At 37.8% G+C, this 121896-nt stretch overlaps 1 protein-coding gene and 1 long non-coding RNA gene across 3 annotated transcripts; both read right to left on the bottom strand.

Moving 5' to 3' along the window:
* Nucleotides 1-3701: 3701 nt before the first annotated feature.
* On the bottom strand, nt 3702-86581 carry spock1 (SPARC (osteonectin), cwcv and kazal like domains proteoglycan 1). Of its 2 annotated transcripts, none has more exons than XM_077578645.1 (12): nt 86325-86581; nt 85783-85917; nt 50155-50200; nt 38462-38542; nt 29027-29141; nt 24351-24483; nt 19252-19372; nt 10249-10368; nt 9713-9934; nt 9059-9121; nt 6627-6764; nt 3702-4930 (listed from the first exon to the last, which is right to left on the bottom strand). In XM_077578645.1, the coding sequence occupies exons 2-12, from the start codon at nt 85912-85914 to the stop codon at nt 4743-4745; spliced, it is 1359 nt and encodes a 452-aa protein (XP_077434771.1). In that variant the 5' UTR covers nt 85915-85917; nt 86325-86581; the 3' UTR covers nt 3702-4742. The 2 variants fall into 2 exon arrangements, with proteins under 2 accessions (XP_077434771.1, XP_077434772.1); XM_077578646.1 differs by having other exon boundaries at nt 85783-85914.
* Nucleotides 86582-88125: 1544 nt separating this feature from the next.
* On the bottom strand, nt 88126-94782 carry LOC144059322 (uncharacterized). Its single transcript, XR_013295632.1, has 4 exons — nt 94742-94782; nt 91873-91932; nt 90986-91051; nt 88126-88446 (listed from the first exon to the last, which is right to left on the bottom strand). It is a non-coding gene; the product is annotated as an uncharacterized LOC144059322 (long non-coding RNA).
* Nucleotides 94783-121896: the final 27114 nt, after the last annotated feature.

The raw sequence follows: 121896 nt of genomic DNA, 5'->3' as shown, positions 1-121896 counted from the left end.
GGAACCGGCACGACAGGGTTCACATGCTCCGAGCTGGTTGAGCATGAAAGGGGCCCGTGAGAAGAGGTGGTGGGCTGTGGCAGATTAGCGAGGGATCATCCCCACTCATTACGACGTCTGTGCCAATTACTCTGGGAGGTTTCGGAGTGGTGAACCTTCAATCTGGTCTGCGGGGCACCGGAGTGCTCACTGCTTTGAATTCTGCCAGGTAGCTAATTGCTCTCACCAAGTGGTCGCAGGTCACAATCGGTCCTTGATTGCGCAGCCAGCATGGCCGTTAAGCAAGTGCAGCACAGTTGGGAAAGCGGCCAAGTCATACTTCAAATACAGTTGTGCCTCGAGGTGTGAATTTTTTTCCCTTCAGTCATATCCTAAATTACCTCTCCCCACTTAAATGAATGGAACTGCCATTAATTGGTACAGTTTCCCTAAAAAAAAGTGTCTCTTAAAGTGGAAGTCAACCTTAAATATTTCTTGACAATAATGTGTTACCTCACTAGTCTAAACATGACATTCTAATTAATATTACATTTGTGGAATATGAGTTATGAAGCAAAATCCAGCCGTTTTTATCCATCTCAGGAGGCGGCCATTTTGCCACTCGCTGTCGACTGAAGATGACATCACAGTTGCTCAGGGCTCAGGCAACGACCAATCACAGCTCACCTGTTTTTTTTTTTTAAGCTGAGCTGTGAGTGGTTGTTACCTGAGACATGAGCAATTTTGAAGTCATATTCAGTAAGTGGCAAAATGGCTGCCCCCTGAGATGGCTGGATTTTGCTCCTTAACTGATATTCTGATAGATAGAATTGATAGATTGTCATGTTTAGACTAGTGAGGTCACATATAACATATTTTTTGTCAGGATTTTTTTGGGGGGAGGGGTGTGGGGGTGTTGATTTCTACTTTAAGTGAGTAAAATAACACTTAATAATAATATATATAATATATATATATATAATAATATATTTAATACTGTCGTAGTCCATGGTGACTCCTGCCTATTGTTCAAAGTCATCTGGGATAAGCTCCAGTTACTCACATCCCAAACTAGAGAGAGAGAGAGACAGAAAAAACAAGCCATTGAAGCATGCAAATGAGTTTGAAGCTCTCATTTTTAACATCAGATTCCCATTTCCTTACCAAACCCCAAGCATTGTTTTCAGATGATCCCGATGCAGTGCACTCTGGGTTGACATTATTAAAGTGAGTCATAAACATGTCCTACATAAACTACTGACAGATGTCACATCGAAGCAGCAGAATAACAAAAAAGACACGATGACAACTGCCAGTAAAAAGAATCCTGACATTTTGCCGGCGAGGCGGAAAGCTACTTGAGAGACGTCTCTAGTCATTAGTCTGTATGACGCTCCATGGCATGACAACAAAGGACTATGAATGGAATTTTCTCACAGTGATCAGACTGCAGCCCTCCTTGGAATCCTTTTCAGTCGCAGCGTGGCGGTAGTTTAAAGTAAAGTAGATAAAAAAAATACAATCAACATGACCTGCAGTGTGGCTAACAGCAGAAATACAAAGTCAGCACTTAAATCACCAACACAGTTGGATTTGTATTATTTAAAACACAGTCAGTTAATGACCAAGGGAGGAAATTGAATAAAATGGGAATATAACATTTATGGATGAATTACTATGCATAGAGCTGCAATGGGCTGACTTTTGCAGGTGTAAAAGAAGAAGAAGAAAAATAATCTCAAAATGGACTCTGCGCCCTTAATCTTTTTTGTATGCCACCCTTGGTGCATATAGTTTAAACACCCCTGCAGTAGCGCTTTAAACCTCTACCATAATAAAATATACTTGTCTCACAATAACCTTTTTGTGCTGTGTAAAATAGTGATACACACTGTTTACATAACATTTATTATATATATGAGACTCTTGCAGCCAATTGCAAGGTCTCCGCTAGGGAACCTTTATGGAAAACGCAAAAGTAACAAATAAAGGGGGTGAAACAGGGGAAAAGAGTGCCCTGAGGTGAACTAACTGATTGAAGTGAGTGGGAGAGCTGAGGGACATAACGAACACATAATAGTTAAAAGTGAGCGCCCGATGGGTTATCAAAAAAATATTTTTGTAGCTGAAATTGCACGTCGGGAAGGAAAAAATAAATATAATCTCCTTCAATCATGTTCATATGTTAAATTAGCAAAGCCAGAAGAAATATTAACACTTATTCTTTTTCAAAACAGTGGGATCAGCTGTCCCATTTAGTGATCCGAATCACACCCATTAGGCTTCTATAATCTTTTGGGCTTTGTGATTTTCCTCCCTAAAACACGTTCTATGTTAATTATAACCTCGGCTAATCGTTTGTTTTAGTGTGAGGATTAGAAAGTAGACCTTGCTCTTGTCTCTCTCCCTGAAACTGAATTATCACTTTGCTGTAAGACAAAGCCAGATGTCTGTGGTTTGAGGGGAGGGGGGCCAGTTGCATGAAGCAGATGATAAGTGCCTGTCCGTGTGCGTGTATATGACCTTGCTTAAGGAGAAATAGGAAGACACTTCTTTGACAGCAGCCATCAGGTTGTATTTGTACGGTCTCTTTACATGTTAAATTGTATCTCATTATTATGGCACTGGCGCCTTGAAATCTGACTGACTTGACTTTTTTGGCTTTGATTTGCGAGCGTTTACTTCACAGCAAGCAGCAGTTTGGCAGATAAAATTAGAGCAATTCTTTACAAAGAGGCTTCAAGCTGTTTATTGCTACGCTCAGATGGCTGTCGTGTCAAACTAACCATAAACAAAGAGAATTACACTTTGTGTATTTAAAACAATCACATAGACTACAGTAGCATAGGACTTTCAGTTTGCTAGGCTATCTCAATGCTGACCAGACATCCCATTTGACAGTCGTGTTTTGAGCCTTGAAATCCGCGTCCAAGCAGATTTCGCTAGCGCCCTTTTTTTTGGTCCCGGTGTCCTGTTTTTTTTGCTCAGTTGTCTATGATAAACCCATTAAAAGGGAATTTAACTGTTAAATCCCTTCCTATTTAACTTCCAAATTCACGTTTGCATTCTCATTCACAGTAAAAGGTGTGATTTCGTTATACTGGAACTATAATTACTTCCTGCTTCAGCGTCTAAGAATCATGGGAATTGTAGTCCTACTGCTGCAGTCGCTGGTGGTCGGAGCCAAAGCAAGCGGAGCTTTTCTGGTAGCATGTTTCCAATGCGGGACCAACCATCTTCCAATAGCTGCTGGGACCGAGCAAAAAAGGTCGGATAATGGTGAGTTCATTTAACTGTCAAACAAAATAGCATTTAGCGTTAGCTTAAATAATAACCCCCTCCACAGCTAAATTGTCGCATCACAGTTTTTCATTTCGAAAATCTGGTCTCTGTAGAAATGCCATCGATGGACAGGCTAACAAATAGCATCTACGTATGTGTCTCCACATCTATCTGTATGTATTATACTGCCCCCCGGTGGCCAAGGTTCATATACCATAAGGAGCAGCACAATGTTGATTGAATTGAAGCAACTGGAAAGGATTAGCTATCTATCTATCTATCTATCTATCTATCTATCTATCTATCTATCTATCTATCTATCTATCTATCTATCTATCTATCTATCTATCTATCTATCTATCTATCTATCTATCTATCTATCTATCTATCGTCCGCCCATCCATCCATCGACAGTGACCACACAGACACAGACAGACCAGTACGGTTCAAAAGACACCCAAAGTGCAACTTTACTTAAATCGTCAAACTAACAAAGAAAAGTTCACTTGGTTGACATGGCGTTGGGAGGCAGAACAGCCTCTTCTCTGCTCCCACGACTTCTTAAGTCCTCCCAGCTCAGGGGCAGCACCTTCCTTAGTGTCCATGCACAGTCTCAGGAGCCCTAGCTGACCTATTGGCGAAATAACAAATAGCTGTCACGACACTTTGTTCACGTCCACTGCCATCACGCTGCAATGCAACTTCCTACCTCCTGAGATTGGGAGAAAAAAAAAAAAAGACACTAGACAGCATCAACATAGCAACATAGTATTGTAGCAGCCAAATAGGCGTCACGTTCTGTTTTGAGCCAAGCCAGGTAAATCTCTCTTTTACAGGAACACGATGAGAAACATGCAACAACAACGACGACACATCATTAAATCTCATTGCTACCTGGTCTTTCTGGGACATTCAAGATCAACAGTTAAATAATTTACAATCTTCCGTGAAATAACAAAGAGCGAGAAAGAGGGAGCCATCTCGGAATGCGTGGATTTGCAGAAACATCGTCGAACACGGACAAAATGGCTGACAAAATGTGTTAATCTACACTGGGGACTGTTCTGTTCATATTTACATCCACGATATTGGCTTTTGTATTTGGGGCAAACAGACAGGCAAAAGTGCCAGGCCATCGAAATAAAGAAAAATGTTAGTCCATGTTTGAAGATGTTAATAATTGCACGTTTGCAGCTAGGAGCAGAAAAGAAGGAGGCTTGAGGTTGATCCTTAATGAGGGGCTGCTAAAATGTAACTGGCTTTCCGTTTTTCTCTCTTGTGTTGAGAGAAACACTTGGAAAAGAAAGAATGAGGTCCGCTGGCGAGAGACATTCGAATGAAGGACGGAGTTTACAGGAGAGAGTTCGGCTAAACGATGGACTGCTGTCACGGCCACTGGAAGAGACGCTGGAATGGCTTCAAATCTGTGCTGGACTTTTCCCGCTTGGCTCATGACAGCGTCAGAACCGGAGGGGGCGGAGCTACCAAACGTAGCCTATCTCGTCATCCTTGTCGTCTCCCTCGTCGTCGTCGTCCTCGGTGATTTCCCGGGGGTGGATCCGACCCCGTCTCTTCTTCTGCCGACCCTGTGAGGCTTCTTCCTCTTGGTCGCCGAGGAGGATGACTGCACCGCCGCTGCCGAAATCTCCCGATGTCTCCTGGTCCTCATCTAAAATAAATTCGGCAAATAATAAATGCCTCTCATATGTACTGGAAACGCTCCACCAGATCAGTGGAGAACAATTAATTCAATTCAGTTTATCCACATTGTTGTGTATGCTTGATAGTCAAAACGTTTTTAAGGTTCATAGTGAATATAAAATGATTTTGTGTTTTTGTGAGAGAGATCTCTCGACTTACTTGTACGATACCACATTATGAATTTAAGTAACCTCTGAGAACTGCCAACGTATTTTAAAACACAAAAGAAAGCTCAACCTGCTAGCTTGAGCAAAGCTGCAGCTGTTACATAACATTGTACTCGACATGCTTTGATGTTGAACACATGTTTTTCAGTCAACATTTAATCCTGAGCACCTACAGGATAAAATTGGATTCATTGCCCGACACCCCCAGATTTGACACAAACATGTCTTTCCGAGCTCAATTTGAAAAAGCCTTTTTATTACAGGCTGGGTTTACAGTAAGTGCACTGCAAGCTGAGTGGCACATATTGTGTTCAAATCAGCTTGTGTTTCTGTCACTGAGCTGAAAGCAACCACACTGCTACCTATTAGTTTAATGTAGGGTGAAGTCACGGTCCTTCATCTGAATCAACCTTTTTTGTGTGTGTGTTTTTGTGGTTTGGCATTCAAAGTCGAGAACCTCCAATGTTGAACATCCCAAAGGCTGCTATGGAATTTAACGCCTGGGTGGCTTTTTTTTTATTTTTTATTTTTTTTAATACATTTGATGTGTTATATCAAAGAAAAAAATAAAGAAACAAATAATGAAAAAAAAACCCCACTAGGAAGCTAAAAATGCCCACAGATTGTCCTAACACGTTTTCTTCTTCTTTTCCTTTCGGCTTTTCCCTTCAGGGGTCGCCACAACGAATCAGTACAGGTTCAAAATGGCCACCACACACACCAGATTGCGTGACATACCGTGAGCAAATTTTGAGGCTCCACATACAATATACTGTATTGAATTATTTTGCATTGAACCACAAAAACATGGCGTGATTGTCAAAGAATATGAGGACTGCCACAAAGAGAGGAAACGGGTGACAATGAAGAACAGAGTGTGGTTATTTTGAGATGTTATTGCAATGATCGATCACCCCTTTCACTGACTGCAAGCGTGCATTTTGGTGACGGAGACTCTCAACACTTTGCTTTCTCTGAAATTATAAATCTAGCTAGTCATTCAACTTTAGAGTTAAAAAAAAAGGTTTGTTAATGTATATTGCTTCATACACTGTTGTAAACTTAAGCACGGTACGTGTCAGTTGTTTTTTTGTCTGGACTCGAGTGCTTATTCATATTAAGTGGACTGGAAATGTTGACATTTGCACTTTGCTGACAAGTGTGACAAATTCTCCTACTTGACTTGCACAGCGTTGGTGTTTTATCAAAGCTGCATCCGTGAGCAGAATATCACAAGTAGACACAATGCGACACAAGACTGACACTCGGATCTCTTGCATTATCACTTTACCAAACAATTGCTAATACATGAGAATAAAAGGAGAACATTGGGGCTGTAGTTAAAGACCATTTTTTAATCCTCTTATCAGAAACAGGCTACAGCACAAAGTTAGAGGAAATAAAAAACTGAAGAAAATGCTTATTGTGAGAGAGACTGGAGGGCAACAAAGGCTCATTTATCTATAGAACGTATTTGTGTGTGTGTCGTTGTCTTACCACAGTTTGGATTGCCTTGTTTTCTGGAGCCAGCAATCTCATTACCATACTTGTCCACGCACCAACACTGTCCAGTGCTGCCATGACACTGGGTCGGTTTAAAGTAGCCTTCCTCAGTACAGCGAGGTATATAGGAACCTACAGAGGATATATGGGACAGATTCAGGGACACACAAGAGGAAGGCCATTTGGAGAAAAAAACGTCGAAAGAGACCAGCTGATAAATGTCAAAGCTCTTTTCTTCACAAAGGGAGATCGGCGAGCAATTACTGCCGAGAGGCTTGCTGGACAACAGTCATACATCCTGCTTAAAGGCAGGCAAGTCAGGTTCAATACCGCACACGTTCCACACATAAGCACAAACACACAAAACAAACACTGGGCTAGACTCATTTGTCAAACTGTGTTGTTAGCGATGTGTGCAGCTGGGACAGATGGCACTAAATGAAACCTGTGCTCTGGAGAATTTAGTAGGAAACTCAACAAAAATGGAAGCACTATACTGTCTGCAGTATGACAGGACTTGTTTTCTTGCTATAGCAGTGTCACTGAGTCTACACTTTAATGCCTGACGGTGACAAACTCGTCAAAATTTTTAATATTAATATCCAGTTGACAGATGCTTGATTGACAGTGGAACCACTAAGATTGACTACAATTCATTTTTAAGGTCAGAAATAGCACAAGGAACATTTGAGAGAGTGCTGCATGCACAACATGAAGTGATGATTTACAAGAAATAAATCTATCCCTCGTCCCAAGACGTCACAAGTACCAAGCGTGTTGTGACACTGCTTTTAAAGCTTGCCGAAAAACTGCTGTGGGAGAGAACACACGGTAAATTTTGTCAATTTTGACTCTATTTAGATAGGGACCAAATAGACTGAGTTTTAGAGTAAACTAAGATTTACAATAGCAAGAGAGTAAAAAAAGAAAAAGAAAAGACACATAATGAAAATAAATAAAAACTCACTTAAGGGTTAAGGTTCGAACTCACTACCTTCAGCTTGCGAGATACCACCTGAGCTATGCCCTTCCTACTGTTTGCTTTTCACCAAGAGACCAAGGATTGTTTTTGGTCTGTTGGAAGATTCCATGCAATCATGGAATCAGCTGCAGCTGACATGAGCGATATACTAGGAGAAAGCAGGAGCTGCGTGGCTCAGGGAGTAGGACGGCTGTCTCCCAAGCTTAAGGTCATGAGTTCGTTCCTACGTTGACTCACCTTTATTTTTATTTATTCCAATTCTTTATTTTACTCTCGTCCAAGTGTAAATATTACTCTAAAACTGAGTCTCTTTGGTCCCTATCTAAATAGAGTCAACTTGATTCTACAGAATTTACTGTGCAGGATAAAAAAATTGTCATGGTGTGCTGAAATAACGCAAATGCAGAGTTGAAAGGAGCTTTGTCACTTTTCATAAGGCATGACTCCTTCTTGTGATTGGCTCCAAGTCACCCCAGAGATCTTTCAGAAGTTCTAAAATTGCACTTCCTGATTTTTTTTTTTCAGTCATTTGAAAAATGTTTACATGAATCAGAAAAATCTGTGCCTGCTTGTCATGCAACAGTGCTGTTTGCACCTGTCTTTCAGACGCGTTTTTTTTAAAGATGCAAAATGAGTTATCACAATTATTCTCAGGTTTGAGAAATTGCACTCTGTGTGCTGAATTCATTTATTTGCATATACTCAGAGAATGCACACAATTAACTGCAATTTTGTGTATATATTGCAGAAGCGGTCCCGTTTCTGCACACTCACATTTTTTTTGTAACAGGCTAGTCTTTTTAATTAATTTATTGATGCTTGTTGAACTGAGGTATTGTGACTGTAGTTTTATGTGGTTTAAGTAGCATATTTTTGGGAAAACTTGGGTCAAATTCTGAATCATAGAATGGTTTAGATCAGGAATGGCGAGATCTGATCCTCGAGGGCCGGAGTCCTGCTGCAGGTTTTGGATATTTCCCTTCGTCAACACAGCTGATTCATGATCAGCTCATCAGCAAGCTCTGAATAAGCCTGATAATGATTCTGTTAATTGGAATCAGCTGCAGTTCAAGTAGGAAAACCTCCAAAACCTACAGGACTCTGGCCCTTGAGGACCGCAGTTTGACATCCCTGGTTTAGATGATATGTTCACATTCAGAGTAAAAATTCATAGTTTTGAAGGTGCTTTGGAATTAGTTGAATATTTTTCAACTAGCACTCAAAACCCCTAAAAATATGGCTGATTTGTACAAATTATTCAGATAAATAGATACAGTATTTCACAAAATTAAGTAAATTTGTGAATACATTATGGACATTGGACACATGGCGTTACTATTTCACACTCAAAAATAAATAAATAAAACAACTAAAATGTTCAGTTGTGTGAGTGTACAATGCAATGCTGTATCCATAAGTGTTGGCAGCTGTCAAAAGAACTGACCTATGAGGCTCTTCCTTCGACTCGGATTCTGCATCCTGCTCTTCTCAGCTTGGCAAGGCAAACCTACACACAAAGAAGCTCATCAACTTTTTCACCTTCTGCAATCATCACATCAATTTCTCATTGTTTTCACCATTTTCTCAATCTGCTGATTATTGCACTTGTGCCACTTTGTTTTGATTTAATAATCAAGCCAAAAGGCAAATAAAGTGTACCTCAATGTGTGAGCAAATAGGAAGTGGCTGTAAGTTTGATTTTAAGCAATTTAACTCCACAGACTCATTGACATTTGAATTGATTGTTATAGTGGCTCTATTTGGAATGTTAAAAAAAAGGTATTAAGCAAACACTATTTTCAAGGAAGTCAAAATATTTTGCTCTTTCTGCTTTTCGCTTGTGCCTCAGATATACGAAAGAGAAATGTATCAACTATTTTTTTGCTGGCTGTGCAATAACGGTCCCTGGGTAAAATCACAAGAGAGTCGGCATTGATGTAAGGTGAAATGCAGAGTGAGCATTTTGTTATATTAGTTGAACATTGTGTGAGAAGTGACTAGTCTGCAATGACTTCTAACTGCAGCGGATTTTTTCCCATGACCTATTATTAGCAATTATCCTTCAAAAATGTATTCAAAGGCGTCCGTCCATGCTCACCCTCGGGCTTCTGGAAGCAGTAGCACCATTCGTTGTTCGACAGCTTGCCGTCTTTGAACGAGTCGCACGAGTTGAAGAGGGGTTTCATGCACAGCTCGTACTTGTCCATGTAGATAGCACTCAGCTCCGACTCGTCCAGGAGGAGGTCAAAGTTCATGTCTAGTTTGTTGAACATCCATCCCAGAGAGTCTTTGCAGATGGGCAAGATGCTTGTGTCAAAGTCTAAAATCAAAATCAAAGCCGGGACAGGAATTTATTATAGTGTACAGCGCAGGCCTCTTTATTTTTTTGTCTTTGGAGCATTTTAGAGTGCAGCGCACAGGCCTCCTTTTTTTTTTTGTCTTTGGGTAGCACACGAGAGCGTGTAATTGTGTGTGTCTTTGCGTGAGTGCAGCTTGGCTGAGTTGAAACATGTTGACACTACACAGAACAGCGCGGGGTCACTGTCAACATCACTAGCATCTCTCATGAGGATCAAAAAGCTGCTGTACAGAAATGGGCCACACTCACACACTTGAGAGGGCTGATGTACTCACGTCCGGAGGCTGAGTCAGAGCTGTCAGTGGATTTAAGGTCTCTGTTGGCATCCAGGTGGAGAACTCCAAACCAGTCCTTGAGTCTGGCAGCCAGACTGTGGAGCTGCGTGTCAGAGCACACTACACAAACACACACGTAAACTCAGATTAATACAATGTGTACTTCAGGTACTGCAGGTGCATGTGACCAAATGTCAAATATTTTGGTATTCAGATATCCTACTGAAAATTCCATCAAATAATTGTCTATTTGGATAAAAAAAATATATATATATATATATATTTTTGCTTGTTTTAAGATGCACTTTGCAATTTGCCACCAAATATCTTGACAATAGCCTTTTTATCTGACCATTTATTACTGTAACATTTTTTTTTATTAGTAAATTAACACCTTTCATAATGGGAACTCCTGCAAGCCTTTGGCCAATAGATTTCAGACTGGGTTCAGGTTCGAATTTCCCACCTTCTATCTGCAGATGTCACGTCGTGCACATTTGTGTACGTGAAGAAGGGAAATGCAGTTTCATTTATCGGCCACAGGTGGCAGTAGCGATTCAAAATTAAATTTTCTGCATTTGGTAGCTGAAGGGAAAATATAAAGAAGAAGATCAAAACTTTTTTTTCTTGATTGTATTTTCCTCTCTAGAAACATTAGTAAGATTTTCGATAACTCTCAACCCATACATTTCGGTCATGAGACGAAGTAATGTCACAACCACATTAGCGATTTTGCCAGCTAAAACAGCATATTTGAGTAAGCCTGGTTTGTTAAAGTGTCACCAGTAGGAGCTGAAACTGTGTCACGTGTTATTAATATAATATATATTTTTAACCCGATGGCTCTGGCCAGACAATATAGGCCAATATAGGGCACTACCACTACTAGAGGCTAACTCTGATAACTTCTAATCTACCTAATTAGCATAATAAGCATTTCAACTTGATTTCAGGATAATGTTGTCGACATCGGTGATGACTCAATCCGCTGCTGGGATCAACTTCAAAATAAATGTGTACCAAGGGATTGATGTCCATATGTTAAGGTTTATTTTCAAGTTGGCTTTCGCACCACGTTGCAAATCATGAGCAATTGTTGCTGTGGTTGGCTTGACTTTTTCCTCTCAGTGTGCACTAAATAAATAAATATATGGGTACACACAGCATTTGAGCATTTTTTTTTTAACCAAGGCCCTCAAATTACTTGAGGACTCGTTTCAGCCCCAGCCATGACATTTGCAATGCATGCTTGATAACACTATGATTTCAATTTCCCTTGACAGCAGGGGGTGGTGCTACATACAATGGCAGACTTTTTAAAACATTTTTTTTTACTTGATTTCCCCCAATCTGCTTAGCTAATGGTTATAAATACTAAACACGTTCAGTAGTTGTGATTGCTAATCCTTATATGTAAGACGTTTGTCAGAAAAGGTCCAGGACTGATGTAATAAAAGATATTTCAATTCCAAACTAAACAAATACAAGCTTGTACTTCTTGCTTGTACAAATACAAGCAAGAAATCTCTCTGGTGGTTTCCCAGCCTTCTCTTATCATGCCGTCACTGGAAGGGTTCTTCTGGGATCCTCTGAGTTTGTAAAGCCAGGCCTGGGGAGCAGACATGGTGATTTTCGGCCAGGAACTGTCAGATGCTTAGAGCATTGTGAGCAGACACACTGTCATGGTGAAGACACAACTATCGCACTGAACGGGGCAAATGCCACAAGAATTATTTGTAGAAGTGCCGGTTGATCTGGTCCACATTGATGGGAGAAACTCAGCTTGGGTTTGAAATCTATTTTAAGTGACATCAGGCCTGGAATTCCTTTCCGACGCACCTTGTACAATTTGTCTTCCATTCCATCAGTGAAACATTGCGCTTTTGCCATGGCGCTCACATTTCCAGCGACACACTTGTTCATTTCCCGCCTTTCTCATCCAACCGGCACTTTATGTATATTCTGAGCTTCATATCGTCACCTGAGCTTTATCACACCTGCCTATACTTTACTGACTTTTCTCGTGACTTCGAGAACCCCTTTGATATTCCTGCCTCCTCTGTTTCTTTTTGCTCACCTAAATTGCTTTGAGTGTTTCATTTCCCATCTCTCCCCTAACACATCCCCTTATAAACTCCAAAGATAAGTGCTTCTGTGTCTGGCTTTGATATCCACTCACCCTGTCCTCCTACTGCTCTTCACACTTTTTCATCTTTTGATTTGACTGCTATGACCGCTCCAGCTCTCCGTCTCATGCTCTCCAGTCTCTTGCACTTTGCACTACAACACAAGTGTCGGTGGTCTCTGATTTCTCCTTCACTTGGTATGATCTAAATTGCTGCTGACAGACCAGACGCTGTCACCTGTTTTTTTTCCAAGCAGTTTTTGGGTGGGGAATGTGTCAAAAAAGAAAGTTGGAAATAAATACATTTACACACAACGGATGTCTTGTTTTCGGGTTCTCTTGGGCTTTCTGAGACCCAATTTATTTAAATCTCTCTATGTAAGTCTGTGACAGAATGCCACTGCAAAAATAGTTTCCCTCCTTCTGGTGACCACTCATTCCCATTCTTCTATTATTTTTTATTCTTTCTTTAACCCTGGAGAACCCATGGGGTCAAATTTGGCCCCTATAAATTCTGGTACTCAAATAACAAAGATCTTTTTTTTTTTCCAGCAGTGATTTTGTCCCTGTGCTCTTGTTTCCATTGGCCAAAGTGTGTTTGTACATTCAAAATCCAGTTCTAAAATGCAACAAATAAAACAAAAAAAATTATATTGTTCAATGTAGCTGTGTATTTGATTGATTATTTTCTTAAATTCTAAATAGTTTACTGACAGTTTTTGTTATTCTGATTTTTCGAAACGATACCCCTAAATCCCAAAAGGGTCAAATTTCACCCTAATCCTAAATTAGGGAATAAAGAGTTAAAATTGAAAAAAAAAAAACATATATTTTGGTGTTCAGTGAACTTATAGCAGTCATTTAATGTATAATTCATAATTTTCCAAAGAAGAAAAGGGTTCTTGGGTTCTCCAGGGTTAAACAAATAAACCATTAGTTGTGATAAAGCTTAGAGAGTGTGATGGGGAAAAAAGTCCTCGAGTACCTCATCGGAACAACTCAACTACCGTTTTATTTATAATCCCCACAAACAAGGCACCTACTAGACTGTGTTCGCATTGCTTACGACTATAGTACGTTTCCATTTTACTGATAAATGTTTAGGGTTATCATTATATCACTGCAAAGACGACTATGTTGAATGCCTCCAAAGGAGCCGTGTAAAACTGATCATTATCTGAGTCTACGCAGCTCACCATCTGTGAGACTGTGCTGGTGATAAAGGGCAAACTAAATCTGTTGTTTCTTTTTAATGAAACTGACCCATCTCGGTCCCAGACCCTCATAACTTGTGAAGTGTCACCTCATGCTGCACATCTACTGCGCCATCTAATTGTCCTACCTACAGTCTGAAGGTCAACATGACCCTTTCCCTCAGGCACAGTTTGGAAAGATTTTCTCTTGAACTATACAATAATGTATCTTTCACTCAGGTGATTCATCAATAAGAGGTTGAACTATACACCTGAATTTCTTCTGAAATACGTGAAACCTTTTTGGGAACAAAGGAAGGTACTATTCTACTGTATAGTCATAAAGGCGTGCTTGGGTGAGTTTGGTGAGGAAGAACTTGAGAGTCCTGACCTAAACTGTATCAAACACTTTAGGAATGAATAAAAAAAGAAACACACAGAAATTGTGCTTTCTACAGTTCAGCCTCCCCCAAAACGTTTGGCTGGTACCCAAAATGGGCTCCAGATGATTTGTAAAGGGTGCAACAATTTGCGGAGAATAAAACGCTCCAAGTTATTTCATTGATCATTAAGCAGGCACACATTTTATTGTCTTATGTCTCTTGCAATAAATTAGCATCTGTTGTGTTCTTTATACATTTTGCTCTTCCTGCTACTTTGAACAACTACCCCAAAATTCTTAAGAAGCCAGTTTCACTGGATATTTTTAAGCAGATCTAAAATAAATGAATGGTGAATTTATCTGATTGTAGATTAACACGCATTTGTGGGCTTGTAGTTTGATCACTTGATTTACTTTAGATTAGGGATTTTCCATACCACTTCTATTTTCAGACCGATACTAGTACGAGTATTCACTCTTTGAGTACTCAAAGATACCGAGTAGGACCATTTTTCCGTCACGTGTGTGACATTCTCACAATTCTAAGTCATGTGTGTGACTCACACACGTGACGTTACACACGCGACCCATTTGCCTCAATATCTCTGGGAAGGGATGTGACAAAGCTTAACTGCTTAGGTCAGGGATGTGATTTGACCAAAGTGAAATTATCTGAAAATTTAGCCGGGGGTCTGGGGGCCGCTGGCACCCAGCTAGGTCCAGGGCAGTGCCCTGGCTGGGGGACAAGGGGGGCGAAGCCCCCCGGAGCTCATGGGTTTTCCGTGTTTTTAAGTACTTTCAATGCACTCACATGACAAAGAAATAGACAAAACACCAGCATAAATTTTCAATGTATATTGAACTATCCCATATAAAATGGCAGTTTTAGTCAACTCAAAATCAGTCACATTCAAAAACATTGGACTGCCTTTGCTTTTAAAAACTATCACTGAGAATATCATCATATCTAACTAATGTGATTACTAAGTTAACACATAAATAATGTTGAAGAGTTCAAATTTCATGAACAAATAATTGTATCATGACCAAATGAAAAGTAACTCATATTAGAGCATACCACAAATGTCTTTGTTATAGCAGAAGATGTTATCTGTCGGCGTCATGTGCATACACAATGAACTACAAAAAAAAACAGGATTTTTTTTTTTTGGGGGAGATAAAAAAAAGCGGAATTCCGCGAATTAGCGGAAAAATCACATCCCTGTTAGGTATGTTGACAGAGCTAATCTTAGTTACAATACATATCCTTTAATATATAATATATTAATTACTGTCTAAGCTTGAAGCCCAGAAGAACAACACAAGCCTGGTTTATACTTCCTCGTTTGCTCTTGTGTTAATGACCGGCGCACATCATGTGATTTACGTAGAGAAGTGCGCCGTAGCTTGTGGCCGGGTGATGCACACACCTCTCCAATTCTTGTACGCTGTAGTATGGCGGGCTGTAACATCGCTCGTGATTGGTCCGCTTGATGGCGTACTCAGATTTTTTGTGGCAATTATGTTTGTAGGTGCAGGCAGTGCAGATTCACGCTTACCGCCAGCGGGACCACGTTTGTGTGGATGTGTGTGTGATGAGAGAAAAAAAAAAGAACTGCGTTCACTAAGCACGGAGGGTGTTGTGTTTTTTTTCACGTGTTATGGCTGACAGTAATCGTTGCATTTTTCCATGTCTCAAAAGAATACTGCAAGAACACTGGACATGTCATATATGATGCGAAATGAGAAAGCATGGCTAGGCAGGCCTAAAAGTTAACATTTCAACATAACCAGAGTTTCTAGAAATAGAGTATAGAGCAGGGGTGTCAAATTCATATTTCCTCAGGGGCCACATGGAGAAAAATATGTCACCAAGTGGGCCGGATCAATAAAATCATGATATATAACTTAAAAACAGTTGCCGTAAATTATACGGACATTTTCGCTATTTGCAGGCCAGCCCTAAATAGCGGGGCTCAAATGTGACTATAAATGTAAATATATTGTTCCAAAAATAACAAGAATGCTAATGGACGGAGGCAGCACTTTGCCCGTATGAGTTCCGGGTGTGTTTTATCTACCCGTTTTGCATATACGTTGTTCCAAGAATGCATTGTGTGGCACAGTTAATGAAGTTATAAGGATGTTAATCCTTGTCAGATGTGTTTGTGTTACCAGTAGTTCAATGTGTGTCATATTTAGCATGCTTATGTTTGATTTATGTTGGTCTATTTTATTTTATTTATTTATTTTTTTAAACAAAACATAACTTTAGGTTGTGTATAAAATAATGACATCCAGGGCAATTATGTGTATAAATTGCATTGCTAATCTAAGGATTGCTTGTCAAAATACGAATTTATATGTTTTGATTGTGTCCGCCGGCTAAGTAATTGGTCCGGCAATACTCAAAAATTTTTTTCTTCCAATTTTTTTAATTAAACCCCTTTGCCTGATCCGGCTCGCGAGCCGTACGTTTGACACCCCTGGTATAGAGGCTGTGGCTACACGGGGTAAAATGTAAAATAGAAAAAGCACTTTTTTTTCTTCTTCATCCAGAGATGTCCTAATGGTCATTACAGTGGAGATGACAGGAAACCCAATAAAACGTGCAAAATAAACGTTTTAATAAATAATGCTTAACTGCATCATACTGGTGTTTATGTGTCAAGACATGCTCAACGGACCCCCACATTCAGGGTTTGGCAACTGCGGATTCACCTATCTGCAGATTTTTCTCCCAGCATAAACTTTTTTTTTTTAAGGAATCAACCCTTGTTTTTCATGGATGTTGTATATCATTAGTATTACATAGTCAATCATTGTTTGGGGTTTAAAAAACAAAAATAAATAAACAAATGGTGGTGTATCATTAGCTAATGAAGAGCTTATTAAGGTCTGCTGGAATTTCATTACAGACAGTCCCCCTAATTAACAAATGTAATAAGGTAGCCATTTTAGGGCTGCTTGTAGTTAGTTGGTATACTAAATGAAATTAAAATAACTGATCAAAGCAAATCTTAGGAGCATGTACTTGATTCCTCAATATTAGCAGGATTGCTATATTGCTCTTATCCTAAGGTGTTATCAAAACAAAGTATATTTACATTTCATTGTCCACCCCATCTGATTTCTGAATATAAAATGTGTAAACAGCAATGTAACAATGAAATATTTGGAGGCTTAGTGTGAATGCACGGTTTGGTTTGTACAATCGCATCTCTATGTTTACTGATACCCAAGTTCAAACTGCTGAGTCTTATCATCAGAACAGAATCTAGCATCACACATACACAAACACACACACCTTTTGTGGCAGCTCCATCTGTTTACCATTCTGAGCCGCTGATCTGATGTGAGATCCTATCAGGTTGGGTGACAACACATATACGTGCACACAAGCATGACACTTATACTGCCAGAGTCAGCAAGAAATAAAAAAAATGGGACATTGGAATGAGAGACATTAGAGAGGACTGCATTTAAAAAGCCAACTTAGTGTGAGAATGAAAGGAAGAGACCTAGACTAGTAAATAGATTCTGTTCACAGAGCCACAATCTCTGCAAACCAAACACGTACTGTATATACAGTTGAACCTTGCTTTTGGTAATAACTCCTTTCAAAAAACTCTGACAAAAATCAAATCATATGAAAATTAAAGCAATATTTGCAACAGGAAATACAGTCATGTAAATTCAATTAATCACTTCCGGACAGGCGGACACCCTAAAAAAATTACAAACCCCCCCCAAACATTTTACAGCAGTGCCCTACAGGTAACCGTACATGAAACAATGTCAAATAAATATTAATGACAAATGAAATGCAAAAATAAACATTAATTAGGGGTGTGAATTGTGTAGTACCTGGCGATTCGATCCGTATCACGATTCGATTTTAAGCTGAATAATCCTGATACAAATCTATAAATTGATTATTGCGATTTTTTTCAACTCAAATTTAGAAAATACTTAGCAGTAAGCTTGCACATGTACACTGTAAGATTTGCGTGAAAATATATTTATTTATTTATTTAAGCCATTGTATTTAACAAATAGGTTGCAGTCTGTTTCATGTTTGAACAGCCCTGAAATAAAATATTAAGGCTTAATGTTGTTGGCATAAAAGCACTGGTAACTAGCTAAATGCACACTATAATAGGTAGAAATGAGCCTATTAATATTAACAAAGTAACTCAATCGCACCTCATAACCAAGAGGTTATTAACCATGCCCCACATAAAAACTGGGAAATGGTGAAAAACTATAAACTTCTCAGTCTTTCACAAATTTTCAAGAATTATCTTCAAAGTATGATGTGTTTAGAAACAAATCTACTTCACAGGGTCTTTAAACAATCAGATTTAAAATTTGGCCTCTGAGGAGCCAGCTCATGTCAAAAATAGCAACGTCATTTTTCTGTCCAATAGGTGGTTGGTCAGACCAAGCCAAGTTTGACTAACAATATGAATTTGATGCGATCTACACACATTAATACAATTAGTAATCAGCATTTCTGGTGAGTGCAATGCATTTTAATTAAATTGTTTAGATTTGATCATGTTAGTAGATAAACATTGATTCAGAACAGTGCCAAATGGACTGTTGCATACTGTTTAAGTGTGTTTTTATATAGTATTGATGGTTTCTATTATAGCGATGTGATAATGGTGGTTTTAAGAGTGGGTGGCTGGATGAAATTGGGTAAGTACCCACTGAAGGCCTATGCACCTATGACTCACCACTGTGAGGGCGCTAAGGTCAAATGATGGATATACGGATGCAGAAAGTAAGAATCCTCATCATCATCATCCTAGTATTCCCAAATAGGGAAGGGAGGAATTTTCTAACAACAACAATCCATCCTTTTTTGTGCTGCACCACTTTAGATTGCATTTCTCCCTCCCAATCTCTTCATCCATCAGACAAAATCCTATTTTTTTGACAAACAACAAGACACACAGACTCACTCCATCACTGCTCGCTGTAGCTGTCAAAGAAATGGTGTAGCGGGAAAAATAATATAAATAAAGGGAGGTCTGAGGGAAAAGCGATGGAAACGTTGTGAATGGCTGGATATTTTGAGGGATCACCACAAAGGATTTGTGTGTGTGTGTGTGTGTGGTGGCACAGTCAGAGGCGGAAGCTTGAGCTCAAATAGTGATGAACGAATAGATGAACTCACAAGTGAATTCAAGTATAGCTCCACTTCTACCCAACCATTAATCCAACCATATAATCAAATTCAAAAAGAGAGCTGGTTTGACATGTAAACAGACAAGAAAAATATGGAGCACACTCACCGGTTTTGTCAGGTTTCACCGACGTCATGCTAAGCACTTGTCCGGGCAAACACGGACACTGTCCATCACATTTCACTGAGATCATCTTTCCGGCGAGGCAGCTCTGAAACTCCAGCTTACACTGTGAAATTATTCAAAGAAAAAAAATATTAATTGGGAACTCATATTGAAATGCAGAAAGAAAAAAAGCGTGTCTCGTGTGGCAAAGGAAAATGAAAGGAAATATTATGGATATTAAACATATTCCTTTCCCCAGATGCTCCAAATAGTTATTGAACTTAGCCAAGGGTGGGGTTCCTTTATTCATTGTTTTAATTTTGTATTTTTTTTCCTACATTTTTTCTTGTTACACCATTTAAAAAAAAGCTTGCCAATAATTTGTTCTACGCAGCCACACTATTCTAAATACGGTATTTTGGTTAATATTGTGTTCGTGGAATATGAGTTAAGTAACAAAACTTAGCAGTTTTTATCAATATCAGAAGGCGGTCATTTTGCCACTTGCTGTCACGTGAAAATGACATCACAGTTGCTCATGTCTCAGGTAACAACCAATCACAGCTCAGCTTCAGAAAACAGGTGAGCTGTGATTGGTCGTTGTCTGAGCCCTGAGCAACTGTGATGTCATCTTTAGTCAACAGCAAGTGGCAAAATGGCCGCCCCCTGAGATGGATGAAAACGGCTGGATTTTGCTCTCATATTCCACAAATGTAATGTTAATCAGAATGCCATGTTTAGACTAGTGAGGTCACTTATAACATATTATTGTTAAGAAATATTTAAGGTTGACTTCTCCTTTAAGTCAGCAAGCACAAAACACCCTCATTTTGTTAGGTTTCCCACTCATCTTTAATGACATGCCGCAGTTCACTTTTTGCTGAAAAAAGGCTTTACAGAAGTAATGTAGGCTTGACTGGTAGGTATGACGTAACACGCCCGCCTGAAATTATGTTCTGCTATGCAAGAATAAAATTTAGTTGAAGTTGATTAACTTTGCTGTTAGGAGTTCTCATTCGTCCTGTGGCACAAGCGCCATACCGAAACTACCATTAGACGCCAAGATGGCCATGCAGTGACAGATAGGTTGTATAATTTGTTTTTGTTTCATTTTGCAGAACATGACTCAAATATTACAAGAACTACAACAACAAAAAACAAGAATCCTGGCCTTGACTTTTTGATAGTGCTGCTGACATTTCAGTCATAATCATCCAAAGCACATTTTCTGGATTTTTGCCAACATCTTCTACAGAAGTTATCTTTTTTATGTGCCTTAGAACAAAGCGCAGTGATGACATAATATTTTGGCTCTGTAAATGGTATTATACACAAAATGTACTGGACTAAACCTGCCCACACACTTGACTGTGATTCTTCTCCAGTTTTAATTCATTTCATATTGGTAAAAAATTAGGGCTATTCAATACCACTTTTTTAGACACTTAAATCTTGGCAGTAATTAAAAGGCCGTATCCAAAGTACAGACGCTCCCCTACTTACGAACATTCGAGTTACGAACAACGGTACATACGAACATGCGCGCATGTCAAAAAATGTTCGGAAAGAGATGCTGTAAGTTAGATTTTGTATTGCGCACCTTTTTCCGAGTACTGTAGTGCTTCTTTCCGCCGCTAATACCGACGCTTGGCGCTGTGAGAGCTCACCCAGCATTGGAGGCTCAGCAACGTGTCGAGGAGGAGGAAGAAGAAGAAATGCCTGTCGCTTATAGATAAAGCCATCGCACTCTTCGAGCAGCAAGACCCAACTATTGAACGTTGCACAAAGGTTGCAAATCAATTGAATGATGCCATACAGTGCTACCGCATCATTTATGATGAAAAAAGAAGAAAACTGTGCAATCGTAGTTAGATCGCTTCTTTCGGCCAGTTTCTAGTAAATCCTCCAAGGAAGATACTCATCAACCCTCATCTTCTTCTCCTCGACCCTCAACTTCTTCCTACATTGAAGTTACGGAGGAGGAAGTAACTTTTGAAGCCCATTCCAGCGACGACGAAGAACCTCTCATGATATAAAATCCTCCTCTTCCTCCTCCTCCATCAAATCCTTAAGCATCGAGTACATCTTCCAAAAGTAAGTTAAACTTCCTTTTATTTATCTTATTACGTACATGTACATACTGTGTGTGTCTCTCTCTCTCTCTCTCTAACATACGTAGTACAGTACTGTACGTATTCTCTTTAAACATAAATTATAATACAAAATATAGCACTGAAGTAACTTACGAACAAATTCACCTTACGAACGATCGCTCGGAACGTAACTCGTTCGCGTCTGTAATAACATTTTTTTTTTTTTTATACATGCCTGTGAAAATAATTTATCATTTTATTTATAATTTTCCAAAGTTTGTTGACAGGGCAATCACAGTTTAGTATGGAGTATGGCACCTACAACAGTCATGTAATCAAAATTTTTTATGCAAGTTAGAAAGTGTTATAGTCTCATCTGTAATCATTAATCTACACTGACATACCAAAGTCATAATTATAGTAAATATCTGTATGAAAGACACTTGATAAATACAAAAGTATATGATAAAAAACAGTAAGTACAGCGCTACATGCGTCTTTTTGTGCCACGTGACCAAATTTTCCTACGCCACTAACCAAACTAGTTTATTACGTGCCATTCCTTCAAACATCATGTGTGGGTAAAGCGTAGCTCAAAAGTACCCACTTTTTGGGTACCCATCTGGGACCCACCCATTAACTGTATGGATGGGTGTTTTTGAAATTACTCTTATAATTTTGCTAATAATCCATATTTAGGGCTTTGCTCAGCTGCCGAATGACCAAGTTGTGTTTTTCATCGGAAAAGGACCCAGACAAGGGTCCGCCTTCAATTACTTTTGTTGATAAAAAAAGTACAAGTCTCTGTACTTCTGTCAAAAATATTGGATTAGCTGCCTGGAGAGGGAGACAGTAAGCGAGCCTAGGAAATGGATAGATGACCTCCCTCAGTCACAGTGTGCGCACAGAGACACCCCATGAATCTTTATAGTTGTCACTCTCCAGGGGTTAATGTGGTTTTAATGAAACTGTGTTTTAGCACCGGAGTCATAGGAGTAAAAATAGAGGAGAGAAGTAATGGACTTCACTGAGGTGTCTCGGGAGATGCGAGCACTGTCTTCTTAATATGATGCAGAGTGCGTGTGAGTGTGTGTGGTTATAATGAGTGGGGCATGTAATGTAATAATATAGCATGGATTAGGCTGTGACAAAGCAGCTCACTGCTGAGAAGAGTACGTTGGGGTAAGAGGGCCCATCAGTCCGCCTGCTAACTGACTGAACCATTTGAACTGAATTGCCACAGAGAGCACAGGGATTTCTTAGCACTCTTCCTCCTTATTTTCATTTCTTCTTTAGCACTGGTCGGTAAAGCAAACGAGCTGAAAACAACTCCTACAAGTGGCTTTGGACTGGATGTTTGTTAAATTATATTACACATTAACACATGAATTAAAAATGTATGACTGACATGCTGCAACTGATAAACAAGTACAATAATTTGCACTTGTTTTGGCCTCCATGGATTTATTACGTATGCAAAAACTGTGTCTCTTTTCTTCTTCCCCCTAAAGCCGGGTAAACACACAAGGATTTTTCAAATTTTAAAATATTTTGTTTTATCTTTGTTTGGCAGACAGCTCACACGGAAATAAAAAAATGGGCATTTAACAGTTTTGGTCGTTTTGTGTGTGGGGACCTTTAATAATCTCAACACAGACCACCATACACACAAAAACTTTCTTCCATTGCCGATCTCCTCAGAGGCAGAAATGTCGCGTGATCACACGTGATCTCTCTCGTGATCTTTTTGTAAATAGTAAATTACTCTCTTTATTTAAGATTGCCGGTTGTGACTCGTTTTGGACTCTATAATAGAGACAAATCCACTCTTAACACACCTCCGACATATAAGGATAACCTTTTCGGATGTAAGACTGTTAGCCGTTTGACATGCTTGGTCCGCAAGGGGCGACATTGGGACGAACACAGCCTGATTTTCTTTATTTGTGTACCTGGCCTAAGGGTGGATTACAGATCAGAAATTAATATTGGATTAGATGTATTTTATGCCTAGGTTGAAGCAATTAAAGAGTTAAAGGATACACACACCCATTCGTATTATTTAATTCCCTCACCTGATTGTCAATAAGGAATAAGACTGATAATGGAATCAGAATCGCAAATTTTTTATCAATTCCCATCCTTACTAATGTCAGAATATGTAATCTATTTAACATTGTATTTCGTCAAAACAACCAGTATGAAAAATGTATTTAAAACTAGAACATTAGTGATGACCTCACCTGTATTGTATGGTATGTAGCTTACTTGCTTTCAATACAAAAGACTCAAGGTTCTGCATATAGCACTGCATGTTACTATAGGCAACATAATTAGATACAATAATAAATAAGCATGGACAGATGTCAGCAAACCCACTCACTGCTGGAAGGCCAAAAGGCACTGTAATTACTCGTTACTTTTTTTGACAGAATTTCATTTGTCACACTCAGCTGTATTCACTATACCTGTTCACATCATCTCCTATTTCTATACCCCTTCTGCCTTGGCAAGTGTTAGCTTGCAGCCAATTGCAATCACATGTAGTTGAGAATAAATCAAGAGCCAAGGGGACTGGTTGTAACTATATAGCTAAAGAATCAGAAGGGTACAGAGGAGCTTTTTTCGAAATGGAGCTCACTTACCGGGCATGGACCTTGCTGATATTTTGGGAAATGTAATCGCTTATGTATTTGTACAAATATAATTGAAAAAGCACAAATGAATATTTCACCACTTATAGTTAAGCTAAATACGAAGCCCTTAAAGTGACATAAGGGGGTGAAATATGTTCTCATTAGGGCAAGAAGGTTTCTCATCCGAATAAGAACGTTTCTTGTCCTAATGAGAAACTTTCTCGTTCAAATGAGAAAAGTCTCTCTTTACCTGCAAGCGGTATCTTATGTAGCAGACTACAAGACTTAAAATGTTTTAAAGGTCCCCCCCACCCCATATCACAAATAGGATTTTTTTTTAATTGAAAAAAAAAAAAAAGTCAGGGTATTTTACCTTCGAGGAGTAGGTGTGTCCATCGGAGCCACACACTGGATTTGAACGCAGTGATGAGCACAGTTTACAGTTCCCGTGAGTGCCCGCTTCAAGCCTGTGCTTGCGACCCAAGCTGCCTTTCCGGGCTTTCACACTACGTGACAAGAAAAAAGCACCAATGTTCTCTTAAAGAAAAACTAAATCAATACAGTACAAGCAGTTATAAACCTCCAAGGCGAGAAGGTGTTTCTGCAAAGCATTTGTTCAACATGTGCAAAATGGGTGAACAAGAAACACAATAAATAGCAGCATGTCTAACATACTTTAAGGAGATACAAAAGGCTACAAAAAGTGAAGCTTGATAATTGATCACTTTCTTATTTACCATTAATCCCTTTCGGTGACAGCATGGTTTTAAGTCCAATTGGACATGTGCAAGTACTTCACAGTAATAACAGTAATATTTCTCAACTCAACTTATCTTCAGTATTTTCACAACAGATGCAGCTTTTTAAGCAAAGTTTAACTATGCCCAGTACTATTTAAATATGTATTCACATATTTGGAGTTGAAGGCCAGTCCAATGAATAGAAAAAGCAGTTGGTACATGTGCGAATCATTTCTTTCTCCAACAGCTGGCCTGGCATGCATAACACAGTGCTTTCAGTCTTTTTTTTTTTTGCAGTTTTTATAATAGGAAATTGGCTGTGAATGAGAATTAAAACCAAAATATAAGGTGGTGTACCTTCAGATCCACTCCATTAACCACTAATTATCACAGCAGAATAGAACTGAGTAAATGAAAAATGTAAATGAAACACTGCTGACAGATACAGGAAAATATATACATCTGGCAAAACTGCCATACTATATGAAGTATGCAGTAAATCTTTTTCCTCTACCATTCCAAAAATGATAGAGTCGACCTTGCAAATATCACTTTGAAAATTAAATGAATATGACTGGACACATGTTCTAAGCACATTATCATACAATAATGGACAGGAAATATTCCCTGTCTTCTTTTTGATTTCTCACGTTGCGCATTGCTCAAGCACACTGCTGGGATCTCCCAAGCTGCACTAATTTGGAAAAGCTCTAATTTCACGGTACTACAGCCTCCTCACAGCAGGACAGAGGTGGGTAAGAATTATCACTGGAAACCTCAGTTGGGTTTTTTGAAGTGTTGCTGGCTGCTTATCAAAATGTCTAAAGTTAAATCAGTAAACATGAGAATTTAATGTAAGTTTTTATGGATAGACAGACATGTTAAGTAGATAAAGTCAAACACGTGCAAAAGTCAAACAAACTAACTGCATGTTGGTAGCTGGGGCATAAGTCCAGCGTGACATTTCATGCTTATTGGCCGCTTTCCTCTGAGGCTCTCCTGTTTAAAGTCTTTTGATACCAACGTGCTGTTGATAAGTTGTTTGGTGCTGTCTTGATCACAAATGATATCAAAATGTGAACAGCATGTACAAGGACTGTTTAAATACCAAAACTAATTAAAGCAGAAAAATAAGTAATTGATTCTTGGATCCAGCACCTGTTGTGAATTTTGCTGCTGCTCCTTGTTAGAGAACAGCAAGTTGCGCAATCATTGAACAGATGGACATGCACAATAAAAAGTTTATAGACAGTCAAATTAGGTGGACTTGTAAAGATTATAGTGCACTTAAAGTTCATCCTGAAAATTCACCGAAAAGCTAAATATGCCTAACTTTTTTGAGGAGTCTACAAAAATAATAACGACAATTTATTTGCTAGAATCAAGCAGATGAGCAGTAACTTAGAAATATGGCTCTCTGTGGTGGAAGGGAAAACTTTAGCAACAACAAGCTAGCATCCTATAGTCAGTGCGGAGCAAGTTCACGTAGCACTTAACATTCCCTCAGCAAATCCCGAGCTGCGAGGAAATCAGGCTGGCTGGGTGACATTTTGGCGGTGGCGCAGCTAAATTAGTATGCTATAAAAATACCAACAGCCTTTTGTTATTGCATTGGTTCAATCTGAAGAGCCTGGAAGAGGTTGTTAAAATGCTTCTGCAAGTTGTGTTTGCACAACGCTGGTTTTTCTGATTGAACCCGAGCCGTGACCAAGTCTCCGGTTTGGGAGCAAAGAGCGCTACCAGTGGGCTAAATTCCCCTTCATCTTATCTGAATGCGTAAAAAGCTCACCCACTTCTTTCTTAAAATAAATATATATATATATATATATATATATATATATATATATATATATATATATATAATGTATATATTTAAGTATAACAATACTTACACACACACACAAAAATGCATTTTACCCCTAGACCTCACAATTGACTTGGGAGGAGTTTGTGGTCTACCAGTCTCAACACAGTACACTCTGCCACCCACTTGTCACGCAAAGCACAATCAAGGACGCATCTGTAGTTGTTCCTGCACTTGCTCGTGACTTCTAACTGTTTTGTTGACATTGGGATTTTTTACTACATTGTTGCAATATGCCTGGCGGAAAAAGAGCTGATGAAATTGAGGAGATAAAATCTTCTCTTGCAAAATTCAAAGAAATGGTCACCGAAATACTTAAAATGAAAAAGAGCATCAAGCCACTTCTGCAGGAAATTCAGCAGTTGAAGAAAGAGACACAAGAAAAAGATTGACGCATTGTTACCTTGGAATAAAAAGTGGATGATTTGGAACAAAATCTTCGAATCAACGATGTGATAGTTACAGGTATCCAGATCAAACCGCGCCGCGGGCGAGAGCTACGGCCGGCACACCTGCAGTTGATTCTGACCAAGCTTCAGCGAACGAGACTGTGGAACAGCAAGTGACAACTCAACTCAGAGATTTGGGATTAACTGTGGATCCAGCGCACAGATGTGCTTTTCGCTTCCAACTAGGGGGACACGACCACCGGCAGTTCTGATCAGGTTTGTTGACAGAAAGAAAAAGATTGCTCTTTTGAGAGATCGCTACAAGCTTAAAGGTAAACAGGTCTACGTCAATGAAAATCTCACAAGACGAAATGCTGACATTGCCAGAAGGGCGCGACAATTGAGAAAGAATGGATTTATCAAGAACACATGGACAAAAGACTGTCGGATCGTCATCCAAACAAAAGAAGACTCATCTTCTCAGAACAAAATACGGACCGTGAAAAGAGTAGAAGAATTGGCGGAGTTTGAGAGACAATAACGGCTATCAGTAACTCACATCATTAAATTGTGGATTATGTCTTACCCAAATGAAATTATTGTACCAAATTGCTAATTAACCCATAACTGGAGCTGACATGATTTGAATAATGTAAATATAGCATATAATTACTTGCTGGCACTGCCAAGGTTAACACAACATGTGTGAAAGCTGATCCAAGGTCAGCGAAACCGCTACTGTTGAACGAGCATGCGCTTGCCTTGGCTGCTTGCCTGGTTGGGTGGGCCTGTTGGTGGAACCGATTTACCAATTCCAAATGATTGGTACTAGCTGCAACTTACACACAGACATTACTCAAGATGAACTGAGCGAGGATTGTGCAGACTTAGGTCTGGGATTGATAACGATATGAATCAATGACTATCATAATCAATGGATATGACTGATGCATATAGTAAGAATCGATGGGGACGGGTTACTAATAAGCCATGGCTTCTACCCGTCAGCCCTTCTTTCAGATGTCAATACTGCAAATGATATTATGTGATCGATGTAACCTGTAATAATGTGTCCAAAAGGAAAAAAATGAATAAAACAAACAAAACAAAGCGTCAGTCAAGTTCAGTACAGTACAGTACAGTACATGCTAATCGGTCCCGTCAAAAACAATGAAAAACTGAGATTTTCATGAAAATGTATCCCCTCACCCCCAAACACCCGCACAGGATGGAAAAAAGTGGACAAGTCCAGGCAAAAGAGGACACCCTTCAATAGTTTGCTAACTTATTAGATAGCTCGATGTCCCCTATTTCACCCTTGACATATATTACTCTATAACTCAAGTTTTGTTTACACCAAAGCAATGTGCTAAAAGTGGTACAAAATAAACAGAGCCATTCAAGTCAGCATGGCGTGCGTCTATGAGAAGCTATCAGCTCAAATAAAATCCTCAATGCTATTCATAAAGCAACAAAGTTATTGAACCAGAAATGATGAAATAGGAAGCTCATGAAAACAATTTAAACCAGGCTAAAATTATTTTACGGTCTGTGGCTTAAGTGAGTGATGCGTTTGCAAAATACAGATTGCATTGGAATCATGTGATGCATTAAGCGGTAAATTGGATGTGTGTTATTAGTTCAATATGAGAGGGAAGGATCAAAACAAATTGATTTAGAGGCTAATGACTTAGAAGCTAATGAGAAATCAATTAAAACCAAAGGCATAAGGCAGTGACAAAAATTACTTTCGGATGCAGTTTGGTGGATCATGACTTTTTAAGATGAAACATTTTGGAAGAAAAGTGTTAAAATTGGGATCATTGCAAGGTTGACAGCACAAACAAATTAGAGCTGATTGTGAGTTGACTGAGTCTACAAATAAGCGTATTGTTTGACAAGAATTAATTGCTTTTGCAAATATGTTTAAGCATTTCAGTGAAGCAGAGAGAAGTCATTTGCCGACTATCTCCAGAGTCTTGCGGAATAGTGACTTGTAACCAGCTGTCTTAACCCAACTGTGCATAATACAGTAGGCTATATAGCAGTTCCTTACCTGTGAGCCGGCTGCTTGTGATTGGTGCAAACGGCTGTTTGGTAGTCATGGCTGACACACACCTTATGAGGGGGGCAGCGCACTTTCAGACATGGGTCCTTAGTGGTGTCAGAACCTAAGAAGGGAGAGGGAGAACATGTCATCTTTGAGGGAGACTCAAAATGAAGGCAGAAAAATGTAAAAAATAACCTGAGCCTGAGCTCTGGACAGAAGAAAAAAAATGGAGCTTTTGTGGCAAGTCAAAGTAGCTCTATGCTTACACCCGCATAAATGAAGTAGACAAGAAAAGAACACCACCTGCAAAATGGAGGCGGGTCGATGAGGATACATTTACGCTGTTTCTGGCGGCAAGGTAGTTGTTTGCCTGAGACATAATGCACCATGGGATTTTGCTCATTTTTTTCTACATATTTCTCACGGTCTATAACAGTATCAGTGACAGCTGAAGGCTCAAAGGCACACTAGCCTGTGGTTTACCATGGAAGCCATTAGGTTCCCTGCTAGCCCTTCATGCTTACCAGTATACTGGTTGACATGATTCATTTTCTGTCAAAATTGAATTTACTAATTCATTCCTCAAACCAAAACATGCAAACTAGCCCATGTGTATAATGTATGCAATATGCATATAGTGTAGTAAATATTAGAAATAGGGGGGCACTGATACCAGCTATCAGTATGATATCTGGCCTTATTCCAAGACATTGGTACTCACGACGGCGGCTGATGCTGGCTGTTTTACGATCATGAACTGGAAATTAGAAATTAGAGGAATCGAAACTTGTCTTTAATTTCATGCAATTTTATGAAAAAATGCTTCTATTAGGACATGTTGGTCTTTCTTTAAAATTATTTGTCAGTTCATTGGGTGGGAAATTGTATGTATCACAAGTACTAGTATCGGTATAGGTGACTACTCAGGAGTTGAGTATTCGTTCTGATATCAATCTGAAAATAAAGTGGTACTTACAATTTTATTTTCTTTAACAGAATGGTACCAACAAAGTGATCAGACTATATTACTGTTCACACTCATTGAGTATAAGACTGCATTTATTTTACAGATCTTACTAGTGTTCGATTCCAACTTAGTGCCTGTATCTACTTTCGTGGACATTTAATTTATATTTCATTTATATTCACACAGACTGCACCACACACAAGGTGAAACAAATTCATTCAAAAGTTATTAAAATGTATGCATATGCTAATGCAATGAGAGCAGATCCTGTTTAAACAAAAATGTTAGCAACTGCCTAAACAGCTTTTTCAGTGTGGCTAATTAGAGAGAAAGCCTGCACAAGTCCTTGCTATGTTACTGCTAGCATAATATAAAAACGAATGTCCTTGTCTTCATTAGGGGGAGGATAATGGCTTGTATTTGAGCCCCAGCTGGCATCTGATGAGATCAAACTACTTTCCGACCTGATCCCACAATGCACCATTGTTTACAAGCCACTTTATCAGCATTACTGCCAAAGACAGTGATGCGATTATGATGGCTTTACTCTCAGTAAAATCGTAATGCAAAACCACCAAGTACTTGTGACTGTCAAAGGATATTTCATGACTTTCTGCATCTTGACAGTAGACTGAACCCACACACTTAGATAATCTCATTCTTTCTAGCACTTTATGTTATACCCAAGCTTTTTTTTTTTTGTACAATCTGTGTAACATATACTGACACAAAACCCCATTTTAAAAACCAGACGCAAGCTGGCGTATCATGGTGTCTTTCCATCACTTGGTTATTTTGAAATGTCCTCACCTCCATCTATCAAGTGCCGGGAAAAGCCATCTTATATCACTTCACTTCAAAATGACTTTATCACCACAGGGGAGTGACAGACGAGTGTAGCAAAGAGGGCAAGAAGAGTTAAGAGGATGAGAAGGCAGAAAGATCGAGGGAAATGAAGTTTGTATCCAGCCAACAGATGATTGGAGGACAATTAAGGATTAGCGTCTGACCTCTGCTCTGAGACAAATTGGAAATAAAGACAAAGCAACACAAATGAGGGGTTTTATCTCAGTCACACTCAACATATTAAGACAATGACTCAGTCAGAACTTTTGTCTGAACACAAAACATGTTGGGCTATATTTTCGTAGACAGCACACGTGCGCTTGGCGTAAAAGCTGTTGATTCTCGTGGCGGGGCAAGTCATTTGCCGTATTTAGGAATATGGCAGACTGCACTGCAACAACGGCATTTACTTTTACACTACACCAATGCACCAGAATAATTTGGTGACAGAAAGTAGACTGGATCTTAGACCAGCTCAGAGCAGGTCTAAGTTGTGGTGCAGGTGGTGAAGCGCGATTTTGCATTGATTTAATTTGATCTTCACGCATGTGTGTGGAAGATGTCATTATGTAGATTTAAATATGACAACATCGTGCATCAAACACTATGAATCATGGCAGAGATCAATAAATTGAACACATTATTATTGTCAACTTTATTGTATATTTTAAAAATACCCACAGGGCGGAGTTAAAAACAAATAATCAAGCCTCCAACACTCCACTCCCACAATGGCGCAAACACCGCTCCCTACCTGCACCCATCTACAAAAACACCAAATGAAAGAAATACACTAAATGAAAGAAATCTCCACCCCATGTGCATGAATGAATTAGGCTGCTGCGCTTTGCACTAGCCTTGTGGTGGGCACGAAAATAGGGCCGCTGAGTTAATTAAGCTGTGAAAGAAGCTTTCAAATGTTTTTGCACCTGCTGCGGCTTGGAAGATGTATGGTTTATGCAGCTGAAATGAGGAGATATACAGTACATTATAGAGAATGGGTGAAGGTACAAATGAGAGAAGCTCCAAAGAGGTAAAAGATAAGGTTTATTAATCTACTGCTCACTGTCAAATCTAGACTCCGACATTCCTTTACCGTTATGTGCTCTTATTCTAATACAGGTTATAACTTTATTCTCATTCATGCGTAATGATGCATGACATTGCCTGACTGACAAGTCATATTGCAGATATTCATCCAGATCAAGACAAATTCTGTTGATTTACATATAGGCCTACAGTAAGGAAAAAAGATTCCCAGTAACTGGTTAGGCAAGCATTGGCAGAAAGAATACAATTATGGGAATGGCAAGCACATTTCCCTAGTAAAACCATTTTATTGAACAAAACACTACTGCATAGTCATGACTGATGCAGAGATTATAAATTATTACCAGTTAGGTTACATCAAGCATTACCGGCGCCTTCAAATGCATTAAAACCTACATACCCGTGATGAAGTATGTAAATCAAATGTACCGGTACATAAAGCTTTATACTGTATTAGGGTTGGAAAAAAAATATTCATCAAAGAATTGTGATTCTACACCGACGAGTCCTCAAATATCAATATATTTTTCAAATACTGTAAATGTACTTCAGCATGTCCCCTTGCCCTGAACCTGCGGGCTACCGTGCGGGGAGGTAGCCAAGGTACTTGAGCATGGGGAGATTCAACCCCTCTGTCGGCATTTAAAGCCACATGGCGGACGTACTTTGGTTTGTACAGTATCCAAATGCAAATGATGAACTTTGGTACCACAAAAAACATAATCGGCTCGGATAATTTGGCGCGACATCACTCTGAGCAGCTGAACAGAGATGAAAAGCAGCTAGTGCAAGAAGCTGACCAGCAGTCTTTACAGCAACGCAACTGACTACCAGCTAATTTCTGCACGGTCTTTAAATAATGCTAATCACATGCTTCATCACAAAAAACTACAACCATACAGCGTTGTTGAGAACAAGGGGTTTAAATTTAAGATGAACGATCCAAGGCACAGTACGTCGTGCAATCCCACCCTTCCTTTAGCAATACTATTGAGTTGTGCCTCAACTTTAAGATTAGATGGAAAAAAACATGAAAGAAGCTATGGTTCATACCCCGCAAGTATCACTTATTACTCGTGACTCCTGGACTTAACGAGCTAAGCAATTGTTTGCCACACACTTTATTACAAAAGATTGACGGATGAAGTTGTGTTTTACAAACTCAGGCTATTAAGTGAAAGCCACACTGCAAACTTGATGCAATTTTACGCCTTACTGCAGAGCAATAGAGATTAAACATCACGGACATTGTTAACGTCACAGATAAGGCTGCTAACATGCTTGCTGTGCACAGCTGGAAAATTTAACACACAAGTCATCTTGCCCAAACACTCAACTTTGCTGCTCAGTGTGCACTAAAACTAAAGTGTCACTGTGGCATGTCTTGTAAGCACATTTATTGTTTATCCATTTTATTTAATTATACAGTTTATATAATACATACAGTTTACACAATTATATTTTTTATTTGTGTAACAAGACAGATTCAGCCTGTATTTTGATTCATGCTATTTTTCCAATATTAAAGACTTGTCATAGAGTAGTTGGGTGAAAAAAGCTGAATAAAAATTCCTTTGTCTACATTGTCTTAATCACATTAACTCAACAGTATGATTAAGTCAAAATAAATTAAAGATCTTGAATCAACAATTGTTAATCAAACATTGTTTTGAATATAAAAAAAAGTATTCAAATCATACTGCCAGGCAGTGGCACTTGTCAATTCGCAGCTCTACCAAACATGCCACCTCAGAGTAAACTACAGATGGGACCGATGACTTAGTGTGAGTCCCAAACACCGAATGAAATGACAAGAAAAACACAATTGTCTATATTTATTTTCATTTCCAAATGATAGCAACCACTCAGAAACTCAGGTTGGCATTGCAAGCTTTAAAGAACGTTGTGTTCATAACAATGTTCCTGTTCCAGAGTTGTACAGAAGTGCCTGAAGCTACAAGTGAAACCATTTACAAGTTGTTTGAGAAATGAGCAGCTGTTTGGCAGATTTTTTATTTTGACTAATGAGCAAAAATTCAACATACGAGTGCTGTATTGGCAGTGAACTCAACTCACTTCACACCAAGCAGCAGTTTGGCAGATAAACAAATCATTTAAAAAAAACAGGCTTTCTGCCACTCACAGTTAAAGTTTATTGTCAAACTAAACATAAAACAAACTTTGCCTTCTGCTAGCTTAATGCTAACACACAAGGAAAAACGCCATAAATGAGCTAACAAATAGGATTGACCAATTTTGTATTTCCTACCGTAATAACATTTCCATTCACTTCATTAGGCTATGATGATTAGAGATTAGAGTGTTTTCAGTTACATGTGTGGTGAGCGTTACGAACAAACAATTAAAATCATATCTCCAACACACCACTGACACATTCCATACACAATGAATCCTGGCAAAGTATTCAAATGCAGTATTCAACAACCGATTTAAAATGTCGACGTCCTATGTGTGTCATTCAAATATAAGAGTCTGAATGAATCAAAACAGACCATACAATCATAAAATGATATTCAGCACTTTTATGGCATCCAATTAACTCGGAATTTAAAACTTAGTACACAAGGTCACAGCTTCTCATATCAGCCTGAAGGTACTGGAGCACTGCCTTGGTGTGACAGTGCGTTTGCATCTTTGCACTAATTTTCATGGGAGCAAGCTAAAAACATGACAATTTGTTGTGCGTATGGAAAAAAAAATGTCATTAATATTCAACCCCGAACACATCTACAGCATCATTAAACTGCTGCAACACTTCAAATAAGACTTGGTGAATAAAAATATGCAATATAAGTTGTAAAATTTTACTACAATTGCAACTGGCAGTTAATTCTACTGAAATATTAGTCACTTGGTGTGCTTCTGTTGTAGAGTCAGGCTTGATAAAACATGGGCTTGTCCTTTAGGAGGCAAGAATGGAGACTATTGATTGGAACGTGCAGTCCCATATAAGAGGCTACATTGCTGACAAGACCTGTCAGACACTGGAGGGTGACCTCAGATTAATTGCCACACAGGTGGACTTGGGTCAACAACATATTTTTGGAGTCTCTGTACACATGTGTGTATTTGTACAGACAGTATGTTGCTATTTCCACCCTGCAATCCAGTGTTGGCTCTTGAGCTACTGTTCCGCAAAGCATCATAGACTCAAGTTTAGAATTAAATAAACAAGATGATTAAAAAAATCCCAGAGGAAAATTCCATGGCTGTTGTTAGAAACACTAGCATCATTTTAAGGCCTTGACTAATTATAAGGGGCTTTCTTCTGTTTTACCTGGAGCGTGGGGGTGCTACTGAGGGAAACAAGACAAAGATGATGAGGAGATAAACTTGCCTCCACCGCCCGTATTATCAATACTCCTCAGGTTTTCACTGCTGGCCTGTGAGAGGCACTGGAGCAAAGGATGATGGAGAGATGAAAACACGGGAGAGGGGGCCTCTGGGAGGATACAGTGACAGAATAGCTTCACCATGCAGAAAATTAATTATTGAAAACACGGGCAAATCATATCATTGTGGTTGTAAGTGAAGAAAGGAGATGATAAACAGCCTGCTTTAGTTTGAATGTCAGTGGAAAAATTACACAGGGGGAACAAAAGAGTCTGGGGGGGGGGGGGGGGATGGGTGATTCGCAATATTCATCATCACTACGCGACCAATATAAAACTTCAATAAACATACACAATTTAGGGAATTGCATGCACGGAGGCGGGAATTTGTTGCTGGCAGCAAAGTATTTTTTTAGAAGAGCACTAAAGAGCAAATTCAAGGCTTTGAAGGCAGCTTCAAAGTGAAAAAGCGTGAAGGATTAATTTCAGGTAGAAGTTGTTTATTGTCACGGTTTGCTTAAACTTAACAAAACATGTTTCACTTAAATTGCTCATACCAGCAATAAATATAATATTTGTTGATTGGCTTGCTTGGAGGAAAGGCAAACAAGGAGGGTCTCAAACATTTTTTTGAATATTAATCATAAGCATAGGTTGGGTATCATTTGCGGGGGCGGCGCGGCTCAATGGTAAAGTGGTTGTCTCCCAACACATAGGTTGTGAGTTCGAGCCCGTGCTGATTTTAACCATGTTATCCTTGCGCTTTGAGAGCCTTGTAAGGTGGAAAAGCACTATTTATAAATGAAGTACCATTTACCATTTCACTGTTAAAGCAACACTAAGGAACTTTCAGTTAACGTTGATTATGGCGATGACATATGGACCAAAGCGGTATTGTTATGTCTGAAGGAAGACCACATTTCCTATGAGGACAACCGCATTGTGTCATTTTTTAGCTCACTCAAGCGAGTGAAATCTGGGCCAATATTGAGCCTTTTGTAGCTTTTCACGTATGCCATAAAGCAGTCAGCACATTTGTAGTTTTTTTGTGTGGCAGTGTTCCTATCATCCTCCACAAAGTTGCTCAATGCCAGTAAAAATGATACAGACCCCCTCAGGCCATGGCAAAGGTACCATTTAACTAGTTTAAGTCGATGTTTTATAAGAAGAGTTATGAAAATATTTTATTAAGGTTGAAAAGTTCCTTAGTACTACTTTAAGTGTGTTATTGTTTTTTTTCTATTATTTTATTATGTATACTAATAAGACTTCAAAGCAATAATATTCAGGGCTGTGTTTTTCTGGCCAGCACAGCTCTCTGCCTAAATCAGCACAGAGGCATATTAGACCGAGTTTTGGTATTTTTACAGACACAGGAAAGCCTGTGTAAGAACACATTTAAAAAAAGGCTGGATGATCACAGCCGTCCTGATTCCCCAACAAATTGAAGCGGCTCTCATTCTTTTTAAATACGGCACACGAGAGGCACACAGCTGATCTTTGGCGTAGCGGAAGAAGAAAATTACTTTCTCATGCCTGGCGGGAGGTCATGTTGCTTAAAATACGTTGATAAGGAGCTTTTTTTTCATGTCCATATTCATGTCTCTGCATGTGTAATTAAGTAGATAAGGATGTTTAGTTTTTCTTCCAGTTGCTACTAACAACCAAGTTGTCATTGTTCACAAGGAACAGTTGAAGCTTTGATCAAACAGAATTGTGAGCCACAATACCAAATAATCTGATGGCACAAGAATAAAGTTAATTCATATTTTCCTACAGTATGCAATACAGTAATTAATGAATATTTTGAGATCCAATTTAGATGCAAAAACACAAATCAGCAAGCTTCCAATATTTCTTACCAGATTATAAATGTATGTTCTACAAGCATCTCAATAATTTCTGACATTTGCAAACCAGCATCGCTATATTAGTGCTGATTAGTCCTTGTGAATATGCAGATGAAAAAAAAAACTGTTATTCAATCACAGGCAGCGCAATGATACTAAAATTGCCCTATGTTGACATGCAGCTTATCTCATACTGAATTATATCAAAACACGTAATTGCTTTTTTCTAATTACCCATTCAGCAGAATACAATGTGTAGAATTAAGTTGTAATTTCAATTTGCATTTTAATTTGTTTCTTGTTCAGTTTTCCATTTGCCAACTCTGTTGTTAGTTAAGCAGCCGTCTGGAGCCTTGTAGTAAAGTTAGTGTAGCATAGAAAGAGGTTTCATCATTGGATATCAGTTATAAACCTGAGCATATTATGTAAAATCAATAAACCATTTGAGTATCATAAAGATAATAAACATCAATTATCATAGGTTTTGTCACTATTGTTTCCTTAAAAACCTACTGTTATATTAAATTCAAGTCCTGCTCCAGCAGTACATATATTGTTAAATCTATAGTATGTATGTATGTTTGTAAAGTTACAACCACACTGGGGCGCTCCATATTACAATCATTTGGCTTGACCTCCATTCATTTCATTCATAATCAATCAAACAAATGCAGTGCAATATCAGGGAAAGCAATGTTAGCTACATCTACAGCAAGTTGTCTCTCAAGCTCTGCAAAATCACAAACATCAGAACTGGCAGATAGTCCGCTGGGGAGAGTTACCCTCGCAAATTACCTACCGCCTTTACCCCTTCATTTTATTTGAGACATTTAATGTTTTTCGACTGTAATGATGTTAGTGCTGAAGCTAACCCTGGAAATAGCTCCATGTTCCTAAAGGGGATGGCTTTGATAATTCTGTGCGCATTAGCCATGCTTCTATCTGCAGGAGACGACAAACAGTGTGCTTGGTTATCTCTCCATTCCATACTGACATATCTGCACACTACCTGAGACAGAGAGCAGAAAGCAATTGCACCAAACATGACTGGATTACACCCACAGTTTTATGGGGATGGAAATTGTGGAGCGGAACAGTTAAAGCCCATTGTAAATAAAGTCTTATATCCTGCTGCGGTAAATTATTGGCTTTCAATCAAGGCTTTATTCCTAATTAATTAAAGTATTAAACAGTGTTTATTGGTAATACCCTATATATCATAGAATGGTGTGTATGAATAATTGAATGATGGATGTCCATAAAATGTACAATACTAAATTCATTACATTACAGGTAAAGTGTTTATGTGACACAAACAGTATGGTGAGGAAAAACCCCACCTGAACCCGATTAAAGCGGTATTTTCAAAACTCACCATCCTGTACCATCTTCTTGCCAGAACCAACGTGCGTTTTGGTCCCTGGGTGTCCATATCTTCCAGGTTTAGTATCTCGCTCTAAAAACACGTAAAAAAATAAAATAAAAGTCAACATTGCTGAAGCAAGAGTATTATACAACATAAAAGTATCACAATAGCAATGTAGATTTTCTTCACTTTTTATGTAAGGACATTCTGCTGAGAATGAATGAATGATCCATGTCCTGGAATCTCACTGAGCGGGGAATGCTTGCGAACGTAGCAAAAATAGGGTTTTCATTTGGATTTGTAAGATGTTGTTTTTACTTGTCACAAAAAGACGTTTCCAACATATTCAGACAATTCTTCACTGTCTGCGAAGATCTTTGGAAAACTTTTACGAAAAACTCAAAATTAACAAAATTCTCAATTTCACATGCTTTTGTCACTCAGTGAGATACAGGGAACTTTTCATTTATGAATTTATTTAAATTTCCACTTCATAAAAGATGATGCTGACACTGGCAAATCCTTACACTTTTTCATTTTTAAAGATAAAATAAGAAAACTAATTAAAATAAAAATTAAGAAATGATCTTGAAATTTTGGATTTTTTTTTAATTTATAGTAGAAAACCATAGGGAACAATGTACTTGCTTGTTTAAATGTTTAAAATCAAAAGTAAATTTGTAAAATGTTGGCTCTAATATTTTCTCTTTTACTGCAAATTAATATCGGCTTGAAATATCGGCCTCCTTGACCACTAAAGTATATCGGCCCTGAAAAAAACAAACAAATCGGTCTATCACTAGTTTGCACCTTTATCCGCAACTGCTAATTAATTCTCACTTTGTATCACTTTATGTTACCTTTTATGGTATGTTAAATCTAAATAAAAATGATGTTATCCGCATCAGTCAAATATATCGGTTTAAAAACACATTACAGTTAAAATACGAATATACCACTAAGGCTGTTTTTCTTTTTGCTTATGTGAATCATCATGACGATACTAATTAAGTATTAAGTTTTTGGTCATTGACCTCATCAAAAAAACATTTCTATTTCCTACACAAAGCATCCAGATGGTTTCAGATGGTTACAAATATTACAAAATGTCTGCTGTAACAAGGTCAATTAAACAGCATCTGCGGCAGAAGGTGTTTCTAAGAGCAACAGAACATTTAGATAATAATTGCTGCTGGCAGAACAAAGTTACGAAAAACAACAGAAAACCATAATTTTCTGAAGCTTTTTCAGTTCGAGACCCAATTTTGTTCATCACCAGGAACCCCCCCTCCTAAAATAAAAAAATATGATCAGGCTTTTGCATGGAGCAGTTAGGACCCAAGTGGCGTCCGTGGCTCAAGGTTTAGAGACGGTCGCTTAGTAACCAGATGGTCGGCTGTTCGATCCCCGCTCTCCCCAAGTCATGTGTTGTCGTGTTCTTGGGCAAGGCACCTCACACACATTGCCTCCAGTGCTACTCACACTGGTGTATGGAAGGTGTGAATGTTTGTCATAGGTCACATGGGAAATGTCTGCCTGCTTATTATTTTTGCATTTTTTCCAATGACTGACTTTGGGATTCTATTCATTAAAAGCACCCACTCAGTGACATTGTGAAATTGAGATTGAATGGTCGTCTGGCTCTCAATCTGCCATGTGACTGACTGGCAACAAGTCCAAGGTAAAGTCTGCCTTTAGCCCAGAATCAGCTGTTCCTCGTAAATTCCGAATAGCATGAGCATTATAGAAAATGGATGGATGGAAGAGTTAAAAAATAAGATATTTTGTGATGTTCGTGTGTCAGTAAGCCAATTATTTAGCATCATCTTCATTATTCGCTGCTTTTCCAGGACCTGTATTACTTCACCTCTGGATTTTTCATCACTACAGGAAAGCTCTTGGTTTTTTTCTATTGGCTTTGTTGTATATTTTCCCACTGTTAACTTCTTAATCTTTGCCAATGTCACGGCCTCATGCTGTTATTCAGCCTGAGGAGCTGCCGCAAAGACGGCAGGCATCGACGGTCTGCTTACTGAAGTTTATTTAGCCTCATTTACAATGATCACTGGAGTCTCTTGGCTGTGGGGCACAATGGCTTGAGACCAAACAGACTGTACATACACAGTCAGTAGTGAGCTCATCTCCCATTGAAAACAGCCTAATACGCACACGCACACACTGTAGTCAGATAATTCAAAGCCAAATTTTGCTTTGAATTTGTAGCTATTTTTGTCTGTTTTTCACAACTGGAGGTGCAAGGCTAATAATTGCCTTTACCCACTGGGACTCCGCAGTCCGCACACAATCATTCAATCTTTATCTCGATATCTCTTGGCAATTCTGGGCTCATCACACATTTGTCGTCACGTTTTGCTCACAGACTTTTTTTGCTTCGGCTTAATCTGAATTAGTAATATCCATTCTGTGACTGCATTTTTCCTATGAATTCCAGCAAAATAGCTTCTCCAAGAATCATTGACTTCTCTGTATGTGTAACTGATTGTTTTGTGTACATGCAACCTAACTCCACACTTGCACGTTTACCCTTCTGAAAGAGCAAGATAAGAGGGTCTTGGGTATTGAGTCGTTTTTTATGATGTAGCCAACAAGCCATTAAAATCAGAGTGGTAAACAGTGCCTAAAGAATATCAGTAGGCTATAAAGCCAAGGTACATGACACCAAAATACAATATTTGTTCTCATTCCAGCTCTGTTCTAAACAGCGAAACCGTATGCTCATTGTTTTTATCCTATCTGTCTTCTCTTATCAGTTTCTCCCTTGCTAATTCTTTTAGCTCCGTGCGCTGCGGATCAAAGATGGTTATGCCAGAATGTATTGTATTATGAAGCAGACAGAGTTAGAGAGGGTCGACTGCAGGGAGAGGAACTGATTAGAAATGGGAGCAGACGGATATATATTCAGAGAGACAGTAGGTTAATGAATCAGAGAAATAGCTGATGAAATCGAAAACAAGAATGGCGGAAAAGGAAAATGTCACGTCCAATCAGGCTGAGTGGCAATTTGGAAGTTGCAATGCTTTGTTTTTCCAGTCATTTGTGCCAAACTGGAGGGGTAACACAAAGGGCTTACTTATTAGGTGCCAACATGGTTACTGCGGTATCCAGTGACTCATTCCTGTAACCTACAGTACTTAATCAAGTGGACAGGTTCGGTAAGCACCTGAAAACTGACCTTGGGTGAACTTTATTGTGTCTTTAAACTCGCCCCTCTTCTGTTTGTCTCCATTGTGTCCTCAAGTAGTCGCTCAGTGCCAGTTTGACTCTCTGCCTTTCTGCATTGGCCGTGATAATGGCTTCCTGCTATTTGCAATCCTGCCTTTACCTCCCATCCCTGGATAATGCATTGCAATCACAAACTCACAAATCTGTTGGGCAAACTGATATAAAAGAACCCAGAATGCAAGCAGCCTAGAATACTGATTTTGGTATTTGTCTTGTTCACAGTACAATCGTTATCTCCTGCCAAGGACTCTTCAAACCTCTTGTCCATGCATCCGGCTTGAAGCCCTTTTCAGGGCAACTCTCCAAAGATTGCAGATGGGATGGAAAACAAAAAAAAGAGAATGGCAGATATATAAGAATGCCGTGACTGAAGTTAAAGCCAAATACTACAATATGTATGAGTAAGGAGATAAGAGTTCATCAGAGATAACGTGTAGAATAATCAATTACTAGTAATTATTTCTAGGCACACTGTTCACAAAGAAGGGATAACAATTCTGATCCACTTGTCATCATGGCAACAGCCAACAACAGATTTCCATTTTGGCGAGTGAGCGATGGAGACTGTTGGACTGTGTGCATTCTGCCGCATTCAAACGGTAAAAGTAATGGACATCGTACAACAGATTGCTGCAGTTGGTCACAGGTGGCGCCAGCGAAGGCAAGCAAAAACGGTGTGTTCCTGAGAGCATATGGTCACCTACAGAACAATATGCCTACCGCATAACATTATGGCTTTTTATGTTCATGCGTCATGCAGTACAGAATATAGGACGACCTATTGCCATTGTTGTTAAAAAAATAATAATAAGTCATATTATCTGCTACTGAGGAGTAAGAATTCTCTTTATAAAGAAAGACGAGTACTGAATTGTATGTGGTTGGGATAATATATTAGGCCTTCACCTGCTGTATTTCCCAATGATGTTTGTAATATAACAAAAAGGAAATCCAAAGTCCTCACTGACCGAAAGAAATGCAAGCCTTCTTGCAGTGAGTTAGACATCTGCATCACACTGTATAACATTTACAGAGACCGAACAGGTTAAGCATCTGATACCCCCAAATAGGTCACTGAGCTGTTACTATGGAAACATCAGAAAAGTTTTGTGAATCTTCATCGAGATGTCCAAAGGTGGAAGGGTTGAGAGATTTTATGTGCCCCACATCATTTTCAAAACAGAATGATGCTCTAAGCCAGAGCATGACTATGGGCGCATAATTACATTTCCACTAGTGTTGTCATGATACCAAAATTTTGACTTCGATACTATATCTGCATAAAATATCTCGATACCGGTACTGAAACGGTACCTCGACAAAAATCTAAAACATCAGCAAAAGCAGCAAAATTAAAACTAACAAAAGAACTTCAAATTATCTATATTTTTTAAAATTCAAAATATTAGGATGTATACACGTTAATTTATGTACATACTGTACTGTATATATGTATGTGCTTTCACATTGCATGCCATATTCTTGAAGTACTGTATTTGACTGCATTTGATGTCATCCGTTTTAAATATTGGTAATACAGTGGCGCTCCCATGACTCAATGTAACGTTGCTTGAGTGTGCAAGCGTGTCTCTGCTCTTCTCCATTAAACTCCCAACAAATGTGTCATCAAATACTACAAACTGGGAACAGAATTATTCACACTTGATTTATTTTTTAAAAGAAGTGTCAAAAAATGCGTCACAACCTGTCACTCTGTCAGTCACCTGGGCTTTTTCTACGTATTACTGTGATTTCCTACTGTGTGCCTGTTCATTGAACGCACCTTGAATCTATTGCAGAGCCAGGGGTGATTGTTGCTTTTTCTTCTGCTTCTCCGCAAAAAAACATTTGCACTTGTTACTTACTTACTTACTGCTGTCTCGTATTATTTTTTTTAAGAAGTGTTAAAAAAAAACAACTGATACAGAGTCGTATTTGATGCCAAAACATCGAGGTACGGTACTGGTACCGGGATCCCGTGCAACACTAATTTCCACAGTTGAAATTCATGAACGTGTTGAATGTTAAATATGACTTTTTTTTTGCTATACCAAGAAATGTGACAGTCACGGAACCTGTCCTTGTGTACATTTATTGCACACCGGCCATGTCATGGGTACTCTAATAAAAACAATTACTTGGTAGTTACATTAACTGGTAATGATCTTGGGGAATTAAAGCGTCATTATTCTTTCACTATTTGTTCATTCAGTCACTGGTAGGCCTACTGGAGTCACTGTAGTGGCATACAAATTACAAATTGTTCAACAGTATTACAAATGGTCAAAATGACTCCATTTATCAACAATAAAATGTTTTTTTTTTAATTCATGCATTATTTAACAATCCATCACACAGATAGTTAGAAAAGCAGTATGTGTTACATTAAAAAAAAATCACAGACATCCAATGGAAAAACACTTTTTAAAGGGGAAGTCAAACCCCTCAAAAGATATTGCCAATAATATGCTTTGCAACCCCACTAGTCTAAATACGGTAATCTGTTGCGTTAGTGGATTATAAATTAAGCAGCAAAATCCATCAGTTTTTATCAATATCAGAAGGCGGCCATTTTGCCACTTGCAGTCAAGTGAAAATAGTTGCTCAGTTCACAGGTAAAAACCAATCACAGATCAGCTTCAAAAAGCAGGTGAGCTGCGATTGGTCGTAGTCAGAGCCCTGAGCAACTGTGATGTCATCTTCAGTCGACAGCAAGTGGCAAAATGGCCGCTGCCTGAGATGGATGAAAACGGCTGGAGTTTGCTCTCATATTCCACAAATCTAATGTTAATCAGAATGCCATGTTTAGACTAGTGAGGTCACATAACATGATAAGAATTGTTTAATGTTGATTTTCCCTTTAAATGAAAGCAACACAGACTTAATGCGCTGGTAGCTACACCCTGAGCTGTCACCTTTTGTTGTGTACAGGGGTTTGTGTATCCTAGTGATCATAGAAACTAAGTTGTCAGGGGCTTTTTGCCCCTGGGAGGGCCACCCAGGCAAACAGATTTTAGGTAAGCACAACACAGACCCCCCACGATGATTAAAACAAATAGACGTTTTTCTTTGCCCGGACATGGGTTACCAGGTTTGCCCTCTTGAGCCAGGATCACAATGAACGGTCTAAGACCAGACCATCTGTACATGTAGACTGTACATGTGCTTTGTTTGTTTTGGAGAAGGCATTCAAGCGTGTCCCTGGTGTGTTCTGTGGGTATTGGACCTTTTAATACAGACTGCTCAGTCCCTGTACGACTGGTGAGTTTGGTCCGGATTTCCAGCAGCAAGTCGGACTCCAGTGAGGGTTGGATTCCAGCAAAGTTATCCTTTTGCCACTTATTCAGTTCATAACTTTTATGGACAACATTTCTACGCACAGCAAAGGCTTTGAAGTGGTCTGGTTTGGTGGCTTGCTTAAATATTGCATCTCTGCTTTTTGCTGATGATGTGGTCCGGTTGTCTCCATCAAGCCGTGATCTTCAATTCTCACTGGATTCCAGATCAGGGATGGCATACTGTCCCAAATGGAGGAGTGCAAGTATCTTAGGGTCTCGTTCACAAGGGAAGAGGGTAGAATGCAGTGGAAGATCGACAGGTGGATTGTGCAAGTGTCTGCAGTGATGCGAAATCTGCATCGATTTGTCGATGTGAAGAAAGAGCTGAGCCGAAAGGTGAACTCTCAATTTACCAGTCGATCTCCCAATTTTTCAATTTGCCGGTTGAGGTCTCATCCTTAGCTATGGTCACGAGCTGTGGGTCAAGACCAAAATAACGAGATCACGGATACAATGCCCAAAATGAATTTCCTCCATTGGGTGCCCGGTCTCTCCCTTGGAGATACGGTGGAGAAGCTCAGTCATCCAGGAAGAGCTCAGAGTAGAGCTCCCCCGCATTGAGATGAGTCAGATGAGGTGGCTCGGGCATCCGATTAGGATGCCTCCTACATGATTTCTTAGTGAAGGGGTATGTCACACCAGGAGGAGGCCCTGGGGACCACCCAGGATACACAAGAATTACCAAGGAGAAGAGATGGAGAAGTGCTTGGGGAGAAGTCTGGGTTTCCCTGCTGAAGCAAGTGCCTTTGTAACCCAATCACGGATAAGTGAAATAATTTAGATGGATGGATGGATTATTGAAAGACCAAAGGGTTTAATTATCTGCTACATTTTCATGATGACTGATTGATTTTAATAATAACACTTAAGGCACTTCATCATGGTAATGACCAAGTCCACCTTTCCCCTTATATATAAGATGAAAGGTGGACTGGACTTTCTATAGTAAGGCTAGAGACACATGGATGGTAGGGCTGTGCAATTAATCAAAATTCAATTACAATTTCAATTATTACATTCCAAGATAACAAAATCAGCATAATCGGAAAAGAAAGATTATTGATAAAAAAAATTGAGTTGTTTAAATTTATACATTTGCACATTTTTTTAATTTTAAAATAACAAATTTAATCCAAAAGGAACGTTCATAATTATAGTGTTTCAAATAATTTTATTTGTCTAATTATTTTTTACGTTTAAACATTTTCTTGTTTTGTACCAAAATTAAACATTTTCTTGTTTTGTACCAAAAATAAATGATCGTACTAATCGTGATTTAAATCATCACCAAAATAATCGTGATAATTTTTTTTCATAATCGAGCAGCCCTAACGGATGGTATTATTTTTTTCCCCAAGTTTTTGAAGAAGCTGTTTTGTTGTAATCACATGTACTTTTTGCGAAAGAAAATTACCAAGTAAGTTAAGAACAATTAAGAACACTTCATTTAACAACAGGGGATGCGACTGCTTACAATTCAGTACCACCAACAAGTCCACTGATTTCATTCATTAGATTTTACAGAGATGCATTAATCACCGAGTAATTCATCAAGGGACTGGATTTTCCTCCATCAACCTTGCAGCTACTGATTAGTCTCCAAGGGCGACAAGTGATTCATTAGTCAAACTCAGATCAACAGGCGGTGACTGATACCAGTATCCTTTAAGGTGTATTGACCTGCCTCCAAGTGTCGTGGTCACACTTGACATTTTAATTTGAATTATATAATTTGACCTCGCGCGGGCACATATAAACACAACGGAATGCAGAGTGATGAGCTGAATCTAGAGCGGCGAGAGTGGATGCGGTTGCATTTCTAAAGATAACATCGTTGTTATCCAGGACACAGAAAAATGGCTTCAATAATCAGTTTGCTATGAAATGAAGCAAAGCTTAAAGTTGCTTTATAGTTACTACATTTTCTGCCTTAACTTTGTAAGTGTGGCAATGTGAGATTTGAGTTTCAGTTTTCAATGAAAAAAAAAGTCCTGCTACAACTGCTTTAATGTATTTGGGGTTAGTAATTGGCTCTTTAAATAGTGGCAGGTGTTTGAATGTGATGTGGTTCATTCTGAACACAGCCACATCCCATTTATAAGAGAATGGGCACACTTGTGCAACAACATCATTTTAGTTGTTTATTTTTAATTTCCCTCTTGGAACATGTTTTTAATAAGTTGTACAGGCAAAAGACACATAAACGGTTGAAAAGGTTTTGAAATGGATTTATCTTGGCCTCATTTTTTACATCAGAAAAACCTGGTATTTGAACAGGGATGTGTAGACTTTTTATATTTACTGTAGATTGTGAACAGGACCCAGTAATTTCAGCTGCTACACAGCAAAAAGAAGCAGATTCCTTGATTTACCGGTTTATTTAAACACTATTTAACCAACATTTTTGATAGGTTTGGCTCTGTTGAACACAAGGACGCCAACATTTTCCAAATTGTGCCTTGTATCACAAAGACTTTTATGCTCTCAACGGCTGTGGGTTGGCAGGAAAAATTGTCCCACACCAGCTGGGTGAAAATTAACTTCACGAGAAGCAATGCAGGCCCCGAAATGCACCAATTGTTCCCAAATTGTCAGATTGATTTCCTTTATTCAGTTGCTGTCTAATAGTTCTCCTGTCCATTACTCTCCAGAGGACTGTTTGCATGAGAGTAACTGCACGGTGGAATTGTGAGAGTGCCAATAACGGAGCGGTCATAGCAGCTATGCAGCAAGGGAGCCATTGTAGTGCTGCAGCAGAATGGAAAAATCAAACAAGATTGAACATTTCTTTCTGCGCGTTGGTATAGAATTTTGCTTTATCCTCTCAGCAAAAATGCTACTCTGGATTTCTACTACGTAAGAAATAAAATTGTAGTTGTCGCACGAGCAACACATCACAAGCCGCCAATAAATATTTTCCCCTTGTAAAACTGTTTGGTTGTTGACCAAACGACATCCATCTTTTTGATGTTTCACTGGATGTAGGCTCCTCATAGGTAGTGAATGAGGCCTCTCATTTGCTAAGGGGACTCAAAATACTCAATGGTGAAAAATTGAGGGACAAAACAAAATTTGATAATTTTTCATACTTGCATCTAACAATGTAGATTTGCTAGATATATTGTTAATTTGACCTTTTTGAAAGCATCAAAAGTTAACCTTCAAAATTAAAGGGGGAGTTTGCAGTGTTAAAATTGCTTGCAAGATTGAACAAATCCATCTTCTTCACAGGTAAGTAAAAACTAGATAATGTTCTGTATCATAATGAATAACTAACGAACTTGCAGCATTATAGCTATAGTTGTAGCGTTATTTGAGGGACACAATGGGGCCAGAGAGAGTTCTTTTTACTCATATACTAATGTCAGGTGGCAGGTCATACAAATAGTTTTAACAAATATGACAAAAGTGTTTGCCTTTTCTTACATTGTAAAGTCCCACTCTAAGTACAAATCTTACAGTATATTTAAAAAAAGCTTTCAAGCGACCCATGAAATTATTTAAAAAATAATCATAACACAGTAATATAGCAGTGATTGGAATTCCCATAATGGCAATTTATAATTCATAGTCAATATAATTACAACAAAGATTGCATTGGACAGGTTGTTGGCTCCTGGCCTCGAGCCTTTGGAAAAAATGGTTTTGAACGAATAATTGCATCTCATATCAATGTGGCAAAAACAATATAATTTAATTCAAATTATGCAACGAACCATGTACAACATGTTATTTTGGCATCACCTGCCAATGGTTGGTCGGAAGTCTTGGTATGTGATTAAATTCTTGGTCCCTGGCAATAAAATAACATCAGGTTTATTTTTGTCTTTAGTTTCCCCAAGAATCCTCTGTCCACAATTTACAGTCATTTAAGAATATTCTTATTAGGCACCTCATTTGAAAGAAGCTGGCCTAGATAAATGTAAATATGCACACGTCTTTCCGCTTTTGCGTTGAAGATTCACACCAACCAAGCTTCGTTCTGCCGCTCAAAGAGGTGCAATCCAATCAGTCCTGTCATGTGTGGGTGTGTCACAGAGTATGAGCAAGTGTTTGAAATAAGTGAGTTTAGTCAAGAGTTACTCGAGGTCTAAGAGCATTACACACTTCAGTGTGATTGATATAGTAGACTTGACTGTGTTGCAATTGTAAGCCTGTAAGCACCACATAACTGAATCAGCTTTTGGTGCAGGCACGCACAAGCACACATGCACGCATACTTCAAGACGGGAGTTTTTTTTTTTTTTTATAGCATAATGTAAACTGTACTAGATTGACATGACATTTGGTGCTAAATAAACATACTGATCACAAAGTCACAATTAAGCTTCAAGAACTTGAAAGGCATTGAGGAATAGTGGAGCTGTGTATATAGTTGGACAGAATTGTAAATTTAATTTAAGCCATGTTCAATTCAAATCAAGAACAGTAAATGTGCATTTGTTGACTAACAAAAACTTGCTCTTGCTTAAAATAAATAAACCTTTGCCTGACCATAGAAGTGTGCTATTTTTTTTAATATACATTATTCAGGAAAATAAAGTTATGCTACACATTACATGTAAACAGTGCGCTAAATTAAGTGATGTATTGGTTTTATGGCAAAAACTGATATTTTTGACTATGTTACATGCAGTTCATGATTTATTTATTTATTTTTTGTAAGCATGTTTTTTAATGGTTGTACAACCTGAAATAATCCCTTTTGGATTTAGCCACTAGATTACATACAATTGACCAAATAAATAAAACAAAGCACAAATGTAGTTTTGTAATAATTTATGTTTAAATATCGACTGTCATTTGTTTGCAGTGTATTGTGGATTGGTGAGATACAGATAAATTAATGGCTTACATATTTATTTTTATATGAAGTGTGTTAAACACACTATAAAATGTAAAAACTATACTTATATATAATATATATTGCTATTCCATTCTATTGTGTGCAGACTATAATAGTACAGGCCGTGTCCATGTTTTGTATTAGGCCACAATATATCCTTATGTAAAACCTGCCTTTTTTATTTGAGAATGTATACTGAAAATAAAAAAATATAGCATATTTGAAAGTGTCTACAAATGTAGAAAGTTATAATTCAGTTTATATGAAAAACTCACCCTGGTCTAGAGACCTGGCCGAAGCCCAGCTTTTGAAGTAGTCATCCTGAATGGAAACACAAGATGAGAAATTGAATTGTCAGAACATTGCGTTGAACGTGTCTTTAGAATTTTGCAAACCAACTAACAGTGCATCCTCTAAAGCAGACTTCAGAATCCTATAGCCCAAGATGGGCTTGTTTGGAAACTACAAAGATTGTTAAGATTACAGAGTCTCTTGCTACTGTAAAATAATGAGGGGAAAAAAACAACAAAAAACAATATTCAATTTTGAACACAAAGAACCTGGCCAAGAAATAGGGGTGGGTAAAACTATCAATTCATGAGTGCATTGTAATGCTTCCCCTCACAATTCAGTATTGATTCAGCAACTTCCCTTCACAATTCCACATTGATTCAGCAAATCATCTGAATCAATTCCACTCTTGGGTAGTGGGGGACACTTTGCATGTGATTCGCCTTGCATGGATAAAAAACGCATTCGACCAAGCAACAACATTGTGACAAAAGTAAACAGTAGCATCCTGAAGAGAGCCCCTTCTACTTTACGGTAACTGTAAGCAGTGGTGTCAAAGTCCGGTCCTTGAGGGCCTGAGTCCTGCATGCTTTAGAGGTTTCCCACATTCAACACAGCTGATTCATATTTAAGCTCATCAGCAAGCTTTTTAGGAGCCTGATAATGATCCTGATCATCGAATCAGGTGTGTTAGGCTGCGTTCACACTAGGGTTGGGTATTGCCAACAACCTCACGATAGGATACAGGGGTCATGATATGATACGTATCGCGATACATATGTACCCCAATACATGATTTTCAAGGGGATATATATGCCAATATTTTCCATAAATTTACTTGCATTTTTACTGTAAACGTCATATGCAGAGCAAGGAGCCGTTTTCACAGACACCCAGGGAAAATTTATGAATAGGCATGAGCCGATACGAGTAAAAATATCAAAGAATTAAAATTACAGCTTTAAAATGTGCGTATTTGAAATATTTGGGGAAACAGCATTTTTTCATGTAACACATTCTATTTAGTTTTTAAACAAAATAAAGAAACATTCATACATTTAGAAACATGTACCGTGTTAAGTTTATAAGTAAATGAATGTTTATTTTTCCTCTGTTTTAATTTTTCTTAGCAAGACACAGTATACAATCAATGATGGGCTATTTTTAAAACAGACTTCACACGTACACTTTTTTCTTTTTTAAATAAGTAGGCTACAATGCAAACTACAAGCACCCGAGGCACTCCGCCGCTTGAATAATCTAGTAAACTTCTTAATGCACAGCGCTACCAACAATATTGATATATTTTTTATTAACGTTAAAAATAAGTCCATGCCTACTAGTACGCTGGGAGAAGAGCAAAAACCTCGATTAAAAATTAAAGAAACTTCTGTGTTTGATGACAAAAACAGATAAATGAAATAAAACTCCAGTTCATTCGATGGTGAGTTTGATAATCGCCATATGATGGACAGAATACAAACTCTTTTTCTCTTCTCATTTGTGTATATACACTTTTAATATTTTGCCTTAGAAGCAGGCTGAAGCTGTTTCAGACAACTTTACCAGCCCATACACGCTCGCAGGATGGTGTCTGCATCTAAAGTAGACGATGAAGCGGAGGTGTGCGTCAAGTCTATGTTGGTGTCACAAAGTGCATCAGACAGAGAAAACCTGCCTGATTTTGAAAGTAAGAACTCTAACTTCATCTGCATATAAGGGAAAGAGCGCTAATGAGAGGACAATGAAATTAATCTAAAGTGCAAATGAGATGAAACATACTTTGAGTCTCATTCAGTGGTAGCCTCATTTCTTTTTTCTTTGTTTCAAATCATTCACCCACAATCACAATTAATTATTCATGCCTATCAAACAGGATGTCAGGAAAATCTTTTGATTAGAGTTTAAACTGAGCCCTTCCCTCTTTCAACAAAAAAGTGAGGATTTTCAAAATACATACAAGTCTTGAGTCTGATTTTATTCTTGTGTTTATTTATTTATTCCTAACTACAAAATAATAATTGCTTTTACAGTGAAGCAGAACAAAGGAATACATTATATCAGGGTTCTACTGCTTGAAAAATAGCTTAGGGTTAAAATGAGGCTTGTGAAGCACTTTGAGACTCTTTTGTGATTAAAAGTAACATCTTTTCTCAAAGTTACCATGACGTTAGCAAACTTGCATTGTTTTATTTTCAGAGGACTGTTGCTCAAGATTACTGACTGTTGCAGTGGCAGTAGCCGTGTGGAAATGGTGGATTCAGCAAAGTTATTTTTAGTGTCATTAAGGGTTTTATTTTAATACTTTACAAGGTACACACACTGACCAGAGAAAGATTTCTGCACGTAACGATGCAATAAAAGAATTGTTAAGATGTGTTGGAAGAGTTGGAAACTTTTTAATTGTAAAGTCCACAGATTTTATAGCTTGGCATTTGAGCAATGTTTTTATAACTCTGATAAAGTATTACCTTTCTGCTCCACAAATTCAACACCTTTTGGGATGAGAGAAACCAAATGAGCCAGGCTTCAAAACCCTTTCAAATGTTGACTGACCTCGTTAATGCAGCTGATCAGTAAATCTCATCACATCCCACAAATGTTATGATCCAAACCGCTGAAGTCAGGCATAGCGAAATAAATGTTCCCTCCATTAAGAACTAATATGAGAATTTACGTGATTAGAAAAATGTGCGTCTGACAGACAGCTGATGACCCTTCATAAAAATGCTTAACGCAAAATGCTTTGAAGCTGAACTATTTCACTCTAATGGTTGAAGCTGAATCTGCTTTGCGCTCAAATGACCAACACCTCTCCAATTCCACTGCAATGCCTTTTAGTAAGTGCTGGAAAAACACTGTAGGGCCTGCTATGTTTCAACATACATATGCATTACGACATTACTAACATAACGGAGCAACTTACCTCTGCTTCCTTTAAATGATTGCAGAGGAATAGATGGGAGAGAGAAAAGAAAAAGAAAGGTCAGTGATAATGGCAGAGGATGTGATGTCTGATATAGTTCATCATTCTGGGTATTGCATTTGACAAGTGATTGATTCCTTCATTTTATAATAAATCAGAAGGTTGCGGAATAGCATAGAGGACTTGGACTTAGACACATTTGCACTTATGGCCTTATTTTATGTAACATGCAATTTGAACTGTAATTGTAGAGGTTTGGAGAGGAGAGCAGCACAAAGGCAAAGAAAGAGGAGCGAAACATGGGGAGGAAGACAGAGACATTATGCCGCCTTCTATGCTGATGGTGTTGTCCATATGGGATGTGAGTCATTGGTCAGATGATTGTGCTAGAATGTGTATGACTACAGGCTTTGGTTTTGGGTCATCTTCCTCCTGGAACCCATATGCTCCAGTTCAAATTCACCATCTTGCCAAAAATGATCAAAATCCCCATTAGTCTTAACCCTAGTCAGGAAATATTAGCTACAGTATTATACATTTTCTAATTTTTTGGCTGTATAAGGATTTGTATAGAGAAACTATGGATGTAGTGGCAAAAACATAGTTCTTGGCAACCTTCGATCTCGTGAGATCATACAAGTAGAACCGGACATCCAGAAAAAAATAAAATAAATAACACAACATTATGACAAAATGGCCGCCATAAAAACAACTGCGATCCTTACACAATACAAAAATCTCTCACCGCCTAACTGTGGAAGTGGAAATAAACTAAAGACTTTCAGTTAATAACCTTGAAGAAGTGGACAGCTTGCCTTAATTTTGCTAAAATTGCATATATTTTGCCTAACAGCATGGATTGAGGTTAGCATTATGAGAGTTAGCGGTCATTCCGGAAATAAAAGAATCCACTTTTTCTGACGTAGCCTATATGCTAAATACACTCAACAATGTACGTGACAAAATCCCTCATTTCTGTCTTCTGCTCTTTTTCGCAACTGAACGTGTATAAATGAAACTACTTTGTGATCATATGGAATGGAGTTATTTTGTGATTAACGTATAATTAAATCTGTGAGGAGTCTGGACATGAATACATAATAAGGAAAATGAGTCCCAATGTTGTTTATCTCTTCCACTACTGTTTCTGCAACGTCTCTACTTGGGCATTTGCAGGTTCTCTTAAAATATCCAGTCTCAAAGATGGCCTTTCCTTTCCCATGACCCCTATTCATATTTCAACGTGCCCATCCCAAAAACATTAAATGGCCATCTCACTTGCCGCGACACAACCACAATGTCATGCAAACCCTTCAAAGTGACTACAAGGGGACAAAACTAGCCTGTTATTAAACTAGTCTTTGATAAAGACGTTTGCTCCCAATAAAGGAGCTCATTTTGACAAATGTTCATTTTAAGTTTCAATTCATCTGTGTAATGATTTTTGGTAAATACATAAATGGAAGTAGTAATGCATCTCCGTGTTTCAATTAAAATTTTATTTAAAATGCATTACAGCATCTGTTATCTGAAATTAGGACTCTGTTGTAAAACTCTACATGGTTGATTTTATTTAGCAGTGTCTCTATTGTAATTATGACTAATTGACTGCATGGTTAGGCCCAAGCTCCTTTGCAACACAGTGTGCAGATCCATTAAATATTGAAGTTTCCAGTAATGATCCCCTTTTGACTTTTGTACCCGGTAATATGTTTAGTAAAGCCCAAATGACAAAGTGTGACTTCAAGTGAGAAGTCAAGATTTACCAAAATTATATAAATAGCAAGTGATGTATTCAGTTTAAAAGACATGGGTTCATGGTGGAAGGCAAGACAGTTCATTGAATAAACTACACAGTATAACCACTGTATTTTTTGGACTATAAGTTGAGCTCTACTGTTTGTAGTCTCGGTTTTTGTAAAACACATTTCCCAAGCAACTTTTTTTTTTTGCTTCTTCATAATTTTGACTGCTACGATTTATACTCCGGAGCAACAAACAATCCGAAAAGAAGAGAGAAAGGACCAGACCACACTGCTAACCAAGAAGGGTCAAAGACTCCTTTTTTACCTCTCAAAAATGAGGAGAAGCATCACTGTATGATATGAAAGCTGGACTAGCTCCTGCCGAAAGACTCTGCAAGGCATAGTGATTACAGCCAGCAATAGCATTGGTGCCCTGCCTCACGGACATTTTCAACATCCACAGAGCCATCAGATGTTCAGGTAGTACCTGCCGCCCCTCACACTCCCACTTCAATCTCCTCTTCAGGAAGAAGGTACTGAGCCCCAGGCCTATTTCACAACAAACAGCTTCATAAATCAGGCTGTCAGGATGCTGAACTATGTACACTACCGCCCTGCTCTTCCCCTTGCCCCTGGACTAAAACCCATCCACTTGCAAAAAAAAAAAGAAAAAAAAAAGAAGACTTTTGCACAAAGTGGAGACGACATACATAGCATAGGCTGAGTTACAAAAAATTGGTGCTAGACAAATAGCATTTCAATTATCTGTATGTTCTGTGCCTTATAGTGAACTGACATAAAAACCTTTGAGTCTTGAATTTGATTCCAAAAGTAAGATATACTGTAAAATCCCACAAAATTACAATGCACAGTATGAGCAGCCGTTTTTTTTTTTACTTTTCAAATCATGTCACGTGCAACAGCGCTTTACAAGTCAAATAAAAGTCTCTGCTAGAGGTGACGGGACTCAAAAGTTTCATAAGATCATGCCACACATAATCATAATCTTTCATAAGGAGTGTTTAATGTGGAAACTCATTAATTGTCACATTATTTGCAGATTACTTTGCTCAGCCATTTAATAGTGTGACTTTGAAGGCGTTACACATAGTTATCATTTTTGCTGGTGCTCAAACCCAGCATAAGGTCATGTGGGGTATTCGTAAAGTTTTTTATTTTTTATTTTAACCAAGGATTAGAGTCTAAGTCCTACCCTTCAACAGATAAGTACTCTGTTAATATGGAAGCAACTGTCTCAAGTGTGCTAGTGTTTAACATGCAAGCATTCTCAAGGACATTTTAATATGGTCTAATAGTATAATTTAAGTCTAATTTAAACTTTCACATTCCAGTCCCTATAATACAACAGTAACAAACCCATAATGCAAACGACGTAAACATCCAACAGCACTGCGTCTCTGCATGTCTTAAAGAAAGTGATTTCATGTTCCACATGAATTTTCATATAACATCTTAAATCCAGAAGCACTCTTTACACAGCCTGATCAATTTAGGATTTATCCGCCTTATTACAAGTTGCTCTATTGCATAATGGGGAGAATTAAATCACACTGCCAATACACCACGATCAGAGGTAGTATCAAAACCTTAACAGAGTTGAGCCGACGTGCAATCGGTGACTGTTGGGATGGTGAGTAAAGAGTGTCAAGTTTCAGTCTGGACACAAAATATTGTATACATCACAACAGCTGCTGTCACCGTGCATCTGAGTCTGATTCTAGGATGCCAGCTCACTGTGTAAAAGTGGCAAAACCAAAAGGTGGCTTATTGCCAGAGGCAGAAGGAGTACCATGTTGCTGGCTGCTCTGAGGTCAGTCTGGAATTGCCGCCAGCATTATCAACTGGAGGAAAAAACAAAAAAACACTGCATGTCAAGAGATTAACTTGACAAACTAAAAACCTGTTACCCGCTACCCTCGCTTGTAGGGAAAAATAGTGTCTTAGCTAGTGGAGTGTGACGAGTGTCCTTGATTTTCATATCTGCGAGGTGAGCTCTTTCCAAGTATGTAGCCCTTAAGACAGAAGATGATAAATTGACTCTGCAGCTCCTGATGCCACTGTTAACAGTCCCAGTTCTGGCAATGCTGCTATAAAGCTGTTGCGGTCTCCTTTCACTGATAGTGAAAAGAATTAGGCCCCATCTACCTTTTCAGTCGCATGTGATGTAATATCATCATCTATAGAGATAGATACATGACATAGATATGGGAAATTATAAATAGTTAGACCCCATCGATATAGTGTATCGAATATTAGACTCCCCAGATGGATTAGCATTTTTTTGGGTAACTTTTCAGAGCTCCAAATTGTTTTTTGTGAGTTAGTTTTAAAGGGGAACTCAACCTTAAAACATTTCTTGACAATAATATTAGCGTTGTTCCGATACCGTTGTTTGGCTCCCAATACAGATTCCGATACCCAGTTTTGCAGTATCGGCCGATAGCAACTATTTTCACTCGACAGCAAGTGGCAAAATGGCCACCTTCCGATATTGCTAAAAACTGCTGGATTTTACTGCTTAACTCATATTCCACTAACGCATAGAACATATTATTGTGAAGAATGTTTGGGGTGTTGATTACCCGTTTAAAGTGTGATTGATTAATTGGGCTGATTATAGCGTATCACCAATGAATCGGTATCTGTCAACATACCCGATACGAAAAGATACACCATACAGTCTACAGTCCTTATGCTGACAACCCGTCTTTTTATTAGCCCCTGATTACGACATCGGCCTTGAAAATCCTACATCAAACAGGCTCTAGTTAGTTTCCTGAAGTGTGTTGAAGGGAGAAACAAATAATCAGGTTCCTATTTTGGTAGACTGGAGCCTGTGCGCTTGGCGTAAAAACAGGCACATCTCCTTTTTCATGTTGGGGCAAGTCTAGTTTAGCGTATTTATAAATTTGGTAGACGCGCTATGCCTGCTAGGCGTTCCAGCAGGAACTGTCGGAATCAGTATGAATACTTGCCTCTCAGAATTTACTGTAGGTCAGCAATGCAAATGATAATCCGTTCTTAATTGCCTTATGGATACATTTGAAATAAAATAAAGAATAAATGTAAATGAATTTCAGAGTGATTCTGTATTTCAATTCTCCCTTAAAAAGTGCAGCATACATTTGTGCACATAGAGTACGACTCCTTTGTATACTCTGAAATGTTTACGATCGTATCAATCAGCATCCCTCTGCTCTTGTGAGCATCCCGCTGTGATCGTGCCACCATGGCTGCAGGCCAAGAGTTAAGCCAATCAAACAGACTTTCTTATCCAACTGCTCCACTGGGGAAACAAGGAAAGAGCTCAGGAGGATGAAGAGATAAATATGCTTTCTGTTCTGCAAGAGTGTTAGTCTTCTCTTGTTTAATTCTCCTTTTCCCTCCCCACTTTCATTTTGTGCACATTTTCCCTACCTCAGTGTGCCTGCGATGTCTTCGTGCCCAATCATATGCATATCTGCTCTTCAATTCCCTTTATACTTACTAGTCTTCATTTGCTTTACTCGTATCTGACATTTTTTGCTAACCTTTTTCTTGTCTGTTTACTGAGTGACTGACGCTAGTATGATATTAGAAGCGGCATGTGTGTTGGCTTGTACATCTTTACACAGGTATGTACCTATCTGTAAAGGCCAAACTAGAGGCAAATCAAATAAATACATGCTAAATATTCAAACCGAGTCCACGAAACATTCCACAGAGTAATCAAGAATTAAAAATGGTGGTGGTTAGCCTTTGGAGAAATAGGCTATTGTTCTCAGCGGGTGGGGTTTTCTGGAAAATCTTTGGGAAGTAAATGCTTAGGTCAGCTATAATCCCATTTGGACTATACTCTAGCATTTTACTGGTCCGTCAGTAAAAGTATTGCTATATTGCAGAAGCTGACATTGTGCTTCATTGTCACATGTTAATAGAGAAATGTAGATGAGTATACATTTTATCTACCCATAAAGGGCTGTGGTCTAAAAATGACCCAACATTTTGTGGGATTTTGCAGTCAAATATTATTAGTCATGCTTCTAAACTATGTTCATCTTAACTTTTCATTTTACAATAAGGTTAAAATAAGATGATGAATGAGAGGGTGTAGAAGGTTTGGTCGCATTAGATTAATGCGAGTAGAGAGTAGCTCACATAATCATTCACCTCTAGAGGTAATTTCATATCTTCCTATGGGGGTTAAAAATGCTTACTCAGGGACAGAGACATTGAAACAAAAGGAGGAAATGTTGCTTATGTAGAAAAAAAATGAGGTAAACGCAAATCTGGAATCTGGATCAGAAGTGACAGTAAAAAAATAAAGTGGGGCGGCAAACTCAAATACATTAATCGCTGATCGCTTAAGAAGTGGCTGTACCTAAAATAGATTTAGAACAAAATAAAAAAATACAACTAAACAGCCTTCCAACCATTTTCATGATAGAAAAGACCACACATTATTCCTAATTAGTTTGCACTGTAGTGGTACATTGAATTTGCTGTAACTAACTTAAATGCATGGTCATTATCACTAGCATGCAGAGATTTTGGAAGGAAAGTACTGCACTGAATTATTAGCAATGCATTTGCACTGATGCCTCAGAATTAAATAAATGCCCACGCTATAAGCGAAGTGCGCATCTCGGCAGAGCGGTGCATTATGGGTAGGTCGGCTAGTAGCCTGCTACCAACTTTCAATTGAAAATGAATTGGCTCCAATGGAAGTAGCTCTCATTTGGACCATTTTAACCTGTGGAAAATTTATGTTTTTTTATTTAAGCCTCTTTTATTTCCGTTTGGATCTTTTCTCTCTGGAAATTGGGAAGAGTGAACGGAAGTTTACAAGCTTTGCAATGGTGTTTTTTTTTTTTTGCCTCAAAACTCCATTAGGACAGTTAAAAATGGCACAAAGTGCACCTGTCGTTTTGTTACTTAAGGCTGAAAGTGTAAAACCGCTTTCAGCCTTAAGCAACAACAACACTCTAATCTGTGCCATTCAAAAGATGGTTATGTTTGGTAGCAACACTTTTTTTCAACTTGATTTTACGCATGCGCAAACGTAATGCGCACTTCGCTTATTATCGCAATATTAAAGAAAACGAAAGTAGGAGGACAATAAAAAAATAACAGATCAAATGCAGGATCTAAAGTGGAAAGCTCTGCAATGCCTCAGCCAAATGTTAACAATGAATTCAGCAAAACAAAACAGAGCCTTGAGTGTGTATTTGAAAGAAATGCTATTGACTTCTTGTCTTTCATTCTATCCAAATCTATCTTCCCTTTCTGTTGTCTTTCATTTTTATCTTTCTACAAACAAACAACTCAAGTTCTCTAACAAGTCCATAAGGGGATTGGTGATTCCAGCTCTGTGATCTTGACACTGATCGGTTGAGAGGTGTGCTCTCTCGCCAGTGATCATAGTTTCTAGAAAAACCTTGATTGCAACCCCCTTGCTGGTGAATGTTTTATTTTATTTTTTTCATGTCGCGTCTGAGTCAGAGACAGAAAGGGGTATTTGGAAAAAGGCATTCTGAGTTAACAAAAACACAATAGAATTTAATGAGCCCTTCAGGGAATCCCCCAACCCCCACCCCCCCTTTGCATTTTGTGGTCCAATGAAGCCTTGTTTTCCACTTTAGAGGTGATACAAGAATCCCTGATCATATAAAGCCCATTCTTTTGTGCAGTCGATTTAGTGATGATGTACAGTGCAGTCGGGAAGCATTAGGCTAGTCATATTTCTTTTGACCAGCACAGTGGATTTGAAAGGGCACAATGACCGAGAGGAGGGTGTTGACTTTCAGTCGAACTTTAATGGAGATCACATCCACACTAGTGCTTGTCGAAGGAGTCTTGAAACTACGGCTATTAAAATGTAGCAACAACAAGGGCATGCAGTATAGGTCACAGACTCTCTATGTACCATTTTATTATAGCTCTTTGGTCCCAACAGTATTTTGGGGGTATAATACATCAATTTCAGAAAAACTTTGAGTTTGTTTTCAGACTAATAAAACAAGACGTTACTGCACAATCCCTGAATGGTTAAAATGGAAGTCACAGAAAATATTAAGCACGTGTTATGTACCATATTGTTAAATTATCATCAAACCAGATTTTTTTTTTTTTTTTTTTAAAGAATAGCGACGAGACCCATTTAATTCCATTTAAAATTTAGTTTGACCTTAACATTAGTTTACTTTGTATATTGCATTTTTTTAAAGCAGTAACAGTATTCATAATCACATTTCTAAACACCGGCAAAAATGTTTGAAAATACCCCTCAATTGGTGCACAGTAGACCGTTGATCTTTTAATCTGTCTTATTTACATGTAAATTCATTTTTTAATATACTGTCTCCTTTGCAATAAAATAAATGATTTCTTACAAATTATATAGTAAGTAAGTTATTTAAAGAAACATATTGCTCCATCTTTATGATCAGATCGGCACGTTTTTTCCCCCCGTTTTTTTAAATCACTGATTCACGATCAGTGATCAGCCTCAACATTCTGCTCAGTAAAGTCTAACAAAAAGCCTACACACAAGTAATGAAAATGTTCATGTGAGTACTTCCCACTCTGTCAGAGTAAAACTCAACATCACACATCTTGCCTCAACTGAGGTTCACTTTTTGGATCATTGAACTGAAAAGCTCTTCGTCTGGATTGAGATGTTGAGAACCCTGTGGAGATATCGCGTCTCTGTCGCAAACTTTCCTGTACACTGCAATAATTCATAAGTAAGTGACCCAGTGAGAAAAAATGGTGGAGTGCAAAGCGTTTAATCTAATTTTGAGGTTTGTTTAGGGTAAAACTGGCAGGAGCAGGAGCTTGTTTGCAAGATTGATACTATTGCAGTGTCAAACTGAGATTGACAGTTTGAGGTGCAACGCAAGGGCTGTGTGGGCTTCTAAGGGGAGTTATTTGCAGAGTTACCAATTATCGCAACATGTTTAATGCACATTTTAAAATAAAATAAAAAGATGAATATTTCAAACCACAAGGAAAGGTGCAAGTAATAAAATGCATGGCACAGCTGATTCAGATTACATTCCATAACTATACAGAAAGAATTTGAGCATGTACCGTATCCCACGATGGCAAAACTCAAAAATCCAACCCCAATTTTTTTTTATTTTCCATTGCACTCATGCAGCTAAAAAATGCACTTTACTATTATGGCTAACAGAGCTACACAATATAAATGAATATATTGTCACTGTCCGCCGGAAACCTCATGTGTCCAATTATGGTTTAAGTCACTGTTTTCTTTGGTTGTTTTTTTCCAATTTGGTATTAGTGCACAATGGTTAATGATAGCAGCATAATGTATGCATAATACCACTTGAATAAAGTGGTTTCTGGGAACTCAAGCCAGCTGCCGTTTTTTTTAATTTCCTCAAAAGTTGCCATTTTGACAGCACAAAACGTCCACCCGGGCAGCACCAATATTTAAATTCCATGATTCAAACTGTGTGGGTTAAATGATACAATAGAAAGTAGACTGTAGACACTTCCCAGCAGCTAAAGGACGTTCAGGAAGGAGAGATAAAATTCTGGTCACATTTTTTTAATTCAATATGCAATTGCTGAAGTTTTCTTAGTGAGTGCAAATATTGATGACATAAAAATGTTGCATAACAGAATTTTTGGTTTCCTTTTTTTCTGCATATTACCAGTTTTGTATGTATTTCAAAAGCATTTATGACCATAAAGCGAACACCAAAACCCAACTTTTGTTTTTGTGTTTACACAAACTCCACCAAGGACCGTATCATAACTCTTGAAATATGCCCAGACAAGTCTGGGCTCTAAACTGCAATGTTGGAGCATAAACGCAGGTTGTATGAAAGATTGTACTGGAATGCGACTTGCGAGATTTGCAGAGTAATCACAAACACAATTATCACCGTCATAACAATTATGGCTGCCATAATTGACTTCATTACCATATAGCTGACAGGAACAATAATCAAGCTGGTGAATGGAAAAATAAAATTCTCTCTCTCAAAAATAAAATAAAATTAAAATAAAAAAATCTCTCTCTCTCTCTCATCTCTCTCTCTCTCTCTCTCTCTCTCTCTCTCTCTCTCCTCTCTCTCTCTCTCTCTCTCTCTCTCCTCTCTCTCTCTCTCTCCTCTCTCCTCTCTCTCTCTCTCTCTCTCCTCTCTCTCTCTCTCTCGTCTCTCTCTCTCTCTCTCTCTCTTCTCTCTCTCTCTCTCTCTCTCTCTCTCTCTCTCTCTCTCTCTCTCTCTCTCTCTCTCTCTCTCCTCCTCTCTCTCCTCTCTCTCTCTCCTCTCCTCTCTCTTCTCTCTCTCTCTCTCTCTCTCCATATCTATTTTTTGAGTTTTGTTGACAATTTCGTATCCCTGACATACAAGCAGTTAAGAACATGAAACCGTCTGACTCTCGTCAGAGTTGTTGTTATCTCTTAAGGGCAAGATTCACGGCTAATACAAAAAGGGGCACAGCAACTACTTTACTAACAAAGACTTTTTCGAAAACCCAGCGCAGTAATTATCCTGATATATTACTGGGTCTATCAATATACTTTGTAACACTTCACATTGGCTTGCTCATTGAGTATCTTCCTACAAGATGTTCTACTGAAGAATTGGAGTGAACAATACACAAAAGAAAAAAAAGACAACTATTCTCACACCACACAAAAATGCAGAAGCTATTTCTCACAGCACGATCAAAATGGCTCGAGAGACCTCATCAGAAAAAACTGTCAAAATAACAAATAGTCCGGATATAAAAACTAAGGAAGAAGCTGCGACACGGAGACACATCATCCCGGCAATGAGAAAGATTTCTATTACCTAATGGGGAGGGGGGAACTTCGCACCTATATTCAAAAGACAAAAAGTTTCATTTGAGCATAAGCGGTACAGTAAAAAGTTGGTGTAAGGACAGCAATTGTTGTAAGTTAATTATGTAAATAAAAAAAATAAATAAATAAAAAACTGTGCTACTCATAACATTACATTTCGAGTTCCTCGGTCTTCACATTTAAATTAAAATTTACAACTTGATTCATCTTTTTTTTTTATTGCAAAATCAGCATGGGCAGTTAAACAATTCAATGACAATGTTTGTCATGTAACTTGATATTCCTAATATCTTCATGTACTTTATTAATATGTATATACAATATCACATTAAAATGCCCCTTTGGAATCCTCATTAGAATCACCTAGTCATCATAAAAATATATAGCAGAGTAATGAAACTCTGAGGTCTCATTATATACGAGCATGACCAAATGTTTGCCCGACATGATTTTCCTTTGATCTTTTTTTTCATTGGATGTATGCGATTTTGGCAAGTGTGGGAGCTTGACGAATATAATTTCCAGGTCATTTTCCAATATGACCTCAGATTGTCCTGGGTGAAATGAAATTAAAAACCTCTTGCACTCCGAAAAAAAATCTCACTGAAAACTACGCAGGGCGAGAAATAATGACACTCTCCAACTAAAGGTGAGTTCTGACTGGACTGTCGTCCTGGGTCATTAAGAATGCCTGTAGCAATTAAAGATGATGTAGGGAGCGCGCCGCAACTCAGCCATCTGTTGTTGTACTCTTCCATTAATAATGACTTCATATTGTGTGATGCCACGCTGGAAAAGTTAATTGGTCATACCTGCCTGTTATCACGAGTTTTTGAGAGGGGAGGGTGTGCTTAGTTAGATGCTGGGACATATTGAATCTCTCACACAAAAACGCACAGGTGTCTATTTCACTGTTGAAACTAACACGCAGATGGAGAGTGAAAATTACTTTGTGGTGAGACTTTCATTGCACATAACGCAAAGCAGGGAGGTTAACAAATAAGTTCTAGTTTGTTACATTTCTGGCTGCCAGCATAATACCACCTGTTTTTACTTTCCATAACTAACTTAACTTTTCATGAATGTACAATTTTTAAGAAGATTCACGCTAATGATTGATTATGTATTCTGTACACACACCTGCCAATATGAATTGGCTGAACTACAGTATTTATATTGCCTGCAGGCGCACACTGACTTGGTGTCCAATGCCTTCCAGCAGGACGTTTGGGTTTTGGAATTTTTATTTTTTTATTTTAATGAGATTGCTGTTCCACTAAAATAGCAATAGGCTGTAGGACAAGGCGGTATACAGTGTAGAGTTTTGGCAATATGTTGATATATTTTCCGACACAACAATGTTTACAGTAAATTGGTATAAGGTAGTGCTGCGTTTGAAATATTAACTTGGTTCTCCTGGGGGGGAAAATATTGTGCAGAACAACAATTCAAGCTCTTTTCCCTCCTTAGCTCTGTTATTGTTATTTGCATAATTTTTTGCAGGAGAGCAAAAATGTGTTATTTAACATTTTTTTCCGGATTAAACATCACCAGGACTCTTTATTATATAAGTTATTAGGCTGTGATCTTTGTTCTTTATTTTTGTTATGCTTTCATTTTTATTGTTATCTGCACCGTTGATTATTTTGTAAGAAGATAAAAACTGTCATCATAATCGTACTTCACTCACTCTGTTATTGTTGGAAAGACAAAAAAACTTGATGCACAGATATTTTTTTTCCAATTATTAATTAACCATCTAATGTTCAGTAGCATATTTTTCAGATTAAGGAAATATGGTCTATTCCCTTACCTTTTTCCTTTTAAAAAACTGCTCCAGTTAAGAATGTTTGTTACACCGTACATTGTTTTGACCTAAATTTGAACACTTACCAACTTAGAGAAAATACGATATATATGACATTTTGTACAATAAATGTATCAGTGTGAGACTTTTGGGCCATATCGCTCAGCTCTAATAGTTAGATATAATGTTGGGAAATTAGTGATAGAGGAAATAGATAACTTAACAAATACATTTTTAACCCTGGAGAACCCAAGAACCCTTTTCTTCTTTGGAAAATTATGAATTATACATTAAATGACTGCTATAAGTTCACTGAACACCAAAATATATGTTTTTTTTTACAATTTTAACCCTTTTTTTTTAACTAGCTCAGAGTTGCTAATTTATCAAAAAAATATATATATAAACAGACTCCTAGGCATTCTGCAACATGATATGAAATAGATTAACCAAAAAAAAAACACAATTTTACCATCTGATGGTTTGCTGAGAAGATGGTTTTGTTTGGATTGATTTCCAGCCATCTTGTCACCACCACCCTGGCTCATGTAAGTGCAATATTCATCCACTAGATGGCCCCATGCAGGGGTCAGAAGTGGCACTCTGGACTTTTGAAGTTAAATTTGTAAAAAAAAAAGAAAGAAAAAAAAGGTCTTTGTTATTTGAGTAGCAGAATTTATAGGGGCCAAATTTGACCCCGAGGGTTCTCCAGGGTTAAAAAAAAAAGCTTGACAAAGGAGGGATGAGGCCACTGCGGAAATGATGCAGAATGATTTGCCACAGGACAATCCTCATTCTGTCTCCCGCTGCTTAATTACTATTCATCATAAGATCCACACGAAGCTGTTGATTGGCATTCAGATAGAGGTTCAACATCAACAAAGGGTTTGTTTTGTCTGAGTGCAGCTGCTTCATTTAGATCTCTAATGACTTTGCTCGCTCTTCACACATGATAGAAATATCAGAGCTGTCATTGTCTAAACTCAACGTCCTTAAAATGAAGTCATTATTTCTGCTTCTTCTCTCTATCTCAAATCTTTTTCATCAAGCCAGGACTGACGTCTGTAAGATCCATCTGTAGCCGTCACGTATACTAATCACAATCACTTCTTATCAACCCATCGTCTCCATCTTTCTGATAACCTTGACCTCTGTGGTCATGGTAAATCTTCCTCACATATGAAGTGACTGTTAACACGGATTAGCACTGAGTTGTGTTCGTCTCTGGCTAAAATGTCTTCCTAGAAGATGATAGTTTATCACCATCCTTTAAATGACTACAATGTTCAAATAATGTGCTGGATAGTTCTTAACAGAAATGCATTTCCTCCCATCTCTAAACAAATGTATCTTGATTTATTTGTTGTTGGAATTATATCTTTAACACCAATGTATTTTGGGAGTAATTCTTCTTTAGTGTCCAAGCAACAGACTGTAAATTATTTCAAAACCATCAAATTTATTTAATAGAGCAATTAATAAATAACAATTCAGTTTATTTTAGATATTATAGATGATTTTCCATAAAGGTTGTAGTAGAAAAGAACAACATATTGTAAGAAAGATCCTGAAACAATTTAAATAAAATGTACAGTTTTTACATAATAGCTACTGTACATACTGTTCCAGTTTGTGTTGCTGCACAAAGTTATTGGAAAATATTTTTCACACAACAATCATCATCATGGAAATAGATTTATGTTTCTTTGCACCTATTTAATTCATTTTAACGTTCATCAATTTAAGAGTATATAGAAAGCCGTATGGACTTATAGTATTCTCTCGTGTCTGCAAAATATTTGCACCCATTCCTGACACATTGCTTTTATTTTTCTGGATACATTTCATCCCCATTTTCCCCAGATTTTTGCAATTTTCTTCTTTTTTTTTTTTTTTTTTTTACACATTTTTAAACCACACATTAAAAAAAAACTAATAAACCTCTAAAATTGGTTTTCTGTAAAAAATGAATGAAAAAAAATCTGCCTAGAGTGGGATACAGTTTCCTTTTTTTAATTACAATTTTGGTTATTGCATCATCTTGCACCCGTGTCACACAACATGAGGCCTGCCCTGGTGAACCTACCCATCCGTGTCTCATTTGTACAATTAACTCAATTGTATTTAGTTCATAGCTCAGTTTAGTTCAGTCTTTGGTGAAAACCCATCACTTTCTTGGCTTGTTTTTAGAAAGATTTGGACTTTCATTGAGCACCATGCTAGTTTCGCTCACAATAGAGACCATTGTGTTTTTTACTGTGCACAGTATTGTGCAGAGCGCTATAGAACAACATGCTCTCAGTTGTACTGTATATCTTTGGGACCACAGTCTCAAGAGTGCAACAACAAGCAGGCGCAAAAACACCCTACAAAGATTGCCAAGCCATTATAGCAGCGTATCATACCATGTCTGTAAGGATAATCTAAGAACCTAACCTAAGTAAAAGAAAATTTCAAATCTGGCTTGCTATTCCTTGACATGAACCCTCTTTTGAACCCTCTCCACCACAGCAAATGAACAACAAAATATGAACCAAGACAAATCTTTCCTCTACTGTACTCCTCATTGAGCAAACATTAAATGCTGCCACACACTCACACATGTCTGTGATTCATTAAAATGTGATTGAGGCTGTAGCTGACTCAGCTTCCTTTTAATTAAAACTGTCAAACAAACCATGTGGCACCCTCAAAACACACATAAATGTATTTTCATACCCTTCTTAATTTGTCTTTCCTTCCCATCAACCCGAGACATTCTCATAATCAATATCCCTTTATTCATCCCAGAGACATGATTGGCCATTTGGCTTCATTATTCTTGAAGTCGCCATGCTGCCTACTGCTCAATCACAGAGCCTTTCTGCTGCCAGAGATAAAGGAGGAAGGTAGGGAAGGAAATATAGTACTTGACCTATAATGCAAAGAAATAGATTTGGATTAGGGGTGTGAATTGCCTAGTACCTGGCGATTCGATTCGTATCACGATTGATAGGTCACGATTCGATTCGATACCGATTAATCCCGATGCCAATCACCTGTTTTTTTTACTCAAATTTAGAAAATACTAGTCAGTAAACTTGTACATGTATTCTGTAAGATTTGTATGAAAATGTATTTATTTATCTGAAAATTCAGGCTTATAACTGAGCCACTGTATCTAACAAACAATCTGTTTCTTGTTTAAACAGCAATGAAATAAAATATTAAGGCTTAATGTTCCATTAATATAACATTCTTCCATGCTTATAATGTGTGAATCCTAACCCTAAGTAAGACGTTTTGTTGAATATTCCCATAAAAAAAATTATGTTTAAAAAATCGATTCGGCCGCATATCGAATCGATTCGAGAAGTGCGCGCTGTAATATCGCAATATATTGCCGAATCGATTTTTTCTAACACCCCTAATCTGGAGTCAAGGAAAATTTTTATCAAGCCCTTTTTTATGACTCTAGGGCTTGTTAGAGTAGCTTCATCCAGCATTTGCCTACAGTTATGTGCAAGTGTGCCATAATTCTTGGATAGGTGCTAAAAAACACGCTTGTCAAACATCTTAACAGTATGACAGATGGTTTGCTGTAATTGGTAAAAATGATGAATGTGATGATGAATGTGATGATGACATAAACTTCATTGTAACATCTGCCTCTAAAATAACCAATTTATTATTGGTTGTGTTTTCACAATTCCAAACAGTTCCCAGGTGCTTCGGCTAGCGCTAGCTAATTTGAGCAAATACTGAAGCTCCTTTTTGCTTTGACAGAATTATGCTTTGGTATTTGCAACAAATTGGTTCGTTTGCTCTGGAATATCACTCAGCCTAGCTTCCAAGTCTTTGATTTTCCATAGTATTTTCCCTCCTAAATCTCTAAAGTGAAATTCTTCACTTTACTGTGTAAAGCAATTCACACAAAGGCAAGGTTGGTTGGTAGCTCTGGGTAGCTGGAATTAAATAAAAATGGAAATGGTATAATTTGAAAATAATGTGTGAGTGTGCGTGCATGGTGTGAAGGCACATTGCTTTGTACCGAGATGGCGACCCAGAATAGTTAGCTAGCTAATGAGCAATACATGAGACATAATAAAGCCCAACTCGACAGTGCATCAACGCTTTAGTTGTTACTTCACTGCTGGCCAAAAAACAACGTGAAATAGACCTGGAGAGATGTCTCGTTAGCTAGCTAGCTAGCCAGAAACCCTGTAACTGCTCCGAGCCAGTGGGGATTTAATTACAGCACCAACAGACACAAAAACCACCCCTAGTTTCTACCTTTGGCCACGGCACAGTGAGGGAAGAAAAACCTTTGCGAGGTTAGAAGCTGCAGACAAAAAAAAATATTGTTTATGTGTGGTTTTGTTACCCGTAGTTTGTAGAATGTGTGTTTGAACTGTTGAGCGCTACAATGTGATGTCTGCCATCCATTGGTGAACACAGAACTGAAACAGTAGAAGAAACATATTGGTAATGTTATATAAGTCAATTGAGGGCTGTTTATTTAAATTAATCATGACTTTATTTTTGTATTGTCGTGCCTTCCCATGTCATGTGACTACACGATTAAGTACGACAATGTGTCAGGTGCGCGTGCGCAGTTCAGTTCGGTAGAGAGCGAATGAATGCAGCCGAGGTGTACAAGTCCAATCGACTAGGTTGCATGTAGTTTCCTTTGGCAGAGTTCATGACCACAAAGTAAGCTATAAATGTCCATCATTGCATTGTTAAGGTGTATTTGTAGCTTGTATGCTAGTTTCATGTCCATGTCATACTGTGTTTGGAAGTGAATCGCGGGACAAGACCATTCTGTTATAGTCGCCATTTTTATTGGCCATTTTAACTAGCCCGGAAATCCAGATTCACTCGCAGCTTTGCCGGAGAGTGAGTCTGGTCAACCGTCCTATCAGTCGCATTTCTGAGGCGAGGCAAACCTGAGCTAGCTAGTGGAATGAACCAATGAGCGAAGAGCGGAGTGACGTCAGAAACGCGACTCTTTTTTTCTTCTGCGGCGACGGAGTAAAAATTCAACATCCAGCCATAGAGAAACAGTAGTGGAATGACTTAAGTCATTGTTGCGGGGAAAACTTGAAAAATGAAGTGAACTTTTAAGAAAGTGGGTGTGGCTTGCCAAGCTAAATTGTTACTGTTTTTGTCCGCCACTAGAGATCCACCATAGACCATCAAACCATTTAAGTATATTCAAGTGCCTTCTAAATGACTGTATTTAGGCCACTTTGAGTAGTGTGAATAATACCTATTTGCGTGAGCAATGTTTTATTTTATATTTTATTCTTTATGGTGTTTTCTAAGGCATGTAAAAGCTTAGTAGTCATATTATTTGAATAGTTTGTGTGACATTTGTTTAAATAGTGTGCATCTCCTTATTATTGTCATTTTGATATTTCAGACTCTGTTTCATCAGTGTCTTCTGTTGCCTCAAACTCAATTGTCCCATCATCTGTAAACTGTCATTTGGTAACTGACCAGTAAAGAAATCAACAAACCACCACAAACCAGTATCCTGTATTCTGACCATACACCATCCTGTATAGTGTACACACCTTCAACGATCCAGCCAAATAGCTTCCCCAACAACAGCGTTATATTATTTTGTCTTTTAATTTTTGAAAGTCAACTTTAAACTGTCAGCCAGCATTTACTTTGGATTATGAATAAGTACAATTTTCTGCTTGAAAATTCAGGGGAATGAAAAGCAAGCACACTTTCAGCACGTCATTATTCTCTTCTCCGTGGCCATTATTGTTATTGTCGAGCGCTGATCATTCTGTATATTTTACTTCTATTATTAGAACAAAGATTGCATCGTGTTTTTCTTCATTTGTGTTACACGTGTCTTATTTGCCCTTTACCTACCATTGTGCTATCTCACCCGTCTGCGTCATTTGCCTTATTTATAGAATTCCTTTTTTTTTCAAGCCCTTCAACCTATTCTTTCCATCTTGTTTATTGCTTAGCCAGGCCTCAGCTGTGATCTTTGTGAATTCCTTGTGACCTCCGTCTTCACCTTTTTTATTTTTGCTGCACATTGACGAAACAGTTTGCTGTTGCCTTGTGAGAGTAGCTTTATGCACCTGCTTACATTGCACACTGCAAATAAAACAGGAGAAACTCAAGGAAGGCAGTAATCCAGCAACTGCATGAGAGAAACCTGTGATGCCTACTTTTTTATCGTGGCACTGCTGAGAAAAAACCATTCACACTAACTGTGTAATCTGTGTTCATTGTTTTATTTAGCTGGAAGCACAATTGCACAACAAACCCTCTAAGCCAAAATGTGTGACTTGTTTGGGAAAAGTGAGTTATTTACACTAATTCATACTGTAATACTGTCCATTTTCTTTTAGGAGGCAAGATCAAATTAGCATGGCATCCAATTGGATTGCAGCGTTAACATGGAGTCTCGATTGCTAAAACATGCCTAAATATGCTCATCGCTATACTAACCCACACTGTTTAAGTCACACTTTGCATCGGTAAATACATTGAGAGATTATTTTTGGTTAAATGGTGACATTACACAAGATAAAAAAAAAAAGAGAAATGTAGGCCATGGTATCAGAGACTGCAGACATCTTCACCGCAATCATTTGTTTATAAAAAAGAAAAAAATGTCTCACCAAGTAGGAACTTTAGGGAAAAAACAATATCCTGGAAGCTTGATTTTCTCTTCAAGCTAATCCACTCCGACTACAATACCCAGAGGGCAATTGGTTTACCTGCCAACACTCTCGCAGAAAGGTCTATGACTTTTCATGCAGTATTCATAACAAGCCTGCAGGGCTCAACAATTATTTACAATTCGCAAACATCCCCAACAGTTTGTCTATTAAAACACAAGTGTACATCAGGGACACGTCTTGCTGCAGACGTTTGCAAAATGACATGGTGGGGAAGGCAAGGCAGTGAAAGCTACGAGGAAGAGATCTTTGTGTCAATCTCACGCCCTCCTTTCTCACTCTGAGAAGCATCCTGCAAGCTGCAGTAGCAGAAAACTCCTGAATTATTGAAGCAGACCAGACATCTCTCACACCCGCACATCCTTGCACACACAAATAGTAAGTGTATCCGTGTTCTCAGGGGGAGGGGGTCGGTTAGATAATGACCAATTCAAACTGACATGGTTTTCAAGACCATAAACATCAAAGTGAAAGGGTGACAGAGGCAGAAAGGAGAATGTTTGTCAGTGATCGAAAGGAGACCTGGACAAGTGTGAAAAAGGGAAATAAATGACCCATGAGTCATTTCACACTCAGGTTTGGCAGAGGCGCTTTCAAAAGTGAGTCAAGCTGAACGTTCTTGCAAAAATAAATCCACTGAATGAGTGATTGACAATGTACCATTTAGTCCCATCAACCATTTATTGTATATGTTGACGACCGTTTAGATACTGTTGTAGAGACTCTAATGGGCAAAGCAGTACAGATGGTGCGACGGCAAGCAGAAGTCGACCTTATACAAACATAATATACACCACAATAAAGCACAAGATAAAACCTCATTACATGATAGGAAGAGGAGGACAATGCTAGCCTAGAGCGTGGCTGAGGCTGATTGCAGGAGCCAAGTGGGAATAGAATGATTATTGTGCAGAACAAAATGAACAGCGCTGATCAATCACGCCATAATCCACCTTAATTTAATGCTGCACAGCACGCATTAGTGTTGCATATGTGTTATTTTAGGATGTGCTTCCGAGCAAACACTGTCTAGCACCCATTACAACATTTAATCGGAGATAAGTGTTGGTACAGGAGGAGAAAATTTAATAACAGAGTTGGTTCCTTTCTAATTAAGAATTGTTCATTTTGTGGAATTGATTGTTGATTGATTGTGTCTTCAAGCAACTGGGATAAAATTGAGTTTACTGCTTGACTGCAATCACCAGATGGAGGTGATGTTGATTCAGTGCCATCTAGTTTAAGGGTTAAGAAGAACTTGAAATCAACTATAATAAGAGATAGTGATAGGCCGATATATATATATATATATAGATACAGACGCTCCCCTACTTACGAACATTCGAGTTACGAACAACGGTACATACGAACATGTCTGCGCGCATGCGCGCATGTCAAAAAATGTTCGGAAAGAGATGCTGTAAGTTAGATTTTTTATTGCGCACCTTTTTCCGAGTACTGTAGTGCTTCTTTCCGCCGCTAATACCGACGCTTGGCGCTGTGAGAGCTCACCCAGCATTGGAGGCTCAGCAACGTGTCGAGGAGGAGGAAGAAGAAGAAACGCCTGTCGCTCATAGATAAAGCCATCGCACTCTTCGAGCAGCAAGACCCAAATATTGAACGTTGCACAAAGGTTGCAAATCAATTGAATGATGCCATACAGTGCTACCGCATCATTTATGATGAAAAAAGAAGAAAACTGTGCAATCGTAGTTAGATCGCTTCTTTCGGCCAGTTTCTAGTAAATCCTCCAAGGAAGATACTCATCAACCCTCATCTTCTTCTCCGCGACCCTCAACTTCTTCCTACATTGAAGTTACAGAGGAGGAAGTAACTTTTGAAGCCCATTCCAGCGACGACGAAGAACCTCTCATGATATAAAATCCTCCTCTTCCTCCTCCTCCATCAAATCCTTAAGCATCGAGTACATCTTCCAAAAGTAAGTTAAACTTAATTTTATTTATCTTATTACGTACATGTACATACTGTGTGTGTCTCTCGCTCTCTCTCTCTAACATACGTAGTACAGTACTGTACGTATTCTCTTTAAACATAAATTATAATACAAAATATAGCACTGAAGCAATTTACGAACAAATTCACCTTACGAACGATCGCTCGGAACGTAACTCGTTCGTAAGTTGGGGAGCGTCTGTATTCATTTTCAGTAAATAGGCATAATAGCAAATATTGGCATCAAAATGGAAAAAATAATAATAATACAAACTCCATCTCTTAACTTTGTTGAAATGTCTTTTAGCATATTAAACAACTTTTCAGTTTTGCAAAATGCTCTTTGTTTGTTTGTTAGTTTGTTTGGCTTTTATCATAGGAAATGTACATCTTTGTTTTCCTATCAACTCTTCAGCTGTCCTGTCAAAAAGTCAAAAAATAGACTTTAAAAAAAATCTAACAAAAAAATTCAGGGAGCTCCCATAGTCACCAGAATGTCTGCAAACATAAATGAAACCTTAAACAAGTAAATATCTCCCTATAGTGCGCAACAACTCTTTAACTGAAAATTTAAATAATAGTTCCCTGACGTTAATGCAGTTTTAAATTGTTCTCTTATCTGCCATATATATATATATATTTTTTTTTTAAAGCTGCTATTCATCAAATTGCCAAATATCAGCCTCGATAATCGGCTCGAACGATAGTCTAGCCCTAATTGGACTAAATTTTACGCAGAACTCTTCAACGGCAACTCATCCAGGTCGCATTATTGTCCTCAATCTGATAAAGGAGTTCAGATTCAGAACATTCAAAGATTCTCCCATATCATTAAAAGAGTTATGAAAATTCAATTGTCAGTTTTCCCCATTGTCAAATGTCAAGCCCTAATTATTCTTATACTTACACAGAATCAGGGAGACAGAGTTTAACAAAAGTGGGAGGGGAATGAGAGATGCACACGATACAATCAAAAAAACAACTCATCATCATTAGCATCTTCATAGCCCAACTAACTCCACAAAGATAAATATACTCGCACTTTGCAGTTCAAAATCACCCTAAAATACCCACTGGAACTCACCGTCTCATAGAAACAAAGCCTATGGGGTAACCTCATTACAGTGTCAGTCAAAAGTGCCCAATAAATTATGCGCTTTAATGTTAGATGTCTTTTGGGACTTACTGCAGTGTCAGCTTTTAAGAATAATAAGAAAGTAAATCAATCAATGAGCAAAATTCAAACACAAAAGCCTCGTTTTCCCCAACGCCGCGAAATCTAAAACTCCCAAATGAGATTTTGTGTTTGGTGTTGAAGTAAAAAGGTTACTGTGGCGCATCTCTACTTAAAAGCTCAACTGTTCAAAACAGAAAGATGGTGAGGCGGCAGATCCTGAGGAAGGACCGTCTGATTGCATATTAGAACCCACACATAGTCGGGTGACAGCTTCATTAGTGGCAACAGAACCACTGAGAGATACAAAACTATCTTGACATTTATACTTGTACACTGACAAGAAAGCAAGATGATCTAAATAAGATTTGCACATGTTGACGTAAAGCTAGCGTCTATTTACCAACAATGAAACAAGACATCCAGGCTAGTGAACATGATAGAACTGTCATATCCATGCAGCTCATGCCACATGTAACAACTTTTCTGTGCATACAAATAGAAATTTAGATGTAAAAAATATTTGGTTTGAAAAAAAAATAAATACATAAAGGGAACTTACACAATCTAAATGTTTATGATGTTTTTTTTATTTTAAACATTTTCTTTCTTTTCAAACTCAGCTTTTTCCTTGTGTTGAAGGTAATTGCTGGAAATGAGCAAAACAACTGAGATTTACAGTATGGATAGAATATATTTGTATCTGTTTCTGTTTTGCAGCAATTAGCATTAGAGTATAGCTAGGTTTCATCAATATTCACATTTTTGGTGAAAACACTGACAAAAAGAGCTTGTTGCAACATGGTTCTGGCTGATCTCTTATACTCTGCTGCCACCTCCTGGCCGTTTTTCTTTAATAACTACTATTGCCTTAAGCCAACTCTTCGTGTTAAAGAAAAGTTAAACTACCACTGATTGTCACACCCACCTAAGTGGGGCGAAATTCTTTCTCTGCATTTGACCCATCCTCTGAGGGATCGGTGAGCAGCAGCAGGAGGAGATCTAACCCCCCAATTCCAACCCTTAATGCTGAGTGTCAAGCAGGGAGGGAAATGGGTCCCATTTATACAGTCTTTGGCATGACCCGGCCAGGGACTGAACCCATTACTTCCCAGTCTCAGGGCGGACACTGTACCACTAGGCCACTGAGCTGGTCATGAAATGTCAGAAGCTGCATCAAAGACTTCTGTATGTTCTTGCATTAAAAAAACTTAAAAAAATGTGTAAACATGTTTTTGGGAGGGAAGGACAAAGTATTTAAAAAAAAAAAATAGAGATTGAATGAGTTTTAAGATGGAAACCAGGGGTAGGAGATACCATGAAAATAGCAGAGGCCCCAGATTTGAACCCTGTGGAACACCATACATTCCGTTATGTAAATTCATATTGCACATATTCGTCTGTCAACTTTATTTTTTTGCTCGACATAGTTAGCATGAAGGTATTACAATAATTAAGAAATCACAACAGCCACAAAATGTATTTAGACATGTTATGCAAAAATATTTGAAACTGCAGTGAGGTTTGTGGGCTATTTCCAAAGAGCTCAAGTGTGTTATCTCCGTTTTGGTAAATTTTGAAACAAAAGCAAATCAGAAATCACGCCTGCAAAACAATCAGCCGCTGAGCAGGAGCCGAGCTCAACTTGATGCCAAACCCCCGCAGAGGCAGTGAAGATTTTAGAGAAGTCATGACAAAGCAGAACGAAAGAACACAGAATTTATGGTGGATTGTATTCTGCTGCCATCCTCTCTCTGTCCCTGCTCAGTCCACACAGCATCAACGGGCGTGACATGAAGGCTTCTCATCCTCGCTTCTGCTTTCCATTCACTTTCGCATCACCCAAATGAAGCTGGCAATCCTCGCACACACCTGTTTTGTGTCTTTCTTGCACACACACATTTTATACTCACCATAGGGGATGGGGACCCTTGCCTGGCCTATGACCGAACTGCCCCAATTCTTTTTGTGTGTTGCTGCATTTCACACTCTTATTGATTACATTTTGGCTCACGTCAGGATTACCGAGCCCTATAATTTATCTGATCAATCTCGTTGGGGGCCTAAGGGCGTGCGTGCGTGTGAGAGAGAGAGAGAGAGAGAAAGAGTGTGTGTGGGTGTGGTGGAACACATGCAGAGACAGCAGCTGGAGGGACACATGCACATGCCCAGCCAGTCCCTGTAAAATGAGATCAACAGGGACACTGCGCAATATTTATCCAGTTCTCCACTAAAGGGTGGTTGCGCAATTTCTCGTTTGCGATCAATAGCTCGACAAGGGACGCGAGAATTGAGGGTGACCACACATAAGGGGTTGAAGGCGACGAGAGTGGGAGAGGGGGTTTATTTTGAAGGGCGGTCTTTCATTAGGAATTAGTGGAGTATAAAACGAGAGAGGAAGGAAGAGCTGGGTGAGAGTGGAGATGACAAACCATGTGTAGGGAAAAAAACTATGGAGGCAGCTTAACAGGAGAAAAAGAAACGGTGGACAGTGCGGGTTGGAGATAAGAAAGAGTGACAGGTGTTCAACCAAGTCTTCGCTTAATTGAAGGAAATACTATGTGCTGCCTGAGAAGTGTTTCCTCAAAGGGGATATGCTTGTGAAGGTGACTCACAGGTTCGTTGAATCAGCTTCTCTCAACCGCATCCCCCTGCCCCCCTTATTGTAAAACTGGAACAAACCACACTAGGATGCACAAATGGATGGGACAGAAAATGACATTTAAAAGCAGAAGCAGTAAATGCCTTCCCAGTACAATATTTTGGATACTCAGCAAAGCCCATCTCCTCCTCTATGACTGGTGCAAAAAAGTGACACACTAGCATATCCACCAAGGTTGAAATGAAAATAAAAGTGCCACTTCGGAGTCTACCAGCTCTCGCCTTGCATGTACACAAATGCACATGCAAACACAATCATGCCAGTCATAGTGACTGTCAGCCCATAAGACTGTTGTCTAGTATGAATAATAAAAGGGAATAATACATATGAATGATGACAACCTTGAATTATATATGAGCCTGAACACATTGTACCATCTAGCATTGACATAATTATAAAATTGTTTATAATGGAACCACACAAACACTTAGCCTGCAGGCCAAGAACCTCCTGAACAGATAGACTGGCTATGTTTTCTAATATACGAAGCAGACAAACAAATACCTAGAATAGAAAGGATATTGGAGCCACACTACTCTCACTTTTCAACAAATATATTCTAAAAATTGCACCAAAAAAATTAAACTAAACTAAAAAGGTTTGTGAATCAACTCATTCACTGCTGTGGATGTTTATATTCATCCACACAGATCCAACCGTTTACTGCCATTTATATTATTCATCAAGTACAGCATGTTTTACAAGAGAAAGGCATGTAAGAGGGTCTCACCCAGTAGGGATATAACGATAACGCCAATATTGTGATATCCCAATATTAAAGTGCCACTAATTCATCATGTCACGATATTAAAAGCAGCACATCTGTTTAGGTGAGGTTGTAGCACCCTCTGGTGGTTAAATTATTAAGGAAGTTTAATTTTAATTAGGAATGCTTTGGCCACTAGGTGATTAGCACTCCCACAAATCAGTCAAACCAGCAAATATTTTTTAACATCTCCATCAAAACACATTACTTTTCACCCGTTTCCGCCAAACACAGCATTATGATGTGAACTACATAGAGCACAGGTATATATATATATATATATATATATATATATATATATATATATATATATATATATATATAGCTCACCCATGACCATTTTAAAGGATAAGTGCAAAAGAAAATGGATGGACAGATGGGTTAACACTTTTAAAAATTCCATGCTAAAGATTTTATTGAACGCATGCAACCTTTTGCTCTTTTGCTGCAACATACACTAACAACATATGAAGCAAAGTGCACAGAGATAAGTATGAATGAGTGTTTTGTTAAGAAATTTCCTTGGCCTGCCCTCTAGTCCGCTAACCTCAACTGTTCTTACATTACACTCTTACAAATCCCGACAGACACTCTTAAAAATCATGTAGAATTTCCTAGAAGAGTAGAAGCGTCACATTTTCTTTCATCAATACATTTCCATATTCCTTTTACAAGTAAGTATAGTCGGCTTTGTAGCAAATAGCAGGCTGTTTTTAGGGACCGAAAAATTATACGAAAGGCTGCAAAATGGTAAAATAATGACTTCACTTCACTTGAGGAAAATAGTGCTGCCCCACTTACATAGTGATTTTTGCCACTTCACAATTATCAGACAGAGATTGTGACCAAAAAAACAAAACGAAAAAAAGTAATGGCTTTCATGATTCTTCAAAAGCTTTTACTATTTGGTCAACCTTGCTGTTTCTACATTTTATCATCCAATAATAGCTATGCTAGGACAAGTGCAGCAAGATTTTTTAACTGGAACAGTTTAGCATGCATTCCCTTTCCAATGACCAGCATTTAATTGTGTGATCCATATTAGTATCAGATGGTTGAAGTCAGGAGCTTCAATTAGTAAGATGAACCAAGCACTAAGAAACAATTAAATGCATCATCAGCATCATAAATATAGACAACACATCTGTACCTATCCACTTTTGGGCCAGACCCTCTTTCAAAATGTGCTGATGGAGGTGATACGGGTTTAACACCAAAGTTGAAACAAAACTCAGTCCAAGTAAGTGCTGCATACTAATTTGACAACGTTCCCTGCAGCGATACTCATAAAAACATAAAGTGGTGATTGTGACTGAGCGGAAGTACCAGTAATTTGGCCAATTAGCCCAAAAAGTAGAAAGCAAACACAGGTTTAAGAAACTTGGCTATGTCGTTTTTCATCAACATAAAATAAAACACTAACAATCCTAAAGGAATTAGACTAACATAAAGCCGAGGCGTGCATATGTGCGTGCGTGAATGAGTGAGAGATAACAATTAGACTGGCTCAGCCTCCCACACGTCATCTAATAAGGTGTGTCAGCGAATTCCCACAGCCAATCATCCGATACAACAGATTGGTTAGAAGCCCATTTCTGGGACAGACTCCCGCTTCGCAAAGAAAATACACAACAATTTTGGCGTCGCAAACACTTAGAAGCTGGACTGTCAAACATAACGCAACAAGGAACATGGAAGCAATGCAAATAAATGTTTACAGTTACTGCACTCTACAGTACTCATCAATTGACACATAAATAATAATGCTTGTGTGTTTCTAATATACGGTTTTCCTCACTGCTGTGTAGCTGAATGAGGCAAACCAGTGATATGAATGTCTGAAATGAATGCAGCTCCACACCACTTGTACTAAACATTGTGAATGTATTTCCCAAGTGTTTTTATAGTGGCAAGACTACATTAGATTGAGTCCTTCATATTATTCGCCAATAGTCACAAACATCTTCTTCAACCTTTTCACTATAACTGCATCAAAAACCAAGAAAACTATACGTCATTCTATTCATAATTTCTAAAAACAAATCCTCAACAAATCTTAAAATGTTTTTGTGATCTCGCTATGCATTCTATTAAATTGATATATTTTTATATTTTAAGGGTTATTTGTGTATATGTCAGTATATTGATATTGTTATTTTGACTGATATTGTATATGATGAAAGATAAGGGAGGTAGCAGCCTAGCAGGGGTCAAAGGTTGTATGATATATGTATGTACGCCGGTGGATCTAAAAAGTCTACACACACTTGTACAAATGTCAGTTTTTTCTAAAGTAAAAAAAAATAAGACAACGCTAAACATTTCCAAACTTTTTAAAAAAATCTTTTCAATAGAGGAAGTAAAAAAAATAAGCAACCGAAAAATGCGGTTGCGTGCGTTCATAATAACTGGCCATGTTCAAAATTAACCAATCACATTCAATCTCAAGTTAAATGGGAGTCAGCACACACACCTGCCACAATTTAAAGTATTTCTTAATAAGCCAAAATCTCTTTCAATTGTTCTAGAAGGCTTTCCCAGATTTTTTTTTCCCTAACAGAAGCCGGAAGGTTTTGTGCCAACACTGATTGCTGTCATTTCCACCTTACCCAAGTCACCTGTTGCAGCTAAAGGAAAAAAATCCCCCAAGCGTGTTGGTGCTTGCGTCACTGTAGGTTAGGTATGATGTTCTTTTGGTGATTAACATTGTTGTAATGACTTTTTTATTATCTATCTTGATTTCATGTTTTTTATATCACAAAAAAAGCTAGCATTCAAAAAGGGGTGTGTAGACTTTTTATATCCACTGTATGCGGCTTTTGTTTTACATATTCACTATTTGCCAACCCTCAACTGATTTTCAATTCCATTTTAATGATGAGTGGGCATTGTGAAAACATGATGGTCCATAATATCATTATTCAGTTCATTTGAGACATTGTTACCTCATAATAAAGTCAGTCACTGACCTCTCTGTTCAATCAAGAAGCACCTGCCCTTCATTATGTTATTCTTCATGTAGTTATACTGGGTCTCTAATGCATCACTCATCTGTATTCATTGACTGGAATAGGTGTTACAGGGAGACTCTAAGATGAAATTAGTATTTGTGCAGCAGGTAAAAAGCTGAAAGAAAATATTTTGGAACCTTAAATGCAGATAAAGTCTCTATATTTAGCTTATTTTCCACTACATTGCAGATGGACTATGTAGAATATAAATAACCGGACAAATGAATCAAAACCAATTTAAATTGCGTTTTCAACATAAACCATCTAAAGTCTGCCTATTAGACTATTTCTGTGGCTCCCCTGCCAATAAATGGACACTCATGCATATGCAGAAAGGGACCAAGTGGCTCATCAGCAGGGATGTAGAGTGGAACACGGCAGGCAGACTAGAGCAGAAAAGAGGGGGGCGAAACAGGGTAGATAGGAACGAGACAGTGTCATGGTTGAGGAAGCAAGGGGTCATTCTGTGCTCCAAAGACAGGGAGGAAAATGGGAAAATGAAAGGAACACAGAGGAAATAATGTGGAGTTCATGACTCCAAGATAATTTGAGCAGAGGACAAAAATGGCTGATTGACGGACATCAAGAATGATGTTTTTTTTTTCTACAAATGTTGAAATGACAGACAAATCTTTATATCTTTAATTTAAATAAAAAAAGATAAGAGAAGTAAATGTACTGTATTTTTTGTGTATATTATCTATAAAATGATGGAATATTGTTCATTACAAATACTGCTTCAAAAGTATTAAAGGGGAAGTCGAGCTTTAACACTTTTTGACAATATGTTAACTATACATCACTAGTCTAAACATGACATTTTGATTAATATTACATTTGTGGAATATGAGTTATGAAGCAAAATCCAGCCATTTTTTTTCCATCTCAGTCAATTGACACCACAGTTGCTTCGGGCTCAGGCAACAACCAATCACAGCTCACCTGTTTTCTGAAGCTGAGCTGTGATTGGTTGTTATCTAAGACCTGAGCAACTGTGATGTCATTTTCACTCGACAGCAAGTGGCATAATGGCTGCCTTTTGGGCTCCAAGTGGCGGCGTGGTACCGTCACTTGCCTACGCTGCAGGTTGGCGTGGCGTATTTAGACTTGTGGGGCTGCACAGAACATATTACTTTCAAGAATATTTTGGGGGGTTGACTTTAAGTAGTTAAAAAAAATAGAATAAATGGGCATCAAACATGGGCCTCTGAACAGCATCAACAATGGTGAGGTGGTGAGAGATAATTACAAAAAAAATTGAATAGCTGTTAGGGAAGTGATAATAAAATAATTATCCATTGGTCATGTTAATGTTACAAATAAAAGCACAAATCAATTACAAGTGTAGAGTAGTGCAAGCCATTGAAACTATTGTCAGAGGGTTTGCACACATGGAACTAGGTGGGTGAGTGGTAAGCACGTCTGCCTTACAATTCTGAGTTTGGGAGTTGGAATCCAGGCTTCCTTGTGGAGTTTGTACGCTCTCCCTTGCCTGCCAAAGTTTTTGCCAGGTACTCCTATTCGCAGATTTGCAAATCGCAGTCCAACCATACTGACCATTACTGAACCACGTTTAGCAATTAAACTACACCACTTATTGTTGCTAAGTCATAAATTGTGTGCCTTTTGAAAATACGTAACTATTCTCTGTCAAGACAAATGATTTATTTTCATGTGGCTTTTTGCTAACCAAACAAGAGGCCCCACTATAGCTGTTTCCTCTATGCCGAGGAGGAGGCAACACAAAATGATACACAGTTAAGCACGTCTGCATCTCCTGAATGTGCTGTGTTCAACCATAAAAAACAAAAAGGTCACAGCCTCTCACAGCCTCTCACATCCTTTGTACCTTCTATCCACTCCAATCTTACCCTCCACCATCCACAGACAGTTTGCAGATAATGACTCTCAGTCACATAGGAAGAACATTTAAATACACACACAAACACTCTGTAGGTGAAAAGCCCCTAGCTGAATAAAAGACTAATTCTCGTCCTCACATCACAGCTCCACTGGATGAGGACGGCTAGCTCTAATAAGGCCAAAGGTAGCTTACGCTTTGCTGAAATCTCCTGAGAATATGGTAGCAGGCTGCATGCTGGCACTATTGAAGCATCATGCATAATAAGGCCGGTCATTACTGCGCTGACACCAATGATTGCACAGCTGCTAAGACTGGAGAGGGTCTTGTTTATTATTGCAGGCTGGGAAACTTAAAATGAAAAAAAATATGTGCCATTCATCAACTGGTTCAAGCCTACAAACGACAGAATGTGACTGTTTAAACTCAGGATGTTTTCACCGATGCTTGTGTGGATATTTGTTGCCAGAAGAACTCAAATATCTGCCAGACTGAGTTCCACGAAACAATAGCGGGTTGAGATAAATGTTATAAATATTTTTTTATATTAATGATTAAAAGTGTTTATTGACAGCTCAGGTTGAAGTTAACGGTAAACAAACTAAAGAAAATTACATGTTTTACATTGAACAAAACACATTGCGCCTTCTTACAAACGCCGCTAGTTTAAAGCTAACATACAATGCAAAATGTAATTGAAGTGCTAATAAAATTAGCATTGATGTTCTGGTATAAACCTTTAAATAAGCACAAATACAGAACGATTATAATCTCACAGGCATGTATTCTTTCTACTCTGCGAAATACGAGTTCTATTTCTGCATTGTAGCTGCTCTTTTCAACAAATTTACATATTTGCTGCATGTGTGCACCACACTATCTTGTGCAAAGCCGAAACAGCACAAATTCTATACCTTTCGGTCAGGTGGAGTAAGCCATGTCAGACGTTTGGCGATACTTAGTTTTTTTTTTTTTTTTTAATTTACTAAAACATTTTAGATGATATACAGGGTGTCCATAAAGTCTCTTTACCATTTCAAAAATGTATTAAAAATGCAATTGATTAGATATTTTATTTAGATTTGTTCTATTGTATTCAGCGTTTATTAAAGTTTTTTTTACCTCTTTTAATACACTTCTACATGGGCACCATTAGCTCTTTGACTGCCAGGCGTTTTCAGAAAAGGGATGCCGTGGGTGCCAGTCGATTTAAGCATTTTGACTGATCTTTCAAGGTCCACAGAAAATTATGTGTTTGGACTATGGAAACACACATACTACCAAATGAAAGATTGGACTCTCATCTTTCATCAGAAAAAAAAAGTTTGTTTGTTTGCTACCTTATTCCGTTTTCAGTAATAGCAACAATAGAAAATGGTTAGTTTCACCTCTGTTTTGAAACAAACGTCTTTTAACGTCTTTGGCACTCCTCCATAGGATTTTACTAAACGTTATTTAACGTTTTTGGCAGTCAAAGAGTTAGTTGCACGAAGCACATCAAGACGGTACTCGATTTCTTGCCATGTTCGCTGTAGCATAGCCTCATCAATTGTGGCAATGGCATCAGTAATCCTTTGCTTAAGGTCAGTAATGATAAACACTGTGTGTTTTTTTAAACACTGAATACAATAGAACAAATCTGAATAAAATATCTAATCAATTGCATTTTTAATAAAATTTTTAAATGGTAAAGAGACTTTATGGACACCCTGTATGTCAGTGAATTTTATGCCGTGTTCCGTTAATTTTGTCTTTTGGGGTATTGACTATATTATAGAATGTCAATTTATCATATCAAATATTTTAGATTGACGTAAATACAGTAAAGAGCTTTGTCAGGGAACAAATTAAACTCATAAGTCAAGGTACCACTGTAAAGTAAAAAGAGATTTATCCCTGTCTGGCACTGTCATTTGTCTGTCTACCCAGCACACTACTAATATAAAGTTCAAGCGTGAAACTACATTGAAGTCGAGTTCTTTGATGCTTAAAAGTGTTGACCAAAGTCACACAAACAAGTTATCTCAGACCATCCTGCCGCATCTCTACAAGGTGGATGGTGCCTGCTGGCACACATACAGGATATGAAGGACATAGAGACACACGCACACACACACAATCTAATTACTTGTCCCTTTTGGTGAGATTTAGTGGCTCCCAAGAAACTCACATCTCTGTATCTGTTCCAGGATCTGTCCTTGGAGTGTTGGCCCACAAGAGTCAGCCGCTTGTCGTTGGTGCCAGACACTGCAGACTGTGTGCTCAGCATTAGAGCCACAACAGGGAGCAGAGAGAAGAACATCTTCTGGAAACCAAAGCACAGAAGAAAAAAGGACATGATGGACTGAGCTGTTGAGTGGAGACAGGGAGGGAGTTGAGCTCAAGCATTCTAGTGGGATACAACACTTTACACACACATGGTGGTTATGTTTCGCTCCAAATGGGAAATAAAAAGAGAGAAGCAAGCGCTGCTTATTTTTGGAGGATGGCTCGTGTCGTCATATTTGTGTCCTCTTCAAATCGGATTACAAACAACGGAGAGAGTTGTCTTGAAGCGATTAAGATCACCTCGTTCGGCTAGTTTGGAATATTTCGATTTTTAAAAACACAACCTTTACTAATGAAGTGCTTTTTTCTATCGGCTTCTCTCAGCCAAAGTCGAACAATGTGCGACTCTTTGTACGTTTGTTAACAAAACAACGCTTCACTTACCTGCGTTCGTTCGGTAGCGTCACAATCCGAATCCTGGTCGAAATAAGTCCAAGTTCCGACCACTTCGCTGTAAACCGACCGCTTCTGTGTCTGACTGGCACACTGCAGGCTACAAGGCGAGCCCGAGCGGACTTGCTGGAGGTTTCGCCTCTTGTCACTAGACCCCGCCCCCTCGCTCGCTCTCTGCCTGCTCCATCGTTCTCCATCTACCTCTCTCGACCGCTCTTTCTTACGGAAGCGTATTGCATTCACTTGGAAAAAAAAAAAAAACCTCCTGTTTTTCTGACAAATTTTTTTGGGTTGCTTTGTTTTTTTGAGTAATTTTTTTTCTTTCTTGTTTTTCTGACTATTTTTTTTGGGTTGCTTTGTTTTTTTGAGTATTTTTTTTCTCTCTTGTTTTTCTGACTATTTTTTTTGGGTTGCTTTTGATTTTTTGAGTAATTTTTTTTTCTGTTTTTCTGAATTTTTTTTTCAGTTTTACTGAAAAAAAATATTCAGAAAAACAGGAGAAAAAATATTCAGAAAAACAGGGGAAAAAAAATATTAAAAAAAAAAACTGGATGGAAAAAAATTATTTAAAAAAACAGAAAAAAAATTATTCCGAAAAACAGAGGAAAAAAAATTATTTAAAAAAAACAGGACTTTTTTTTTTTTTCAAGTGAATGCAATACGCTTCCGTACTTTCACACTCTGCCTCTCTGCTTTCTTTGAGTCAAGCAGTGGCGTACAAATTCATTTTGGGGGCCCAGGTCAAGTCCAGTCATGGGGCCCACATTATCCGTACGCAACTAAATGTATTTCCTTCTATAAAATGCTGTGCTTTAATTTCAACCAAACATAAGTATGTTGAAATGAGGCCACTTTTTTTCATTCGTTTGCAATCGGTTACAACCAGTAATTTGAACGTTTACATTATAAATTACCTGAGTAAAATTCATCACAAAAGATTTTCAATATTAAATGGCGAGTTTCCTGTTTTAAAACTGCTAGCAAGGTTTTAACGTAGTCTCACATCACTACAAAGAGCATGCAATGTGTGTCATCATCGGCATCATCATCAACATATCCTCCATTTTGCGGGCAATGGGACAACAACACAAGACATGCTCTGTCACGGTGTTAACAAAGGACTTTGGCTGTGTCCGAATATGCACGCTTTAGTGCACTCCTACTAAGCGGTCAGGCCATTTTGTAGGCGTGTCTAAATGTTCAAAAGAAAAAAAAAGTACTCAAAATTACCACAGTGCATTTGAATAAATAGTAAACATCTATGGTCACTCAACTGGTTAATATACACCAAACCAAAATGCATTGCGAGGAACAAAACAAACAAAAAAAGGCGCCAGAGAGTACAAATTTGAGCATCAAAGTCATACATTAAATATATACTGTACTATGGAAACAATTAATTCTTTTTAACTCATTTACTGCCATTGACGACTATAGATGTCAAAATTTCATTTGAACTATTTCTATTAGTTTAAAATTTTTCCCCAGTTTTTCCCGAAAACCTAGATTTTTTTTTAAATTGTATTAGAACAGATATAAAATTTGTGATTAATTGTGAGTTAACTAGTGAAGTCATGCGATTAATAATGATAAAAAAATAAATAATCACCTGACGCTCCTAATTTTTTATAATCTTTTCTTAAAAAAAAAAAGATTCTTAAAAACTAAAAAAAATAATAATTACATTTTCTTTTAAAGGAAAAAATTATTTAAAAAATTAGGTGCGTCAGGTGATCATTTTTTTAATCAAAATTAATCGCATGACTTCACTAGTTAACTCACGATTAATCACAAATGTTATATCTGTTCTAAATGTACAAAAAATATTCTAGGTTTTTGATACTCTTGTTAACAAAAGTGGGGGAAAACATTTTAAACTAATAGAAATAGTTACAATATTTTTTTGTGAAAGAGTTAATATGACTAAGGAAATAGAATACAGTTTAAAAGCATTTTATTCACAATAAATAATGGGAGCTCTTAATGAGCTGGTGTGTCAGACATGTACAGTGGTCACATGATATGTATTTTTACAGGTTTACTGTTTGGCGGAAGGCAGAGGGAGGCCTCGTTTCAGAGATCACAAAGCGACATCGGACAGCTTGGTGATCAGCTGGAAGAGAGAGAAAAAAATGTACCTTCGACAACCTTCTGTCAACGGCAAGAGTGTGCTCCCTGCATTTTCATAAACAATATCGCTGCTTTATGGATACTTTCAATTTTAATTCAGCTACCATTCATGCACAACTGCATTGAAAAATACTTTGTGTATCTCTAAATTCATCACTTTTATTGTTCAGCTCCTTCAATTTTTTCTTTCCAAAAATATATTTTTAGACACAAGAATACTTGTTAAAGGCCGAGACTATCTATGCATGGCATTGATTTTCCAGTAGGAGGATTTTTTACATGTCCCTCTAAAGCACTGACAGGATTTGGTAGCTGTGCTGTTCTGGATGTCCAAACACAAATTTCATATTAGTCATGCACATCCTACCTTTTGTCCATCAGCTAATCATGTGAAACCTCTGCGTAGACTTTCAGCACCATGGACAGCGATATAGGCAAGTATAACAAAAGACAAATGCAAGCTGAGCCATAGAACTAGGGCACTCATTATTGGGGTATGTGTTTAAATATTTAATCTGTGGCTCTCTGATTTTACTCTCTGTGGGGATTGGCGACACTTCATCCGCTCCCTTCGGCGCGCTTGGATTTGCTCTGAGCTGCGTCATGCTGACATAGGCATGATGTGGGACTAGACACTAGACAGGGTGGTAACTAACTTCTATGTGCTCAAGATGGAGTGTGTTAAATTGACCAATTTTGGTGCATGGGAATCCAGCAGTTGTTACAATGGCTTATCTCATTAAGTTTCACATCAAATGTTTTCTACACTGAAAGCTGACAACACACTTCTCTTTTGCATTGCTCGCACTTTTGGAAAACATTTGGCAGGAAAAAGAGTTGTTTCAAATAGCGAAAATGGTTTGTGATGGATTCCATGTCTCCATTTTTTTTATTTTTTCCTCTGGAAATTTGCTCTTCTGTGAAACTGATGTGTTGCTCGCAATGTGTTTTGACCTTTTCATCTATGGAAAACTCGAACCTTTTCACGACAAGCTTATTGCCTTATTTCCCATTATTGCCTGCCATGAGTCCAAGGTAAAAGTTCATAAAAATTAAATGGGTGACACAGTTGAGCAGAGTGAATTCTGTGTAGTTTTACATGATCGCATACTGAATATATACACACTCTTGTTAGTTGGTGGAAAGCAATAGCAACTCATTAAAATGCTAATTAGCAGTGAGGAAAACTGCAATGAGAATTTAGACCTACGGCTACAAGAAGTATCTTGGATTCTATCTTAAGATGTAGATTGTAGATTGATTTGAGTCATTTCCAAAGCACCTCTAGCATAGTTATGTGTAAGCTGTTTTAAATGTAAAGAAGCAACTGAAGTGAAGGGGAAAATTATCATTTAAAGCTGTAGGGGTAATGTGTACAGTACATGATCTCACTTGTCAGATCACCTGAGAAACTGCCTTAATCATTAGCCTTGTAGACGTTATCTGCCTGCCAGAGTGCAAATTAATTGTTACCATCCAAGAATAAAGCATAGATGAAACCCACTAGCAGATCAGATAAAGATCAATGTTTACATAGAGAATATTGACTCTAATCAGTTCCTCATCAATGAATTCAATACTAGAAGCTTATTAAAATAATCGAATCATGTTAATTTAATGTTCAGCCTGTTAACACATTTAAAACTACAACTTGTAAGATTTTAAATTGGAAGTAAACGCCTTGCTATTTGTAAGCCTTATGTGATGTGACACAGTCTTTCGAATATGACGGTGCCGTGACAGTTTTGAAATTCATCCAGCATTGAGGTGTAATGATGCAAGCAAATGGTGCAGCCTGGGATCAGTCTGCGGGGCCCGAAACATAACAATTTGTCATGTCACATGACAAAACCTCAAGCTTATATTTTCCCTTTTGATCAGTGGAATATACCTGACGAAAGTGGATGGGCTGGGATAAATCAAGCATATTTTTGGCTCATAAAATAAAATGTACAAACAGGTCACGAATCCATTAAAACTGTGCTCAGATATAACAACAAGATTATATAAAAGGGCATCCTGTATAGGAGATAGCAAAACTGCAGCAAAAATTCCAGCAGCACTCTGATAACATATTCTGCTGCTGGCATTTTGTTGAGCATCTAAAGAGCCTTGAGTGTTTGTGGAGATATCCCAGAAGAGAAGGCAATAAAGCAATGTAGTGTTCTAAACTCTAAATGGCACTGGGAGATGATCTTCTGAGACCAACTACCTGTTTGCAGAGGACACAATACAAATGTGCTGCAATGCAGGGTAAAATGCTGAGGCCTCCCTGCAAGCTAGCCGTAAATATGTAGCGTCCAAGGTCAACTTAGTTTCTTCTGTGCTCTCTCAGGAGTTTGTTTTTGGGGACACTTATACAGTCATAACTTCATGGAGTCTATCAACATGAGACACGTAAATTCATGTACAGTGGCACTTTGATCCAACTTGCATGTTTTTTCAAGAAACGAGCAATAGTTCAGCCCAAAAAATTTAAGATATAAACGCTGTACAATGGTAGTAAACTCAACCTGACTTACATCAGTTAAGAAAGTCCTCAAAAAGAGATTTGAAGCTGTTTAATTCCACTGCCAGTTGAAGTTTTACTGTGAAACAAAAGATAAAGCAAAGAGAACACCGTGTGTATTTAAAACAACCACATAACTTTGTGTCCACTAGCTTATTGCTAACACATAATGGCAGCGCCATAGATGGACTGAATAGCATCAGTCTAGCAGCGTTCTAATCCTTTAAACAATGGATACTTAAGTTGAACACAAAGTTGGAGCTCAACATAGACAGACAATCGTCGTAGGTATATTTTCTTTGACCTCCACAAATGTGACGGATATTACTGTAGCTTACTGAACTTAGTTTTAGCCATGGTGGCCAAGGTATGACAAGAGATGAAGGAGCAGCAAAACTTCCATTGAAATGAAGTCAAAAATGTGGTAAAAATCCTACACTCTATTGAATAATTTAGTTACTGGCTTTAGTTTTTCCATAAAGTACAATACTAAACATTGATATTTTCATTGTTTAATGTAAATGCCATTAATTCCATTCCAAAAAGAAAAGGAAAAAAAGTGATTTGTTGTTGTTGCGTTTAAAAAAAAAATCGAAGTCAAGTCAATGTCCAACTACTAGTCTAAACACTGAATGCTAAATAATATTTTGTTTGCGGAATAAGAATTAAGAAGGCTAATCTACCCAATATTCCGCCAGTGTCAGGAGCCTGACACTGGCGTCAAAACTGCCCACTGGCTCGCCTTGCGAATGTCATACGACCAAACCAAAAAACAGGTGAGCCACGAACAAATGCGAAAATAGTCAAAATGTTAAAAACAGTACATGAAAGGTTAAAGTGAAGTGTCTCAGTTGTAATAATGGCAACCACAGCCAGTCAAATAATTTTACTCAAATGTACCGTTTTGATGTTGTGTTTCAGACAATCAGGCGACAGGAGAGAACTGGAAAGCTTTAGAATCTGTGGGATAAAATGACCATAGTTAGTGTTCAGCAAGAAACCCAACAACAACAAAAAATACCACTGTGACTGTCACCCCAGTTGGGCCGCCAGCTGCCTCTGAGGAGAAGAAATAGATTACTCTTATCAAGTGTTTCTCAGAGGATAATTGAAGCAGGGGAAGGCAATTACGCTTTCAGGGAACAACTTTAAAAACAGTTTTTTACTATGTCTGAACTTTGCAAACCAAGACGATGCGCTCAAATTAGCATTTGCAGCTACGTTTAGCATGTAACCGCATTATGTGGTGTGGTAGCATGTGCAGTTTGTTTTAACTTTGATTTGCACATGTGAAGCAAATAGAGGTCTGTGCCCATGTGAGTATGGATACAGAAAGGTTGTGGAAAGACTATTAATAGACTGTTAATACAGTCAGATTAATGCCCCAAAACGGCTCTTTTCTTCCTGAGATAAATCACTCTTTCCTTCAAGCATCAGACTCTGACAGCCACTGACAGTCAATTAAAAAGACTTTTCTCAGTCAGCATGTATTTTCTTTCCATTACTTGGCACAGGCGAGAATAATCACTGAAGAATTCATGATGAACGCTGTATCATACCAGTCAATCTGCAAAACAAATTCCTTGCATGCTTAATACGAATGAATTAATATTACAGAGAAGGAGCTTTTAACATGCAATCAACACTTCTTGCTGGTGTAAATAAACCGGCACCAATGGCTTATTTAGTATACAAAATAACATTTCACTTTATTTTATACATAACTTCAAACATTTCAACATTTATATGAAATAAGAACACTGAATACAGATCAAAAATATTTCAGACAAAGGAAAAATCAACATATTGGGGTGGTCCATGGCAGCAGAAGAAGAGGATATTTTGCCCTTTAATTGCATTTTGCAGCAACAGCGAGGGAGAGGGAAGGGGGAAAAAAAAAATCCAACTCAGGATTCAGGAGATGCTTTGTGTTGCCAAATCACGCTTGAGCCCTGCAGCATACAGCTGCACCACACAGGAAATTCAATTGCCTATGCTCCTTGCCCAGAACCGTGCTGGATTGATATTCTGCCATATTTTTGCACAACATATACTTTATGTATATGAGTTGCATTAATATAATAAATACACGTTAGCCAGCTAATCAGCTCGGTTTTTCACAATTTATACACAGCAAAATGACCATTGTTAATTCAACACCTACAGAGTTATATTTAACACTTCAAAAGTGTCTATATTGGACCTTAGCCTAAATGCAGAGTTAATCTAACAATAGGTGATCAACTCTGTGTAAAATACAACCTATTCTGTGTAGGGCTAACATTTGACTCTGAAAATGTTAAAATTGCACTTTAGAAGTCAAAACCAACTCCCAAAAATGTAACTCTGAAATTTTAACACTCCAATTTTTTGCTGTGTAAACTACATGGAATTTAAACACATTAATGTCATTGTTGATATAATATAATAGAAAATCTTATTTTAAACGAATGCACTTTGAATGTGTTTACAACATAGGAAGTCTTCCAAACTCCACTTGATTTCGAAATGCCAATTTCTGGCGCAGGTTGTTTTTTCCCCCCTAACACTTTCCCATCTCTTTTTCCCCATCAAGAGTTATTGATGTGCTGCCTAAACATTACCTTGCTGAATCTTTTCCTTTCCAGTTTCTGTTCTCTCTTGCTGTCCACTTGACCCTGCAAGTCTGACGCCGTCATCAAGCTTTGTTTTACTTTAAACAATTTGTTATTTTGTCTTTTTCAGACATAATTTTTCAAGGCACCGAAACTTCCATTTTTTTCTGAGTGGAAGTTTTTTCTTTCTCCTCTCTCCTTCCTTTGTTGTAAAGCTCACATAAATAAATTACCTCTGCAGTTGCTTATTTACTCTCCTATACACGGCCTGTTCCTCTGTTGGTCCCAATAGTTTAAACTAATAGCACCCTCTAGATACAACAGTTTCGGAATGCAATTAAGGGCACACTCATTCAAGGTCCAAGTGCTGTGTAGTGTGCTGAAGCATGCTTAGTTATCCGCCCAGCCCCAAACATGGTTACCTACCTCTTCTACTTTTACAACCACACCCCAACAGATGTGAGTCAGCACAAGGTGAATTAACACAGAACATGAATGCAACTTTTCTGATTTTGTGTCTTATTTCGACTCGAGTCACTCGGTGCCATTTAATCAGGCTGCACACAATCGGCGGCATGCATCGATTATATGTCACGTCTTCTTGTGCATGCTTGTGCCCAGAAAGCTTAACGCCTCCAACTGTGCCAGAATCAAAGAAGTCATCATGTCTGAGCAAGGTACAGAGAGCAAATCAAATAATCACGACTCGAGGTATATGCTTGAGCACGGTAAATTGCCAGTTGCCATATGGTCCTACTATTTATAATCTAATGTGACATGCAACACATTCAAAAATTTCTATACGGTAGAATGGACTGAAGTTTTTATTAAGTTGACCCTGAAAACATTTCTGTTGCCATTATTGCCAATGGGGAAAAAAACGTTGAAATGCAATCAAACCAGCACCCTGGAACGAATTGTATCAACCTTCAAGATTCCAATATATTCATTTTAATATGTGCTAAAATCTTAGGCCATCACAAAGCCAAGTAGTGTTAGAGCACTCCGACTTTGAGAATATTTTGAACCCCGGATATAACAAACAAGACCTTTGTGTGTGTAAAATCACAGAATTAATTAAGTTATATTAAAATCGGTTTCAACTGTTGTTTAAGAAGAGAAAAAAAGGAGAGCAATGCTTGACAAATATAAAAGAGAAAATAAATATGAAGTACCTGGCTCGGTGAAGAGTGGAGTCTAGGAGGATTTGTTCTGCTCTATGAATTATCTATGGATTAGCCCGATTTGGAGGCAGTGATAAACCCTACCTGGGGCGCTGGCTTAGATCCTCCGTATTCTCTCAACGCTTATTGGGGAAATAATTTATCAAACAAATATGCACACAAGCTGTGAAATCTAATCCAGCACCTTCTGTTGCTAGAAACCTGCGAAGACTTTTACTCTTGTCTCTATACTTGTTAATAGCTAGATTAATTAGAAGGTAGATAACATTTGAAAAAGAATGAAGCATATAGCTGCTTTACAATTATCTAAGAGCTGAAGGCATTCTGTACTACAGCCACTGTGATGTGAGGAATTTCACATAATTGTGAATTTGTTGGAGTTGTCAACCAGAAGTTTAACAAACATTTGATGTTATTCATTGAAATGTTTTACCTCATCTTATCCTAGCTTTAAATGTTCTTAGAGAATGATTACGCACATAAACCCGCTGGCCATTTTCGAATAGAGCGCAAATGGAGGTAGCATTGAAGGCTCAACAAATAGGCATGCAGGTGAATCTTGTAGCTTAGATTTAACAACTATTTGCAGTTTGTGGACAATTTGAAAAAACATCATGTGTAAATTAATGCAGTGGTAACGAATTATTCAACCTCCGAAACATTTTTTCCCATACGAAATAAAGTAAATGCAATTAATCCGTTCCCAAACTCCCAAAACAAAAAAATCCTATTATAATTTCTATTTATGTATTTTTAAATTTCCACCCTGTACAGTATTTAAACAATAAAAAATAACTTACCTTTTTTGTTGTGGTGTGATGGCATCAGTGGATAACAAATGCTATATTAATGCTAGCTTTAGTTCAGTGCTGAGTTTGTGTATTTTACATTGGGCATATTGTTAGACTACTAAGCGGTCCTTGCGTGTGTTGTTTAACATCAGGCACGTTGTTGAACAGCTAAGGGGGGTCCTCGTGCCTGTATTTACAGAAGTAGTAACAGCGGCACAATAATCTTCTTCCTAATTCCACTAAGGTTCGTAGCACTGTATGTTTTTCTTTGCTGCCACTAGCATTGTTGTCTTTCTTTGGGCCCATGGCGAAGAAAATTGTCGTGGAAAAATCAAAATGCACTCGTGAGTATGGAGCACCTCCGGGAGTATTCACGATCTGACTGGAAATGAGCAGCGCATCGTCTCAACTACCGTAACGTGAGCATTGCTCGGCTCCGCTCGGGTTCACTCGGCTACCCGTTTTCAAGGTATGTTCGGCTTAGCTTGCTTTGCTTGGGTGTTCCAACTCCGAAAATGAGTTTTGGATTTTTTTGGTTGAAGTCCGATTTGTACGAGTTCCGAGACGTTTAAACTCCGAGGTTCCACTGTAATAATATTGGTTTTGAGAAATCTTTGAACAATCTTATGTTTTAGCAGCTTCAGACACACATTAAAAAACAGTATCAATTTATTATACAGTATTGCATGAGCCAGTCAAGGCCAAGCTCAAATGTGCAGAAAGTGCATCAGTTGGCATGGCAATGAACACACAGAATCACCAGTTTTGCTTTCTGACCACGTCTTGCTCTTTATTTTCACAACTTGACGTATGCCCCAAATCTTTAAGGCTGGTGTGAGTTGTGCGTTAATGTGTGTGGGCGCAAGTATGTCTGTCTGGTAGACGTTGAGTAGTCAACACTGTTACTACTACTGATGTCACTACTTTTGATACATACATATGACATATAATTTTAGAAAAACCTTTAAATGCCAATGTAACATTTTCCCTTTCTGTTTCTGTGACGTCACCCAAGCATGGCGCTGCAAAAATCTGAACAACGAGGAAAAAGAAAAACTTGTGGCGGTTGCCGTTTTTTTTTCAGCTTTTTTTAATGTACTTGGCGTGGATGGATGGTTTGAGTGAGAGGAGACGGCGTCTAGATGAGTGGAACGAAAATAGGCAAAGGATTATCAAGAGAATTGTTTTGGTGGAAGAGACTTAAGCCGAGAATGCATCATCGTCGCGCATGAAGCTAAAATAATTTTTTATACTAAATATTTTTTAGCCAACCAGCACGAAAGCCCGATCGGGAGTTTATCGGGGCGGCGGAGTAACTACCCTTGAGTAGCTCGTCCCCATAAGTTCCTGTAAATGTGGCCCGATTGGGAAGGCTCCTGCAGTGGAGACGCACACATACGGGGCTGGCCCCGTAAATTTACCCCGAAGTTCCTGCGGTGGAAACGCGGCTCTTGATGCCTTCCTGCCTCCGTCGTGAATACGTCTGACACCACATCATGTCCTGTATTGGACATACTCTAGATTTCTTCATACAATGTTACAGCTCCTCTCTTGACAGTCTGTCATAAGCAATTCTAAATCCACAAAGACCTAATGCAGCTTCTTTGGACATTCCATATGTAAAATGTGCAAATATGTAACCTGTCTTTGTAGACATGAACAAGATAATTTTGCTCACAAAGCTTCACTTCTTGTCTCAAGATGGTCTGTTTGTAAATTGTGTTGTATAGTTTATCAACTTAATCCCTCTACAAGAAAAATGAATAAATAAAAATAAAAAACTTAATCCCTCTACACATCACCTTTGTTCTTAAACATGGCACCATCACACTTTTTCTCCACTCCCCATGCATATTTTCATTCAATAGGATACTCCTGGACAATCAAGTCCTAAAAATCCACTGCCACCTCATTTAGGTACTTCCATACCTCCAAGAGTATGTCATCAAGATCAACAGGCTTTTGACCCACCATCATCCTCAGAGAGTTCATCCTCTTTAATGACCTATCTTGTGTGTTCCATTTTCACCTCCTCTGCTCTCCTTTCGCTTTCTTTTTTTCCTCATTCATCAACTCCTCAAAGCTCTACTTCCACCTCCGCGCCAGCCTTTCATCATTCATCGGTACATTTACTTCTCTGTCCTGAACAAGTGTCCAGTTTTCTCTTTGACCTTTGCCACTTCCCCCTTGACCTCCCTTGCTGTCTTGTTGTATTCCTTTCTGGACACTTTCTTGAATCTTCTTGTTCCCAGAGGATACACCAAGCACCTTCCTATCTGTCTTCCTAGTCACTGTTGCAGCATCAACCAAATATCCTCCAGTTACAACTTCCTTATGACCCAAGACATCTCTTAGCGCTACATTCCTTTCTTAATTTTCATCATTTGATTTTCCTTTTCCTCGCTTTCGTAGTCACACACTACCATCTGATGTTGGCTACGTTCCTTCCTGTCACCACCTTGCAGTCTCCAAGTTCTCACATAAGTATCTTCAACATGGAATATAGTGCAAATGTGTGCACCCGCTTCCACTCCTGTGTCACCGTGCTCCTCTCTTTTTTGGAATATGTATCCATTTCCTTCCTTTTTTTTTTCTTTTTCTTGGAGAGCTCAGTATTTAATTTTACCGATTTGACATATCATCATCATTGCTCTCTTTTTTTTCTTTTTTTTTTTGTATGTGGGTGAGTACGTGCATGTGCGTGTGTGAGTGTGTGTGTGCGTGCGTGCGTGCGCGCGAGTGTGTGTGTATTCATTAGTTCACCTAAAACCTATTAAAAAATCCCATACCGTTCACCTAAACCGAACACCTCCAGCCAGAGTCGTGAGGCCGTCAGGAGACCCGGGGAAGGACCAAAGAAAAGAAAGGAAAGTGAAATCCAGCACCGACCAGACACCACCCACCAGGCCACCAACCAGAGTCCTTCACCAACCCCAGAGACTTCTAAATTCCAACAAATCAGGGAGACCTCAAGAGACCAAAGGAGAGAGTGATGAAAGGAAGGAAGGACATTTCCTTCCTTTTTGCAAAATCCATCACCATCTGTCCTTCAAAATTCCCACCTGTCACTTCCTCATCACCCCTTTTCCTTCGCCAATTGAGGTCTGCTCAAATCACCACTCTCCCGCCTCTAGGAATTCTCTGTATAACATCATTCAACTCACTCCGGACCTTCCCCTTTTCCTACTCACAGCCCACCAGTGCGGCATAACCATTTACAGCATTTATCATTACACCTTCAATTTCTAGCTTCACAATCATCATCCTGTCTGAATCGTGTTTCACATTTTTCACCCGGAACATGATTGCTCCCATACACACACTAGGGACTGAGTGGCACGTGAATAATAAATGAACACAAAAGTAATAAATGCTAAAGGCACCTGTAGAAATGACATTGCTTTTCTCATACCAACGAATGACTATGGGGCCTGTTCTACAGTCTGTCATGTATTGTTGGCATGGAGACAATTCCCAGTCTACATGAGCTGACACAAACAAACACAGAGTGAAGGAAAATATTTTTCAATTTGGATGTAACTGCCGCAAGTCTCACATACACAAAGAATGGGCTGGTCAACTGCACACTGAGCTGTGCGAAGTATGGCTTACGGCCATACGGCTACAGAGAAAGGCCGATCTCGTCTGATCTTGGAAATGGCCATAACAGTTCGAAGGCTGCAAATAGACAGCTGGCGGACAATATTGAGTAGCCCTGAGATTGATTGAGGTTGTTTTATTTAGCTTTTTTGGAGACCTGTCAGAAATAGTTAATTCTTACACCTCGAAGGTACAAATATATGCATAAATACGAAATCAAACAGCTATCATTTCCCCACAACAAATTTTGTAGAGAAACATCGTATTGTAAACAGACCTTTTTGCTCACGTCAACATCCTACTGGGAATTTGTTCATGACTGATAATTAGACACGTGGATGATTGCCATGACACACATTTGTTGTTTGGCCCCACCGGTTTCCCAAACGATCTCCTACTCTTTGTTTGTTTTGTGCAACGTCCACAGAGTGCCAGCTGACTCGAGGGATACACGTATTTTCCAAATGATTTATTCAAAAAGAATAGTTGAGAAACAAAGATGTGAGTCCGCTGGTCCTCTGTGGCTCTACTGGTTCGCCTTTTAATGCTAACTGCCAACTGCTTTCAATTGGAAAGCTAAAAATAACAGTTTGAAGCAGTAGCTATATACAGTACAATACAATGTCAAAATCATAGTACTGTGTCAGGGTAACAGCTCTTTAATGGCATTGAAAGTGAACACTCTAGTTTCAACAAAAAGACAGGATAATACTATGTCTCCTATATACATTATTCTAGTTTATGTACCAAAGGTAGTATACTGTAAACTGCAGTTAATTACTGTGCCTCAAAATAGTTACGCAATTACTTATGGTGTATAATAGGGTGACCATAATTTTGATTTCCCGCCCAAAAATAGGATACTTGGACCGGCCTCAAGATACTTGGAGATATTCACAGTTTACCTAAAGATGATACACATTATATTACTGAATGGCAATTTTAACGTATGAAACAAAAAAACATAACTATCTTTTGAAATTTTACTTGATGAATAAACAAAAAATGACATAATGTTCTAAGCCCAACCTATTTTGGCCCAAATATATACTTTCTGAGCAGACAACCTCCCACAATCATCTTATTTATTTTTATTTTTGTTTAATGGGGGTGGTAACCGTGGTCATTGAGAGCTACTGTTTTGCCTGTTTTTCATGAGTCCCTCCACCAACACACCTGATTCGATGAGCAGGAACAGAGCTTGCTGATTAGCTGTGTTGGAGGAGGGAGAGATGGGAAATAGGTAAGAGAGTGGCTCTCGAGTACCAGTGTTCTTTACTCCTGCTCTATAATAATAATAACAATAATAATGATGATATTTTGTGCATGTCACCAATGACAGAATGCAGTACAGGCAGAACCTGTTCTACCTGAGATTGTATTTATTTATTTATTTCAGCTTTACACATGCTTACAAATGAAGTTGAATGACATTGTTTTTAACTATAAATAAAGATGACTTGACTTAACATCGTCTTGAATTAAGAAAAAGAAACAGTACCCATTTTAACATCCATCCTTCTATTTTCCAAACAAAACTTTGTTTAACAATTAAATTTATATTGTCGATGTCCTGTGAAAAACACTTAAGTCCATTTTTGTGTTATTTTTTTTAAATACATGTTTATGTTTTTTTTGTATGAAACTGAATGCAGACATCCCAAAAACATACCAAAAATATCGACATAAGTGTTTATCACAGGATAGTGACAATTAAATTCAAAACATAAGATAGAAGCAAAGGAACTGTATTGTTTTATTGTAGTTCTTGACTATGGAATTTACAGAGAAGTTAAGACAAATTACTTAGTTGACACTTTTCCATGGCTGACGAAAATCATACCCATTTTGGTGTGTGATTATGAAGTGGATAAACGTTGTAAATGTTTTAATTAATTTACTCTTAAAAAAGGCAGTAACTAAATAAATCAAGGGCAGCCAGTTCCTGTCATTTCATGTTTACCTTGAAAAGCAAATTGGTCTACTGTTTGTTTTCATTATCTGCTTTACCAATTTCCATCTATTTGTATTAATGTCTTTGTATGTCAGAAAAAGTCAACATCATCAGCCTACGGACAAAAAAAAGGTGTCTATCTGTTAGTACAGGGATTCAAGAACGTCATGAGTTGGGGCATCTGACAAGATTTTAACTTATAATCAGAACTGTAGGATATATAGTCAACGCACATATGTGCTCAACTCACACCGTCCACTGTTCATTTTTTCCTCAGCAATCTGTCATCTTTTTTTTCCCTTTCCCACTTCCCCTTTCTTGGTTGGACTTTCTATGTCACTCCTGTTTGAAAGTTATTTTATTCCCCCCTGACGATTTCATCTGTTCTCCAGCTACCACGGGATGAGCTGGGCAGAACTGAATAAACTGCATGCATCTTGCTCAATAGCACCGAGTAGTCATACTGTAAAAAGAGTTTGGGGGATGTGTGTGTGCTTCTGTGTGTCTCTGAGGGCTCAGCATTATAAACTTGACTGGAGAGTACTCTTCAAAGATTTTCAATAATTTGTGATTCCTACACTTCCTGTTTGTGGATTAACATGAGGGGGATATCTGTTTTTATCCCTCATAATGCTAATTACAAACAGTACACACACACAAGCTTTCAATCCTCTAGACGAACGTATGTTCAAAACAGAACGCTTGGCATGCAGAAGCGATAAACTCCTTTCAGTCATTAGAGACTTGAGGGTGCTCTTGAACTATACAGCACATCCCATCAGAACACATTAAAGAACTATAGTGAAGCTTAAACTAACCAATGCTAAGGGCATTGTGAGAAAAAAAAAATCTAAATAAACTTTACATTTCCAAGAAGTTATGTTACCAATTTGGCTCTCTCTGGCCTCTTCTGCACCCCTCCATCAACTTGTAAAAAAATAAAATAAAATAAATAAATTAAAAAAAAAAACCGAATTTGCATAATTCTGCTGGAAGACAAACAAACAAACCAACAGATGCGAGGAAAACATAACCTCGCTGACGGAGGTAACAACATGAATTGTTTATAATCCCCACGGGGAAATTTGGCTCATTGTTTCTGCTTCACTCAACAGCTCAGAGGGAGGCAGAGGAGAGAAGAACATTAATATCGGAAATACTTTGTGTTTTGTTCTACTCCTGCCAGTCTATCAGCGGCACATGCACTCTAATTGTTTTTGTTATTTTCCAAACTCTTGTACAGGGAGGTCAATAAGTATTTTAATTTTGAATTACTGAGGATTTGAAGTAAAAATATTGAGAAATGAAGCATAAACCTTCATCTTTACCCATAGCAGTTTAGTAGTGCTGGGGATGAATTGGTGGTCATTTGGAGATTCGTTCGAGTGGGCATGCCAAATTACAAATCAAATAATATTTGCGGACTTGGATCAGATGGTGTGATGTCATAGGAACCGGCGTTTGTTTACATGGTAAATGTTAGCACAAGTGGGAACACCAGTTGATGCATCTTAAGTATCTTAAAAGAGAATGTGTTTGGAGTCCATACACATGAAATCATATCTGTTCTTTTCACAATGTAAACATTCTCCAGTGATTAGATGTAAAGCAAACACAAACGCACATGTTGATCTCAGGACCTTTTTCTTCCCGTTTTTTTCTAAAAATAATCAAAAAATTCAATGAGTTATGATAATCTTATTGGAGCCATAGGTCTATAGCTAATATAGCTAAAGTCTCCACAACAAGCTACTGTTCAAGGAGCATGCAATCTAACCCATCCAGCATTCAGGATGTTTGCCTCGAGGCCTCGCTTACTTATTACGGTTTTACAACACCAATGTGTGCAAAAACCGACCCAGATTCTACCGTTGGCCACATTTTGAACGCGAGATTGAGATTCTACTTATCTTGATTTGAAACTTAAAAGTACAACTATTCCATAGTTGCACGCTATTTTGTGTAAAGTGCTATATAAATCTTCTCCATTTAGGTCAAATTTGATTATTTTCCAGGAAATACACAATATTTGTGGAATACACAACGGCCATTCAATTCATGCGGGGTGACAAAAAATATTTAAGTATTTTTAATTCTATTTAATTATGTCAATACTGTATGGTTTTTATAAGTACAATAATGCATTTTTCCTCATTAAAATATACTCTTTTTTTTATTATTTTTTTAGGGGAACTCAGGGATAGATTATTAGCATTTTCATTCATTTCAATGGTGAAAGATAATTTTATGCCGTTGTCTATTCAATGTAGATTTTGACAATGATGTGGCCAAATATTCTGCATTTCAGTTTCTGTTGTGATTGGGAGCGAATATTCTTCCCAGCCCTGAACTCAGCCAAGGAGAGCATGCTTTGTGCTTACTGACAACAAAGACCCACAAATGAGCAGCAAATCAAAGCGGTTTCTGTAAAGTCCTGGCGAAGCTTCTCTAGGGATGTCCATGAGCTCCAGACTACATTGACTATAAATTCAAGTCAAGTTTATTTATTTTGCTTTCTATTACAAAGCAGTCTCAAAAGGGTTTCAAAAGTCCAGAGTTTACCGAAATCAACCGTATCACCTCTTCTCGCTCTCAAGACCCAATCCAGGCAAGGAAAAATGAAACACCTGGATAAGACAGTTAACATAAAGGCATTGCAATAACAAAGAAATCACATGACATACCATTACACCAGTCAAAGGTCGACTACTGAGTCCCTGTAGCATAAATAGGCCAAACAAGGGAGTGTGTCTTGACCTCTGCCGAACCCCTGAGACCAATTCATTGAACCCCTGGGGTTCGATCGAACCCATGCGGGCTAAGAACCATTGTGCAAAATGCTACATGTTGCTGAAATGCTTCAATCACATCTTGATTATTTTACTACTTAAAAAAAAAAAAAATCACTGTCCAAACGTCTGGTCCCCATTGTAAGCAAAAACATCAATATTGCATCCACAAAACATGAAAATCCATTTCAATCTGCAGATACAGAAAAGTGTGCTTTTCATTGCAATTTTACAGGTTAAGCTGCATTTCTTTTGTGCCTCCTCTGGGCTTGTCTTTCTTTTGTAGTCGATACAAGAATGACTTTCAGCTCTTTCACCTCCCACACGCATCAGATGTCAAACATGCGCAATGTGAATTCAAATTATAGCAGGCCGCATGCCAGCAGCCAGCAAAGACAATATCAGAGTGCACTGCGACTCACCTGAGCCCTCATGAGAGCACAATCAAGTAGTACATAGCACATTCTTTTAGCTAATGATTTCTTTTTGAACTTCCGTGCCAGAATCTGTCCTTCCTTATTTCCTTGACAAACAATGTAACTCACTCCAGCACTGCTCCCTGGCCACGGAGCAAGATAAAGGCAAAAGGATAAAAGAAATGACTGGAATAACAAGAAGCATTTTACTGTGTAGAGCTGGTGGGCATTTGTGGATCTAATGTCTACTGCAAATGTATTTCTATAATTGTGTGGGTGTTACGTATATATTTTTTCCAATCAAATAAGGAAGTGTCAAAATTCACACATATGAAATTATATTGACACGGGAATATAATTAAGTGCTTTTGTTTGCCTTGTTTTTTTCCCCCATGAAAAAAAAAACGTTTTGCTTGAGTTGTTGCATGCATGTGTTGCTGTTTTTATAAATATACTGTACATTTTGTGTACAATTAACATTTTTTTCTTGTCATCAGAAAAATGTGACAATAACATCATTACAGAGAGAACTGCAACTATTTTTGATTGTTTGCAAAGTTGACATTGCATCTGGAAAAGTAGTATGTAATTATTAAAAAAGAAAAAAAAATTGTTATTATTTTTACATTAAGTAAGAATAGTGACAAGTTTTCTCTTTATTCTGGCTCCCTCCCACATTCCAAAAAACAGGCATGCTAGGTTAAGCAATGGATCCTAAATTGTCATTTATTGTGAATGTCAGTGTGAATTTTTTTGTTTTTTATCTTTGTCTATATCTTCCCTACGATTGGCTGGCGATCACTCCAGGATGTATCCCACCTCTCTGGTTAAGCCGGTGCTTCTCTATAATTTTGTTGTTATGCTCCCCCAAGGGAAAAAGAAAATATTACGCCCCCCCAACTCTCCGCCAGGTCTATAAATAGTTTCATTTGTCCATGAAATTATTATGAGTACACCTCGGAAGAGGAACTAAAACACGTTACACTCTCTGATCATGAAAACATCACTGCCACCTACTGTAGTGGATGTGCAATTAAACTTTATTCAAGTATGGCAAAAAAAAAAAAAGTCTCTGAGGTCCACCCTATTTCAGAAGAACTCAAATAGCGGACTAAAAAATGGATGGATAGAAAATAAGAAGTGCAATGTGAGCTATGATATCAAAAGTTTAAACATAAGGATGATAAAATGCCATCTATAGCACAAGGTGCGTTAATCAAATCACACTTCAACTTTAAAAGAGGAAAAAAAGGTTAGATGGAAAATACAGTTTAGAAGGGAAAATTCAATTACAGAAGGACTCAAAGTGAAATAATGAAAATGTAAATGGTTTATGTAAATTGAAAGTGGATGGAGACAAGTCTAGGATTGTACACACACACATGCCGTCATTTCTCCCATTCTGGTTTAAATCCATCATTTTCTTCCTGTCACATCGCTGCTAATGCTGCTTAATGACATTTGTTGACAAAGGCGCGGCACTCATTCACATCTTCAACACATTAAATTAGCTGTCTGCAGAACTGAGGGATGAGAAACCCAGGAGATAAATGTCAGCAAAGAATGAAAAAAAGCAGAGAATGGTGAGTGAGACAGGATAAATTGCCGTGAGACAGGCGCTGGGAAAAAGGTTTGGAACTGAAACGCCAACAAAAGAGTAGGTGATGGAGATGAGAAGACAGGAGATTGATGGCTCACATGGAGGTTGAACGAATGTGAGTCGACTCGCCGAGCCTCCGGAGAGATATTAATGCGATCTGGGGATTTAAAGGTCAAGGTTGTCTAAGTTGACGCTGATAAAACAAATCTAGGTCCATCTTTGCCTCAATTTTAAATAACAGCCAGCTTGTCATTTTAGCCTGGTCCTGTGAGGCTCGTTAGTATCTGACTTAAGTGACGGGCATTATCACACACAGACACCTCAAGAGGACTCTCTGACCTGCTTTACTTATTCTGCGTTCGACTTTGACCCTTCCATGAAAAGACTTTGGCATTCCTGTGATCCCCTTCCTGCCCCTAGCTCACATTCAAACCTCCACGGGTCCCGTTCGACAGCCTGCTCCTTACCCCACATTAAACTAAGGCAACCTGTGCTCATGAGAACTTAGCATCAAAAGTTATATGAAGGGCATCATTTTTCTATGGTGTAATGTTAGAGGTAAACTTACTTAAAGGGGAAATCAACCTAGAACATTTCATGACAATAATATGTTATATGTGACCTCACTAGTCTAAACATGACATTGTGATCAATATTGCAATTATGAAATATGAGTTATGCAGCAAAATCCAGCTGTTTTTATCCATCTCAGGAGGCGGCCATTTTGCCACTTACTGTTGACTGAAGATGACATCAGAGTTGCTCAGGGCTCAGGCTACGACCAATCACAGCTCACCTCCTGTTTTCTGAAGATGAGCTGTGATTGGTTGCTACCTGAGACCTGAGCAACATTGATGTTATCTTCAGTCGACAGCAAACAGCAAAATGGCCGCCCCCTGAGATGGATAAAAACGGCTGGATTTTGCTGCTTCACTCATATTCCATTAACAAAATATCAACCAGAACACCATATTTAGATTAGTGGGGCCGCATAGAACATATTCTCCTTTTTTTTTCAGGAAAAAATAAAAAAATAAAATAAAATAAAAAATACAAAAATTTAAAAAAAGAACATATTCTCCCCCCAAAAATTGGGGGGTTGACTTCCCCTTTAAATACTATCCAGAAATAAATCTATGATTGTACATTTTCCCACAATATCCCAATCACTCCCTGCATTCATTTAAAAGGCTTTTACCGCAACATATTACAGTCAAAGAAAAACAAAAACAGCTTATGACACCAATAGTATTTCCTTTGTTATTTATTTAATACACAATTTGACTACATCAACAATCCTGACAGCAAAATTTATCTTCAACTTATCATCTTACATCTTTAATTTATTAACTAATATAACTGTATGTGAATGTGTAGCAAAATAAATGATAACGTTTGTTTTGCAAACCGTTGTCTGTGCCTGTTTGTCATGAATGTGATTCTTTATCAGAGGCAGTGAATAGAGACAAAGTGGTTAAATGTGTTTTGTGTTTGTGTATGCGCATGTGTGTCCCGGCAATTGTGAATGCTTGAACGTGCGCCTGAACAATCATTATATAACGACGTGAGTGGCAGATGCTGGGAGACAGGAGTATTGATCACACGACTGCAAGTTGTCGATCCAGACCCCCACCAGGTTGATGAGGTAATTGGCAAGCTTGCAGCTCCGTGTGTAGGATTGGACAGATACAAAATAAAAAAATAAAAAAATGAAAAAGAATAAGAAACTCAAACTGAAGTTTACTTCATGGGGTTATTTAACAATTTTAGTTATTGACTCGTGAAAAGTGAACAATGCAGTGGACCCGCTATTTTATGCGTAATAGCAGGCTTTCAGATTATTTCTTCAGTTTGTTTGCACATAACCATTCTAAATTCTCATGAAATCAATCAAATGTATTTGATTGAATCCTGTCAAAATCAAAATGACATGACGGCTTAACAAAGGGATGACCTATTATTCATTATAGTATAATGAAAAAACAGTCACTCATCACAGAAGTAAAATACAAAAAGAGAGGATGTCATAGCTATACATCATCATCATCATCACAGACATAAAAAAAACAAAACATATCATAACAGTTTGCCGACCAATGACTGATCACAATTATATAGCTTTTTAAGAGCAAGTTTTTAAGTCTGCTCTTAAATAATGTGAGTGTGTCTACCTCCCAGACCAAATCTGGAAGATGGTTTCACAGCAGAGGAGCCTGATAATTAAAGTTCCTGCCTCCTATTCTATTTTAACCTGGGGAGCACAAGTATATGTGAATTTTGGCAGCCTGGTGCTCAAGTGAGTTAATAAGGTCAGTAAAAGCACTTTAAGGCATGGTCTAGTATAAAATACTATTATTATTAGGTAAGGGGAAAGATTTTAATTTCATTTCTAATACTTACATGGAGCCAGTGCAGTGATGCTAGCACTTTCTAAATATGATCTTTTCGGCTCGTTCTTGTCAGCACTCGAACAGCAGGTGAGTCAAAATCTAAGTCTTTATATTGTATAGTCTCTGGAGAAGCTTGCCACGAGCAATTTCCAATAAACCCGCCTTGGTGTCACAAGAGCTTTCCCTACTTTTTCAGCATCATTGAGTGGCAAGAAATTACAATATTTTGAAGTGGGGAAAAAAATGCTTTCCACTTACTGTATGCGGGAGTTGAATGCTAATTTTGTTAAAAGATTATGCCAAGATTCTTCACGATTCCGTAAAACAATCTAGAACAGCTATGCCATTGGAGACCTTGTCTCTAAGGACCTGAGAGACAAGGACAGTGCTGGTAATTTCAGTTTTATCTGAATTCACAAATTTTTTTTTATTTATTTTTTTTTAAATGTCTGTTTGGAAGATTATTGGTATCTTTAAGGAATACATGAAGATTGCATAACATATTTTAAGTAAGTTAACAGTGTTATATAGATACAAATATCCTTTACATAACATAACACTCTGATATATGTTGTGGCACAATGACTAACCAACAATAGGCAGCTTGGGGCAACCAGACTGCTGGAAAAAACAAAGAAGAAGAAAGGGTAGCAAAAGAAGCTAGGCTAACTCTTACTTGTTTGGTAAGTACAAATGTCAATTCCACTGATGTTAGAATTTTGTGTAAAATTTAAAAACAGATTATAATGAAAACACTTTTCAAACTATATTCAATTTAATACACAAATACACTGCCAGGGTAATTTTCGCAACATCATCATCACCTCCAACAGGATAAAGACCTAAAACACTGACTGATTACAGGATGATACATTCATAATATAGCAGCCATGTTGATTTAAAAATGAAGACATGGACAAAAGGAATGACCATGACATGCACAGGAAATTAAAATGGAAGAAAATATGCAGTTGGTCATATTTGTCACTGACGTTGGACCTGAGAGATGTCGTAGCTGAATGTCTGTTCATCTTAATTATGTTTTATGAAGTTCAATTCAGGGCTCTTGGGTACTTCCACCCAAACTCATTCAATAATCCAGATCCAGAATTCACAAGTGGAACTAAGATGTCTGATTAACTTATTCACTGCCATTGACGGCTACTATTTCTATTAGTTTAGCATTTTTTTCCACTTTAGTTAACAAGAGTATGAAAACCTAGAATTTTTTTATCGTACATTTAGAACAGATATAAAATTTGTGATTATTTGTGAATAAACTTTTAAAGTCATGCGATCAATTACAATTAAAATTTTAATCGCCTGATGCTCCAAATTTTTTTAGCTTTTCTTTTTCTTTTTAATTTATTGATTGCCATTGACGGCTATAAACGTAAAAATTCATTTTAATTATTTTCATTAGTTTAACATTTTTTTCCACTTTTGTTAACAAAAGTATGAAAACATAGATTTTTTTATTGTACATTTAGAACAGATATAAAATTTGTGATTAATTGTGAATAAACTTTTAAAGTCATGCGATCAATTACGATTAAAATTTTAATCGCCTGATGCTCCAAATTTTTTATCTTTTCTTTTTCTTTTTAATTTATTCATTGCCATTGACGGCTATGAACGTCAAAAATTCTTTTTAACTATTTTTATTAGTTTAACATTTTTTTCCACTTTTGTTAACAAGAGTATGAAAACCTAGAATTTTTTTTATTGTACATTTAGAACAGATATAAAATTTGTGATTAATCGTGAAGAAAAGATTATTAAAAATTAGGGGTGTCAGGTGATTAAAATTAATTGTAATTAAACTTCACTCGTTAACTTACGAATAAAAACAACGACAAAAGATGATTAAAAATTAGGCGTCAATGGCAGTGAATGAGTTAATTACTTGACATGATTTTAATGTCATATATTTTCTTAATTTGTTTTACTGATTATATTCTCTCAAGGGGAAATTAAATGAATAGCTGAGAAAGAAATGCAGACTTTTCTGAAGTGGCTTTCAATTATTTTCATCTTTTGCCAACATGTTCATATATGGTCTATTTTGTCTTGCAGCAGACATGTTTTATTTGTGTGTGTGTCAGTGTGGAGGCCTCCAGTATCCCTGACCTCTCTCCATCTAAAGAAACAACAAAAAAACTGATTTATTTATTTTCTCAGAAGAAAAGGGTGTTGTGATACACCACAAGTGAATCAAGCCAGGACACACAAAGACAGGGAGAAAAATAAAACATTTGAGCAGGAGGTTAATTTACACAACAAAAGGTTGATTTTCAGGAAAAGCGTATTTGTGTGTGTCTTGTATATGTGTTAAACAACATGTCTTATAATTGCTTTACTATGCAGTGCAGTGTAATACATAATTTGCTTTAATATCCTGCAAGGTTAACCTTTCTATATTTTAACATTAATCCAAATGCATCCCACTGGTCTCATTAAAAGTCAGACTGAACCAAGTACTTCACGTATAGAAGATGCAACAACACACAAGAGAATATATTGAAATGCATATAAAACAATTGCAAAGAATGAAGATGGTTGAATGCACTTTCTTCCCACTGTCATCAATGATGTTTGTTTATCTCTTTGGATATTGAAATGTGGCAATCTAGAATTAGCACGTAATGTGCTTTAATCTCTGGCAAAGTTAACCTTTCTATATATTAACATTCATCCAGTTGCATCCCACTGGTCTCATTAAAAGTGAGACTGAATGACACACAAGACATCATAGTTTTTATTATACAATATGGAAGCTTTGACAAACGTGAGAACATAAATGTGACTATTGAAGTTGAATGTACCTTCTACATTTACATACATATGTATATATTTAGTAGAAATCGCCAGGTATCATCATTGGGCTGATACCAGCCTGAAAAAAAAGTGGTAACATCTCTAATATTTACCTTCTCTCTCTTTTTTTTAATGGTCTCTTTGGATATGGAAATGTCAAAATCAAGAATTAACACTCATAACTCGTTGCAGATGGAAGCATTTGAAAGTTGCTATTTGCAAAAGGTGTCTTTGAAAGGAAAGCCCAGAACGTGTGACCTTTTGAGTAAATTGAGTCCACGATGAAAAGTAAATCTGATGTGAGTGCATAAAATGAAAAAAATAGGCATATTTTTATTAAAACAGAATTGAACTGACCTACATGGAGACACATTGATATGGAAATTAACCTTTTGTTGGCGTTTTTACTAAGCAACGAGGTTTGGTTTTGAACGATTGGTAATATTTTACAAATAAATGGCAAAATATAAGGCCAAAAAGGGGATTAGCATTGCATTATTTAATGCAATCAAGAAAGGCAAAATCAAGGAAAACAAAAAGAGAGGAAAGGCATGTTAGAAGTAAAGAGAACAAGCAAAGAAAGCAGCATCAGGTTTAAGCTGCCTCCGCCTGCCAAGTCCAGATATCCTGACTCTGACAGAAGCCTTTGCTGTCTTGTTCTTGCAGCTGTGCATGTGAAGAACAAAGCTTGATGTCTCCGCTTGCTGGTTCTCAGTATTCTTTCCAGTTATTGTCTGTCTTTATTTCCAGCTGACAGACTTTTATGTTTCTATTCCATCAGCTCTGAGCGAGGATGTGTTTGTCTGAAGCCCACATCACGAACTGTTGGCGGCACCTGACTGTTTACTCGATGTGTTTGCGAAGTCTGCCGTTTTTTATATGCAGGGAGGAAAGTGAAAACTTTTTGAAACGTGCCACATACTGTATACGTCCACTGATAGCAGGATGACTCTTTTGTTACCTTTTCGGCTTATTTATTTGAAAAGAACGATCTAGAAAGTTGACAGAATTGGTGCATTTGACCATTACACAAAGGTCAGTATCACTATGAAGCGCTTTTATTGTCTTCCTCAGAACCACCCAGGCATTAGTTACATCAAACGGACATATTTGGAAAATAAAAAACAGACACATTTTTGTTTTAATCTCTGCTTAATTTCGGTCATTTGGTAGACTTTAACTTTTTATATCAATGTGTACATTATTATATTATTAATTTATATGTACTACATATAGTTAGCATATCATCACCACATTATTGTTCTTTATTTACTTAATTCATTAATCTGATTAATGATTTACTGACATGTTTATGCCACACTTGTTTGGTAAAATTTTGTGACATTATCGTAGTGAACACATAAGAGAATGTAAGTCAAATTTAGTATAGTTAGCAACTCTAATTGAAGTAGATGCATAAACTGTCTTTCATATACATGGTTAAGACGAAAAGATGTGCAATAAATCAATATGTATTATAATACAAATTAATTTATTGCTTGTGTTTGTTGAAAAAATACATGGGAAGAGGACCTTGCAAAAAATATTGCATTTTAAATCGCAATCACAATATTGAGGAAATAAATTGTAATTTTATTTTTTTTCATTTTTTTGTTCAACCCTACATACTAATACAATTACAAGTTCCTTAAAACACATTTGCTTTATATATTATAGGATATATGTGATTTTGCACACACTTTTTTGCTAACTACAGTGTGTCTAATCAGTGGTTAAATCCATCCATCCATTTTCTTGGCCGCTTTTCCTCACTAGGGTCGCGGGGGTGCTGGAGCCTATCCCAGCTGGCTTCGGGCAGTAGGCGGGGTACACCCTGAACTGGTTGCCAGCCAATCGCAGGGCACACAGAGACGAACAACCACACTCACATTCACACCTAGGGACAATTTGGAGAGTTCAATTAACCTGCCATGCATGTTTTTGGAATGTGGGAGGAAACCGGAGTACCCGGTGAAAACCCACGCAAGCACGGGGAGAACATGCAAACTCCACCCAGGAAGGCCGAAGCCCGGACTCGATCTCACGTCCTCTGCACTGGGAGGCGGACGTGCTAACCAGTCAGCCACCGTGCTGCCCCAGTGGTTAAATGATAAGTAAAAAAAATAATAATAATAACATTTGCTTTTATTGTCAACAAGTTACTTGACTTTACTTAAGCTTAACATGCCCTCTCTATTATAATGAAATATAAATTGATATAAAATCCTTTCAGAAATTCAAAATATGCCATTTATGTATGTAATACATGGGAAGAGGACCTTGAAAAAATAATTGCATTTTAAATCGCAATCACAATATTGAGGAAATAAATTGTAATTTGATTTTCAACTCTACATACTAATACAATTACAAGTTCCTTAAAACGCATTTGCTTTATATATTATTGGATATATGTGATTTTGACATGTGCCACACACTTTTTTGCTAACTACAGTGTGTCTAATCAGTGGTTAAATGATAAGTAAAAAAAAATAAATAATAATAATAATAATAACATTTGCTTTTATTGTCAACAAGTTACTTGACTTTACTTAAGCTTAACATGCCCACTCTATCATAATGAAATATAAATTGATATAAAATCCTTTCAGAAATTCTAAATATGCCGTTTTTGTTTAAAAGTAGATTGCCGGCTTGCTAAAAACAAATCATATAACTACAGTAAGTGAAACCGAATGCCACGTGCTCATGCTAACAGTAGCCAAAAATGTCCACCCTGTTAGCAAGCTCACATATTGATGGCTTCTTAAAATAATCCCCTAAGCCATTTTTTTTCAGATTTTTCAGGAAACACACAAAAAATTGAACCATTTGCGTCACGAGGAGATGATTTAGGCAAAAAAATGTTTTTGCAAATAAATGACTTGGAAATTATTTTAAGAGGGTGACGACAAGTAAAAGTGTTCGAGAACGACCATCATAACATCCACTTCATACAATGAATATAAAATTCAATGGAAAACCTCAAAGTTTGGCGGGTGAAATGGGACAGCGTCACAGGCACCTTATGGTGATATTGACTCAGCAAGCGAAAATGGAAGGAAATATGAAGTAGGTCCTCTCTTGTGACTATAACAGCTTTCATTCTTTAAGGAACGCTTTCTACAATATTTTAGAGCCTGCCTGTGGGATTTTTTTTCTTCCATACATCAGTCACAAGAACATTTGTCACTGATGTTGGAAGTGAGAGAAAGCTTCACTCAGTTGTTCTTCTATTTCTTTTTAAATGTGTTGGAAGGACTGACTTTCGGGTCTCCAGTTTCCTCTACGCCAAACTCCTTCAAGCAGACGTTTATAGACCTGCCTTTGAGCACTGGCCACAGTCATGCTGCAACAATAAACAGTTAGTGGATAGGATTGTCTTGGTCAGATCCATAATTCAAATGAAAGTGAAACAAAGAGGCCTAATCCAGCTTCTCATTGATTTATCGATTCATTTAGTGATTAAAATCTGTGTCCAAAGACCATATAGCGTTTCAGCAATGAATAGCTGCAAGGCAATTCTGAGTCTTTCATCTATCCACCCAGGATGGTGAGATAAAATTTCTAAATAATATTCATCTTTAGTGTTCGTTATTTGTTGAGGACATGCGGTCCTATTGATTGCAAGGCTTAAATGTGCACAAGGTCACATTCATTTTGTCTGTACAGAAGGGTCTTCTCATGGAAGATGTATTTCCTCAGGTACCTGATTTTTCATTCATAGAGATTTTATCTATTATTGGTATTTTAAACTGCAGGAATACAATAAATGCAAACCATAATTCACATCTCACTTTCACTGTTTCTATTTCTTTATTATTCAGCAAATTAACTATTTAAATTCAGAATACTTTGACATACTATATCTTAAAATTGGTAAAGAATAATAATAATAATAATAATAATAATAATAATAATAATAATAATAATAATAAAAGGTTTACCTAAAAGGCATACAAAAGGCCATAATACGTCCTGTCTCATTCTATTTTTTTTCTTATACTATTATTTAAGGGTGTCAAAATTAGTGCGTTCATTTTGAGTTAATTAAAAGTTCCTTTAACGCCACTAATATTTTTTTAATGCGCGATCAATGGCCGCCCCTTACTTGGAAAACCTGTACTGGGGGAATTCTAGTCGCAACACAGCAGACACCTCCACGTAAAAATTTAGCAGTAAAATTATTTTTATAACAATGCATATATTTGTGGACACTGGGGTCAAGTTGTTTTTTACATTTTTAAAAATGTGCCGAATTTCACAAGCTACTTCATCTTAAAGATTAGATAGCTCTTAATATGAAAAGAAAAATGCACTGAGCTGTCACCAACGTCTTACAAAAGCAATTATGCCATCTAGTGGCAAAAAAATGACCTTAACACAAATCAATATCACATTTGTTTTTTTACAGTACAGTACAGCTTTTTAATTTTAACTCAAGTTTATGAATGATTATAAAATTACTGTATCAATGACTAAAAGTTGTAGCCATTTTTTAATTAGTTTAATATTTTCCCACTTTTATGTTAACAAGTGGATGAAAACTTATATATAATGTTATATTTTAGTCTATATTTTATTGTACATTTAGAGTAGATATAAAATTTGCGATTAATCGTGAGTTAACTATTGAAGGCATGCAATTAATTACGATTAAAAAAAATAATTTTTTTAATTACGATTTAAAAAAATTATCACCTGACACCCCTACTATTATTTCTTTATTATTCAACAAATTTGGTTCAAAATATTTTCAGAATACTTCATATCAACTTTGACATACTATATCCTGAACCTGGTCAAAAAAGAGGGTTAACCTTATAGGGATACAAAAGGCCATAGTACGTCCTGTCTCACTCCATTTGCACTGTAATTTAGCTCACAAACAAACTCAGTTTGTCACCCTTGCCTGGGGACAAAGTCAGGTGATTAACACGAAGAGTAGGTAAAAAGATTTAGGCTTGTGTTAGGTCGGCAAAATGGACAACGGAAAATCAATTCAAGCACAAGGGCTAATATGCAGTACATTTCCCAGTGTGTGTGTGTGTGTGTGCTGCTCAGTGCAGCGCAATAAGATGATTGCATGAATGAGCTACTGGGCAAGAAAGTAACCCACCCCTCCCAGCACTCCCACCACAGAGGGATCAATTAATCTGTGTAAACCAGCAGCTTCGACTGAAAACTAATCAATAGCTGCCTGAGAAAGTGGAGATACACACACGAAACACCTTTGAGGACAGATAAAGGTTATAGTACCATCTGACCACTGCAATTATTTACCGTCTTATTTAATTTACAACTAAATTGAAACAAAATAACAAATCAAGCTCGGCTGCATGTTCTATTCTGTGGCTGTTTACTAACAAATAATGGTTTGATCTGTCTGACTGCTAATGCCTAGTGAGAATAGCACCAGGCTTGAGAGAGCCAGCAGATGTTCAGGTTTTAGATTCTGTAGTTCAAAAAGACAGCGAGTGGGCATACACATTGCACACTGCTGTCTATTTCCTGTTTTTTGTTGTTGTTGTTACCTGGCTGAAAAAAACAACAATTCTTTTGAGGAAATGGAATGCTGGTGGAACTACTCATCTTGGCAGCCAATCACTCTTGCTTGCATACGTCAGTAGTTCTATAGATCACCACATCCTTCAACTCTAAAGAGAAAACAGTTTTTGCACTTGGAGAGGAAATAAAGGAAACAGAGTCTAACATTGCCAGGAAACAATCAACATTCACATAAACAGGCATAAAAATAAATAAATCAGAACATCCATCATCCCTCATTTTAATCATAGGGATGAGCATAATAACCAACTAATCGAGTAACTAATTGTAGTAAGTAATTGAGGAGGAAATTATGTGAGTGCTGTTGATTTAGTCGCAACTACTTTGTGGAAGGAAATGAAGTATTGAATTTACAGAGACAAGCCAACTTAGCACATCAGTGTCTTTGTCCATGACATAATTTCTCAAAAATAACCATTGAAATGAATGTAGTGTGCGCTAAAGGGAGCTGAGTAATTCATACATCATACAAAGTATATGATTTATTGCGGTGGCAGAACTAGGTTGATTGTGTCAAATCTTATTGTATTACTGGCCTTTAGAAGATGAACCAATTTGAATCTATTTGGGAGGCTATTAAATAGAAGGAAAAAGTTAATTATACATGAAGAAAAATTATTAAATTAGCAATAAATTACCTCTATGGCACGACCCTGATACAGGGACATTTTCTGATTCTGTCTTGAGATCAGCCTCATAAACTTACACTGAAGCATTAATAATAATAACAATAATCAAAAAACAACCATAACATACAGTGGAAATTAAGAAATGTCTACTACTATTTACAAAATGTAATGTTGGCATGTATAATGCAACATGCATGATGCATAATGGAGGGAGGAGAGAGAGAGAGAGAGAGAGAGAGAGAGAGAGAGAGAGAGAATCTTGTTTTTTTTGTGGCATTTGCATTAAAATGCCAAAATCTGGCTTTTGGGGTGTGTTGACTTTTTATATTGTACTGTACCTTTCAATTGAAGACTTTTTAGTATAGGTATGTTCCGCAAGCTGTAAAAGTCAATTTTCAAAATGATATAAATAAAAATATGCTTGAGTGTATCCCCCTGTCGGTCTGTGCTATAATTTGCAGATGCTGATTCTTTTTTTTTTTTACTGCTCAAACCCCCAAGCCAGTGTCCTTTCTGATTATCTTTATGAGGATCGCCGTGGCCGGCAGATAGCTGAATCACTATCAATCTATCAGACATTAGTAGGACCCAGCGTCAGATAGATTGCTGCGAAAGAGCTGACTGGCTCCAGCCGCATTGAATTACTCATAAAACCACAGTGATTTGACTTGAAAGTAAACACAAGGTCCAGTTTGACGTAGCCAATGATGCTATGTCATTGAAACGAGAGCTATCTGTTCATAGTCACTAGAACCGTACGTAAAAGAGACTGAAACCTACAAGAGAAGCAATTTAATCTTTCACCAGTTTCTCTGCCTGAACATTTCTCAAATTTGGGAAAAATCCTCCATGCCATTTTTAGTTCATGTCAACTCTCTTGTGTTATCTTTTGGGGATTATCTTTTTCTAATCTGTTTTGTTTGTCTGTCCTGTCCTTCATCCTCCTGAATGTGACCCAGAAATCGATGTCAGCGCATCATCTTGAAGGACATCTCAAAGGTGTATGTCAATTAACATCGATGCATGTAGAACCATTTAGTATGTAATGGAAATGCCCGTTGTCCAATCAATCAGGTTGTGACTTTGCAAATGCATTCTTCAGGGACAATTTTGGTCTGATGATAAATGTATATACGTATATATATATACTGTATATATATATATATTGTGAAAGCTATGGAAGCCGGATCAGATTTTTTTAAATTTTATTTCATTTTTTTTACTTTAGTCCAGACGAGGATACCAAACAACCAGTGTGCTGAGGCAGTAACTCTGCCCTCCTTTTCCCCCATTTGTTTCAAGGAATCGTTCAAACAGGCCATCATCATTTGCTTTGCAGCTTTTGTAGGTATATTAGTCTCTTGCTTACGGCTAACAATTGGCATTGTACCAGTGTTGCAAAATTGCCGCCTGGCAAGATGTTTATGTCGCCGACTGTTGACCAGCGCCAGTTCGAGACGCTTCATGGCCGTCTCACTGCTCCAACGCGGGGCAGCCTACAATTTACGCTTCAATTTGTTGAGCATCATAATCTTCTGTTTGAAGACTCTGAACAATCTGAAGTTGGTGCGGGATAAACTTTGAGTCCTTGGCTTCCCTGACTTTGCCTAATGGCTGGTTTAAGAGTTCAGAGTTTTCATCACTGCCGGTAATAGCACTCCTACTGCTGTGTGGTTTGTAAAGAACAGATCTTGTTTTGAGAAACTGTGGATGTCATGATAGGGTCATTTATATTACGCAATGGAGCACTCTGTCATTCAAAAAGCTTCTGAACTGCAATCGGGGACAATACAATTTCTTGCCAGGTAGCAATTTTGCAACACTGTTCCAATGTCAATCACAAGCAATTATTGTCATTGATATAATTATAATATTCTAACAAAAACTGCAAAGCTAAAGCCAATAATAATGGTTTCATGTCTGTCCAAATGATACCTCAAACACAATAAAAAATTTTTTTTAAATGAAGTGAAAGTGACTTTTGGGGCAACATGTGTAACATATACTTATGCCTAAAAAAAAAAAGTTATCCAGACTCAACTGTACTCGAGTCTGGAGAAAATGTATTCGCTGAGAATGTGCTATTATAACCTCCAGAAAGTTATTATATGATGCTAGGACAATATTGCCTATCGCAACTTTTGAGACTATGAATATCTGTCAGTTTGTTTGCATCTTTTCCCCAGCATTAATTTCCATGTCTCAAAAGTTTACTCCGTGTAGTAACGAAAATCCATTATTTTAAAGAAGCTGGCCGGGATGGGCAAAGAAAATCAAAGATCCCCATCAATTAGAGTTCCGAAATGTTCCAAGTATTGATGAGCGCTAACCTGACCTGATGCATCTTTTTTAATTAATGCTCACGGTCACAGCAGAAAACACAAGACTGTATCCACTCTGCTTGGGTTCAGGTCGTAGTTGGTTTCTAATCAACAGTCAGCGCTGAGCTCATGTTTATTTTTCCTTTTGATCTACTTGTTGATGTTCTTGAATAAGTAGCATGGGTATGAGTCATGTACTAAAATTAATTAATAAAAGTTTATGTCCGTTCTCATTTATTAGGATCAACTCCAGTATGCTTCCAGCAGGGTAAACTGTCTCCATCCATCTAAGTGATATCAATTTATCGATTCTGATTCCATTATTGATGCTGCTTACTGAGCCAATTCCTTATCAATTCTCACAATTGTTCTTATTGGGTGAGTGACTTATAATACATATGCTAAGCCCGACACAGAGTCAGCAGCTCATACAACCTATTTGTGTGTGTGTTTGTGTTTTACAGACACATTTGGCAAACATGCAAAGTCAAATGCAATCCAATACAAGAGATGTATCAAAAATGCCACAATGTCAGCGAGGTATTCATTTTATAGTGTTTTGAACCCCCCCATAAAAACAGAACCTTGTCGCAAAGTGCAAAACTCAAAGCAATAACAAAAAAAAAAAAAAAGTGTTTGTAATTGCCTATAGATGCCATGAGACGGCAACAAAGGGCCACGAACACTTGCATCATAAAACATCTTTTCCATTTGAAATGAATGGAAATCCTAATAATTCGCCCGAGTGTTGTCAAAAACTCAACAATACAGACACAAGGATGGATATACCATAAATGGGGCTAGTCTCATCTCTAAAAGTTGCAGTATATTAGCCATTTTTCGCAGAGGATAAAGAATATACGCCTCTATAGCAGTTATGTGATTGTTTAAATACATAATGTTTTATATTTATTTTGACAGTTAATAACTGGGAGCAGCAATGCTCGTATCTCAAGGCACCACAGTACAGATGTTTTATTTAGGCTGAACGGTGGGCTAGTGGCCTTCCTGTGTGAAGTTAGTATGTGCTGGGACAGGCTGCTGCTCAGTGAAACTAATGAGGTCTAGTAGCCTATAAAATGGATGGATGGATTTATTATTGAAATTTTTGTTTGCAGTGGTGCAGAACTGCACTTTATCAGAGATTTTATAAGGTGATGTTCATTCAACGAAATACAACAACAAATTGTACTTGATGATACAGACATGCAGCAGACAGTCTGTAACTATGGTAAACAGGATTATTACAATACTTTGTTTTGTATTTTTTGTAGACATTGTGCACCAATATTATCTTGTTAGTGCTTTATAACAAATGTTACACCAATTGACATCTTTAGATTTTAGTGTGAAAGAGATTGCACACTGCCATGGGCAGACAATTGTATATGTTGACATTTTTGAGAGACCTTTTGTTGCTTGGATCTTCAAACTCTGTTTTTTCTCTGTATTGTTTTCTGTCTTGTTCCAATCGAGAGAAAGTACAAACAATATTTGTTCAGTTTGAGTAAGCTGACAGACCAGACGCATCGCTGTACTTGTATTTTCTGCAAATCCATCTGCCTTTCAAGGTTTTACACTTTGATAGCCAGAGCAAACAAAAGTAGAAAAAAGCAAACAGGTGTTTTATGTGTTACAGTATTGATTCTCATCTTGGATTGTTTGCACTATGTAATTGTATATATATATATATATATATATATATATTTACCAACCCCAGAAACATCTAAATTCCAACAAATTAGGGAGACCTCAAGAGACCAAAGAAAGGAAGGAAGGATAGATGAAGCAGAGTGAGATCGACAAACATCAGCCTCCACCGATTCAACGACCAGAGGAAGAAGCAGATTGTGTTTGAATTTCGTATTGATTTATTTGAATCTCTATCATTTTCTATAAAATTAAAAGAATGTTTGAGACCACTGGTTTGACTTCACAATACGTGTCTTCGCCCCCTGTTCTCTCTACTGTTAGTGTAAACATTCTAAATAGCTTTTTATCTTTTTTTTTTAAGCTCAAATCTCTTCCACAATCGGCCTTTTGCTGTAAAAAAAAGAAAAAGGAAAAAAAGGTGTGTGTGTGTGTCTGTCCATGTGCACAAGCGTGTTGCTGACTCTAAGATGTGTACTGATGTGTAGCGTAGGTTGCAGTTCCTGTGAGAGGAAACTACACAGACACTCATACGGGACCTGTGTGCATTACTGCATATGTACCCCAACACACACACACACACACACGCACAAAGGCAATTATGTGACCAGACAATTGTGC

Source organism: Vanacampus margaritifer, chromosome 10, assembly GCF_051991255.1.
Source record: "Vanacampus margaritifer isolate UIUO_Vmar chromosome 10, RoL_Vmar_1.0, whole genome shotgun sequence".
NCBI lineage: Eukaryota > Metazoa > Chordata > Actinopteri > Syngnathiformes > Syngnathidae > Vanacampus > Vanacampus margaritifer.
Note: the sequence above shows the minus strand (reverse complement) of the source record. Positions and strands in the feature narration are given on the sequence as shown.

What these genes read in the sequence shown, in the direction of transcription:
- spock1 (XM_077578645.1), bottom strand. Translation starts at nt 85,914, where the DNA reads ATGTTCTTCTCTCTGCTCCCTGTTGTGGCTCTAATGCTGAGCACACAG. An exon ending in CTCTGACTCAGCCTCCGGAC is followed by an intron (nt 9,935 to 10,248) that starts GTGAGTACATCA and finishes TTTTGATTTTAG; the next exon opens with ACTTTGACACAAGCATCTTG. An exon ending in TCGAAGGAAGAGCCTCATAG is followed by an intron (nt 6,765 to 9,058) that starts GTCAGTTCTTTT and finishes TATCCTCTGTAG; the next exon opens with GTTCCTATATACCTCGCTGT.